The sequence below is a fragment of the Parambassis ranga genome, chromosome 15, assembly GCF_900634625.1.
Source record: "Parambassis ranga chromosome 15, fParRan2.1, whole genome shotgun sequence".
NCBI classification, from domain to species: domain Eukaryota; kingdom Metazoa; phylum Chordata; class Actinopteri; family Ambassidae; genus Parambassis; species Parambassis ranga.
Window position 1 is genome coordinate 6,451,233 of NC_041035.1, and position 121,896 is coordinate 6,573,128.

The 121,896-nt window shown below is 42.2% G+C and overlaps 2 protein-coding genes across 7 annotated transcripts; both read left to right on the forward strand.

Annotated features, from left to right (window-relative positions):
• The first annotated feature begins 2,710 nt into the window (after positions 1-2,710).
• On the forward strand, positions 2,711-110,427 carry ehbp1 (EH domain binding protein 1). Of its 4 annotated transcripts, none has more exons than XM_028422872.1 (25): positions 2,711-3,092; positions 3,700-4,149; positions 14,292-14,349; positions 14,428-14,523; positions 17,445-17,498; positions 35,703-35,884; positions 36,882-37,021; positions 39,649-39,786; positions 40,221-40,485; positions 42,098-42,347; positions 54,946-55,124; positions 55,670-55,718; positions 59,963-60,769; positions 62,285-62,326; positions 62,472-62,618; positions 72,139-72,289; positions 74,422-74,727; positions 76,829-76,983; positions 80,330-80,468; positions 81,499-81,599; positions 83,825-83,948; positions 102,699-102,798; positions 103,667-103,740; positions 109,918-110,032; positions 110,320-110,427. In XM_028422872.1, the coding sequence occupies exons 2-25, from the start codon at positions 4,046-4,048 to the stop codon at positions 110,408-110,410; spliced, it is 3,867 nt and encodes a 1,288-aa protein (XP_028278673.1). In that variant the 5' UTR covers positions 2,711-3,092; positions 3,700-4,045; the 3' UTR covers positions 110,411-110,427. The 4 variants fall into 4 exon arrangements, with proteins under 4 accessions (XP_028278673.1, XP_028278674.1, XP_028278675.1 ...); XM_028422873.1 differs by having other exon boundaries at positions 74,422-74,475; XM_028422874.1 differs by having other exon boundaries at positions 74,422-74,475; positions 83,828-83,948.
• A 6,787-nt stretch (positions 110,428-117,214) lies between these two features.
• otx1 (orthodenticle homeobox 1) lies at positions 117,215-119,922 on the forward strand. Of its 3 annotated transcripts, none has more exons than XM_028423586.1 (4): positions 117,215-117,312; positions 117,685-117,865; positions 119,173-119,351; positions 119,409-119,922. In XM_028423586.1, the coding sequence occupies exons 1-4, from the start codon at positions 117,215-117,217 to the stop codon at positions 119,920-119,922; spliced, it is 972 nt and encodes a 323-aa protein (XP_028279387.1). The 3 variants fall into 3 exon arrangements, with proteins under 3 accessions (XP_028279387.1, XP_028279388.1, XP_028279386.1); XM_028423587.1 differs by having other exon boundaries at positions 117,215-117,311; positions 117,714-117,865; XM_028423585.1 differs by having other exon boundaries at positions 117,215-117,311; positions 117,714-117,865; positions 119,173-119,922.
• Positions 119,923-121,896: the final 1,974 nt, after the last annotated feature.

Consider the following 121,896-nt stretch of genomic DNA (forward strand, 5'->3'; position numbering starts at 1 on the left):
GGACGGATAATTGAGTCATAAAAAAAAAGTGAAACTTGCAGTTGGCTCAAGACAAAAACCACTGTTGGCACAATCAATATGTGAACTTCTACTGCACCATATGGACCCAGGCTGTCACACCTGCCAAACAAGAGTCAAAGTTTCACCAGACAGGTGCATGAGCAGCAGAGATGACCAATTTTAAGTCCAGTTCTTCATTCAATCATTAACCCTGTCAGCGATGTGGACAGATGAATGAGTCTCACTTTAGCTGGAACACATCTGGAAACATAATAATATATTGTGGTCAAATAGGGCAAACCTCAGGTGGGGGTATTGTGTTTTTCTCTCTTGCTGCCTCACTTTGTATTTTAATCTGAGACGAATATATTTGCACATGAAACAGTTCCCCAGTGCAGCAATAATGTTGTTATAGTGATTAAAGATATGAAAAAATTTGCTGTGCAATCATGTTTTTTAAGATTAGGCTATTAAAACAGCATAAAGACTGAAAATAAAAATCATGATTAGGCATATGTGGATGCAAATGTCTTTGTTTTCAGGAATGTTGCAGGACTCCACTTGACTCTGTCTCTGTCTGACTGTACACTCATTCTTTCACACAGACCCACGCCAGCAGGCCTACCCCCCCCCCCCCCCCCCCCTGTGTTATTTATGAAATGAGGCCTTCGCTGACATGTGGGCAGACACACAAAGCGTCATTTAGCACTGGGTCATTTGTCACATCAAAGCATTCCTTGATGCATGGAGGGAGGCTCCCTGTAATCTGTCAGAGTAAAATGTAAACAGGCAATGCAGAGCGGCAGGATCAGCAAGACCCCTGCTGTCAAATCGGCTCTGACCCTAAACCCTGAATGGTTCTCAGTTAGCACATACATTTCTGAATGAAAGCTGATCTGAAATTCCTTCTCTTGTGTCATAGCGGTAAAACAGACATCAGAAAATATTACCCCAAATCAGTACATTTTATTTGCACAACCCACAGATACATTAGCTTTTAAGCTATGTGTTCTCCCTGTGTGTTTTTTGACTGTATAAAGCATAATATTCAGTCGACCTAAATTCAGAGCAAATCCCACCCAAACACAGACTTATAGCACAACTGCTGCACACTTCAATTCAAGTGAAAGTCAGCCCCTTTCCAAAAGAAAAAAATATATAAATAAATCCACCATCTTGCATACAGCTTATAACCCTGAGCAACATATAAAAGGATAAAATATCAATTTCCTGTTATTATTCCCATATCTTTGTTTTAGATTCAATTAATCTTGCTCATATTGTGTTTCCTCGGCAGCGCTGGCCTCCTTCCTCCTGCCTTTCCTGCCCTGCATTTACAAGGCTGTGGTTAACAAGGGGGTGTGAAGGATGTGCAATACTGTGTGTGTGTGTATTGATTTCTGATGAATGGTGGGTGTTTTATTTCCTCTCAACATGTGAAAAAGACCCCCCGGCATGCAGGAGTACAAGGTTAACACTCACTTATTAATGTGACAGGAAGTCTCGTCTTCATTAGCACAAACCTGAGGGCTGAGGGGACGGGCCGTGAGACTCTGGAGAGTCCTGGGTCAAGTTTAAAGGGTTAGTAATGTCCTGTTTGATTTAGGTCAGCCTGATGCAAGTAGAGTCTTTAGGACTGTTGGATAGATGTTATATTTGAGCAGTGTGGTAACAACAACCCAGAAATGCCTTATGAATCCATGAAACATCTGTAAGTGGCACAGGATTGTTAACTGACTACTTTTTAAATGTATCTATGTGTCTTTTGGCATATTTTACTTTTTCATATTACTGTATGTTTATCCTTTTAAAAAAAATAAAGTAGAAGCATATAAACACATTGTAAAAAACTAGAAAGGCATTTCCTGAAGAAAATGCAAGTTTGATTGCTGCAGCTGAAGCATTGCTTTGATGCTGATGTGAAGGATTGATCTGAATTGCTGGAGAATCAGAGCTCTGTGTGCCAGCCTGTCACCATGGTAACAGGAGAGGAGACCTCAAAAACCACTCCAACTTTGAGAGCCTGGCATGCGGAAACGATTCGGAATTAGAAAATTCTGAATACAAGTTTGATAGAGCAGCATCTAATGAACGTTTTAAGACTAAACTGGAGTCTGTAGCTTGAAATTTGTAGGAGGAGATACATTTGGCAGATGACCCTCGTTGAAGGGCTCTCTCATAGACTCCCATGTTAGAAATGACACCGAAATTGCTTAATATTTGAAAAATTAAAATTTGCCCGTGATGTCCTCTATGAGATGAACATTTTGATTGTTGAATGGCTGAAATCGGTCAATATATGCTGAAGATACGCTGCACCAAAAAACGTACGGAAGAAGAAAGAGGATGAAGAACAATAGTTTGAGGATGAAGAACAATAGTTTGATTGCCTAGCAGCAATCAAACTAATGAAATACACACGATGGATTAAATAAGTCAATCTGTAAAAGAGAGCGGAAGAACCGGGATGAGCCTTCAAAATAAAGTTACATTGTAAGTCCCCAAAAAAGGAAACATGCAAAGATTTTAAATATGTCGGTTAAATACGAACATTCCGTGTATTCAGTATAGAATTATTTATCTAGAAAATTGTCGAATTTTTATTTCTTATTTCAAGTTTCCAAAAGGTGGAATTCAGCGACTTTTATTTTCACCGCCCGGAACGGAAACACTTTAACTAAACGCTGCTGACATAACGCACCCACGTTAACATATTGGTCAAACTATCAGCAACTACAGGGCTTTCCTGTGGAAGTCCCTGTTACAGGTTGGATACCTTTAACTTAGCCTAGGTGCGGGACACGGATTAATAAATGTCACGTCTGGCTCAGTCCTGAGTATTTGGAGTTTGCACTTACCTGTGGAGCAAATGTCTTGACTGCCAAGCAACGGTTTCCGCTCCTACTGTGTTGTGATGGTTAGCCGTCGACGCTAGCAGGGCTAGCTAGCTGTATGGCTGCTGCTGCTGTAAAGAAAGCGATAATTAGCTAGCAAGCGGGCTACGCTCACTCAGCTGCTAGTTTACAACAGACAGTTCGTCGTCTCTGCTGATAAGGCCGCTTCACTGAGGATGTGTTGGATATCACAGTAAGGTGAGTGTCACACGGCGCAGTTAACCTACTTTCACATGTTAAGTCGTTTGCCTAGAAGCTGAATCATTCAGTTTAGCGGAGCATTACGGCTCGGGCTATTCCCTGGACCCAGATACATCCCACCAAACAATCCCATGTTTACAAAATGCTTTATTTCACTCCCAGCTTTGAATTGCGTTTGCTGCTGTAGTGTTCATTGACCGAATATGTAGCTTGACTCCTTGTAGCGTAGTGTCATGGCTCCTATGTCACTGCTTCGATGCATCAATCCATATTTTATTATCAAACATCCTAAGTTAGCTTGCCACAGCGGTAAGCGCCCCGACACGCCGTGCTGGCAGCACAAGTGTGGAGTCCCGATCACATTCTTGCACACTGTTACTACACCTAGGGTGTAGGTAAACGGGTTTGTTGAAACGTCTTTAGAGGCACAGCCAGCGATAACGGATCCGCTGCTACGCGGACATAGCATCTCTGTAACGGGGAAGGTTTAGTGGAGTTCCTTGGGGTTTAATGCACAAATCATCGAGATTACTCCTGAGTAGCGGGGTTTTTACTATCTGCCTGCTGCTGTCCTGACCGTGCCTCTATTTCTTTCTTTTTGCAGGGAGATCACCAGATGGAATTATGATGTTTACACGCAGTGGATTACTCCTCATACCTTTGGAAATTATGGAGCGTATTTCTTTCTAGCATCATGCGCGCCGTCAGATCAGATCTCGACTACTGCTGCAGTGATTTTATATCCGCACACTCGGATTTATCGAGCAGTTTTTAAAGACTGAAGCAGCAGTCTTGTCAGTTTTATCAACGCGGTTCCGATGAAACATTAACTATGCTTCTATGCGGGTTCAAATACTTATAAACATTTTCGTGATTTCGTTCAAAGAAAGCCCAAAGAAGGAAGTCCAGGACGGGATAGGCACTCAGAAACTACCCGTTCCCAAAGAAACATGGCCTCGGTGTGGAAGAGACTGCAACGTGTGGGGAAGCATGCGTCCAAATTTCAGTTCGTGGCTTCCTATCAGGAACTAATGGTGGAATGCACAAAGAAATGGTGAGTTTTTTTTGGAACTAAAGAGCAGTGCTGTCATTGAAGCCCAATGAAAAACTGTGTCTGTCTGTGCTGGAATGCTGAGGTCGTTCCTGGTGGCCATAATTTACACATACACACAGTCGCCTTGGTGTGCAGGCATGTCTGTAGGCTGGGAGGGGCTGCTGTCTTGTAAAATTGCTATGTTTTTTGTGCGTGTGTATACCAATGTTGTTTGGTTTGAGTCCTCAGCAAGGAGCCCGACAGTCGGAAAGACTTTAGCTACATGGTGTGGGCTCAGGCTGCCGTTCTCCTGGTAGAACCACAAAACCTGCAAGCTGTAGGGATGCATTCTGATCTTTGACCTCTGACCCTAAAGCAAGTAGTCAAACTTGAAGGAAACGTTTTGAACTACTATTGTTTTAATCTAATTTGATCTTCCTCTATAAACCATTTATATCAAGTTAAAATTATGAGCTGCTGAAGGTGCAACATCCTTGTCCGCTTCTTGTAGCACACTTATCTTTATCTCTTGGTCACCCTAAAGTTATGAAAAGCAATTCATTCACACCAGTTCAATGGCCTGACACATTTAAATAATATTATATATGCCTGTATCGTTCTGTTTTCTTTTCTCTTTCTGAGATGTGAAATTAAACATACTTATGTTTAATACATGTCATCACAAAGGTATGGATGAACTATACGCCGTTTTTCAGGAGAAGATAAAGTGGAGAGGTGCAGGGGTTTATGCTGCACTAGTGCCTGCAACCAGGTTTTTTTTGTAATGAGGGAAAACCCAGGCCTTGTAAAGCAAAGATATATATCCCGGAGACACATATTCACTCATGGCTTTCCTTAGGCGTGACTAACTCAGCCCCACAGAGCTTCGACCTGGGACAGATGTTAACGTGTTGGAGAATGGAATGAGAAAAATGTACATATCTTCCCAGAGCATAGGGTGGGTGGGCTCAGCATTTAGTCAGCAGTGCACTTTGTTTTGCAATTTGTGCAGGGCGCTTGTATGTTATCAAATGATGGGAAGGTGCATACACAACCCTGTCCTATAATTCAGATCTACATAGCTAAAGGGACGTATATATGTTTAAAATCTAATTCAATCCATTTGAAATGCTCAGATTTTGTTAAAATAACAGTGGAATGTAGTGGTCTACTGCCTTTAATCTGTTAAGATCAGTAGACATTTAAATAGCATCTCGTTTAGAAGTGTCAGTGTGTTGCCTCGTCTTGACTTCTCATCAAGTGTGTGTGTGTGTGTGTGTGTGAGAGCATTGGTACACAGTTTCAGGCTTACTTGGACTTCATCAGTACGGTATGTTATTGTTGCAGGAGAAATTTTCCATCTACGCAGACTGGGAACAGTCCCCAGAGCTCAAATGGATCTTAAATCCTGAAGCAATCAGAAGTAAATTATCCTCTTTTATTTGCTCATTTTCTTGAAAACTCACAGCCCTTTAAATCCTGAAATCAATAACAGGATGAACGCCTGAATGCCTATTTTGCGTTCGTGCCCTTGTGTGTACCCATACACAGAGGTCCGGGTGCTTTGAATGTGCATTGTGTGAAATGAAAAACAATTTACACACTTGGCTAACACTCAAAGGCTCCGTAGAATAATTTATTCCAGATTATTTTGGAAAACACATCAAAACGTTTGGTTCAAGGGTGTTTGGTTCCATGATTGTGATTCATGTCCTTCAGGTGATCAGCCACTTGACTCCATTTAGCATGTGAATATGGTTCTACAATATCAATCAGGTTGCTGATCCTTAACACATTTTCCCAAGTAGGAGCAACTCATAACTCATGTTACCTGCAGAAGACGATTTATATTTATAAGCACATTATTATATTATTTTGCTGGCCAAGGGCAAAAGTGAAGGGGGTGTTTTCTTCTTTCAGGTGCATTTGTCCCCTTTTTGATCTTGAGTCAGCCTTCTACTCATACATACAAAATCAATTCCGATGAACCAATAAAACATGAATAAATTCATTGTTTTTGTTTGAAGTGGAATGAGGCTCCACTCAGTGTTGTAGCATCTTTTCATTTCTATAATCCTTTTACTTTTACGATAACATCACTGTCAGACTTTCTAACTGTTAGCTTTGTGACTTTGTCACAAGATCACTGATCAGCTTATGTAACCTGGCTGGCCGTGTGCACCTGTCTGGCTGACTAATTTTCATTAGTGGGCTCATTAGCTGATGAAACATTTACACTGAACAATCAATGGGAGACGTATGAGGGACTTACAAGAGGAAAGCTCAATCTCAACAACAGAAAATAAGGGGTTATCTGTTACAACGTTTTAAGCACTTGCAATATCGGTGAAATTGGTCATATAAAATTGCCACTTTGTAGAAATGTTGATGAAGATCCTCAGTCATCCCGGTCATTGTCATTCAAAATGTTGAAGCAAGGCGACTGGACGTGTAGAATTCTGTCGAAGACGTTTTGCTGCTCATCCAAGCAGCTTCATCGGTCATTACTTTGTAATTACTGAACACACACTGATCACACGGGCAGGATACATTCTAAGAAATACTTTATGCTACCCTGGAAGTCATCTGAAATATCAAGAGCCAATGAATTGTGGCCTGTGTCAGCCAATATCAAACTTGCTGATCTGCCAATATCTAGGAGAGTTTGAAGTCTTTATTCATAAGCAGTAAAATTGAGATTTATGACTTCTGCTGATGTAAAGAGTGAATATTCTATATTAGTATTGTTGTATGATGTGGTAACCCCTTCTACTACCCTGCCTACTGGCCAGGCTCTGAGAGCTGGGCACTATTTTTCATTGTAGCCTAGACAAATACACTGGTGTTATGTAGTGCAAGGTCCACTTGCTTTAACTGTAAATAGCTGGACCTTCTGTTGCTGCTGCTGCTAAACCCTCCTGTTTCAATGTCGGGATGATCTTTTAAGCAAGAATTTGCTTTATTCAACCTGCATGAAAAACAACAAAAGCTGAAAGGCTTATCAGTTAACCAACATGATGACATGTCATGGGGCAAAGAGACAAATCATCACAGAGGTACTATTGATCACATAGTTATTCTATCTGTCTCAGGCAGGCGTGGATAATTGGATTGCTACAGTCACAGCCACATGACAAGACAGAGAGCTAAAGAGTTCTGAGGAAGTTTTAGTATCAATCAAAGACTGTGCTGATACCCTGAAGGCACAGGTACATTCAACAATAGTCATTTCATTGGGATTTTATAAATTCCGACCATATATGCTGTCATCAGTGGCTATACACCTTTATATTGAGTAGCACTTCCTACCTGCTCATTTGTTACTTAAAATTAAGTGTTGCCATTACAAAAAAAAGTGCTAATGAATGTTTCCATGGAAGCATGTGTTTGACAGTTGACTTATGGCTGATTTATTTCAGTGGAAGTGACCAGCGTGTGTCAGGCTGTGACATGTTGTCTTCTGATGAGCATGTGTGCAGAATGGCAAGCATCCATCATGTCTCTGCCAGAAACATCTTCCTGCCAACTTGTCTGACGTGGCTCTACATTCTATTCAAATTTGAAGACCATAACAAATTCCTGAGTCTGAGTTTGGCACTAAGCGATAGTTTCGATGCCAGGTGATTGCACAGGGCGGTGATTTCTGTTGTGAGAGAATTTTGGATAAATCAAACTCCAGATTTATTGTTGGAATTTAGTGTTTCAGTGCTTTGAGTCATGCTTGTTCATATGTCAGATTTGTGTGTTTGATTTTATACATCAATTTAGAATGGAGCATGTTTGTATAGTTCTAATTTGTGTCCTTGCTAAATTACTCTATAAGGTTGGCTGTTGGTTGAACTCAGTGCAGCTTTCTGCTCTTCATATCTTCTTTCTGTGACTTTCCAGGCTCCAGACTGTCCTTTACGTTTCCTCTCCATCTTCAACTCTCTCCCCTTTGTTTCTTTATCTCCTGATGTTTCTTATCTCCCTTCTTTGTGCTTTCCTCTTTTCCTTTGTTCAGTAATGTCACTTTAACCGCCTTGCAGTGGAACCAACCCAAATGTAGTTGTTCTGTGGTGCACTTATGGACACAAACAGCCATTCACACACTACTCCCACACCCACACACACACACACACACCAACCGACTTGAAACTTTGCAGGGTTGTGAAGCAGTCAATGGGGTGTTAAATGTGATGAAACTCTGCTGGTGTGATTCTCTTTGCTGCTGTCAGGCAGAGAAACGCACATGGCCCTGGAGACTGCTCATCATTTATCAGCCTGCAGAGAGGTGCTGCAGCATCTTCTGTGCGTGTCTGGATGGAGTAGCACAACACCACACCATAAATGTACAGCACAGTAACAACATTTCTGAAAAATGTGGCTGTTGCATGGGGAATCTGGGATGCACAAAGCTGCACTGAAACAACAGTCACCTGGCTACTCATGTTGTAATGCCTTAATAGTCAGTGGTGCCCCTGTTAATTTGGTAGTTCAAGCCCTGGCTTCTCCTTATGATATGTCCTTGGGCAAGACACTTAACCTGAAGTTGCATCTGATGGCAGGCGAGCACCTTGCAGCCATTGGTGTATATGTATGAATGATATGTGTGTGTGAAAAAGAAAGTAAATTGCTTGGATGCGACTAGCACAAAAGAGTCCAAGTAAATGCTGACCGTGCACTTTGAGCGCTCGCTGTGACTTCCCTCTTTTATGTTGCTCAAAATTTAAACAGTTCTTATCTGACCTTCTTCCCTGATGGGGAATTGGAGCCACTGATCCTCATCTATACAATCTACTTTATTGCATGTAACCTGCTTTTCCCTGAGCCATTGTAGACCTGTATTATGACATCCAATCAATTTGTCTCTGCGGCTAAGCACTCAGCTATTACTTTCACCATAAAACAGTCCTTTTAAGAAAAATGACAGCGGTTCACTTGAATGCTAAATTCAGCTACTTTAAAACCTTTATACTTGATGTCTTTAGGTCTTCTCTAGTAAAAATAATGTCTGCCAGCCTGTGTTGTGTTAAATATTCTTTATCAAAGGAGTGATATGTGGCAGCCACACCCTGACAAAACCTGATGAATTAGGCATTTTTTTTGTTTTTGTTTTAATTAATTTTACAAATACAGAAAGTTGGCAGTTACAGTAGTACAGAAACACTTCAGGCATTGTGCCAATCAAGAAAGCTCATTAGTGAGGTGCTCTGGCTTTCACTCCAGACACTTGTGTCTGGGTTTAGTGCTGTCAACGTTCATTCTGTGTCATTGACCCAGCTCTTAGTTGCTTCATACTGACTGACTGACTGTTATATATTTGGAGTTCAGGGGACTGAGGAAGGAAGAACGCAGCACTTGCAGAAACGTGTATATTTTATAGTGATTCTAGTGCCCGCAGATTTTTGTATTTCAGAGATGAATGTAGCACATTTACACTCTGCAGCAATCTGCTTTAAATGCTCAGTGTGCTCCATCTGAATCTGTACGCTTGTTTATTTGTGTGTGTTCAGTTTATCAAGCAGTCTGGAGTGTGACACTAACACAGATTGTGTTTACACTGCTACATCTATCTTGATAGCAAAGGCCACAGCCTATCTGCTAATACAGCAGAGTGAAAGCTGTCTTCCCTGTCTGTTGCTCACTCCTTTCTTCTTCTTTCACTTCTCTTCCTTTCTGCTGCAAACCATCCTCTTGATGCTGTCTTTGCTGAATCAGAATTTGCCAAGTAGGTCGGGTATAAAAAAACAAAAAAAAAACATCCTCAGCAAGCTTTCTGTGGTGAGGCTGTTACATTATCACTTATTGAATTTTGACTTGATCTTTGGAACTGAATAGCCACAGCAGCAAGGCCATATTGTCATCTTTTACCCAGAGTCTGTTAAATATCACCGCTTCCTTAGTTCTTGATTAAATGACCTGCAGATGTGTTGAATAACCTCATATTGCAAAAGTGTAAATGTTGCCAAAGAAAACACAGCAAAGATAGAAATTAAATACGATTTCATTTTGCAATAAAAGCCTCCGTCAGTGTTGGACCTTCTGTCAGTGTAAGGTACTACACTGGGGCTTCATGCTATCCAAGGAAAAGAAAAATTTTTTCAGAAGGGACAGCTGAATTTGCACTGTGTTTGCAGGGTTTGAATGCTACCTGCTAATCCCAGCAAATAGGCCCCTCTTCAGACGAAGAGGGGCTGTTTGTTGTAAGACATGGTAACTTTTTAGCTGGTGTTTTGATAGCAATAGAAGTAATGTCTTTCTCACTGGCTCCAACCCTTCAGTGTATCTTTGCTTGGTACGCTGTGTGTGTGTGTGATGCTGGGCTGGGGTCTGTTATAACAAATGTGAAGTGGTTCCTTCCTCCTGCCTAAAGGAAAGAAAGGGCTGCTGCAACTTCCTGACACCGCCTTGACTTCCAACCTTGGATGGACATGTGCTCAGATACTTAAGTGTTTTACCACAAACACATTTATGTAGTAATGTATGATGTTTTACAGTGTCTAGTTTTTTCAGGGGCACTTACAGATTGAGAGACGGCAGATTACATTTTTGTGAAACGGTCAGTTTCCCTGCATGTTATAGTCATTGCAACGTTGTGGTCATGTTATATGACGACAGTCTTTTGTGGAACAGATTTAGATAACTGGTGTGTATATGGTTTCCTGGATTATTAAATCCAGATTTCAATTAAAGACTAAGTTTTCAAATTTCTGCATGCTGATTGGGATGAGTTATTCTGAAAATTCTGGATTGAATTGCTGCTGCCTACCAGACATGATGATGTTTCCCACCTGCAGACCAGCCTGGTCACTGTCAGGGCAATCATTGATGTCTCTAGTCTACAACTTCACCATGTTCGACATTGCAGTGATGGTAGTCCTTGTTCTAGTTCCTTGTTGGAGATATGCTAATAGCTGGTTCATGTGCCACTATACCAAGCTCACAGAGGCTGCAGAAAAGAAAAAGGATTCGAAAGTCCACCTGCTACTGCTGCCAGTTGTAGTCCAAAATGGTGCCGCTGATTTCTGTTTGTGGGAATAAGAATATGACAGTGGTCCATTAAAGCTTAGTCCTGGTGATGCCTGCTCATAAATACTAACCTGACTGGGGGCAAACTCTGGAAATTGCTAAGTTGCTTTTGATGGTGGTGGCTGGCTGGTGGTTGAATATGACATTTTCCCATTTAAAGGCAGCTAAACAACATGGACCACCGCAGTAGTGACTTCCAGATAGGTTAGCTACAACTAAACCTTTAAACACAGATATATATTTTTATTTTATTTTTTATTTTATTTTAGATACTTTAATAATCCCAGAGGGAAATTGTTTAAGGCTGCAGCAAGGCGCGCCACACCAGTGAGTACACTGGAGGCGGTGCGGGTGAAGTGTCTTGCCCAAGGACACACAACAATGACTTAGGGAGGAGTTGGGATCGAACCACCAACCTTCCGGTTATTGGACAACCCAGCTTATACCACTGAGCCGCTGCTGTATATATAGCACTCCTAATGTATCTGATAAACAGATTATTTGACAAATTACGATTGTTCAGGCCATAGGGTCCTCAGCAGCCTGCACCTGCCTGCTTCATATGATCTTTAGTTGTGCAGATTTTTTTCCACTTGCATGCATTAGCACACAATTTTACACTAATCTTTAACTGCTGTCATAATGCTTTAGCATGCTCAGCAGTTTTGCCACTGAACTGAGACACAGTGAAGGACTGCAGATGCTTCAGCTGCACACACAGATAAAGTGATACACATACTTGCATATAAGCTGTAGCGGCATGCAGAAAATTAGGTTTGTGAAAAACATCATATAAAATAGAATTTATCTACATTATGGTACTCAAGCAAACTGTGGGATTATCAATAAGACAAATTACACAGTAAATGCAGGATGCTGCTCCTAGCATTGTGTGGTTGTTCTTGTTGCCATACTGACAGGGTTTACAGGAACATTGAACACCTACAAGCTCACTAATTGCATGTTTTGTCTAGATAAGAGCTGTGGCTAAATGCCTTTAATGTAAATGTAGAAAGGTTTATCCGCGCTTTGTGTCAGTCTCAGAGGACTCGTCTTAGCTCATGCTGAGCTTGCTGACCCACTTTTTGCCTTATCTGCCATCTCTTTCCAGCCAACACACACACACACACACACACTCTCAGATTCTGTGTTAATCTTTACATCTCTTTTGCTCTTTTATTTTCTTTCTTAACTTCCTTTTGAGGACATTCTTTACTCTTTAACAAACATCCACATTTTTTGCTTGCTCATTGTTTTCATTCTTCCTCATTTTCCTCCCTCCTGTTTGCTGAGTTAAATACATTTCATACTAAAATGATCCATTTACAAACTTTGTACAGTTGAAGGCTGAATGCACAATTGAATGTTTTTCTTTAGGCCTCTCTGTGCCCATCTTCATCTCATTGGTTTTATGTTGTGGCATTCCTCTCTGATGGCTCATTGATTCCTGTTACACACAGGAGGCAGCATGTAGCTTTGAGGTCAAAACCAATCATCAGCACCAAAAAAAGTGTGTACAGGGCTTTTAGCCTCCAGTCAAACGGTTTAAATTCTTCTCATAGCACAGTGAATAGTGTACAAAGGCAAAAAAACAGAGGATGACATTTGTGTGTGTGTAACTGTCTGTCTGATTGCACTCTCATTTGTAATGTGTTGTTGGACAATAGCTTCTCTATGTGGGGCCTCTCTTCAAGGCTTAAATTGTTATCTGTCATTGTCCATCCCGTCCTTCTCTTCTTTGTCTTTCCTCTTTTCCCTGCTAGTGTTTTCTTTCTCTCTGTCATACATTCGGACACTCTTTTCCCTAGAATGGCCTCTGCGCTGTTGTTCTCAAGAGTCTATGACATATGTCCCCTTTTCCCACAGAAATGCAGTGTTAACCCTGCAATACATAACACTGAAATCCTGCAGGTGTGTCAAACAGATGCAGTTAGAATATTTCCACTGATGTCGCAAAACTGAATTTTGATCAGGCTAAACTACGGACCATTACCTCTGAAGCTTGACAGATGCATACAGTGGTTATTTGCCATTGCAAGAGTAGAAAGACAGTAGAAAGTTGGCACTTTTCGTGTTGCATCAGTGTGGCTTGACAATTTAGATGTAACATATTCAATCTACCGGTACTCCTGTAGCATCTCCTGCTTGTAAATAACCCTGTTGTGTCATGTACTTTTTATATTTTGGTCCGTCTTAATGGGTGCAAAATTTATCATCTGCGTGCTACCAGCAGCAGGCCAAGCACCTTCAGTGTGCGAGTGAATGAATGTGCGTGCAAAATTGTGAATGTGAAGCACTCGGGTGAAAAAGTGCAAACTGTGTGCCATGCAATGTAAAACCAATGATGGTGTCCAGTGTGTGTGCTGTGTCCACCATAAACCTGTCTAAAATATAAATATTAGTCTTTCATAATACATTTTAAGTGGTACATCTGATATAAAATTGAACATGTCAGCCTCAGACCTGTCCTGTTCACCACCACCATCCACACACCTTTACAACATAAACACATTCTAGGAGTGACAGGCAAGCAGGTCCAGACTTGACAACTCGCCAGCAAGCGGACTGCTTTTGCTATGTTTTGAACAGGAATAAAAAGTCAAATAAGCACAGTGGCAAATCTGTCACAGCATTCTCTGATACAAGCAAATGTGTCTTAGCTGGTGGAACCCTAACTGTTTGTGTTTTGTGTGTCACTCCTCAATGCTCTTGTATGTTTTGTTTAAGGTTTAAACAACCTTATTGAATATTTCAGGTGTATATTGGACTTATTTGGAGTTTTATTTCCACATGAGTTGGCTGATTGCTTTAGTTTATTTTTAGTCTGTTTAAATTGTATCTCCTGTCCATGCAGCGTGACTCTGGCTTGTCCTGGGTCAGATTATCTCAGCATCCCATAGTTTTTTCCTGTCACACTAACCTTGCATGAGTGTATGCTGCAGTCCCCAGAGACAAAGCCTGGGTTTTGTTGTCTCATCATGATTAATTCATGCCATGAGTGACTGTGCAGATGTGTGTGTGTGTGGTAGAGGGCTTATCAGGGTTTTCAACTTAATGCATTATGATATAAGTACGATGAGGCTTTGACTATTAAGAAAAAGATAAATGGAGATGAATTTTCTTACTTATATTTTTTTCCTCCCTCCTCACAGGCAACCAGACAAATTGGTAGTGGTTTGGACACGGAGAAGTCGGCGAAAATCTTCAAAGGTAGGTATTTGGTGAATGACATTCCAAAACAAAATACAGAAACATTTGTGAATATAATTTTTTTCCCCTGTCCTGCAGTCTCACAGCTGGCAGCCTGGCATCAAAAACCCTTACAGAGGAGTTGTGGTGTGGCCTGTACCAGAGAACATTGAGATCACTGTCACTCTTTTTAAGGTAGGCTACAGAGTACAATCCTCCTTATTTTAAGGCTTTTATAAAAATAGTTTTATTATATGTTTGTGTACGTACAGATTATTGCTCTCTGTAAATGACACACTACAGCATGGACAGTATCTGTCACCATGTGTGGCTTACTTAAACATGCTGGGCCTCTGTGCTGACAGGCTAGCTCAGAGCTCAGTGTCCTGTTACCTTATTCACTCCCTCAACCAGACCTATCTCCACAAATACCTACATACCTGTGTCTGCTTAGGGACAGTGGCTTTTTACTGTTCAGTATGTACATTATTAACTGCATAACAACAACGTAGAGGAAACATCACTGAATCTTCACACAGAAGTTGTAGAGGCTTTGTAGTCATATTTACTTTCATGTGTACTGGCTCACTTTTCTATGTCTGTACTTACGTTAACATCACAGTACATGTTAGTGTCTCTTTATTCTGGGCTGACTTCCACTTCCTGTCCCAGAGGAAGTAATAAAGCTGTTTCTGTAGTGAGACACAAAGCAAAGCCACTGAAGGTGCAATTCACCCACTACTGTTGGATAAAACCCAAATCAAATAACATTGTCTCTGCAGGCTATAAGCTTGTTGTCTTTGGTGGAACAATTTTGTCCACTGTGCAGCTGGAATGAAATTTAAAGACATATTGACCTCTGGATAAAGTGCAAAACACTGCCATGATTAACCCCAAATTTATTGAGTTAAATAGTTGGCTGCTTAGTGCTTACACAAACGCAGACAACTAAGACAAATACAAGCCTCCCACAGATAGCAGTAATTTATTCAATCATCAAACTAATATCTTGCAATGCTAATTCTCTTTAACTTCTGTTTTGGATTCCCCAAGCTCTTGAGAGAAATATGTGGTGTGTTAGCTTTCCTAGATTTCTTCACCAGACATTTTTTTTCTCTGTCTCCTGTCATCTCTGTCTATTTCTTGTTCCATGCATGTAGTGCACAGTGCAGTCAGCCTGCCTGAGCTTGTTTTCTTGAAATGGCTGTACAGTTTTTCAGCATTGAGATCCGTAAGAATCAAGCTTACAGTCTATGTTTAGGGTTAAACACCAAACACAGGAGTCACACAGTGTGAACAAGAGAGGGTAATACAACAGTATTATGTATAAAGCATTTGTTTTTATTTAACTGTTGAACTGTATCTGAGTTCACAGAAAATGGCTTTTGTGCTGCAAACATCCATGATTCCATTTGGGATGACTTCACTTTGTTTTACTTGAATTTGTTAAAATGATGGAAACTGTGCAACAAGGCAGCACGAGCACAGCTGTGGATGAAGAATGCTCTTACCAATTAAGTTCATTGGATTTGTACAGAGACTACATGTTGCCAATGCAAAAAAAAAAGCTTTCTGTCTGCACAAACCTTAACAGATGTGCAATAATACTTGCGCAATATTTTCTCAAGGATTCTTGTTAAAGAAAATATATTAATACTAGTCAAAATAAATTGGCAGCCTCCAGGGCTGGTACTTCCAAGATGCCAATGGCCAGGGCCTCCTGCACAGAGATTTAAAACCCTTTCTCAGAAGCCCATCAGTGATGTTACAGAAACATGTATCCATCTTTATTTACAGTCTAAAAATACAGATAACTAATACAAAGTAAGTCACAGTTGAGATAATTCTGCAGTGTGTTGGTGAAAGGTGAAAGCAGTGATTTGAACATATAGCCTGAAGAAGTGCAGTGAAAACAGCTGAGCTCAGCAGTACTGCAGCCTGTACCTCGGGGAGCTGTACACCACCAGGCAGCCTTAGTTGAATTTGTTTGTTGGTTGAAAACCAAACAAAAAAAAATGATTAGACAATGATTAGTGAAGACTTCTGTTTATGTTGAAATGTGTTAAATGTTAAATGTGTCAGTAACCCTTCCACCCACAGAGATGGCCCATAATGCCAGGCTAGGTTTGGTTTTAGAAGCAGTTTATGTGGTTGTGAAATAATGGATTTACCATCTAGGAGGGCATGTGACGGCTTTATCACTTCCTGTTTTTGTTTGTGCGTATGTGGGTGTTGTTTGACTGTTGTGTCAGACTGCAGGGATATTGATTTTCCAGGGGTGTGTCACAGGCACAGTTAGACAAAAAGGCCATCCTTGCATGTGTTTTCCAGGGCTGATGATAACTGAGTATCGATTTTATTTTTTAGATGGACCACCTTCACCTCTGGATTTTAATCTGAGTGTGGCTTTCTGTAGCACAAATTATTTTACCTGGACAGACTTTAACAGACTTAGGTTGCACTTATATTGTAAGCAAATACAACAGGGTTAACTTGCATCCAGCAGTGCGAAAGGTCAAACATGGCATGCCACTAGAGGTGCATCTGTGTTTGAACATGTTCTGAAGTGATTTGTGTTTGTGTGTACTATGCCTGTGCTTCGGAGTGTGCTGGAGGGCAGTGAAGGTCATCCACAGTAGCACATTAAGACAGAGCTGCCTCCATTACTGTCTACTCGCATCACTTCAGTGCAAGGAAGAAAGAAGCTACACATATGCATGCAGGATATCTAGCAACTAGACTGAGAGACAGCGACAGAAGCGTGTATCTGTTTACATTTTTCTACTAGTCAGTGATGTTTTTAAGTTGAATGCATTTTGGAAAATCATATGTTTTAGATAAACACATACAAAAATACACAGCAGCTGGAATGTTGTCAGCTGGAATGGGCAGCAGCTCATCACTGTGCAATTTAATGACACCTGAATGGTACAAAGCATTTGATGCATGTATGAGGGGGAACAGGACAAACAAACTGGGTCAGTTAGTGTTGAAAGAACAGCATCTGTTTGTGTCTGTGTCAGATATCTTATGTTGCAGATCTACTGACCAAAAAACAAAACAAGAAAACCCTTTGACTCATCTCATGATGCCATTTTTTTACCCTGTGCTTGCAGGACCCCCATGCAGAGGAGTTTGAGGACAAGGAGTGGACGTTTGTCATTGAAAATGTGAGTACTTATGTCCTATAGTCAGTGTTATTTTATTGACATTTTGTGTATACTTATTTTTTCATTATAGCTGAAGAGCTGCTAATCTGGTGGGAAACAAGGCACAATGAGTAGAGTGCACAGCTTTCTATATCCATGCATTTTATTGGGAGTTCCTGCCACCATGTGGCCGTTGTGTGCTGTTGCATGTTTCCCTCAGAGTGGATGGCAGCCATCAGATTAAATTGTTTGTATCATGTTGAGTGCTTGGCACAGATTGCTGTGTATGTGTTTATAGTTGTCTGCATTTTAGCAGTGTCATCTACAGGCTGAGGCTGTAAACTAGTGTGCTGATTCACATCCCTGTGTCACATAACTGCTCTGGCTAGTTATGTGACACCATGTCCCTAAATAGGAAGGAAGTGTTGAACAAATAAGACCTTTATACTTACACGTGGCCTTTTTTTGTCTGTGATGTATTTGTTGAAGTTAGTATTAACAATTTAAAGTAACAGCTACTTTGTTTATATATGGAGAGAGATGTGGGAAGTTTACTATATGTAATACAATATATAATCTAAAAAGTTAGTCAGACAGGATTGTACATATTGCTCTTGCTGAAGTATGAATTCTCAGATTCCTTTGCTGCTGTAGAATGAGAGCCAAAGTGTTCTTAGTGCTTTAATTAACTACAGTGTTGTAAATCAGCATAGCTCTTTTTGTGTAATTTGTAATTTCCATCTGCATCTTCATGTGTGTGCTGAGCCTACCGATGGGTCCAGGAGACATGCATTAGGACAAACTGAACTCCAATATTCTGTTAAGCTTAAATTAGCCTTTTTCATAACTTGTACCAACCCACCTATAACTGAACCTGCACAGGTTATGTTATGCTATGGGGATTCTCAGAATGTGTTTCACACAACTAAAGTTCCAGCTTGATGTGGAAGCTGCAAGCAGTGTTTAACTTTGTTTCTACATAGTAGTTACAGTATGTTATGTTAAGCTCCATATTAACCCTCATGCATTGTTCGCAAACACTACCCTAATGTGTTGTTCGGGGACAAAAACGTCCCCTAACTTTAACGGTTTTAAAAATATATTAGATAAATATTTTTTTGAAATTTTTTTGCATAGACCTTTTCATTAACTTCAGTTCTAATCAACAGTAGTGAAAAAATCATTTTCCCCCAGGATTTTAACCCTTTAATCACCAATTTTATGAGGGGTGGTGCTGAAAATTGAAAAAAAAAAACACAAAATGGCTCATTTTTAATAGAAAAGGTGAATGTGGACTGGATTCTTTTGAACCTTTATTACAGTCTTGGTCATGTCAAACATCAGTAAAAAAATTGACTTGATTGCATTATTAGTTTTTGCACAGCACTGGATTTTCTTTTTTTCTCCCTAATGTGTTGTTCGGGGACGAAAACGTCCCCTAACTTTAACGGTTTTAAAAATATATTAGATAAATATATTTTTGAATTTTTTTTGCATAGACCTTTTCATTAACTTCAGTTCTAATCAACAGTAGTGAAAAAATCATTTTCCCCCAGGATTTTAACCCTTTAATCACCAATTTTATGAGGGGTGGTGCTGAAAATTGAAAAAAAAAAACACAAAATGGCTCATTTTTAATAGTAAAGGTGAATGTGGACTGGATTCTTTTGAACCTTTATTACAGTCTTGGTCATGTCAAACATCAGTAAAAAAATTGACTTTATTGCATTATTAGTTTTTGCACAGCACTGGATTTTCTTTTTTTCTCCCATTTTGTCCCATAGACTTACATTATAAACACACTTTTTTTGACTGCACAGCCATGGCACTACATAATCATGCATTCTTGATTGTTGGTGGTTTACCCTGTTGGTAGGAGGTAAAATTTGTGATTTTTACACTTAACAACTTAATTACCATATTAACCCTTTACCTGCAGGCCTGTGCTCATGTAGTGTAGTTTCTGGCTTGTATATGGAGTTATAGGGAGTATTTTAGCACATAATTGTGTGTCTACACACTGTGTGTGTATGTTAGAGAGGAAGAGAGCCATTTGCACACTGATCTTGTTGTCTGTGAGTACACACAACCACAGAGTCTTCATAGTAAACAAAAACAAAGAAAGTGTTGCTATGCATGTGTGGCCCTTTGATGTCTACAGGTGCAGACTAAACAAAACAAAAAGGCAAGTGGTCTTACATGTGACCTTGTGGTCATTTGATGGTGAGAAGAGCAGAAAGCAACATGAAGAGAGGATTCACTTGTGCACAATCTCTGGAAATGCTTGTGCAGCCTGGCTCTATGAAGGGCCAGGCTGTGAAGCTGTGAAGGCTGCACAAGTAGATCCGTCACTTGTTCACAAGCGAATCCTTCATTCGTTCACAAGTGAATCCTTCACTCATGCACAGGTGAATCCTCTCTTCATGCTGCTTGCTGCTCTTGTCACCATTAAATGACCAGGAGGATGCATGCAAGTCCACTAGTGTTTTTGTTTTGTTTAGTCTGAACCTCTCAGCATCAAAGGGCCCGTCACTTACTTTTAGGGCTGCAACAAATTTACTTTACTTTACTTTACTAAACTACTTTTAATACTAATTTTAGTAGGGGACTAAACTGTAGATTAGATTTGGTTAGTCAATGATTATTTATTATGTTATCAAGTTATCTATCTATGGTGTCTATTTAGTAACATGCACATGTACGTATGGTCGTGTGGAGCGCAACACACCATGGAAAAGGGGCACTTAGACCTCACTTAGACTAATTCAGTGATCTCAACTGAGACACTAACCTAAAAGTAAAGTCACTCTACTGGAGGACGTGTTTTCCGAAAGCTAAAAAAAAAAAAAAACAGCTATTTTACCCATCCACAACTTCAGACGCCAGAACTCCTGGATGTTTTCATTTTACATGCTTATGCATCGCCGTTGTACGTCTGAATTAGGTACACTTCACTTACTTAGTAACTTTATTTTCCTGACTTTCCTTCCCTGACAGTGTGCAAATGGCTCTCTTCCTCTCTAACATACACACACAGTGTGTAGACACACAATTATGTGCTAAAATACTCCCTATAACTCCATATACTTAAGCCAGAAACTACAGTACATGAGCACAGGCCTGCAGGTAAAGGGTTAATATGGTAATTAAGTTGTTAACTGTAAAAATCACAAATGTTACCTCCTACCAACAGGGTAAACCACCAACAATCAAGAATGCATGATTATTTAGTGCCATGGCTGTGCAGTCAAAAAAAGTGTGTTTATAATGTAAGTCTATGGGACAAAATGGGAGAAAAAAAGAAAATCCAGTGCTGTGCAAAAACTAATAATGCAATAAAGTCAATTTTTTTACTGATGTTTGACATGACCAAGACTATAATAAAGGTTAAAAAGAATCCAGTCCACATTCACCTTTTCTATTAAAAATTAGCCATTTTGTGTGTTTTTTTTTCAATTTTCAGCACCACCCCTTATAAAATTGGTGATTAAAGGGTTAAAATCCTGGGGGAAAATGATTTTTTCACTACTGTTGATTAGAACTGAAGTTAATTAAAAGGTCTATGCAAAAAAATTTCAAAAAAATATTTATCTAATATATTTTTAAAACCGTTAAAGTTAGGGGACGTTTTTGTCCCCGAACAACACATTAGGGGGTTAAAATTTGCCCACAGTGTACCGTTGACCTATGAAAAATTTTAAAATCATATTAACAAAATTTATGTAAAATTAAGCTTATTGAGGAAAAATGATTCAATTTGTCCACATATTGACAAAGTTATGGCCAAAATAAACAGAAAAATTTCTCTCAGAGGACAAAAATGTCCCGAACAACGCATGAGGGTTAAAGGTCATTGGATTCTAGATATAAACTCAGAACCTAAAGCTGAACAGATCCTTTTTTTCACAATTTAAAACGAGTATGAGTTTTGCATACATTATGAAGTTAATATATTTTAAGGTTAGCTTTCGGATTGATCGATTTGGTGCCTTTTTAGTGGGAAGTTATCTTTAAATTCTATGAAAAGACATATGTGAGAGAGACTAAAAGGCAAATGCATCTTTAAAAAAAGAAGCAGGTGAGCTGCTTGAGTGCATTGACACTGTCACTTTTTGTACACGTCAAGCTCAAAGTAATGACAGAAGACACTCTCCTTCATTTCTCTCTTTGATAGAGAGTTGAGAAGACAAGCAGGTCAGGTGGTGTTCTCTGGCCAGAGCGTGGGAGAGAGCAACAAGCAGAGCAAGAAAAGGGAAAGAAAAAGACAAGTTTGTGGGTTTGCCTGTGTCTCTGCATACCTCACTAATGGCAGAAAGATCAAACACCAGTCTCCTGACAGCAGGAATGGAGAACTGCAGAGGAGGGAGGGAGGAGGGAACCTTACACCTTCACACACTTGGATATAGAGGGGTTCTGGTTAAAACTGCACGGGTGCATTTATACATGTAGTTTGGCTCTCTGGGTCCAGACCAAAGTGCCTTTATAAAATAATTTAAATGATGCCAGTATACTCAAATTCTGCTCAATGTTACCTCCTCGCTGCTTCAACATTTACTTTTTTGTTTTTTTGTTAGCATCCACTGTTTTTAGGTTGTCAAATCACATTTACAGTCTCATCTTAGGACACCATGTCCAGTTATGGGAATAATAAGATATCGTGAGCAGGTTACCTTCCTGAGGTTATGATGGTAGCATTTACATCTGTTCAAATGAGACACAAATAGAGCAATCTAACCAGAGTTGGAGAGAGTCATATAACTGCTTTGCCATTCTTCTGACAGTGAGTGAAGCCAGAGAAATAAAAAGAAATGCTTAGAAATAGATCTTTACAACTTCTTTCTATTTGGGCTTGCTGTGTTGGCATGAGTCATGTTAAATCTGAAAGTCTCAACCAGTAAAAGCTGCTCAAAAGTCCCAAGTTTTACACCAATAGCGGGCCATGAGCAGACATTAAGCCACTACATAAAATAACCACAAGAGGGCAGTCTATCCTTATAGCTGTGAAACCGCTTTCAAACAGTCATGATTACATCTTTTGGATCACCCCCTTATGCCACCCGTGTGTGTTTGTAACTGTGTCAGTGGGCAAGAAATGTTTTTAAAGATGTATATGTGACGATGGTATAACATTACACTATATTTAACTTTCGTACATGTCTGACCTTGCTTTCTTCTGACTTTGTTCTTGTGCATGACTGTATAGATTAGCCCAGTTCCCAATGACACCCCCTCACACCCTCAGGTATCTAAAGTAATATAAAATAGGGACACATGAATGAATGCAGCAGTGAGTGCTCCTCTGAGCAGGAGGAACAGAAGAAGAGGAGAGGTGAGTTCTCCTGACCCCTCATCAGACGGCAGAGGAGAAAGGGGAAGAATACGCCATTGTGCCCGAGCACCAAAGATGATGAAATTCAAGATCCCTGCGCTCTGGCTTCGTCTTAATCTGGGGGCCCAACCTCGCGCTAGGCTAATCCCTCCCCGTCGAATTACTGGCCCTGGCTAGATTGTATTTTGTCATTGAAAATGGCAGTGTCAAACACTACCTTTTTCTCTCCTCTATTTGTTCGTCCGCCAAGGCGAATCGCATAATCAAAAGATGGAAAGAGAGAGAGAGAGAGAGAGAGAGCAAAGAAGAGAAAGCGATGGAAAGGGAGAGAGGTGGAAGACTGAAAATGGCTACACAGTAGTATCTCTAAATTGCATGCTACCCTTGCCTTTCACCCTTTTTCAAACAGGCGCGTATTATCAAAAAGGTGGGCAAATTGAGAGTCAAAAGATTGGACGGCTATATTTGAAGGCATTGTGCTGACAGGCTCTTTTGTGTGTGTACGTGCATGGTGGTGGTTGTGGGGTGGTGTTAATGTGTGTATGTATGTCTGTGTGTATTCTCTCTTGCCTTTGCATATCAGCCAAAGCTGGAGATGGGAGACCAACTTCCCTCATCTTCAAAGCTTTTGTGTGAGGATTTAAAATAACACACATAGACACCCACACAGACACACAGGGCTGTTGTATTTAAAGTGAGAAGCTATCATGTCTGAATACATTGAATATACAGTGATACACAGAGACCCACTCTCCTTGTAACCCCCCCCTTTTCTCCCTCCAAGTCATACTTCACCTTTTTCACTTGCATTACATCAATGTCACCTAGGGAAGAAGGAATTTCCAAATCTATGGCTGCCAAATCACCACTCACCCTGTCTGACAGCCTGTCTGCTGCTTGTATTCACATTTTAAATATTGATTTGGAAATGTCCACTGACTGCTTTTAAACACCTTTATCACTTTAAAGGAGCAGTTTGTAAGAAGCTACAGAAAAGAGTCAGTGCATGTTTAGCTTCAGAACAACTGTTTGTGCCAGTGTAGCACTACAGTACATCTTCCTCTTATGCTGGATTGAGGGCAGACTAGACACTACAGTAGCCCATCTAGCTGTTCTGGAGCTAGCTGGTTGAGCTTTGTTTGTGCTTCTGTGTTGCACTTCACCCTAAGCCTACATAAGCAACCTATGCCATTGCATGCATGTGTTTCAGGTCATTGGTGTGTTTGTGTGCTCCTGTATGAATATTTCCGGATGTCAGAAAGTAAATGCAATAATTCTGCATCTGCTTTTAGCTCCGGATATACTGGATAAATGTGCTTAGGTAGCTGGAAATGTGAAGGGGGGAAATGCCCTGCTGCCAAGTAGACCAGTAACAGTTGTCTGTGTCAAGGCAACACAGCTACATTTCTGGGAAGCTGCAGGCAGGGACGTACAGTCCCCAGCTATGCCGCACCTATATCAGAGCTATAGCATTGATTCACCTCTGAAGCATAAACTAACCTGAACAGTGGGACTTTTTATTACGGCTTACTGTAAGATGTGGCCATGTTGTCACTGGGTTCCTCTCCCTTCTTTTCATCTTATTTCTTCTTCACTGTCTCTCTCTGTTTCTGTCCTCTGTCTGAGATGAAGTCCTGTCTATTGTGGACCACATCCAACTCCATTAAGGCCATTTCCACGCCACATACCTCCCACTTATGCCCACTCACACAGTCACACACTGACACACACAGTGAAAAACCGTGACACCAAACCACTCACACATACATAGAGCACCTCACCTTAATTCACACACCCTCTCCCTCTCTGTATTGTACACATAGCTATGGTGTGTATACCCCCCCCCCCTCTCCCCTCCCTCTGTCTGGAACACATTACGTAGGCCAGTGGCTTGTGAGCGCTGACTGGGCCTCGGGGAAGAAAAACACAATTATTTCAGCCCTCGGCTATTCACGCAAAGGTGACAAAAGCTGGTATGAAGTATGAAATCCCAAAAGTTTCTCCCGTGCTGCGGCCGACAAATTGGGATTAATTTGCACTCGTGTGCATGCGTGTGTCTCCAAAGTTTTCACCTTTGCTCATTTCCCCATTTCTTAAATAGTTTGGAGAACTGAAAAGGCCTCATTTATTGTGTCAAGCAGAAGAGCCTGTGTGTCTGATCAGGTTGTTTGTATGTGCTCTCAATGCTGATTTTGAATAAATACATCCATTTTAGTGGAAAGCTGGAAGGATGTACATTAGTTCCTGTGTGTGTGTGATTGTAATAGCTGGCGTTTCTTAGCATAGGATCACACATTCACTCATGCTTTCCAAATTAATTTAATCTAATTAATTGCCATGAGTAGAGAAGACAGATGCTTGTGATTACCCCCCCCCCTCCCCTCCCCATATGGGCACATGCTCTCACGCTCCACATTAAAAGCGCACACACAGAAATATTACAACTATAAATGCTGCTGTTTTCTGCCAGCAGGCTGTTCGATTCTTTTTTTATGCGTTGAAGTACATCAGCATTTTACTACTCTTAAAAAAAAAATGTAATGCGCATACTTTGTAACAACATAAGAACACTGAGCTCACAGAAAAAAGAAACACAAAAAACACACCATGTATCTGTTTCTCCTTAGGTGTCTATGTGTGTGTCTTTATGAGAAACAGCACCTGTGTATTGGGAGTATTTGGGTGTGTGTCTAGTCTGTTATGTGTTAAGGTGCACTGAGTGTGTAGGTGGCTGTGGAGGCCGGGTGGTCCCTCCTGTCGCCCTAATAGGCTTACTGGCCCCTAATCCACACCACACAACCCTGTCACATGGCTGGTCTGCTGACTAACTGCTACCATTGCCATGAGCTGTGTATGTGTGTCCCTAACTCTGTCTCTGTGCAGGTGTCATTCTTATGTTTGACTGTCTGAGCACGGGTGGTGTCCCTGTATAATGTTTAGTAAGGGATAGGTGTCTCTCTTTATTTTGCCTTATGAAGTTAAAATAAAAGCATGTATTGATATTAAAATGCAATATTTGTACACTGGTAGCTAAAACAGATATTTTCACATGTTTCTAAAATGTCTTCCAGCTTTGCATCAGCCTTAGCTTACATCCATACATGCATGCGTTTGTAAATTAAACTCCTTAAACTGTTCCCCCTAAAGATGCAAGACATTGTTTCTCTGCATTTTTTTTCAGCTTTCTCTGTCTCTTTCACTTCATCTCTCTTTTTTTTCTTTATCCTGTCCTTTTTCTTTTTCTTTCAGCCTTGCATGACCCACATGCTGTATGCATTTGTGTGTGTGTGTTCGTGACAGACATATGCCTGCTGTGTGCATACAGTTCTTGTTTGTGTTGTTTACTTAACTTGCATGTGTGAATCTGTATTTGTGAGCGTCTCGTCCCACTGGTCCGGGTTGTGACCTCAGCTTTCATCTCCTTAGTCTGAGGCTCCTGCAGCCCGCTGTGCTCTGCTCCCAGCCAACAACGCGGCAGATGTCACCAGACACTGCAGTCATACATACACCTGCACACCGTCTCTCTCTCATACGCTCTCTTTCATGGGTTCACATAGGAACACAGCATGTGTACACATTCTACTACGCACAGACACACACATCCTGTCACACACATATAGTTACATTTAAACCACACAGACGCACACATCTGAACCAGCCAAAGCAGGTTTTGCCTCATTCGGTGTGACTTTGACCCCAAGATATACATCCAAACACAAGTGCCACCTGGGAGACATCCATATAGCTGTGTCACCTTCTTATTGTAGACTTAAACTCCCACGTTAGCGAGTGTGTGTGGCTTGTGATGCTAACATTACATGTTTTCGTTTATATTTCATTTCATTTAAATTGTTTTCAATATTTTGCTGATCGATTGTGCTGTCACCACAGTCAATAATTAATAAAGTTAAAAGCAAATCCACAAAAAACAGAAGCTCTTTCCAGTAAAAATGTACCTCTATGTAAGCTTATTTCTGTTACAGTATTATGGCTGCTGTGCCACTCCTGTCTGGACCCTGTAGAGGCTGCCAGTTCACTGTGTACAGGCTTGTGCCAGCCTAAAAAAAAAAAAAAAAAATACAAGCTGTACCTCCTCCTCCTCCTCCTCTTGTTACTGCCTTGTGTCCCCAAGCTGACCTAGAAGACACACGCAGGCATCCAGGGACACACATTCACCTACAAACACACATGTTGGCAAGGTTCAGCAGAGGTGTTTTAAAGTGTAAATGAGCCTCAAACTAGCAAAAGAAGAGTGGGCAAGAGACTGGAATGTTGTGGTAGACAGACTGAATGGATTTTATCGTCATATATGTCATGTCCGCTTTACATGTACGTTTTTGTTTTTGTTTAAAAATAACTTTCAAGAGCTACAGTCCTGATATCTCATTGTTATTGTCTGCCACACCCTCTCTTATCAGTCATCTCTGAGGTTGTCCTCTATCACTTCATGACTTCACATGCTGTCACCTGCCCTTCTCCTCAGTCGACTCTAATCCGACTTTTCCTCCTTGTCTTCATCCTCATCTCACCTTGTATTTGGTGTCATGTGTTACATGGCGATGATGGGTGGTCAGACAGTTTTGGTGAGGCACTATTGGGCAACGACAGCGGAACAGTTATTATCTCCATCTCTTGGTTATTTATTTTTCTTCTGTGCGACTTAAGATGGCTGCTCGCGATGGAGACAGGCCTGTTGGCCCGCAAAACACCAGCTCCTGCAAATCCCCCTGTTTATCCACAAGCTTGACCCACTGGGCCTCGAGTGGGCGGGTCGGTCGCACAGCATAATGGGTGTGTGGGTGAGGTGACGGTGGAGTATGTGTGTGCATGCACGGAGGCATTGGTGATGAACTTTGGTTAAACTTGTGTCCGGGGTAACTCGTTTGACATTATCTTTTCAAAATCCGCTCACAGTGAGTGTGTGTGTGTGTGTATGTGAACATGCGCGCGCACACCCTTACACACTGTTATTGGCAAACTGAGGCGACTGTTCTGCTAAGTGGCAATGAATAGGGTCTTGTGATGTGCTCTGATGCCAGTGCTAAGCCAGCCACTGACAGTTAGACTGATCCCTAAACAGTCTCTGTTTGGGATATAAACCTGTTTTCGGCATACCACACCCAGAGTGGCTGGGGTGGGGAATTTGAGGTGTCTTGTACTGTAGGCATACACCCATGGGTGTTGAGATGTGCTGAAGGACAGGTGACTGGAGCAGAAGTCTGGTGGATGCAGCATAGTAACTCAACTGTCCTAATCCTCCTTAGATTTGTGTCTTCTATCGATTTTGAAATGTCAAAACACCAGACACATGTGGCTCATCCATGGTATCCATGCTTGGAATATAATATAAGAGAGCACTGTATCTCACATGTAAATGCATACAAACAGAATTTGGCAACACTATTGTTCTGTCTTGGAAAAGGAATTTCAAAGAACAAGCGCTCACCCATGCACACACATACATACACACACATGCACACACACTAAAGCACACCAGCTCCTTATCCAATCCCTCCACTAATTCCCCCTTGGTAGAAGGTGTTCATTGTTTCTCTTTCATTCTAATCTCTCCCTCTCCTTTTTTAAAATCCATATTAGATTCTCTTTGAGTTGGCCACAATCAGAGGCACTGAAGCAGAGCATCACCCTGCTAATGCTCTTTGTCTCCCCAGATTTGTCACTTAGCATGGAGAGTACACCTTTGTCATGGAGCAGGGTGGGAGAGAGGCAGACTCTCACTTGGGGCAATTGTTTCTTGTCACAGGCCATCTTAACCCCCCCCCCCCCTCCCTCCCTTTAAGCAAATCAGCTTTGCTCTGGATTAAGGCCCTATCATAGCTCCGTCAGATCTCAGCAGCCTGCCAAAAAAACAGCTAAAACAAACAGATCCTTCAAGTGAGAATTGAGTGGAAATGATTCCCAGTAAAATTCTTATCTTGTGTTTACTTGGAAATCACCGTTTGATATCTCTGAAGTATAGATGGTCCATTATGATTTATCAACTAAACTCTTGAGCTTACCTGGCACTATCTTTTCTGTTATCTGGGAGTGAAACTACAACATGACAATAGGCGTATTATCCGGCAGTCATCAGAATACATTTTAAGGATTTTATTGCATCACATTATTTGATGAGCATGTAAGAATACGATCATTATTATTAGATCATTTGCTTATGCTGTACTTTTGTTGGCATATATTTATATATAAAAAGAAAAGGTTTAAGTGTTCAGAAGTTTCACAGTAATACTATAACATTAATAAGCTGGTTTAGTGTTTAGCTTTAGCTTTCTGCTGCAGAAGTTGTGTGTGTGTGTGTGTGTGCCCCCCCAAAAAAGGCTGGAAACTTACAAGAACTCTGGTGGTCACCTGCTATCGTTATTCTGTCTGCTACACAAACTTATATATAGATTAACACCCCACCCACTTGACTCCCCTTTTATGCACTAAAATTGGTCGGACGTCATACATGTAGATACGCACTGGAATGGGACCAAACTCTGTCACACACCATCACTGTGGGTGAGTCCGTCTTTCCACCGTATCTGGACAGCTGCTTCATGCAGAGGAAGTAATCAATCCCAGATACAGTAGCTGGAGGTATTGGCTTGGTGGCTGTGTATGTGGTGATGTTATTGGCCATTTTAGGCCTCTATGATGGCCAGAGACGGTAAAATAGGAGGAAAAGTGATGAGCAGGCACTTCATAGACCAGGAATGAACTCTTGCTAATCCTGTCGAGCTATCTTTCTCTCGCTCTCTCCCTCCCCCCTTTCCCTTTTCCCTTATATATTGCCATCTTCCTCATTTTCTCCATCTTTCTCGACTTCTCCTTCCCTCAGTCTCCTTGCTATCCATCACTCGCTCTTCTTCTCTTGCATTCTCTACCCTTCTCTCTTTCCATTTCTTGACCAACCCCCCTTTGTTACAACCTCCCCGTGTCCCTTTCTCTCCACCAGAAGTGCAGAGCCAGGGCTTTTGCCTGCTGGTAATTTATTTTCCCATTAGCCCCCTGTCTGAAGTGCATGCTCTGGGTCTGAGTGTATGTGGGGGCACTGAGGGCCACCCAAAAGAAAGACCCAGAGAGTCAAAAAGAGTAGGGCACCCTGGACACACTGATAAGAGGGGAGAGCGAGAGGGAGGTGATGGGAGGGACAGAAATAAAGGGGGAAGAGGAAAAAGTGAGATATGGTGTCCATCGAAGCATCTTCACTCATTACTTGTGATGTAGATGAATCAAACGGCTGAAATGAATTACTTGCCAAAAAAGTGTGCAGGTTTACCAGCCGTCATACATGACGTTCATACAAGACACTTTTTAATCAGAGTACAAAGTAATGTTGTTGTCTGTTGCTAAGTTGGTCATTGGAATGTGGACGCCACAGAAGCAAGGTAACTTTTTGTAGTTCTTTAAACCTGCTAACTTGGGTTTCACCTGTGTGGGCTAGAGCTGTTATATCTAAAGATTTCATTAACTCTGTTTAACCTCTACAAAACTTGTGTGCTGCAAGCCAGTAAAACACTCCACTCTCCCAGTTAGGATTAGGCCTTTTAAGGACTGGTTGGTTTGTGACTCTCCTTTCATCTGCTGCCATCAGAGGAAACCCTACATTAAAGACATTCCTCTCTCTCCCTCTCTCTTTCTCTCTCTGTCTTTCTGTTGCTCTCATGCTCTAAACCCACCCCTCTTTTCTCTTTTAAACACACACACACACACACACAGAGTAACCGAGTGTTTTCTCTGTTGACTGATTATCAGTATGTGCAGTGACTGGGGTCTTCTCTCTGACACACACCAAACATTGGAAGCAGGAGATATGACCTGTTCATAAATGTGATTAATTAACAAGCAACATAAACCTAACAACAGAGATTTCTTATTATGCCTTTTAAGGTTTACAATGTACAATGTAGCATTGCTGCAGTACTCAGTAAAAATATTTTGTTATATCTAATTAAAACCAAACATCCTTTCCTCAATGTCCTTACATCTTGTTGTCTGTCATCATATGTTGCTATAATGCAACTAAAATCACATATTTGTTACCAGAACACAAGTTAATTGCAGCAGCTGTCCTTCGAGATAGACCACACCTATATATAAAATAAGTGGCAGTCTCTGCACTCCTCTTGCCCAGAGACAATCAGGCTACCGGTATCTATTGGTGATCACTGGTAGAAATTCCTATAATTGTTCCTGTACCTGGCCTGACATATTGGCCTCTCATATTTAGTTTCTCACAGAAAGCGGATGGAGTGCCCCGTCATTCTAAACCAACATACGGCACACACTGTGCTATAATCTGCCATTCTTTCCTTAAGACAAGCCTAATCCTGCTCTTGTTGTGACTAATCACTCTACTTTCACATGACTGTTTGTCAACCTTTTGGGATTCTTTATTTTTTTTTGTGTGTGTGTGTCTTTGTGTGACTCCAGATGAGGTGGTGGTCAGAGAGAGATGTTTTCATTTTGGAGCGGTTTACATTAAATCTGATCCACAATGCGGTTCTAGTGTGGAGTAATTCTATGGTCCTCCTGAGATTTTCTGTGTGTTCATATGACAATGCACATGAAGCCATTTGCACAGTTCATTCCATTATTAAAACCATTGTTATTGTAATTCACCTAACCAAAGTGATAGTATTGCGCGCCTTTTATGTCCATTGTTGCCTTAAAATACACACACACACATTCTGCTTGGGGAAAAAAAATAAATCCTCGCATATAATAGTAGCAGATGAATAAATTGGTCTTAATCTCTGTGTGTATGTGTGTGTCTATAATGCCTATAGTGCAGCATTCATAGGTGGTATGTAAAAAGGGCCGCCTTATCAGTTATCAGGGGAGGCCAAATTGACACAGAGGAATCACTCCATTGTGTGAGGATTCTAAGAGAGATGTGAGCACATTGGATGTCTCCATTTCCAATAACTGTGACCTTGAGGCGAGAGCAATATCAGTGTGCCCCCCCAACCCACCTCCAATCTGCTGACTGCTGAATTCAGACAGAGCCAGCTGATTTTGGGGTTTCAGTGTGGAGGGCTAATTGCTGCTACCTCAGGGTTATTCTATAGGGTAAATTGAGTTTGGCAGTTATTGTTTCTGAGCCTTGTGAATACAAATTGTAGGGCTGTTTACACTTTTGTGTGGAATAGCTTTTTTATAGCCTCTGTGTGCATAACTTTAAATGTTCCGATTCGTTTCATGCGACTCTTATAATAACTAAAAAACATTCTGATAATGAAACATTGAAGAACATCTTAAATGTATGATGCATCTGTAGTTGTGTAGAGTGTAGTTGACCTCTATTTGTCCTTTTCACCCCTGTTCAGGATTGTTTTGTTTTGTATTTGCAGGCTTAAGTCAGATAATCATCTGCTTGATGTGGAACCAGTGATTCATCACTTCTTGTCGTTGTTGTAATACCTGAGCAACGTTTTTTTTTTTTTTTTATCTCCTCTCCTGTTCAACAACATACTTAACAGGACGATTCTCACTTTTCATATTGAGAAATTAATTGTAGGCTTTAACAGTGGACACATAAGTTAACAAACAATTTTCTTCAAATTAGAAATCAAGCTACTGGTGACTTGCGTTAAAAAAGCTGTTGGTGCATTTTTTTTTTTAACAATTGGCCAACTGTCACTGTGCGTATCTCCAACCAGGTCTAGACAAAGAACCCACGTTCTTTTAGCACTTACCCCCTCATTAATCCATCCCTTTAGTGACAAAAGGGTTCCTACCCCTTCTTTCTTCGGCCCGTCCCATTGGCATTTTAGGGCAGAGGGTTTCAGCAGGACCCCCGGGCACCCTCCTGCCCTGACCCCTGCCCCCCCACCAGGGGAGCATCTGTGGATCGATCCAGGGCCAGCTGGCACCAGGGAAGAGGGGCAGGACTGGTAGTCTGAGATACAACACAAATAAACCCACAAAGCCATGCAGAGTGACTGTATGCAGGTCGCAGGTTTAGTTTGTGGTATGTTTTAGTGGAGCCTGGTTTAAGTGAGTGTGCTGTAAAAAAAATCTACACAAGAGCTTGGTCTCCTGTGGCACACTGCAGTTGTAAAGAGGTACAGCTAGGGGGCAGCATATAGCCATTACCCCTCCCTCCCTCTTTCTGTGTCCTGTCTTTCCCTCTTTCACTCTCTCCACACACTCACACTCTCTCACTCAGGTATTTAGTCATTCTCTTGGCTCAGAAAAAGAGCTTATTGATAGTCCTATCCTCTCTGTAATAAATTAAACTTCTGTATTGTCCTTCCCTTTCATTTTACACATTGTCACAACCTCCTGTTCACCCTAATCCCACTCCCCCCCTCCACCTCTCAAAGACACACATTGATTGACAAGAAGCATCCAGGGAAATGGAGCAGATTTCCATTGTTTGCTGCCACTACACAAATCTGTTGAAACGGTTATTCCATTCTTTTGCCCGAGTATTTGCATATCCTTAAGTATTTCCTATTTTTCAAGACCCCCCCTCTCCCCATCCTCCTTTTTGCTAAATCCCCTCTTCTTAAGTGTTTGGTGCATTTGGCAAATTCATTCATAAAGTATCTACATGCGCTATTAGCTTAGTATAATAGCTAGGGTGTAATCTGCAGAGAGATAAGAGGTGGAGAGAGAGAGAGTTTTTTTTTCTCTTTTCCCTCATCCTCTTCCTCTCCTGATGAGCTGTTCTGTGGACAATCTTGGGTTGGCGGAGTGGCAATGATACGTCATTATGTTCCTCAGCCAAGCGACAAGGCTCAAATGTCAGCACCAAATGTCAAGTGGCCTCTCTAGTCAGTCGGTTGGTTTCTTCTGTAGATTTTTATTTAATTATTGGTTGGAGTGTGGTAGCAAAGGGGGAGGCAAAGATGGAGAGAGATGGGCGGTTATGAGGGCTAGATGAGATGTTGAATGTCAGCAGGAGATGGCAGAATTGAAAGGCAGGACAAAAACAGTGGAGACGAGGTTAGAGAAACAATATTATGATCATCTCTGCAAGAGATATTTTAGGGTTTATGATTGAAGTCTGAACTACTTTAGGCCCTATTGATCCCACATGTCAACTACTCTAGCCCATCAGCCTGCTCTGTGTTTACTAAGAATGTTAGACTGATTATATATTGAAAAGATATATTATAGGTCTCCAAATGATGACAAAATCTGTCTTTGGATTTGATTGTTACTACTGCACGTCATGGTTACTTCGTCATTAGCTAATACAGACTTTCAAAGTAAGCATGTAACAGTCTATAAAATCTTTTTTAATACTTTACCATGAAGTGTCTTTTCTCATGAGTTGAATTTCAAAGTGTACAGCACCTGCTCAATTCTTGCATGATATAATCTCTGCCATTCATTGTATCTTATAAAAATAAAAATTGATGATGCCACAAGGACATATACACTTCTATTCATTGTATAAGTTAAAGGAAGTAAGAGCAGGATAAATTAGGACTGAAATGGTATCCAACATGTGGAAATGCTACTTTGGAGTTATTGTAGAGTCTTTTTGGTATTTAATAAAAAGAATATTGTCCTATTGATGTATGATCGCTATTTAAAGATTGCTCAGTTTCTCACTATATTACCCAAAGCTTTAGTACTCTGAACAGATACAAATTCTTTGTGTGTGCATTCATGAGTGTGTATGTATGAATGAATACCCTACGGTCCTCAGCGATAAGGCTGAGATTGAGTTTTCCCCACAGAGCCAAAGCGTTTGAGGTGTGTGTATGTTTTTGTGTGTGAAGACATCAGGAAACAGGCAATGTAAAGAGCTTGTATCGCTTTATCTAGCATACACGCCACAGCCCATGTGTATATGTATATGTGCTCGAACTGGTGTAGTGTGAAAGAGAGCTAGCTGCACTGCTTTGTTCGGTATTGTGCACATGAGAGGATGAATCCTCGGGGCTCGATTTGCAGCTGAGACAAGGAGGTATTTTTCTCTGGTATGCTTTTTTTAGACATCCATGCAGTAAAACAGAGACTAAAAAAAAGTGAGAGCAGGCAAAATCACAGGACATGTGTTATATCACTACCTACTGCTTTCATTCCACACGGCCTGTGAAGGGACATGTGTGCACCTGTGTGTGATTTCGGGCAGTAAGATCAGTCCCTTGTCCCATGCAAATATTTCATATCACTTAACCAGGAGAATGTGGCAGTTTTCAATCAGAAAAACAGAATCAGTTAAAAGAGAGGAGGCGAAACCGAAAAGAGGGACATGGTATGTCAGTGGTATCAACACAGCAAGGAGGTGAACCAACCTGATATTCACTGACAGCATGGTGCTTCTATAGCCAGACTTGCAGCAGACAAAACCCATCAGTTTTTGTTGGAGGGAGGGCAGACAAAAGGATGGAACATCCCCAGCTGTTCAGTTTCCATATCTAGCAGTCAGTGACAAGGCTTTCCGGCAGTTCTTATTTTAACACACAGTCCTCTTGTGAGCAGCTTGAACACACACACACACACACACACACACACACACACACAGGGCCATGTCACCGATTCTATAACTCTTATCACCTTGTCTGTGGCATATTCCCAAATTCCAATTTGACTGCTAGCCCCTGGCCCCAAGCACATCTCTGAAAAGAAGTACAGCAGAAATGGCTTCTGCATGGACCTTTGATAGGAAATATCAGGCAGGATTTTGCAACTGAATTCACAATGAGGAACGGAGGAGGGAACCACTCTTAGCTTGTTCTTCACCAATGAATGGTGAAGGTCTACACCTGATTCATCTTTCATAATATGGTCTAAAAAATATGAAATTCTTAAAAACATCTTTTTCCTGCAGTGTCTGTGCACTGTTCTGCCAGTAGAACAGTGGGAGTTTTTCCCCCGTTTACCATACAATAATCATCTAATATAATGTTGATCTTTCTTTCCCACTATAGGAGTCTCCATCAGGGCGGAGAAAGGCCTTAGCCACCAGCAGTATAAACATGAAACAGTACGCCAGCCCAATGCCCACACAGACTGATGTCAAACTCAAGTTTAAACCCCTGTCCAAGAAGGTGGTGTCAGCCACACTGCAGTTTTCCCTGTCCTGCATCTTCCTCCGTGAGGGAAAGGCTACGTAAGTCTTCTTAGTTGTTTGGGAAGAATACTTCCATTTAATGCAAATCTTACCAAAGGGAATGAGCCACGGAGTCCTTGTGTTTACTCTCACTGCCCAACAGGGGACTGCAGCTTTAAATCATTCTTTTCTTGTCAGCTCTACCCAGAGATGTTGAAAATGCTAATAGAGAAGTTTTGATTTCAACTCTTGTGTGTTCCACACAATGTCCTCATCTTCATATGGTTTCACATTGAATCGGTTGATAATGAATGTGACATTTATTTACTGTGTCTTTTATTTATCAGTTGACTTAGAGCCAGTCTGTCACTCAGTCAGTGTTTGCTCATTTTAATATGATAGCAGCAACTTTCATTAAAAGACACCCCCACACACATAACACACACACGCACACACACACACACGCATAGAGGAAGGGCAGAGCAGTGAGGTCTTTGTTGTGGCACGGACAGCGGGTCGATGGCGCGTAACCCTTGTTAACCCTTCGGGGAATGATGTCGACCACACACAAACAAACTCCATCACACCAGTTCAAATGAGCCTGTGGGCCTGGGAAACACCAAACACAAAGAACAGAGAGGAGAATACAGGGATTTATGATGGAGCGGTGGTATCGAGGGACTGAAGGGGAACACAGCAGACTACATAAAATACAAGAAATATTGTGGAAACAGATGCATCAGTGAGATGGTTCGGGAAAAGCAAGAGGAAAGAGGATGAGTGGAGTCAAAAGAATGCGAAGAGTGAAGTGTTAGGTGTAGTAAGGTGTAAAAATAAGGGGAAGGGTGAAAGGAAGGATGGAGAGTCATAATCCTTATGTGTGATCTAGCTGTTGGCTTTGAAAACATATGGGTCATATATTCATGCATCATGTTTTATCTCCTTTTGTATTCCTTATGTGTTTAGGAAGTGTCAGCAAATGCGTAGACTGGTTTTGTTTTGAAGCACTTTCTGCTGCATATGAACATGAGTTTTTTTTTTTTTTTTTATGGTCCAGCGATGAGGACATGCAGAGCCTGGCTAGCTTGATGAGCATGAAACAGGCTGATATTGGCAACCTGGACGACTTTGAAGAGGAGAACGAGGAGGATGAAGAAAACAGGGTTAACCAGGAGGAAAAGGCTGCAAAGATCACAGGTAAAAACCAAAGCAAACATATATTATGATAGAATTAACAGTCTGGTTGGATTTTTGTGAGCACTTACTGTTGCTGTCAGAGCAGTTAATGTTAAGTCACTTATACAGGTTGTCTTGCAGCTTGAAAATCAACATATTGTCCAGAAAATGTCTGATTTGATTTACTACACCGAAAAAAAATTACTACCAAACCCACCAAAACTTCGCAAAGTGTGTGTGTGTGCTTTCACACTTAAGCAGGACTTACAAATTTGTAAATTCATGAGCTGTATTTACCGCATTTTGTGCGCTTCCGGGTGTCTTCAGTTGGTTTGATTTTAATTTCCCCATCTCTGTTGCCCCTAGTTCCTTGGTTTCCTCTTCGTTGTGTTTGTTGGACTGTAGACTGAAAGTTACTCGCCTTCATACATACATGTCGAGGATTCGTTCTTCGGTCTAATAATGTATGGGCCTTGTTGCTTTCTGCTTTGCTTAATCCAACTTTTCAAAGCGCCTCCTCTTCATGTTAAGCTTCATGCTTTTCCTCCTTTCTTTTCCCTTCCCGCTCCTGCGCTTCATCTCATTTATATGTATATGCATTGAGTGCCTACAGCAATGCTTCACTAGCACGCATCTCTGAATCAAAAGCTGGACCAAGCTGCCAAAACTCCATACTATTGAATGCTACCTACAGAGAAGCCAACAAGCCTCCTGAGCAAACCTTACATCAGGCTAACCAATGCATACCCTGACAAACCCATGTTCTCTTGTCTTTTCTTAGCAATACATTTATGGAACTTTTTATGTGTGTGTGTTGTTGTGTGTGTGTCAATGTAAACAGCTAGATACTTCAGGCTTAAAAGTGGATATAATATTTTTGTATTTTAATTAAAGCAAAAGATATATAGCTTTGGTTTTAGCCATCATTTTGCATGACACTGTAAGCTTGTTCTTACAATGCTTTGTAATGCTAACCAAAGCATGGTGTTTAAAATACAGGATTACAGGGCTGCTTACATTAGAATCAGTGCTAGCGTAATAATTTGTCCGTAAACTACAGCATTCTTAGTTTGCTAGTCAGGTCAGGTCTGTTACAGTCTACACTAAGATAAATGGACTTTGTTGAAACACATATGTATGTGCACATGAATGGAGTCTGTGCGTTTGTGTGTGAATGTTAAGGAGGGGCTGCAGTATGTTATTTTGCCTTGTTCACTGCTATTCTTTCCTCCTCCCTTCCTGTATGGACCTGTCGTTTACAGAGATAGTAAACCAGTTGAATGCCCTCAGCTGCTTACATGGGGATGATGATGATGATGATGGTGGTGTTCTCAAGCGAGCACGCAAAGCAACAGCTAAGCCTGCTGCTTCCTCCCAAGGTCTTTTTTCACCTTTCTTTCACCTGCCTCATCCTGTGTTCCTTGACTCTTATTTTCTTGTCTTGTGAACATTTGGTCACCCCTACCTTCTTTTTTTTGGGTGTTTTTTTTTTTCTATTTTTGAATAACATTTAATTTTCTAGCTAAACTATACCTGCCCCTCTATCCCTCAACCATCCTTGGTATTGATATTGTGATTGTTTTGTGATGACATGATATTTTAATTAGTGTTGGTACATGTGGTGATGTGATGTACATGGTGTTGTGAATGCATCAGTTGGTGTTCATCATTTTGGTTCATAATGTTTTTGATGGTGTATATATCTTTTCCATTCTTTTACTGCAATTGGTAGTGAACCAACCTAGGTAAAAGGCATCCAAAGTAACACTACAACAGTTATGTGCTTCTACATTATCCACATTAATTAAACACTTTCATGTGTAATCTCAGTCACACTGGATAATTTCATCATCCACAGTCCTGGGGCAGATCTGGCCACTAAGTTATGTAATTTCCTTGGCCACTAGTGATATTATTAGCAAATTATCATCTGTGTGAAATAATTGGCTCGCTTGCTGTATTACTTCACCAACCATTGTGATAGATTCAGGATTAAATTTGCGGTGTCAGTCTGCAAAACTTTATGTAGAGGACCCCCAGTCTCTTCTGCTTGCTTTGAAACAGTCACAAACACACCAATATAAATACACACCCTTGGTTATGTGCACTTGTGATGGCCAAAAATAGGCTATGAATGTTGTCACTAAGAGGCAAGGAAAAGTGCTGCACTTCTTATCAAGCTACCGCCACTTCACATGCCGTGGCCACACTGCATATAGACCAATCGACACAGATTCTCACATAGCTCTCTCTGCAGCACTTCTTGGCATCTACCTTTGACACATTTACACTCTTTTCAAACTGACCCACACCCTGGCAGCTTGCAGTTGAGCTAAGTGAGTTTGATGAAGATAGAGCACACAAGTCTCTGGCTCCCCTGCCAAGATCTCTATAGCAACTCTATGCTTTCTTCACTGTCTCCCCCAGTAACCCTCCATACCACAAAAACATTCTGAGGAAAACAGAAGTTTAGGCAGAGCCTCACAGTTAGGGGAATTACAAGGTCTTTTTACTCATGGTTCACTCCAAAGTGCAGATTTTTGGTAACTGTGCATTTGTGAACGTTTCTTCATTGCATATACAAAATATTTTGTTGGTTCGGTTTGCTGTTCCATTTATTGACTTTTTCTTTCACTTGGTGGCAACAGAACTGATTAATAAGTTGAACTTCCTGGAAGACGAGGATCAGGAAACATCACCTGCCATGGGCAACAACCCCTTCGATGACCCTGATGACAACCTTCATCCAAACCACCTCAACCCATTCGGTGACCCTGATGAAGAAGGTACATGCAGCTCAGGCAGCAGTTAATGTTTAGACGAACATCACTTTGAACTTGACTGACAATAAGAGTTGTTTTGAGATTCTTAGTGGGACAACAAGCAGTGTAAGTTTAAGGTTTGCATGCACACATACATAACTGTGTGTAACTATAAAGGCTAGTCAGACAGCTAAACTAATATTTTTGTCTGAGAACCTGAGGAGCCAGGTGTGTTAGTACCTGCATTTATTTGTTTTTCTGTGACACGCTCCCACTCACAAAAATCTTCCACTGCTTCTTTATGTTGTCTTCGATCGCACATTTGGTTTAGACTTTCAATAAAGCTTTTTTATTTCTTTTTTTAATCTATGCTCGATGAGAAATATTATTTTAAAATTCAGTTTCAAACATCTATAGCTTATATTATACAGCTTCTTTCTGTCTTCTCTGTCAATCAGAGCCCTCTGCCCAACCAGTCTTACGGCAGCAAGTTAATGATGATTCCTACTTCGACCATGACTCCTCTAATCCATTTGACGAGCCAGATGAACCAGAGACACATACGCACCTTGGGAACCCCTTTGAAGAGCCCGACCAGGACATGGACTCCCAGCCAGACCCTGAACCCCCCAAGCCCAGGCCGAGGAAAGGCGTACGACCTGTTGACATGAGCAAGTACCTGTATGCGGATACCTCTCACAACGAAGAGGAGGAGCTTGACGAGTAAGACTGGGTTCATTTATTATTAAATAATGTTTCTTTAGTTTAAATAGATTTGGGGTGTGCTTCGTCCTTTTCCTCTACGTTTCATCCGCCGCCCATACTAGTATCTCTGTATGAGACTCCAGACGGTGTTGTTCCATTACTGTTAGCAGTCCAAGTCCTGTAGGACCCCTCTTTATGGAGGTACTTGTATCCAGAGCACAGACCCACACCCTCACTGCCCTGCAAACAGGGCAAAGTGATGAAGCAGCTCTTTCAACAGGAACAAGGGCCCTGTTGTTTCACCGCATTCTTTAACCTTGTCTCCCTCCTCCTTCATTCCTTTCCTCCCTCCTATCAGCTTGTTGCCCCATACTTTCCCTCTTTGCCATTCTCCTTAATTTCCTCCCCAGGCTCATTTTTATTTCACCTTGCTCCTCTTTCATCCTACCTTTCTCCCTCCCCTCTCTTCTTTTCTTTCTCTACATTACTTCAGCGTTTCTGCTGACCTGCGACGTTATTAACATTCAATAATTGACAAAAATAACAAAGTTTTATTGTGCCTGAGGGTTGCTCTTTCTGTAGTGCTCCTTGCAGCCAAATGTTTCTCTAAAAGTGCATAACCTCTCCAGAAGAGTGGACGACTTGTGCCTAAATTGTAAATGTAAACCCTCCCAGTTGAGCGAAGCTGTCACACAGATAGTTGAATGTTTTTAGTGCTCTCAGCTGTCTAAAGAGAGACAGGTTATTGACTGGTGTGTTTCTTTCCCTCTGTCTCTTACATCAGGAGCATTTCTCTGCAGAATAGAAAGTTCAAGAGGGCAGTGCAGTGTTTTGACTGAGCCCTTTCACATGTCTTTTAGCCAGTGCTGGTCTGTTAAAGCTTCTCTATAGGCCTGGCTGCTTTTCTTTTCTTCACTTCCCCTCTGTCTATCCAATCCTCTCTATTGCTATGGGTTAGATAGACACAGAGCAGCTCTAACCTTCTCTTTCAAACAGATACCTAGTCAGTCAATTTCTCTTTCTCATCCCCACCCTCGCCATCCAATTCTCTTGTTTGTTTAGGATTGCTTGTTGCATGTTGAGTGAATGTCTCAAGGCTGTGCCCCTGCTTTCAGAGCCACAGGCATGCCTGTATATTGATAACACTCTGGTATGTGTGTGTATTTCAGTTCATGTTTGTGCACGTGTGTGTGTCTTGGTGCTGCCGCCTGTCTGTCAGTAGTCCACCTTGAGCAGTGAGGATATGAGGTCACACAGTCCTGACCTCAGTGCACCTGCGTCTTCTATTAACTTACCATTTGTGTGCTGGTTCTTGTATTGCACCAAACCTGAAGCAGTTTCCTTTTCGTTTCATGAATTAATTAGTAGTCAGAGCAAACGATGGGCTTCCTGATAATCCCACTAAGTCTTGGCAAGAATATTAACAGGGATCCAACAGTTTTTTTGTGTTATATATAGTTTATTAGGTAGAAGGCTTGCATGTAATGTCATAATAGTTTTGTTTTGGTGACCAGTTGACAGACACAGTGGCTCTTAGTCTTGAAAGAAAGAAGTCATAAATCCTCTTTCATAATATTAACAATCTTTATCTCTTGTCTTGTACTCTTCCTTGATCCCTCTCTATTTTCAGGTCAAATCCCTTTTACGAACCAAGGGCATCGAGCCCTGCACGACCTCCCCCCAGTGGCAGTGCCTCTCTTGACATGGGTAACGGCCAGAAAAGGAGGGCTCCCCTGCCCCCAAGCACCAGCCCTGGCCTCTGCCCCAGTCTACAACCTCCCAAACCCAGCTCGGGCCTAGACAGGGAGAAGGTGCAACCGACTGTGCCCAGCCCAGTTGCTGCCATGATAGGGAGAGAGCTGGCCTCCTCCTCCCCCAAGGTAGGTGTACTTCCCTTTAATGTAATAAACTATCTCCACAACAAGCTCACAGATACCACTGACAAGAAATAAATGTTTATGACACTTACTGTCAAAGAAACACCATAAACAAAAGTGGCTGACTCTTGTGGAAACATCCTGGTCGATATCAAAAACGTATTCCAGTTTAATATACCAAATTCTTAGTAAAGGAGTCATTTGAGATCTGAGTTGGTGCAAAGATGAAACATCATAAACACCTTAAATGTCATAATTTCACAGATCTCGTCTACTTATTACTTTCCGTTCTGGCTCATCTATTGTAGCATGTGTAATTATAAGTGAGTGACTTGAATAATTTTTTTGTGCATGTGTCCACATTCAGTGGTCCTTAGATGAGCTTTTTTTCCGCCTGCACAATCCCATCTTCTGCCCTATTCTTTATGCTCATGAAACTCACCAGCTCCTCATTTGAATATAGGTATTTGTTTATTGGGGTGTTTGTGTATCTTTATTTATTTATTTAAATTAGGTAAATCATGGCTGGGTCTAATTAAATGCCTGATGGTCACACACACTCACGGCAGGAGTCAGACCACTGGTGGGGAATGATTGGCTGGGGGTGTGGGGATGGGTTGGGGTTAAAATTTTGTGTGTATGTGTGTGTGGGTAGGTGTGTGTAGGGGCTCAATGAGCCTGTGTGGGGCTTAAACACAGGGGGCTTAACTACAGCAGAGCGATCACAAGGGGGTGTTGACCCCCTACACTCACACATACACCCACACAAACACAGTACAGTTTCTTACACATACAACCACACACAGGTCCCTCCTCCCTTTGCAGCTGGCTAGCTGACTGTTTTAGTGTAGCTGGGCGGTGATGCTGGCCGTCCATGTAATTATGGCACAGTGCCTTTATCACCCAGCTGCAGTTGCCTGTGACTGTGGGTGAGGGGGTCTAAACCACTTTAATTACCCAAAGCCAGTGGCCTGTGGTGGGCCACACTTCGCCAAGAGATGCCCCTGCCTCTGGAGCTCTGGGTGGAGGGAGGGAAGGAGGGAGGCAATATTGAGAATGAATTGTGAGTGAGGATTGAAGAGGGGGGGGTGCAATGAAGGAGAATATGTGGAAGATAGTGAAGGGTGGGGGAGAATAGTGGTGGGGTGAGTGGTGGGGAAAGAAGGAAGATGGCTGAGGAATTGTAGAAAGAGAGATAGGCTGTTCACAGTAAACAAGGATGGGCCTACAGGGTTTGTTGACATATACAGCTAGTGTGAATTCTCTTATTCACACCAAGTGACATGACACACGCACGCACGCCACAGCCTACACATTGGCTGTGAGATGACCTTTGAATGTATGAAGTCAGAGAGGATTAAAGGAGACATTCCCACTATGAGAGGCCAAGACGAAACCAACACATTGCACTACCAACGTGTACAGAGTGTAAATGCGTGCTTGAGATTGCATGCGTACATGTATCTGTCCTATAATTTCTAAGTTGCCCGCAGCGCAGCTGCTCACACCACCACCTCACCAATATAGTGTGTGTATTCTTTAACAATTTGGTCTAATCTCAGAATGTGAATAAGAATTGCTACATTGAAAACCACCGTTTTCATTCATTCAATTACAAGCTAGCCTGAAGGTTGTATGTTTGAAAAATAAACTTACATATTAACCAGGAAGACATGAACATTTTTCCCCATTTATATTTCCCCCATTTTATTTTTTGGTAACATAGTGCAGCAGGAGAATCATCTTTAATTGCCTGGCCACTGGTGTTGCACTCTGTAAAACTAACTAAACAAACTGTAAAAAGAGTACAAGAGAGTACAAGAGTCGGAGCTGACATTAAACTTAAATTCATTATATTCTCAAAATAAATTTGTTTTGCAGATTTTGCATTTAACATTGTCTTGGATGTAGTTTCATCCTCCTTGTCATTGCATTAGAACCACCCACTTCAATGCCAGCCTGTGAAAAATCAGGATATTTATAAGACATATGGTGTGCGCCCACTTACTCTATATACAGGCATTAAGTATGTGGATTAGATTTATATGATACTTTAACAAGAGTCCAATATGCTGAGGATTTATACCACACATTCAACAGTAGCAATTTATGAAAACACCCGCATAAGGCAGATCAGTGCTACAGATGCTGTAAACGTACAACCTGCAGTGTCGAAACCCTTTGCGTCCTTGTCTGTGACTACAGCTTCTTCTTCTTAACTATCCATCCATCCATCCATCCATCCATCCATCCATCCATCCATCTATCCATCCATCCATCCATCCATCCATCCATCCATCCATCCCAAACTGCCCCTGCAGCTTGTTAATTATTAAGTCTTTGATAAATTTGTGTTTTTTTCCTCTTCCATGTTGGTTTTATTTTTAAGCCAAAGAGGTGGCTGCTACACATTCTGTTGCTCTGGTGCACGTCTCCCATGCCACTGCATCTGTCCATTTTCCTGTCTGGGAGATATAGATCCTCAAATGTGTCAAGTTTAAGTTTAGCATCTGTGAAGGAGCTGCAGGGATGAAAACGTCTGTGGGATTAATTTAAATGAACAGAGGGAGTTCCTGTTGGGCGGGCTGTGAGCTCTGTCTGGTCTGATTCAGTCCATCTCTTTTCCCTCGGGCTGATTTTTCCCCCTCCCTCTAATTCAGTGATCCCCTGCTCCTCCTTTTGTTTCAGCTCCATCTCTATTCCTTAGTCAGACCGCTCTACACTTAGATGCGCTGATCTTTGGATTTTCATCAAGTTTCCGCTTCATGAATTATTTTCCTTATTTTCATATAAAGAAAAGTTCGAAGTTGGCATATGTCTTTGGGCAAAAGTTTGAACTTCAAAGTTCTATGTTAACTTTGAATTTCTAACTTCTCAAGTTGTTCAATCGACAATACAGTAGCATCTAAAAATGACTTGCTCAAATCATGTGGTTGATCATATGATGTATTTTTATCCATGTTTCTCAGTGCAAACTGTTAAAAAGATGAGAAATAATAGCCTTAATCATAATCTGATGTGTGTTAACCAGTGTTATGTCTCTCTCCATTTTTCAATACTCTTTTCAATGGTGAGAAAGTAAACCAACACCAGAGGTATGTTTTCTTTCTCCCCTTCATTTGAAGGGCTTCTGTGATTACTAATGTTAATCAAAGGGTTCAAATTAAATAGTTTTGCAGGTTGAGAGAGCTCCTGTGCCGGGGGGAGGCAGAGGCCAGAGCTCTCCTTCCTCTCTCAGACTTTGTTTTCACAGCCCCTCCTTCAGTTCAGACTACCTCCAAATTGAAATTAGAATAAATTAACATTATTTAATTGAGTTCGCAGAAGGCTGCGATATTTCTTAATTAGCTTTCACCAAGGTTCGCGGCAGGAGAGAGCCACGTCAACGCAGTGAATTGTTTCTGAGGTTACCGTGACGACTGAGGGATGTTTTTGGAGGACAGAGGGGGAGCCCAAGGGACAAGGACAGTCTTCTCTTGTCTTTTGATCTCTGACCAGTCCAAGGTCTCTCATCTTGTTATCATCATATCCACTCCAAAGTTAATTCATCTTCTCTGATAAGTTTGACATACCTTTACACAAAGAATCTCAAATGTAGGACACAAAGAAAGTAAGGTGTGGGCCTGATTCAGTAAATTGCCAATTAATACACTAATATTAAAGATGTTACAGTATCAGACTCCTCAATTCTCATAAACTCTGGCTGTTTTCTATATGATGGATCTGAAGAGTGTCTCGTGAACTTCAGAACTTGGCACCAATGTTGGTTTGAAATGGGCACAGTGGTCCATTTCTGAGACCAAAGCACCGAAGCCTTAGTGGCTCCCCTTGGCTACATTGGCCTTTACATAAGCTGTGTAATATTAGGAGAATAATCCTCCAGAGGAGTAAGGCTAAATCATTACCTCTCAATGTCTGCCTTTTCCCAGTGTGGACCCCTCCCCATTTCTTATTTGTGGTCTGTGAGTGGCCTGTCATTGGATCTTGTGGGAGAGAGGAGACCCAGTTTCTTCTCTCATGCAGTTTAGGTCCAATCATTGGGCTTCCTGTTGTTGTTTCAAGCTGCGGGGCATCGCTGTCATCAACTTAGTGGAAAAGGTATTAGATGTTACTAACTACTGAACAATCACAGCTGTTTGGGCCCCGTCTCAAATATTTAGATAAGGTGATGTTTGTAGAGGTCGGCTTTAGTTTAGATTTGTTAATCACTTTATGGTTAGATCCAGGGGAACATTTAGAGTGATGTTTTAAAGACTTTTCATAGAAGGAATTATGAAGACATAAATATACGTAGTCATACATATATTCAGCCATTTTAAGTAAATTTATTCTTAAAGTTTATTCAGCCTCTGTTCCAGTTTCAATATTTTGCTCTGCTGCATTGAAAGGATGAGCATGTGTTTGCAGTGTGTACTAATATTCATCCCTGTGTGTGTTGAGGGAAATATTTTTGATCCAGTTACTGTAATGCGGCTATCATTTTGCCACCTCTTCCTCTGTTGGGTGCATGTCGGAGTTCACAAGTTAAGCACTGCGAAGAGCTCACTCTCTCCTCAATACCCGCGCCGGCTGGTGTAAAAGGGCCTTCCGCAAAGCACTGCTTGTAATCTGCCTTTGGTAAGTCCTCTTTAGTTTTATCTGCCAAGGATTACCTCACAAGCTGCAAGCAGGAGAGAACGAGGGAGACACAGAGCAGGAGAGAGAGAAATGAAAAGCAAGTCAAACAGAAAACGATGAAGATGGAACAAAATGAAAACAAATCGCTGTGTAATCTCTGAAAGAAAGAGAACTGCTTTGGAGTTGAAGGGAAGTTTCCCCTCGCCACTCATTTGGAGAGGGAATTGACTAATCCCTCCATGATTGATGTCTGCTATGAGAGGCTCTATAGCAGACTAATAGGGCTTATGAGGATGACCAGAAAGTCCTTTGTGTGTGTGCGTTTCTGAGTGTGCATGTGTATATATATATATATATATATATATATATATATATATATGAACCAAACTTGAATGAACCAACCCTTTTTGTCTTGTGTGTCCTTCTATCCAGTGGCCATTGAGGCCAGGGGTTTGAATGACATAGCGGCCGTAGAAGGGGTAACTTTATCTTAATCTGGTCTTAATCTGCCCCAGTCCTCCAGGTGTGTGTGGGCTTAAACCCAGAAGGATCCAGAGTTTTGGGGTGAGGTTTAAGGAGGCTTCGGGTGAGGAGATAGAAGTCTGTGCACTTGAAAACTCCTTTGACCTCCAGAGGGTCTGAGACCCCCCACACTTTCTTAAAACCACACTCAGTTATGCCAAAGCCTCTTCTCATCAAGTGCCCCCTGCTACATTTTAATTGAATTAAACCAACCATTCTCCATAATTTGGGGAAAAAAGGAGCATGGAAGTGACTTGTGAATTAGTCAGTAATTTGTCTTTCAAATTGTATGCATGCATTTAAGTGTGTGTACACATACACACATGTGCACTGTGTTTGAGGGAAGGAGAGTGAGTGTAGAAATGATAAGGCTTTAATTGCCTTTTTATAAAGCCCTCCAGCACCCGCTTCTTTTGCACTGTTATGGTATGCAGGTGTGTGTCTTTGTGTGTCATAGGAAATGCTAAGTGGCAATTTCAGTACTTAACTCAAAGATCACTGTGTGATCTGAGCGATTTTTGAGTGGTCTCAGAGGAGAACAACAGGATTTCTAGTTCTTTCCTTGATCATCACACAATGAGAACAAAAACTTTTTCATCTCGTTGGCTCCTCAGTGTGTAATGCACAGGTTAGAGCAGTTTGTAGCTTTACTGCTCCAATAACTTTTATCTTGCACATCTGCTATACATGTTGGCGATTTGATATAGTGGATGTTATATGCCAAATAATTAAAATACAAAATTGGATGCCAAGTTAGATGAATTGCTTAAATAACGTCAACATGGACATGTGCTGTATGTAGGTGAATTCTCCTATTCACATACAGTAATTTGTTGTAACACCAGATCTGTCTGTGGCTAAGCTAACCCAGCTTGGACTGTGGTAATAAGGCAGCCCACATCGTAGAGTTGGTATTGGAGGTATTGAGTAGGCTTAGAAAGATATTGGTCACTCATTTTCTCAAAACAACAAGCCGTGCTAACAAACTTATTTACATAAATCACCGTTGGTTTGGCTTTTCCTTGTTTTCCCACCATACTCCTAGTTGAGCAGTTTCCATGACTAGTTGCGCCCATCTTCATCTCTGGCAACTCGATTCATAAACATGCATCATGTTCAAACAATGCTGATACACACCAGGTGATGGTGTAAACCAAGAGATCTTCTTGATACTGACTGGTTTCATCACGTGTATGAACATATTGATAAAGGGCCTGAGTCAGAAGGGGTCCCTGTTACTCATATGTTCTTTTCTTTCTCCAAACTTTGCCTCCTTACTTTTGCTCATTGATCCCTCATCCTACTCTTCCTGGATGCTCCTCTCGTACTCCTCCCTTTTTTCCACTGCCTCTTGTAGCATTCACCCCACATCGCACTCTTCCTCCTTTTAGTATGTGTGTGTTGATGCATGTGTATTCTGATCAGGAGTCAAAGGGGTGACTTTGTAATTATGTTCATTTTAATTGGCTGTGCTATCACCCCTCTCATCACTTTGGAGCCCATGCAGTGCTGGACAATGGCAGTCTGTGGGGCGGGGGTTGAGCAACTGCTGTGTTAAGACCCCCCCGCCACACATACAGCCTCCTTACCTGCGGAACATAATTCCTAAAGTGGCCTCCTTAATGAGTTTTCCCTGCCCAGGCTTAGATTAATTGATAAATGGCGGCATTATCGGCATAGCTGATCTCTGAATCCATTGCACCACTAATTTGTTTGTTGAAGATGGCAGGTAAAGGAGATTAATACCGTATAGATTTATAAGAGCACCCCCCCTCCCTTTTTTCCTTCCTCCCTGTCTTCCTTGCTCCAAAACTCATTTATCTAAGGAAGATGAGGAGGTGGAGAGAGATTGAAGATGTGGGTGGTCTTTGCATTATATTAAAAACATAAATGGTAAAGATACATATACAAATTCCAAGCACATTTCTTTGTCAGTACATACACTAATGTACAGTGGAAAAGTACATGGGAGTTTCTGTTTTGGTTTTAGCCCCCTTGCCATCAATCTCCACCACACACCGTCCTCACCACACGTACATGGATACACACATTCAATTTCAAACCAACCCACCCTGCATGTCTTTTTTTTTTTTTCTCCCCACAGCCAAAGCTAATTTACAGAGGCGTGAGTGTGGGTAATGCTACTGCCGTTTCCATGACAAGCTAAAGCCAGCATTTACACCGCATTATGCCCCTGTGTTACACGTTAGGCGAGCAAGCGAGCGGGTGGGCATACTGCAAGCTGGCACAGTCTTTCCTTTGTCTGCCATCTCCTCCAAACTGTGTTATTTCATGATGTTTTTTTCATGAATGGTTTTTATTTCAATTTCAAAGCCTTGTCTGTACTCTCCTGTTTTGCCTTTTTTTTTCTCTCGCCGTTTTGCATGGTTATGCCTTTGGAGCAGAATAGGCCTTGGAAGCAAAATGGTCCTGGAAAAGGAAACGGCTTTCCTGATTTTTGCATTTTACATCTCGGTAGCCAACTGCCGAGAGGCCCTCTGTCTTGGCCTGCACATTGACTGCTAGATGGGAAGCATATCTGCTTCGAAGAGAATTACCAGCAACCCCACATCACCATCTTGATGAATGTATTTACATATTTTTTATGTTGTAGTGTTACAGGAAGTAAAACAAACATTGTCAAATATTGTCTGGCTACCAGCAACACTGCCTTGCTCAAAAGCAGCCGTTTTTCACAGATGCAACCTCCACTGAGCACTCAGGTGTGAAGATATCATTCTTTCTCCACCTGTTCACACACACAAACCGTGCCTATGTGCACAGTCTCACACATACATGCACACACACTTTTCTCTCACGACTCTCTTCCTCAGTGTGATTACAACAGTAATGCGATATTTCCTTTGTATGTTAATGTGTATTATTTTTCACGCTACATTCACTCTCCTCTCCTGTTCCAGCCTTTGTCGCCCCTCCCCCCCCATGCATCCCCTCCTCCCCCGTTTCTTTATTGTTCCACACACTCCACATCTCCATTTACATAATTGAACTTTTGATTGGACTTTACTCCCTCCCCTCTGCTCTCATGTAGGCCGTGTTTCTGAGGCATAATTTCATGGGTAAGATGAGGCGAGGTGATCATTCTGTTTTCCTAATGTGAAGATATAGAAAACTCAGATTAGACAAATTGCTTGTTTTGATTGAAGGTGCAATTAAGTAATTGAGCATGTTGGTGGTATTTTAGTAGCAAGATGTACAGGCCACATAAGTGCACTGACCTTGTCCTCTTATATTTGAGCAGGTATTTATATTTTTTAAGTGTCTGTGTACAAGAGTGTGTTTGACTACATTTTCTAAAATGTTAGCCTGTTCTGTTCCAGTACATTAGAGTAGGAAGATGCATGTGTGTACAGTATGAGTGACTTGAGTGAGTGAGTGAGTTTGTGTATGTGCATGGACTTTTTTTTTGCCTTAGGCTTCTTGAGCGGATTACAAGTTTTAAAGAGTCTAAGATTTAACACCTCCTCAGATCTGACACTGTTCATGTGTCTGTCTCCATGCTGTGGATCCACACAACTTTTTCCTGCTACATTTACACATTGGCTTAATTGTACATACTTTGTAATTGGAAGCTCTCAGAGTAAACAAAAAAAACACAGTCTGATTGAATTGGACTTTTGTGTTTTATACTCAATGTTTGGACAGTGTCACAAGTGCTGTGCATGTGTGGAAGACACTGACACTGCTCCGAAACCCTGAAAGTGAGATTGGAAAGACATGTAAGCTCTTTTCTCTCCACAGAGTCGTGGGTTTATGTCATTGGGCTGAGGCCAGTTAAGTTTCCATTGAAGCGTTATGCCCTGGAGTGACAGACAAAGCTGCCACTTAAAGGGTTGGACTTGTATCTTTTTTATCACTCTGAAAGGCCAGTTTTAGTAGCCTCTGTACTGTCTAGTCCTTTAATACTGACTTTGTTTACATTTGTCCATCTTCATTTGGGCCAACAGGGTTCAGGGTGCTCAGGTTTCTTTCAGCATTTTACCCCGATATACCTTGAAATGTCCCTTACCAATTATTTAAGTGCTGCTATGTGTTGCATAAATAGAATTCGTAGTTATGATCCAAATAATAACATATAATTTTTCTGCAAAAGGTCAATGTAGATTTTATTTAAACTTAGATGTACCTTAGATGTACTTGTTTTGACTGGTTGAAATATTAATGAAGCCATAATTTGGCTGAACTTTTGTCTCATAACAACTGGTCAAGGGAGTCAGTTTTTTTTAATTTCCTGTCTTTGTGCATCTGCTTTACCCATGATTTCAGATCTCAGATCACATTACACCCTCCCAAATTCACATTTCTAACACCAAGAATCCATCTCTTGACACCAACAGGAACCTGGATAGCTTCCATTCCCAGGTTTCTTCCTATCTTGTCATTCAGGCATTGTAGTGAGCTTAACCCCAGTTCTTTCTCTCTAACATCCTTTTCCCTTATTCCATTTTTTTTCTTTCTTTGCCCCGTCCGATGTATGTTGTTGACACTGAGGCATCAGGAATAATGGAATCTCTTGTCAGTGGCTTGTATTTTCTGCCGAGGCTGTTAGGGCTGTGTGTAATAGTAGCAGAGGAGGAGGAAGAGGGGAGGTTATGTGCCACTGATAGTAATGAAGGTTGCCTTTTCATTTTTTAATATGGAATGTTTGTGGGCCGAGGCAATGCTCTCCGCTAATCCTACCCCCGAGCCGAGCTAGCTACATGGCTGTGTCAGTGTTACACACACACACATTTCAGTGACATTCACACAGACTGATAAAAGACAACACACACACACACACACACACACACACACACACCTTCCTTTAGGCAAGACGGCAAACTGTTTGATAAGTCAGGGTGCATTTCTGCTCCTCATGAAAATTTCACTCCACCCGTGTTTGTGTCTTAAGGAAATGCAGCCAGTTCCTGTAAAAGATGATATGGTATTTGTTCAATATTTGATGGATGTGAAAGCTGGAGAGGCTTGATGCATTTGTAAACCTTTATCAGGACAGAGCGTAATGGAACAGTCTGGGATGCCGATTGAGAAAATTACATCAGTTTTGGGTTGTGATGAATGCAGGGTCACATGGTGCTGTCATGTCGCCACTATAAACTGGTTTGTCAGGTATAAAGGAAAGAAAAGGAAGAGGTATTTTTGTTTGACTTGTGCCAGTTCAAGAACACTATATTGTCATCTTCTTTAGTGGTGTGTGTGTGTGTATTTTTATTATCTGTTGGCCCAGACCTGTCTCCATAGGTAATGACGGAGTGAACCTTAATAAGTGTTACCCACTGGCTAATATATGTTTTCCATTTTTCCCCCACTGACTGCATTGTGTGTGTGTGTGTGTGTTTTCCGTTGGCTAGGGTACACAGTCTGCGGCACTGGAGTGTGCTGTGTGTCTAATTGCTTTAATAGCACCTGGTCTCTAATCCCAGGTAATTAGAGCGCTCAAATTAGACAGCTACTTTTAACCATCACTTGAAAAAGCAAAGGGGAAGGCCTGGAGGAAGACCACTCCACACACAAATACTCACTTTACTAACACACACACAAATGATGGCATAAGCAGAAGACAACTGGAAAAGCAAGTTTAGGACACTCAGAAAAATGTAGAGATATATTTTTTTGGTAAATCTGTGATGTGTGATTGTAAACTAACAATATACCGACCTCTTTGTTTTCCCTTACAGTACAGTAGAGGCAATCATGTCATGTTGTTATTGACTTTTTTTCTTCCATTTGTTTGAGCGGCACGCAGTTATTGTTGATGCCTCCTAAACGTGTCTGAGGAAGCTGTGGAGAAAGGTTAAGGCCCTCTTTTAAAGATGAGCTGGAAATGTCAAGTGTCTGCCCCTCGAGCTCCCGCCACCCTGTACTGAGACTGCCATAGGGGCCCGTGTCACAAACACACACACACATACTGGTACAAAGGTTAGGAGTAGCTATTAGAGCTGGCTTCCATCTCTTTCATCTGCTTTTGGCCCTTGTGGCATCTCAGCAGGCTCCAGGCTCCCGGTCATAGGTTACTCTGCAACAATAGAGGTCCAGGTGCTCAGAGGCCACAGGTAGCAGGTTGATATTATTTCATCCTGCATCACTCATTTGTTTAAATCATATGAGTCTGTTTACACATCAGAGAATACAAAAGTGTTGCCTCTCTGTCTGGGGGGGTGATCAAGCCATTGTTAATTTCATTTTTCAAGTGTTTGTTGTCACTATTGCCATAATTAATTATAAGATGAAATTGTCCAAAGTTTGGTCTCCCAGTCTTGGAGTTCTTGCAGTAACAGAAAGTCGCCAACAGAGGGGGTCGGTCGGCCACCAGATCCCTTACTAGGAGTCCATCAAAACTTAAGTGATCTGCAGGCCTCCTATGTGTGTCTTTAAACTGGGTTAACTAGTTATGTATTCAGTATCTCATCCTGTGACATGAGCATCTCTTTCATTCACTTTTCTCTGCTAAAGGTTAAGTAAAGGTTTGATTTTGCCCTTCTTTCTCAAGTATAAACACCAGCACCTATGTGAGACGAGCAGCAAGACACAATTTGCATTTTAGACCAGTCATTAATGTCAGTATTGTGCAAATAGAGCACAGTCAAAACAGAACAGATGTAAATGATCGACTTCAGTGTGTTCAAGTGTGTTGATATTCTTGGACATCATGCGTTAACATGACATATACTGTATTACTTTTCAAATATTGATGTCTTTGTTTTGTATAAAATATTAATATGCACTTTGATTTTAAATACTCTTTTTTGATCACTGGCCTCTAATGAATTTAATGACATCTCTGTGACATGTTTGCCATTTCTGTCCAAAATGATCTGAGAGAATTAGCCCATATCAGCTCCTCCATAACCAGATTAGTAAACTGAATAATCAGAATTTCATTGGTTCTGCTGGCTGTCTGAGGAACACCAGTGTCTCCACACCACCAAGGATTTGTGGGATTTGGAGTCTGGGAAAGGAAATGGCTCCTAATGGTGAAAGCTTTCAACCCAGATAAGACTTCAAAGGCGGAGCTAATTAATAAGATGTTTACATTATTCACGGTCATGCGCTGCCTTTGTAAATGACCCTTTCACTATGTTCTGTGTGTGTGTGTGTGTGCGGGTGCACATTCATGCATGTGCGGGCTCATTATATGCCAGTATGGCATGCTAATTAAAGGCTAAGAAAAACATTTTATTGAGAAGTAAATGAAAGGCGCTCAGGTAGTGAGAGAGGGGGATGGTGATGTGGATGTCATAAAAAGTCTAGATGTAAAACAGAGATTGGATCAGCAATGACTTTATGTCACAGGAAATTGTGTATTTACTTGTGTTTTCAACCATTTTAACTACAGTATTAGAACCAAATGTATACTTCAAACTTACAATATTTTCCAAAATATTCAAAATTGTTTCCTTCTCTTCCCTCTACCTACTCTTCCTCCTCTCTCTGCCTACAGCCCAGCCCTGTCCCAAGTCCCATTCTTGGGGGGAAACCCAACGCCAGCCAGTCACTATTGGCCTGGTGCCGTGAGGTCACCAAGAACTACCGTGGGGTCAAAATCACCAACTTCACCACCTCCTGGAGGAATGGGTTGGCCTTCTGCGCCCTCTTGCACCATTTCAGACCTGACCTAATGTAAGAAACATACACACACTCATACTAAGGCAATGTTTTTCCCCACTATACCTGCACTACGGTTGGTGTATATGCATAATATAGCTCTGCACGTCTTTATCCTCTGTTATTCTAGTATTTAAATACAGAGCTGCATGTTTACTGCCAACATTTAATCTTGTTGCTTTTGTGTGTATAATTAGGATTATTTTAAGTATTCAGTGTGTGTGTGAGTCCTAAATCTCTGTAACACTAAAAAAAACATATGGCAAACCTTCCACCCCATCATGAGTGCAGACATGAAGATAGTTTATCAACACTGCTTTGTGCACACGTGTGTGTGTGTTTATACTCACACTCCGGTGTGTTATTTTTACATATTTTCCACTCTATTAGTTCTGTTGATTGCATTGCTATGAAATTGCATGTTACAGTTCTAATACCATTACATGCGACGCATATTTAAACACACCTCTTTCTCTACTGTGTCTCTCTGTCTACCATCCTGTCTCTCCCTCTCTTTCTCTGCCTTGGCTCCTCTCTGACCCTCCCCACTGTTCTTTCAGAGACTACAAGTCGCTCAATCCTCAGGATATTAAAGAAAACAACAAAAAGGTAAGAGGCAGACACCGCTGGGCCCTTCACACCACTTAGCTCCCTCCCATCCACGTCTCCATTTGTCCTTATTTTGAGATCTGCCATTAATCCCCAGATATAGAGTGTATGTGTGTTTATGTATTTGAAAGGTGGGGAGGGTGGAAACACGCATGACATGGGCACATATTGACTACAGCCAGACTGCAAAAATATCAGTTTGTTTATTGGACGTTTATTGGATGTGTGACAGTGAGTGTTAGCATGTGTATTTAGTTTTATTCCTTTCCTTCCCTGACAAATAGCAACCCACACATATGCAAACATTCTGAAAGCTCAACTGCATTACCTGTTCTGTTCATAAAACAAATGTACACAAACCTATTTTCCTCCGTGCCCCGTGTCATCACATCCCCACATTTATGATGCACATTCTCCCTCTGGCGGTGCATGTTTATTTCTTTCATAGACACAAATGCACACTGCTGTATTTTTACCTCCTTACTGCACACACCTATACACACACACACACACACAGACGTCCCCTCTTTGGCCCCGAGGGCTACACAGAACGATATGCGTCAGGTTCCTGCAGCTTGATTTCCTCTTCTCATACACACTCTGGCTCTGCGATAACCTCTGGTGGCCCTGTTAGGCATGAATGCTACCCTGTTGACAATAACCACAGTGGAGGGAGAGGTAGAGACCCAATCCCATATCTGCTAACTGCCCCTCACCCCCCTCCAGGTGCTCAAGTAGCCCTGAAGAAATTGGTTAGATATAAGTAATATGGGAATATGCTGTAGAAGGTGATAGCTGGTGAATAGCTGCAGAACTGTACCTGTTGTGCTTCAGCCTGCTACTCTGTAGAGATCTACACCTGGTGCTGATGTTCATTTGGTGAAACACGTTATTTCTTTGCACTCACAGAGGAGGCACAGGTTAGATATCAGCAGTGCTTATATAGCCCTCAAGAATATGAGTGTACGCTATATATTCTCCACAAATAAAAGCATCTTCAGAAATGCTTTTTAAATGTCGTATACATAGCTCCCTGCAGTCTGGAAATAAATCTCTTCATCTCAGTTGTCTTAATCTGACATTAGCTTGAACTGTATTTGGGACAACAGCAATATAGTTCAATTAACGCTGGATGTTTCTCCCAACGTTGATTAAATAGCCTGTATTAGATAATGGGGCTGATCAATTCTATGTCTGCAACACGTGCTACGTTCGTGCTTGCTGCTGCAACAAGTTGTGTAGCTACTTGTAAGAATTGCAGTATCAGAATAGTGTTGAGTATCAGCAGATACAGGAAGCCTAGGGCTGTAGAAGTCTGATCTGCACAGGTAGTATACAATAAAGAGGCACAAAAATACAAAACATGTTGCCTACAAATAAATGATTCCATGCTTGACAAATGTAAGTGACTTTGTTTTTGGTGCCTAGTAAGGTGCTCTTAAGATCGTACCAAAAATTATTTGCATTATATGCAATGTCTTTGTGCTTTGTGTTGCATCTCTCCCATAGTGTCACATAACTGTAATTGAATTGCATTCAGTGACTGTGATTGTGAAAGCCTGTTTGTTCAGAAGATATGCAAGAGGAGTAATGCCTTATGTGGTGTCTTGTAGCTCCCTTAAGGTGTTCAGCAAAAGAGAAAATACCCACATCAGGCACAGCTGAGGACAGCTGCAGCGATCAAGAAAAGAAAAGGTCTCTAATTTAGCGGAGGGTTGTTTCCTGATCCACACTGCTATATAGAGCTGCTTCATAATGAGTTGTTAGAATGTATAGAATTTATTGAATGGACAGCAGGAATGTGTAGAAACGACAACCATCTCCACTTTTCATGAGGAGATATGGCCCTTCCTCCTCTCGCAGTCTATCTGTAGAGTGCGATTGCAATGTGCTCAGACTGTGCTGAAATATGACAGATAAGGACAATCAATAATGGGGATGGGCACAAAAAACGAGAGAGTGGTGAATATTTAGAACCTTCACAGCCTTTAAAATGACCTGCTATCAAAGATTATGTATATGTATAGATCTGTGGATGATTTGTTTATGTATTGACAACTTATTTTCAGAGTTTAGAGCTCCGATATGTTTAGACCAGTTGCTTCTCCTTCTGTTTGCTCAGTGTATTATTATGTGTGTGTAATGAGGCCAAGGAGAAGTAATTTGTCATGCCATCTGATAGTGTAGCACCAAGCACTAGGCTAAATCGCCCTGAGCACAACCGTTAGGGGTTGGGCTGAGGGGAGGAGGGGCTGATGATTGACAACGATAGATAGCTGTCAGTCAGTGAAAGGGAGTGGAGGGGTGGGGGGGTGGAGTGGGTAGCAGGGAGCAGTGGCCGGGAGCAGCGGCTGGGGGCAGGCAGCAGTGACATTTAGTCCAGACTCGGAGCTTTGTCAGTTAGATAATGGAAACTAGATATTTTCCAAAAATATGGGATCTTCTTATTGGACAGAATGTCACTTTCAGAAGATTATGTTTGGACATTTGTGTTTTAAATATTTAAACACAATTGCTATCTTTTATAAGGACAGATATCTATCCATCCATCTTCTGAACCCACTTTGTTCTGTAGTACAGGGTCATGGGGGGGCTGGAGTCTGTTATTGTTTTAGTTCACAGCATAAATACAGACACTATCCAGTTCTATCTTTTCACTGCAGTGGACATACTGGATGCAAGTGGAACAAACTGTGGGCAGAAACAGTGGGTCTTCACTCTGTAGTCTTTGTCTCAGTATGGCATGGTCAGCGCTTGTCAACCTGTAAGAGAAGATGTAGAAAGAATACAGCGTGACATTGAGGTCAAAAAGACTGTAGCGCACGTCACGACTAACATCGACCCTGAAACAAAACCCAGCTCGAGAGCCTCCCTCCTCCCTCCGTCTCCTTATACAGCTCTCACTTTCTCGCTCTCTCATTCTTTTCTCCCTCCCATTCTTTCATTCTGTTCCTATTGAGCAACAAAGTTGTCGCTCTCTTTCACAGCCCAGCCTGAGCAAAAGGGGAACAATGCAAGCACACTTTCCCCTGAATACGTGTTAGAAACCCAATCAGGCCCTCTTATTCGTCATATTCTTTTCTTTCAGGCTCCCTCTCTTTGAGGGAACTTAAACAGGCTCTGTGTAAAGGCAAACTCCTCTCAGTTCTCACTTTTATTTTTTCCCACCATCAGTTCTTTCTCCCAGCTTTGTCTTTGCAAGCAGAAACACATACACTTACATTGCATTCCTCATTTCCCTGCATGATTATAGATGTTCCCATTGTTACCTTTTCTGTCAAAAAAAGGGACAAAGCAGGTGAAAGGGGAAACACACCCCAACAAAAGGCGAGTGCATATTGACAAACCTCAGTTAAATGCACAAGCTTTTTATTCTGCTATTTACATTATATAGTGTATAATGTGAAATCAGATTAATTGCACTATAATGGTGCCGTAATGGGGTCAAAGCAATAGTGAATTGTGAATAAGATCGAAGGACCTGAAGCAGGGCTGGACTGAAGATGGTTAAACAGCCCCTTCAAAACAATCTGTGGTGTAAAAAAAAGAGGTTAAAACATGGAGGAGTGTCTGTCAGAGAGAGGAGAAAAAGAGAGGGATTGATAGACTAGAGGGATCTACAGAGGCAGTGAAACAAACGAGTGCTGCAACAGGTTGGAATTAGATCAACACTATCAAGCAGGCCAGATACAAGCTGTGATACCTGAGAGAGATGGATGAGGAGGTTGTGTGTGAGCTGGAATGGAGGTAGTGTGTGTGTGTCTGCTGTTAATCTATTTATTTACCTGTCATTGGCTGCGATAATGGTTTTCATCCCTTCTCTTTCTGTCTCTCTGTCTAAGTCTATCTTGTGATGGGGGATTGGTTTTGTGTGTCGCTTGATAATCACACCTGTATTTTCTCATCAGACTCTAATCAGACCAATTACACGCGTGACGGAGAGCATGGGCATGTTGATGTAGGGGGGTGATAAGGACACACGCACACACACACACTTTAGGATTAAGCGCTCTGTCTTGGGGTATCTACGTCTCTTATCGGGGACAACCATCCTTGACATCACCTGTCAGCAGTCATGCCAAAGATGTCTCTCATGCACAAAACACACATGAACACAACCACACTTACATCATATATGCATGTCTAAAAAAAAGAAACCTTACCTCACTCCAGTCAACTGTTGTCACCTTTCAGTCCCTCTCAACCATTGATGGCTTGTTTCCTCTTTGTTCTTTTTTTGGCAGGCATATGATGGCTTTGCAAGCCTGGGCATCTCTCGTCTCCTGGAGCCATCTGACATGGTGTTGTTGGCTATTCCTGACAAACTAACAGTAATGACCTACTTGTACCAGATCCGGGCCCATTTCTCTGGCGAGGAGCTCAATGTGGTGCAGATAGAGGCCAACAGCAATCGCAGCACCTACAAAGTGGGTGACTTTGAGACCGATACCAACGCTTCCATAGGTCAGGACAAGTTCTATGCTGAACTGAACGATGTGCAGCACCGCCAGGCTCACTCTCAGCCTCAGGATCCTGCCACGGAATCTAATGGTGCTGTAGCTGCTGAGGGTGAGGCAGTAGAGCCAGGATGGAAGGATGAAGTTGGTGCAGCTTCAGCTAGCTTGCAAGCAGCAGGACCTTTGCAATCCTCACCTCTTGTTCCATCACCACGCACAGTATTAGCTACCGCAGCAACAAACTCAACACACCTCACCCCATCAGGCTCTGAGGACAGGGGGAATCTAGTGAAAGCCAACACTTTGGACCTTAGTGAGTTACCACAGAGAGTGGAGAGAGAGATGGAGAAGGAAATGCAACACAAAGATGAGGTGGGAGAGGACAGAGGGCAGGGAGGTGCTGAACCAGCATCCCCCACCAGGAGAGGAGCCTCCACTTCCTTCTCACCACCACACCAAAAACTGGGCTGCTCTTATAACAGGGACGCCGACCTTATGAAGAAGAAGAGGGTCAGCCTGCGTCACTCAGAGTCTGAGCCTGCTTCAGACACCATCTCCCCTCCAGTCAACCACACAGATTCGCCCATCAAACAGGTAAAACGCACAGGACTTTGCCAAAGTGTACATGTAGGCCCACTTATTGCAGAGATGTAAACACAGAAAGTGTTTTGAATATAGAATGAGATTCATTCAATTATCATATATCTAATTATACATCCTGCACCTTAAACAACCTCTGCATCAGTTTGTACAAACTCGTGCTGCTTAAGTCAGGTATTAAGATTCTGTCTGCGTGTACCTGCGCGTACCTGCCTCACCCCTAAATGGGTTGTTCAGGTTTTTATCCTTGTACCCTGGCTTTGATTGAAACTTTCACAGCTACATCAGTCATAAGACAGAGGATGTGGCGAACATTCATTCCCTCCTGGCGCTCACTAAGCTTCAAATCCCGACCTCGTTGATGCCATTCCAGAGATGACCGTAGCGAAATTCCGTACTTTTCTGCATTAGATGTTGTCGTCAGCTGTCTCATTGCCAAGAAGCAGACACATCCGGGCTGGGCCCTTAACATGTGGCGACTACTGAAGGCACCCAGGAGAACCCCCTGCTTTGACATTTCATTATATTTTTCATTATATTTCTCATCCCTGCAGTTGATGGCAGTTGGTGCCGTGACTGCTCAGGCGTAGCGATGCTTTGCACAGAGCACACATCGTCTCGTCTCACACACACGCACACCAGCACACACCTGTATGCGAGTGCGCACTCACTTAAACACACAGAGAATGTGTAGCTGCCTGTGCTGGTTAACCCCAGATTACTATTTCTTGTTTACAAGTCGAAAGGTCACAGGGCAGGCGGGGGCAGCGAGGGGGTTATGACAGTCATGACACCCCTATATTTGATCTGCTGTTATCTAGTTAGTGGGATGCATCCAGGCCAGATTTAACTTGTTGAAAGGATAAACATGCTTCATGTTATAAACAGCTTGGGTGTATTATTCCTGTCTAAGCCAGATGTAAAAAGCTCAGCTTGCCTTGTTTGCACCTGCTTATAACACATCCAGGATTACCTTACAGATAGAATTCTACACTAGGTGTGTGTTTCGCATTTTTGTCAAAGCCGTCATGCTTTCCAAACCACATTATATCTTTTATTTAACCAGGTTAAAAGCCTCATTGAGATTGAAAAGTGTTTTCCAACTTCGACCTGGCCAGGGAACAGCAAACATTGTTACAACAGTAAACACAATCAATACAAACAGGCAAATACAATTGTCACACACAGCAAATGAGTGAATACAATGTCCAGTTTATATGCAGTAAAAGATTAAAGATAGAACATGCATATAAAAAAAATGAAATAAATTATGCTGGCCTGCATGTCTACATATTTTCATCACTTTTACATCCACTTTCTGGCTCTAAAAGACATATTTATAGATATTGATAAACATACTTGTTGCATATGATTTTATGTTAACTGTATATAATTGAATTATGAACTATTACAAACAGTGTTGTTTCTGGCATTGTTTTGATAATACATTTTGTTTTAAAATGTGTAACTCAAATATTTGGCTAAATATCTGTTATGCTGTCACTTCAGGAGCCAGCACCTGCTCCTGTGTCAAGTCCCCCTGCTGAGAAGGTGAGTAAAGATTTGAGGAAAGTCCTTGTACAGTGTTTCTTGAGTCCCAGTAGCTCTTTTCTTCCATAGACTAAAAATGTAGAAGACGACATCACATGTGTTTACTGTTTTACAGTACAGTTTCACATTCACTCTCTTTCTGCAGAAGGTGCTTTCTCGTCAGGAGGAGCTGAAGGAGAGAGCCCGGCTCCTCCTGGAGCAGGCCCGCAGAGACGCTGCAATGAAAGCTGGCAACAAGAATGTCCCCAGCACGGCTGTTGCCGCACCAAACAAAGCCACAGGTGTCTGCGATGTAAGTCATTGCTGTGTGTTTGTTTGCATCTGCTGAGACATCACTCAAAAAAAAAATCAGATTGTCCTTCTAGTTAGGCAACATCTAATTATCAGACATTGAGTCTGGTCTGACACGTGACTGAGAAGGACTTAAAATTAAGTTTGAAGTTTAATGTGAAAAAAATAACCATAAGTCCATCCTGTGGCTGACTTGTGCAACTGTCAGCTTTCATTATGAAGTTACACTAGAATTGTGTGGTTAAGCTTCTTGCCTGACACCAATTTATGCAATTTGCATTGTGACAGGATAAAACTGGACTTGATTGAATCTATAGCCAGGATGCTTGCATGTGCAACAACTTAATGGCCACAATTCTCACTGTAAACAGGCACTTTCTGATTCTTGCTTTTAGTTAGAATCAGACCTTTATGTGGTGTGGTACCTCTCCTTACTCTGTAGTGTTGTGCAGCATCACTTGAGTGACCACCAGTCTCTTCAGCAGTTCTCTATTTCCTGCTCACTGCACTTCCAACATGCTGGAAAAGCCTGTCCAAACTGTCTCATCGTCTGGCAACCCACTTTGGTGAAAGGCTTTGAGAAGAAGAGTAGGCTTTCCCTTATTAACTTCTGCTGAGACTCTCTTATGGACTGCTGAACGTCACAACCCTGAACATGTCAGAAGTAAAACTCAAATGCGGATGGACTTCCTTCGCGCTGTCTCTCTTCCCGCTAAACATTTCCCTCACACTCTCTCTCTCTCTTTGGTCATCTTGACTCTGCACAATTTTTATGACACCCCTGACCAAATTTGCTGCCCCCTCACTTTCCCCTGAACACTGAGTAAATGTTGTACACAAACACCTGTCAGCAAAAGTACATTCATGGTAAGGGAGGAGGGGGGGGGGGGGATCACTGTACCGAAGCAAACCAGACTAGAGAAGACGCAAGTTAAATTGCCAGCTCTGAACTGAGCACGCTCCACTGAACATAATATACTGGGAGGAGGGGGCACACTGATGAACCAGGAGTTACCCTGGGAAAGCACTGTGGTCAAATCCTCAGTCACGTTTCCAAATGTTTTTAGAGAAAGGAAATGGAGGTAAGAAAAAAATATGGTCTTGTGAAAAATGTGACGACAAGGGATTTGAGGGTAAAATGAAATAAATACCTTTTGGTAATGAAATATCTAAAAGGCAGCAGCCACATGTCCCTGCATTTGCAGTCTGAATCCTTAAAGAGAAATATGCCCTTGAATTAGACGTTTTCCAAAGTGTGTATGTTTGTGTGTGTCTGTGTTTGTCTGCGTGTATGTGTACACAGGAATACACAGGAATAACCATTTCAGTAAGCAAAATAAATGAGGACCTTCCAAGGACTTGTGGCGTTTAAAATCTTCAGAGGAAGAAAGAAAATTAAAACAGTTTTTTAAAGCTGCTGCGGTGCTGATATATTTCCTCAGTGACAAAAAAGGTCCTCTTCTGTCCCTTGTTGTCCAGCAAGATGGCTGACTTCACTTAGATTAGCTCCTTAAAGTAGCCAGACGCACCCCATCCACTCTTTCTCTCGCTCTCTCTCCTCTTGATTTCCTTACTCATTTCCAAGGACAATTGGTTAATAACCCCCCTCACACACACACACACACGCACCACTGCTATGCATAGGAGGAGGGGTGAGAGAGATATTGAATTGTTTACACTTTTTTTAATAGAAAACATTGATCAAAGGAATACGACTGGCCTTGAGGCCAGTGTGCTGATAATTGTTAGTGATTCAGATTAGATTACTTGATGTCTTGTTTTGATTAGCATGAGTGTGTGTGTGTGTGTGTGTGTGTGGGCCCATGTTATCAGCTGGAGAGGCCCAAGCCTTTCCCATTTAACTCTCCATCTGTCTAAGTAGGTGCTTTGCGGTTTAGCATGCATAAGGTATAATTTAATTCAATTAAAGCAGGCCTCATTCTTCCAGGGAAGTGGCTAATGTCGCTGAGAGGAGAGGACTGCATTAGCTGCCTTCAAAGTACAAATGGCAAATCTGTTTGTTAGAAACATACTGTGTAGGAAATGCATGTAAAAAAACATCTCTCAAAGCCATAATTTTCATACCCAAGTACAATTCTCTGTAAGATTTAGCTCTTGCTTTCATACATAAAATGAATGTCTAAATAATAGGTAATGTGCTAATTGTCAAAGTGAGACGCCACCTTTTTCAGGGAAAGTTTTGTAGATCTAAATGACAGGTGGGGGGTGTTTGTAACACTCTCACCTCTATAACAAGTGTCCCTTTGTGCATTTGTGCTTGCTGTTATTTGCAAAGCTACCCTACACCTAACTGAAGGGTCATGCCACAGCCAGGCTGTTGGAGAGTGTATGTGTAACACAGTTTTTGTTGTGTGGCACTAAATGGACGCTTATTTTCTGATGGGTTGTGCACAAGACGAGAATCTTGATTCATTAAAGCAAGTAAATGACCAAGTAAACAGGGTACACACAGTGGTGCAGTCGTTTTTCTATAAATGTAAATATTATTGCGTACATTTGTTAAGCATAAATAATTGCACATCCAAAGCTGCAAGAAGTGCCATAAACATGGTTGTAGCTCAGAGCTAAACAATATGTTGGATACCGGGTGTGTGTGTGTAGTCCTGTTCTCCTGACCTATGCTCTCCCTCCTGCCATCCCTAATTGTAGCCCACAGTGACTGGTGCTTTGATCTAAGGTCACAGGTCCATTTTTCTCTTTGTCCTTCTCCCAGTCTTCTCAGTCACTTTCTCTCATTCTACCCCTCTTTCATGTCATTTTATTTCATTTTAACCCCATTTCTTCCTTTTGAAAGCGCTTTATTTTTCTCAGTTCTCTTTTGCCACCCCTCATTTTCACTTCATGTTGTCTTTCTCTCTCACTCTGTGGTCTATGATGGACAAGAAATACCACTAATTGTTTTGTGCCCACCACTGCCTTCACCTCCTCATCATAGGTGGCCTTCACAACATATCAGCAGTCAGAAGTGTAGAATGATGTCTTGTAATGTTGTGGTGTCAGCCCCCCCCCATACACACGCAGCAGTCAGATGGGTGATTAATGAGCTTTTCTAAAAATATCCAGGACATGAACTTTTATTATCCAGAGTGCAGAGATCCGAATTTTTGTTTTAGTCTTTGCTTTTTAGTTTTTTCCCTGTGTTATTATTTTAATAGAGAAGTGTCTGTGTGTGTCTGTTCGCTTCAGGTCTTCTCATCCATTAGCAGATGAGAACAGTAATTTCACACAGGCCTGGCCAGGCTAATTATCAGGATCCACACTAGGTTTGGGAGAAGTGTGTGCATGTGGACACACTGGCTTGTGCAGCTGTGTGTGTTTCTTTGCAGAAACTGTAGGGCAAAAATACGTGTTTATGTGCAAGTATGCAGGACCTGTGCACATTTTTTTGGAGCTGGTGCATGTCCGTGAGAATGTGTGTGCTTTTGTGGAATGTGTTGAAGAGTGCACGCAAATGCCTTGGTGTTTTCCAGGTAAGAGAGTTCCCTTGCTCACTGACTCGTTGTGATTCCTATAATTGGGTCCCGTTTGATTTTTGCCGACCACCTCTTCCCCCACTTTGCCTTGTCGCTCCCTCTCCTCCTCTAGCATTGGAGAACTACTGGGTCTCTGCTGTTGTGACCTGTGGGTGCTGCCACGTCTTTCTTTTTTTCTTGTATCAAACTTCATATCATGAGCTGACATGAAGAATTGATGATGCACTGTGTATAGTCCATTTAATCTAAAATATTTTTGTAATAATTTCATTGTACCACCTCTGATGACATATGTTATCGCTACAAATTTATTTTCAAAATATTGAAAATGCTGCCTGTAAAGAGTTGACTTATGTTGAAAATATGTCAGTTGAAAATATGCAAATTCAGCTCCCTGATCTCTATTTGGCTCCACTTTGTTATTTATTCCCCTCCTCCACCTCCTGTCCACGCTCCTTTTCAACTTTCTCCTAGCAGGTCTCGTTTTAATGTGGCTGCCGTCCTTTTCTTCTCTCGATTCTCAATTTTTTTCTCCTCTTTTTCTTCCTTTTCTTTCTCCTTCCACCCCCTCCTTTCTCTCTCTTCTTTTTGAAGAATCTACCCCTAATGAAACTAAATAGTTTGGTGAGGAGTTTCTTTGGACTGTGTGTGTGTGCTTGTCTTGGAGTGTGTAGGTATGTGTCGTGGCTGAATTGGCTGGAGTGGAGATCAAAGGGAGTCTCTAAATTGAGTGTGTGTGTGTGTTTATGGGCAAGAGAAAGACAGCTCTCTTAATTGCATCACGAGAGCTGATCAAGCCATCAGAGAAGAAGGCTGTACTCTTGCATACCTCTGCTGAACACATGTACAGTACCTCTACTTCTTTCTCTGCATTATGTCAGTGATCATTTTCTTTGTCCCTCTGCTGTGTGTGTGTGTGTGTGTTAAAGTGGCTTTTGGAAATACTCTGAATTTTAAGGAATATTTTACTCTCATTTCATCTGAAATCACTGTAATCTCACAAGTTTACAAAGTTTAGGATTATACCTGTGGAACTTTATCAATCTATACCTTCTTTATGATGGAATTTAGCATTGTCTTTATAAAGTGCGGTGATTTGCATAGAACTAAAAAGTTAACATGTTCATCTTTACAGCAGAGACATGTTTACAGCAAGTTTTGGTATTTTGTGGAATTAGCTCATTCATGACACATGTGCTTAAGTTGAATTTTTATATAAGTCACCTGTTATAATTTTGAGGGCGCTACTGCTTAAGGTACTACTCAGGTACTATCCTGCCTGCTTATCTGATCACCCACCTCGGCTCCACTTGGACCTCCACTTTGCCCTCACCATCTCTAGATTATATGGGGCTGGGCTGGCAAGATGGTGATGGCCATAGCCACCAAGCTGAGCTTAAAAACAACTTTTCAGAAAGCCAGTCAATGTTTATTTACAATCTGTAGCTTTGATGGAATAATGAAAAAAACACATGTCCTGTTTGCTTAAAAGTACAAAACTGTGATCTATACATTCATATAGGAATGATTAGAACAACACAGCCCAGACATTCAACAGGCAGACATGCTTCTATCCAAATTAATGGCATCTTCTTATATGAATGTAAAATATAATCATACATTTTGACATCTTATTATTAAGTTTTTTTTATTAAGTGTGACTAACTATAGGAAGTAAAGTAGTGTTTTTCCTGTCATTTGTTGTTTTTTCTGTGGACTTAAATATGATACCAAAAACATAAGGTGATAGTGGTCAATCAGCGTGATTATTGTCATCTCCACCCTAATGGTTCTAGGCGTCCTCTGGGGCAGGAGCTTTGGCCGAGGAATAAACAGCGGTACTAAAAAATGCAAACATGCGTATTATTTCCCATTAAGGAGGCGGGACGAATGTTCAGCTCATGTTCTCCATGTTTCTTTCTTTCTGCCTCCTCTCTCACTGCCTTTGCCTCTTTTTGTTTCTCTCCACCAATTATCCTGTCTATTTAAAGGGCAAAACCTTCCCATCTTACTCGTCTGTCAGACTGACGAGTTGCCCTGGTGTGTGTGTGTGCGCGCACGTGTACACTACCTGTTCTACCTGTCCTGTTGTACAAGTGCCCTTTGTGAAGTGTATACACACAGACACACATAGGGTTGTTATTTCAACTGTGAAACCACAGTTAAACAGAACTTCAAAAGACAAACACACATTTGTTTGCTCAACAATATCAGCTTGATTTTTTTACACACACTTTTGCGTTTATGACTGAAGTGGTTTGTTATGTCAGATATTCTTTTCCAGTAGTAAATTGCATGGTCTATATTCTTGGCAGTAAACTGCACATATATAGCCATGGCTAGTTAACAAGTCCCCTTTAAAGACCCACAACTCAACACCACTCTAAAGACATGTGAAACAAACCACCTGCCATTTATGACCGTTTTTTTTAATTAATTAAAAACACAAAGCTTGGCAATGAATACACAAACTGCCCACCCATTCATACATGCTTACACACCCTCCTGGACCTGCACTACACTCTAAGCCTGACACACGTGTACGTTGCTTGCAGATCGCACCGCTTTCATGCTGACAGCTCCCAGATTCATATTTATGTACATATAATGCACACATACAGGCACAGACAGACCCCTATCATGGGCATGCACCCGTCGAATCATAATTAGGCCGTGTCCTGGCTCTTTGATAGCCATGTACAGTGGCTCTTCTTTAATTCTTTATCAAATGCATTGATCGCTGTGGGCCTTGCACGCCCATTGATCCGCGCACTCCGTCTGGAGCCAGCCGATAAGCTCCCCTCTCTCCCTCCCTCCTTCAACCCCACTCTCTCTCTCTCTCTCTCTCTCCCACTCTGTTTCCCTGTCTTCTCCCAAATTTGAGGGGGAAAAAATGACTGATTTCTAAATTTTATGGATTTAATTATTTTGAATTCTTCTGTGATACCTACTATACCTACAGTATAATTGCACCACACAAAAAAATTAACCTCTTTATTGTAAGACCCCATAAACCTTGTTGCTTCCCGCCTGAAGATGATGCTGCCATTTGTTCCGGTCTCCCTCTATATATTCAATCAGTAGCCACGTTTGCATCGTAACTATTGATGATTAGTATCTTTTGCTAACTGCTATGATTACCAACATGCTAACAACTACTGACTGAATTCTTCCTCCACTTGCATCACTGCCATTTGAAACAATGTAGATTCGCAGCTATGTGATTCAGTGTGTGTGTGTTCTGTAGCTCTTTAGCCTGTGTGTGTGTGCCTGGACAAGATAGAGACCTAAAGCACCTCTTGACTGTGAATTAGCCTGTCATGACAAATGTCTGGAACTGCATGACTGGCTGCCAGACTGGCTGGCTATCTGGGAGGTTGGCAAACCCTTTTAGATAGTGATTGTGTGTGCATCCCTGTCTGTGTGTGTGTGTGTGTGTGTGTGGCATCACTCTCTGCCCACGCCAGGTCTCTGTACATGACCAGTGGTGCGTGCCCTCCCTCCCTCTTTCTGCTTGCCCTGAAAAGAGCAACCAAGGGGACAACCTGCTCCCCTTGCTCAAAAAGAGCTTCCAGAGCAGAGAGGGGTCCTCACCCGACGCAAAGCCCATAGAGGAACCCTCTGTCTCATCCTTGCACTCAACCATTTAGCCTCTCCTTCCCCTGGAGGTTCCCAGCAGTCAGTGGAGGACACAGTACATGATTGTTCTTGCTGTCGCCATTTAAAAAAAGAAAAGTCTCTTCTCCTCCCAAGCATCCTTTCTTGAAGCTGCATTACCCGCTGACCACCAGCTGGCATGTGTTCTCTCCTTTTTTCAGCTAGTTTTTTTCATCCTGGCTTTGATCATGTAATGATGTGGCTGGTCGGGTTTGTGCTTTCCAATGTTGCGTCACTATGGCTTTTGGATCTACTGTTGTTGTCATCTTGTCTTGCCAAATTAAAGCGCTGAGTGTGTTTGTTGCCACTTTCTAAGCAGGAAGTACAGGGTATAATCCAACTTTGTTTTAGAAATATGTCCACGTTTAATTACTATTACAAGTCATTGAATTCAAAATTTGTGATTGTTTTGTATCTCAGCTCATTTTTGAAGTCTTTTTTTTCTGCCATTTCCACCTTTGCATTGTTTTTTTCTGTGTGTGTTTTTTGTGTGGTCTGAGCTTTTTGGTATACAGTCTTCTTGTACACTTAGAAACACGAATGTGTTCTTTGTTTGATAATGAAAACAAAAACCTTTTAGCCCCAGGTTCTCAGTTTCTGTAGCTGAATTTCACAGATTCCAAAACCACACATGCACTCATGTAAAATTAGCCAGAGCAAGATTTAATACTAGATCATGGCACACATTTTCCTTTACAAAGGAAAACACCCCCTTCTTCCAAACACATTCTTATACATATATGAATAGAGGCCCTGTAGCTGATGGAGCTCGTCAGATGCATTTTTCCATAGTGATAATCCTAGCCTCTGGATAGGCAAAGTCAATTTCCCATTTCTTGTCTCCGAAATGGCTAACAACAATAATGCACTGGGATGTTTTAAAGTGTGTTGGAGCTGTATGTATATAGTCCGCATATACAGATTGAAAAACACAAAAACTTGTAGCTGTATCCATATCTGTAAAGGCCAGATTGGATATCTGGACCAGTTCAGAGTCAGGAGGCCACCAGTGACACTAAAAAAGATGGAACTATAGAAAGAAAGAATGTAGGAGCAAAACCTTGCTGGAAGGAAAGGGGGAAGGCAATAAATCTTCCATAAAGCTCTTCGCAGATGTATTTCAGGCAGTTTGTCTCCTTATTATATTTGTCTTATATCACCCCACTTGTAACGTATTTTTTCTTTCCATTCATATCATAATTTCTTCTTTTGTTTGCTGGGACCAGGACAGAATTAAGGCTGGGAACAGCGTGTTTGCAGCACTTTTCTGCTACTATCAACAGTCATCTCTCCTCACTTCTCTGTCCTCACACTTTATCTCTCTGTCTGTCTCTTCCTTCACTCTGCCACTGTCTCTCTCTCTTTTTATCAGTCCCTCTCTCTAAGGTGTGTTCCCTTCTCCCTGTGGGCATCCCCCTGGGCTGTCTCTCACACACACACACATACGAACAGAGTGCATTAGGGTTGCTGTCATTTACAATACAACCCCATTGTCCCAGTCAAACAATAGCTACAAACAAACAATTGACATGGAAATGGAGAGATGTAGCTCATTAGCGGGCGCTGCTTGTTTTGTTAATGGATAAATGGGCGTCTTCAATAGGCCAGCCCTAAAACCTCTGCCTCAATATGGAGAAGCCTGATTAACAGGAAACCACAGGGAGGGAGAGCAGTGACACAGAAATGCAGCTTCTCTCTCCCTTGGGTCGAATGTGGTTTGTGTACGTTTGGTAGACGGGGTGCAGGTTTAGAGCGTTTGTGTGAGACGAGTTCATGCATGCAAGTTTGAGGGCATTTTGTTCATTAAACTTAAGCATTTTTTCTTCTTTGTCACTTTAAATTACGTTTCTCTCCATCTCCTGTCATACCTGACAGAGATGTTTGTTTGTTCCTGCTTGGTTACGTGTTAAGGCAGCATGTGTGTGTTAGGTGGAGTCGTCATCAGTTAAGTGCTTGTCATCATCAAGGTTTTCCTGTTTACTCTGTGAGTGTGTGTGTGTGTGTATGGTGGCCTGTGCTATCGGGAAGATCAGATTGGATCGACCTGAAAATGGCATTTCTGCCGTTGCTCTGATGGTGACAGCTCAATACTGTATCTGTCTAGTGTCAAAATGATGTGTATGTGCCTGTATATATTTTCCAGACTCCATAATGCAGTGAGATGAGTACATCCATTTTGATAGCAAAACTTTTTGTCATGGATGTTATAGGTGCATGCGTGTCGTGCAGAAGATGGTTTTGTTGTCTAAATGTAAGAAAGCTGTGTGTGGCTACTATAAATAAGTCTTTCCAAGATTGTAGTACTCTCTGTAAGATGCCTCTGGATATCATGTACAAACTTACCTGAATTTCTTTTATCCATGTGTGCAGGAGCGGGATGCAGAGCGGCGGAGACAGCTTAGAGAGCGAGCTCGCCAGCTTATAGCTGAGGCTCGGTCCGGAGTCAAGATGTCTGACATGAGCCTGCTGGACGCATCTACCACTGACAGAGGCAAGACCAGCAAGGCGGGTCCTGCTGGAGGTGAGCAGACACCTAAACACCCACACACATACACAAACACAACAAGCAACAACAGCATATGGACGCACATGGTTTGTGTACAGGCCACACACACACACTCATACTCATTAACTACAGCACAAAAGAAAAGTCACAGTAGCGAGCTTTTAACATACACTTTCACAGTATTTCCATTATGCTCTCTAAAGGGGGTTTTGCCTAATCCTCAGAGAAAAACAAAATGTCATTTGGGAACAGCCGTAGGTCTGAAAAAGCACCACCTTTATATTCAGAAAAGCAGTTCACCCCGCGACTCCTCGCTTGTCTTGTTTGCCTGGTAATTGTTAATCAACACAACACATTGTGCGGCCAAATTATGTTCAAACTCCAAACACTACTAATAGCATCGTACTGAGGCAACAAATGCTACCCATGCCCATTTCCCACTGCTTTCCATTTCCTCAAAATTGGCGTTATTATCATAATGACCATTATTAGACCTCGCTAGTTGTTTGTTTCAGATTCCTCTACATTACACCCCTCTTTTGATTATTGTCTTCAGGTGCAGTGAATGCAAATGAAAAGGTGAGGTGTAGACAAGTGAGGACAAGGACTGAGAAGCAGAGAAGGGAATAAATAGAACAGAGTGGTTGTGCAAAGGAGCAGGAAAAACAATTGATGGTTCAATGTGGGTGCATTAGTGATAAACAGACCGCTCAACACTGAAGCGTGGCCTTCGGTTTATCCTGTAATCATGCAATTTATAAAATGATAACGTAAAAAAAACACCCTTACACGGCAGAGCAAAAAAAATGAGGTTTCAGCATGTTTTACTGAAATTTCTTCAAAGAATCTTCAAATTAGCCCACATACACTGAGCAGATGATCAACTTGCCATTGTAGCTTAGGTGAGACTATTGAAGAAAATGTTGCAGTGTTCTTTTAAGCTGAGAAAAAAGATGGTCAAAGAAATCAAAAACTGAAGAAGAAAGGGAGTTCAGCAACACGTTGGGTAAAACAAAGACAGCGAGGAAGAGGAAGGGTAGCACTTGATTTATTTGCTCTTTCAGCTTTTTTGAATTGGACTAATTGTTGATCTCATTAAAAATAGTGTTGGAGGAAAGAACGGAACGAGGAGGAGGTGAGTAGAAGAGAGAAATGCTGTGGGCTGTGATACACAAGGCCTGCCGAGCAGAACGGCTAATCCTAGCCCCTTCCCCACTCTCTCTCTCTCTCTCTCTCCTGGTCTCCTCCTCCCTCTCTCTCTCTCTCTCTCCCCTCAACACCATTCACAGTCCTTTAAATGCAGCCCGGGCAGCCCCCACCAAGTGTCTGCCCGCAAAGAAACTTTCCAAACTCCATCACCATAGCCTTCCATTAATTAGGCCTCAGCCAGCCACGCAGGAAGGGTGCTTGCTAGCACGCTCCACATCGCAGCTAGCAAATTAGAAAAAAAAAAGCAGGAAATACTGTTATTTTGATTCCCTCTCCTTTTCTCTTTGTTCTTAGTCTCTCTCCCCACCAAGTAGTAAATAGCAGAGGAGGCAGCTCACAGTGTCTGACACTGTTTACTGATTGTTTTGTTTTAATCCATGGTGGGTTATCCATGCAGCTAGAGCTGCTCAGGTCTCCATTTGAGTTTCTTCTAACGTGCTCTTTTTTATTTTGTTCCTAATGTGGAGACACAGTTGTTTCTATTGAGCCCCTCAGGAGACTTAATGGAATACGTGCTTTCATGTTTTTGTGCTTTTTGTTTGGCCTGCCTCTTTTATCTGGAGCAAGAAAGGCAGGCAACTGATCTTTGAATGAGGAAAATTAAACAGAGGTCTCGTTTTCACTTTGTGATATTTTTGCACCCCTGCACATAAACCCACACAGACAGGCCTAATCAAAGTCCTCCTTCTCTAAGTTTGTTTGTTTTCTCTGGCTTTCCATTACTTTAGTTTGACACTACTGTTTAGTTTTACCAATTATTGTATCTTCACTAAATATGTGTTTTTCCACAGACTACTGTTATACAAACTAACCTAACATTAATCCTCTCCTCACACCTATCCACCCTTCTTTGCTTACACCTTTATGTCCTCCCTCTCTTACGTCTTGCACTCACAATTTTTCCACATTTCCCTCTTTCCAACTTTTCCCCCGCATAGATGTTTTAGACAAAGTGAGAAGTCATGAGGATGATGCTGTTGATGGAGAAAGGGGTAAGGATGAGGAAGAGGGCGCAGCTGAGGAAGAGCACTTCCACTTTGGTGGTGGTGGTGGTGGTGGTGATGATGATGATGAGGATGAGGATGAGGATGAGGATGAGGATGAGGATGATGCTGCTGCTGCTGCTGCCACATCTGCGTCTGCACTGGTTACTAACCCACTGCACCTGGAGGCTCTTCCAACCACATCCAGCACCCAGTGGCCCCTGGAGCTTACTAACCCCAGCTCTGAGCTAACCTCTCTGGGTAAAATTGCTTCTGTGTGCTGCTGCATGATTCTTTTACTTCTCCATGTTCTTCTTTACTTTTGTAACTAACCTGCCTGCACATGTTGTGTCTTATATTATTTCCCAAATCAACTCAAATACAAGTCCCAGCTAGGTAATCAGGACCATTATTAACCCTCTGAATCTTGGTTTTGTAATAATTTTTCATTCCTGTTATTTGTATTGTCACAGAGAGCTAATTTTTCATATAGATAGAATATATTTTTTGTGCAATATAACACAAGTTATAAAGGCATAAATCATAAAAAATAACATAACTGGAACCTAACATGGATGAACAGTGGGGGAAAACGGGAGCTCCCCTTGCTACAGAGATTTAACCTTTCACATTTTTACAGCTTCTACAAACCAGGAGTTTCATATCTGCTAAAGCAAGCATGTCCCAATTTTAGCTACATTTTGTCATGTGACTGCAGGTCATCTGTGAAGACTCGCATTCATCTAGTTCATGGTGTGTCTAATCGAGGCAACTGGACTCATAGCATAGTTTCTTGAAAGCTTTTGGATACTCCCATGAGTGGCTTCATCAGTTCTGCTGCAGCAGCTTTTTTGCTGTTCAGAGGGTTAATAACTTAATAATAAATTTATATAAGATTTATTTCCCAATTTTGCTGAATTTACCAGACAGTAAAATGCAAACTAGAACTAAAGGAAGTGTGTCTAGTCAGTACTCGACTCAGTGCTATCTATTATCTTATCTCTATGTCTAGCACACCTAGAGTAAATGCAGTGTAAGCGTTTCCTCTAGTCTGTACCATCATTCAAACTTGTAAGCTTAAATACTCCTGTTCTTAAGGCATACCACTGAGTGCATGCCCCTCATCTTTCACTGTTTTACCATTTAAATATTTTCTCCTCTTCTCATTGGAGGAACTGACTGTTTACATTAATTTGGTGCTGCTACACTGCTGGTATGGCTGTGTGTGTGTGTGTTTTATGTATTCTTTATTATTTAAGTTGTAATTAAAAAAAACTCTGAAAAGTGCTCCCCAGACAAAAATGAAAAGTATATCTTCAGTAGAGCATTTGCCCAAATCTTCAGAGGTAAACTAATTACTTTGTTTTGTATTAAATTTATTTTTTCGCTTCCTGTCGATGTGAGATAGGTGAGAATACATGAGAGACCAGAAGAAACAAACATAAAAAACACAAATGCTTCCTTCAGCTTTGAAGTACAGTATCTCTGTCTAGTTTTTTTTCTTTGTTGGAGGTATTTTTTTGTAGTCTTGAAAGAAATCGACGATACTGATTGCAACACTAAAGTCGCTGATACCACACATCATTCTGTCAATATTTTCCCCTGAAATGTTCAGTTTTCCTCCAACTCCTCTTCTCTATACATGGTGCATATAAATTAGTTTTACACTGGATATGTACATGAGTGTGTGTCTGTGTTTGGCATCTGTATACACACATTGTGTGTTTGTGTGTGTGTGTGTGTATGCATGTGCGCATGTCACGGGGGGTGACACATGAAACGGTTGCCCTCCTGTCCTTTCATCTTCTGCAGATGCAGTGGTCTGGCCTGGCAGGGGAGCTGTGGTTACCAGTGCCTGCAAAATAAAGCTGTACGCAACTACTGGCAGGCACAGACAGAGAGGAGGAAGGAGAGGGAGATGAAACATTTAAGGATGGCTAGAGTTGAAATAAAGGCAGCATGAGAGGAAAAGAAGGGCAGTGTTATTTGTTAATGAGGATAGACTAAATGGTATGAATACTTCATAATGAATGAGACATCCCTCTTTGCTTCCAACTTGTCCTGTAGTAACCATGGCGATGGACCCAGCAATATATACACTCTGTACATCAGCAGTACACTTCAGTACAAACAGGACTTAAGGCTGCCTAGCCTGTCCAGATCTCTATCTTTCTCGCACATCATATATACAGTATGCTGTATATCTCTTTCCACTCGTATGTTTGTGTGTGTATATGTTTCTTATCACTGGTCTTGCCCGAGTGTGTATGTGTGTGTGAGTACATGAATGCAAACTAAGTTGCCTCTCCTTTCTCGTGTGTGTGTGTGTTGTAATTGACATTCTCTCCTATCCCCTCTCCAGGTCCAAACAGTAAGCATGTGGATCTAAAGCTGAAGAAGCTGGTGGAGATCAGCCCGAAAGGAGTCACTTCACCTTCCTCCCCATCTTCCACCTCCTCCTCATCTTCACCCACTGCCTCCTCTAACTCTCCACTTAGCCCTGCAGACGGAGTGGAGGTACGTGCTTACATGCTTACTTCAACACACCTCTCTGTGCTTTCATCTGTCGGTTTTCTTCTGTCTCTCTCATCTCTCCTTCTGCGCCATCAAAGTCTGATCAATTAGGTCCGATTGACCCTGGTTGTCAGGCGGCTAACCCTCTGTGCAAATCAGTCAGTTAGACCACTTCATGTAAGACCATAGTTTATCCCCTCTTGGGTCCATATGAGACTGTTTATTGCCATGACATACACACACATTCACACATTCAGTGCTCTACATAACATGTAGCAGGTCCCCTCTGTTGACCATGACCTTTTCAGACAGCTGTATGTGTGTGTGTGGTTAGGTAGGGAAGGGGGAGTTGTTTTGTCTGCTTATGTCTATATCTTCTGATGTCAATATCGAATCACCAACACAGTTGTCCAGTTGAACATCTGTTTAATTGATTTTTAATGTCAAGTGGAATCACGTAAGTGTGTGTGGCTGCTAGTACAAGCAAAACCCTCTGCGCTTATGGTGACACGGGGTGTCTTTGATCATCGATTCACATAAACACCCTCTTGTGTTCAAAGCCTTAAAGGCTTAGTCCTTTATGGCCAAAGGATTGCGTACGTGTATGTGTCACCCTTACTTCCTGACACCTAACCAAACAGAGGACAACCTAAAAGTGTGTCCTTTAAACTTGTAATTTTTTGTGGATTTTATCCGCTTATGCCTTATAAATGTAGATTGGGTACTTTTTGACTGCTTATTACTGTATTTTATAAATTTGTCCTGGAGGTTGTTGATCAGGTGCTGAAACCTCTGTCATTAAAAATTTCTTATCGAACCAGCTGGAAAAAAATGGGAAGCAGCACTAATTTACTGTGCGTACATGTCAAGCAGTGAAGTTATTATTATTATTATTATTTTAAAAATGTCTGACTGGGCCTCCCAAAACTCCATCAGGCTGGTGGAACCACATGCTGAAACATCGCACACGCACACACACTCTGCCTCTCATTAGTGATTGTGTGTATGCGCAGACTCGGTAGCTCACGATAAGGCCATGCGACGCTCAGCAGACTGCACCATTAGTCACGCAGCCTCCTGCATGCACATTCACAGATCCACACACACCAAAAGCACTGAATCACCACTGCCACAGCTTACCACTGCAACGATAGTAACGATAAGAGATACAGTGAAGGTGGAGTGAAAGAAAGGATGGAGGAGCAGGAGGGGACACCCCCAATATCTGCTTGTCCCAAAGCGTACAGAGGAGTGGAAAAGTGGACAGGTGTTCTGTATGTGTCTATGGTCATGTTAGTAAAATGTGTCAGCAGTTGAACTTTAAAATGGTAACTGTTTACACTCTGGTCATCGTCACTATACACTACAGTTAAAATGTATGTAATAATTGGGGAAGCAGTCTCTGTGCCCTAATCACTTTCCCCAGGGATTTAATATTTTACCAGCAGATATTGCAAGAGTTTGCAGTTTTTACCATTCACTGTAGTAAAAATATAAAAACAATCCCTCATGAAAATATGACAAGCATAGCAGCATTAATCCAATAAATCCGTTGACATCCAATTATCAGTGATTGTTTCACTTTTCTTTAAACAAACATATGAATTATTCAAAAAATCAGCCACTGGATGGACCTCCGTCCACGGTACCTTCCATGAGCCCAAGGTTTTAGCTTATGTAGCCATGTGATTTCCACATACACAGCAGAAGGATAACACCAACCCCACAGAAAACCGTTGAGAGATAATGCCTTTCTAATGTATATGTAATTGTGAGTTAATATTCCCAACTGACCTGAGAGTTGTAGAATTTGTTTGGCCTGAAGGAAGATTCTCAGCAGTATATTTTACAGAAACATGTAGTTGTTTACAGGTATGACCATGATCATCAGCTCTACTAATTGAACCCCACCCCATAGTTTTTCTGTATCATTCACATGTACCTACCTTGTGATAGCAACTTTTTCCCCAGTTCCAGCCTTGCAAACATGCACAGAAGTGCAGACCAACCTAAAACAGGCTGTTAGTTCCTGTTGTTAAAAATCAACTATTTTGAGTGAAAGGAGATGTAATTCTTTTGGTTTAACTTTATATTAACACATTGTAATAATTGGCACTTTTTCAAGTTTAAACAACATTGCTTAGTTTAACAGTACGCCAGTGTTTCCTTGTCACTTCTGTAATCAGTAAGTTAAATAAAGTCTCTGCTCTTCTTAATGCTGCCTCCTCCTGCCCTAAAATGTGCACACATGCTGGCAGTAGTGGCACACATCCACACCCCATTCCTATGTTTTAAAGTGTTTAATTGGGCTTTTTGTATACTATTGCACTTCATACATAAATTTGCCTTGATTTGACTTGACATGAGGTTTTAAGTGGCCAGTGGAAGCTGACAGACTAGTAGACAAAACAAAGTGAGAACAGACTAATTGCTGACATTGTTTTTGAAAGTCAATAATCTGAGGCTAAACTAACAACCCCTCTTCAACACACTGTTTCCCTCCCACACTGTCTCTATTAGAGGTGCTTGCTCTGCACACCCTGCTTGACTATCTTGCTCCGTCTCAAGCAGTGGAACATGTTTGCCCTAATTGTCGACTTTATTACACGTTTCGCCGTCTTATTAACGTTGCCACAACGTCAATCTTTGCCTGAGTCGGTTTCTTTTCCACTCGGTTTGGCATGTTTGGAAGCTTGGTAATAAAGCATTTCTGCATGCCGTTTTTGATAGCGGGAGAAGTGAGCGTGTAGCTTTTTAACACATGTTCGCTTTGAAAACAATAGCGTTTTTTGCATTTTGCATAATCTGAATATATTTTCTGGCTCGAGGTTTTGTTGAAAGTCAAGTTAATTGCCTTCTTTTTTGTCTCTCTCATGAGTGAGGGTGTGTGTGTGTGTCTCTGTGTGTGTGTGTGTGTGTGTTTTGAGAAGGGATCATGCGAACAAATAAATCACAATGTACCTAACATATCAACTTTTTCCAGATTTATCTTACAGCCTGACAGTAGGTGTATTTGCATATAGTTGTTTACATGTTTTTTGTGTTTCTGGTCACAATAATCACAGAGCACCTGTGAAATCCTGAAATGGCACCCTAATAAAGGCTTGAGAGCAGTGGCTGACAAAATAATAGACGGGTGTTGGGAGAAAGCAGACTAATTGCTGACATTTGTTCTATCTGAAACAAGTGACTGTGTTTTAGCTTTTTGACTGAGTGTGTGAACTTTTCAAAGTTGCATTTGTTCATCATGCTTCCCCACAGTGTCTAACCACAGTTAAATACCTTGTTTTATATTTCCATGTATACACAATACTCCAAGCTGATTCCATACTTTTCCTGTGTCTGACAGAATAATGCTGAGGAGCTGAGAGCGGAGCGACTCCGCAGAGCCACTGAGAGGTTGCGAAGCCCAGTAGTCTTCAACAAGGATTCTGCAGTCAGAAAAACACAGCTGAAATCCTTCAGCCAGTATGTGGAGACCAGACCAGGTGGGGTACAAAATAACACACACACAAACAATGCTCGCCGTATTTACCCAGGGAGGGATGTTTGCTCACAGCACCATGTGACCCACATTTCTCTAATTCACAGAGAGCAGATAGCTGTGGAGAATGCACACGGATAATTTGAGCAGCAGATTCATAAAAGGCTACAATGATTCACATGTTTATTGTTTGAAACTAGCATTGTTCATACTCGCATCTGTCGACTTGTGTAAAGTCTGTGTACTTTCTAAATTAGATGGTGGCATGAATGTAGAAACAAAGCAATGATCTGCTGTGGATAGCAGTAAAACACATTTTCGCACCTAAAATAAGAGCCACCTTGTAGTGGGAGTATTATCACAGCTATACTTCGCTGTCTGACTCTTTTTTCCAGGGAGAACTAAAGCCATTTTATGAATTACTCTCATCAAAGCTGTCAAATTGTATTGACAAAAACAGTATTACACCACATATAACACAGCAGAGTTGCTGGTGTAAACTGAATATGAACTACCGTAATTTGTTATCACATCAAATCCACCCAAATAAACTAACCAGCTAACATTAGACTCCAGTTTACAGGTGAGAGATGGCTGTCTGACCCCAAGGAAAAGTGGTAAAAATATAATTCACACAGATAGATTTTTCTTTTAGGTTGCAAAAATGTATTTGCTACCCACCCTATCTACAGCAGTTCATTGTTTTTCTTCTGAGTTGGTACCGTTACTCTTCTAACTGGAGTATTACCATCCAGCATGTCTAGGTAACACTGACTTCAAGCAACCCCACTTTAAAGAAAGCATACCCTCCTGTTATAACACATATTTTAAGGCAGACCTGCAAGCTATAAAAATCACAACAGTTCAATCATCTTTGAAATTGCAAAGAATACTTTGGGGAAAGCTGCATGTGGGAAAAAAAAAGTGCATGAGCACAATGTGTTTTTAGCAGAAGCAGTAGTAATAAAAGTCACAGTCTCCGCTGTCTGGCAAACAAGTTAAACTTAGTTCCGCCTGTCACTTCATCCCTCCAGAGGTAAAAAGACAGAAGTCTGTTCCTGAGGATCTGAAGAGGACTGAGGAGGACCGAGGTTCACCAACTGAGATCGATCTTCGCAGACCATTTGAAGAGGAGGTCTGTGCCTTTTTTTTGGTCCTTAATAGTACTTATATTTTCACATCTTCCTGCAATAACAAGCAGTAAATGCAGAGGACGTATTCGAGTTGTTACAAATAATCGCATCTCATACAATCACTTAGAATATTATGGTTTTTTGCTTTATTTTCAGCTTTTTATGTATCTGTCTTGTCTTAGTGAACTACTCTCTGATCCTGCCATCCTCCTCCTCTTCACCTTGTCCACCTCGGAGCTTCTCACACACACACACTGCTGTCCTCTCTTCTCCTCTGCTACAGTCATGTAATGATCTAAAAGACTGCATTTTAATTATAATAGATATGAGCTGCCTGTCATTCAAGTGTATAGACACCCACTTCACACTGTCTTCTCAGCCTGTGAGTGTGTTTATAAGAATGCTATTATTCAGTGAGTGTGTGTGTGCCACTGGAGACCACGGGGTGAATCTCTCTTCCCATGCAGCCTTCTCCTACCCTCGACCCTGCACCCTCCACCCCAGTCCCATCCACACACACATACACTCCACCCTCCTCCCAGTGCCTGGGCCCCAGGGTTAATGGGTGTTCAACCTTTCCATTATCCCGATCAGCCAAGAATTACCTGCTGAATGATGTTTGCATTAATATAATATATATGGTAATTTCCCTCCTCTTAATTACGGCTGGGCCGAGCGCAGCAAGGGGAGTGGGCTGATCATGTGTAAAATTGATTTGCCAAGGAAAAATATGGTGATAGAGCGAGAGCGCGCAAGGAGGCAGAGGGGAGGAGGAGGGAATGAGGCTGCAGGGAATCAGCACACACACTTGCACAAATCACACATGCACAGAGCCACGCAGATGCACACACACACACACATGCTGGAAAGAGTACAGGAAAAAGTGCTGGCCTGGGTGGAATGAAAAAAAAAACTTTCTCTCCTGCTCACTAGTTCTCATTCCCATTAAGAAAAATGAAGTGCATCAGCAATAAAATGGAGATATTTTTTCGGATGCATCCTTAGTAGTGAATTTGAATAAACATTTTTCTCACTCAGAGGAGTTTCTCTGAAGAATAGCAAGCAGCCAGGAGACAGAGGTGAAGAGGGGTCAGAAATAGAGTGTGTATTAAGTGCCTATGGTTATAGAATGATGGCTGATGGACTGTGTGTGTGCCGGAGTACGTATAGATATCTGGCCGGTGTTGGGGTGGGTGAGAAGATAGGTGTGTGTGGACTAAAGGAGAGCTGAATCGAAGAGCTTAGTTTAAGAGACACTGAACCTGCAGGTGGGCAGAGACTAGCACTGCAGAAAATATCTATTCTAACAAACTTAGAATCCACTTGCAAAAATCTTTGAACAAATAAGCAAAATCAAGAACGCAGCTAAGTATATATATATGTACTATTTTGTTCTTTACAGACTATTAGACAAATTAGATAGATTGGCAGTGGAACAGGAAGTATAGCATAAAGTGTTGCGCCTTAGATGCCACAAATTGTTAATCTTAGGTTAAAATGCTGTTGTTAATGAGGATATTCCAGAGATGAATCCACTGGGAGAACTGCACAGGAGTTTTGAGAGCAGGCTTTATGCACCTGTTGCTTGTGTCTCATTGAGTACGTAGTTCTGCCTGAAAGCAGAAGGCAGATATCTCTACAAATATGTCAAAAGATTCACACCAGGCCACACTTCATACACAAGATGACGAGCTTTGTGCCCACCTAAATCCCAAAATGTTTTATGGTTTGGACATGACACACACTGCCCCATAGAATTTGCTTTCCCAAGTGTTTTGTGTCAAAAAATAAAGATTCCGTTGAGTATGTCTTCATTTGCAGTACCGTTATCTGGTTATTAAAAGTTTTCCTGCTCTTTCAAAAATATAAAGAAAGCTCTAAAGTGGTTTTAAAGATGTAAGAGGAATGTCAAACAAAGCTCAGACGAAACAAGAAGCAGCAACAGTTATTACTGTTTTCTGCTGAAATTCTCTTTTGTTTGATGTAAAGAAGATTTGTGGACAAATGTTTATACGTTTTTCTCCTCTTTCTTTTTTTCTTCACCTTTATACTTCATTCATCTCTCTATTCTCCCTCTTTCTGTCTTATCCCTGCATCCTTTTTTCCACTGTTACTGTTTAATGCAATATCTCACTACTCTACTTTCATAACTATTTTCTCTCTCTCTCCTTCCTTCCTTCTCTGTCTCTCTCTCTCTTTCTCTCTCTCTCTCTCTCTTGCTTGACAGAAGGCGTTCAAAGACACCAGTCAGTATGTGGTTGGGGAGCTGTCTGCACTGGAGAGCGAGCAGAGGCACATAGACGCCCGAGCAGCTCGCGTGGAGAAGAGGCTGCGCTATCTCATGGACACAGGTACCCCAAGCCCAATTACACTGGAAAAACTGTTTTGGCAAATTGAGCGTACGCACGCACACATACACACACACATATACACACATTCAGGGAGTTTGTGTGTGTTTGTGTGAGAGAGAATCTTTGAAGCCTCCCCCTTCTTCTCCCTCCCTCCTTAGTTGAATGTTGCGCGACGGAGCGCTGGGTGGATATGAAAGGAGGGGATGGGGGGAGTAAGGGAGGAGGAGGAGGGGGTGGAGAAGGGAGGGAAGGGTGGGTGGAGATGGAGAGAGGGGGAGTGTGTCTCAGGGATGGGAGAAGAAGGGAGACCTCTCTGGGCTGGGGTGATAAGGGAGCCCTTCATGGGGGAAACGATAACTGGGTGCGATAGCGGAGCCCCAGCTGAAGTCTCCGCTGCAGCCGTTTGCCAGCCGCGGCCCCAGCCAGCCAGCCAGCCTCCACACTATTGAACAGTGCGCTCAGCCATGCACGGCTACACACATACACCCTCCTTCCCCTAGTACATATCTGGCCTTCATTGATATGCTGTATAAGGAAAGACGGGGGTGAGTTAAAGGGAGGAGAGAGGGAGAGGAAAAGAAATGGCAAAGAGGAAAAAAAAAAAAAAAAACACGAGGCAACACAACATGAGCACTGACACAGTTCACAAATCCACGACAGACACACACAAATGCTTACACACCCGCGCATACAAAGTGCAATCTGGTTTGGCGTACAGAGCCGTATTCGGAAGGTTTTTATTTAAGATTTGGCCCGGGGTAAAGCCTTGTTAAGACATGAGACAGTGTGCCGAGCCAAAAGAGGGGCCTTGGCTCCGTTAAGTCCCTAACTGAAATTGGAGAATAGCATCCCATTTGTGACACTAAACCATCCCATTCCCTACCCAAGAATGCTGTTGGAAAAAAAAACATGGTTCCAGGAAGTGTAAAATTTTGATGTTTGCAAATGTTCTGAAAGTGCAGGTACAGTATTTGCTGTAGTAATTTAGTAGCAGCTCTCATGCTCCTTCTGATATATCAGCGCCTAACTTGGTGGATTTAGCCCCCAAAATCCTAAAAAAGCAACACAGGGGAGGATAGAAGAAGGGGTTTTTAGAAAAGAAAACTGGGGCGTTGGGATTTACGCTCACCTTCCCCATCCCATTTGGGTCCTGATATCGAGGCTATCTCTGCTCTGTTGTGTTCGCTTTCCTCCTTTCCGCCTCCCTCCCTGCCTCTGTGCCCTCTCCCCCTGTCGGAGCACACGCCATTGTGTCAATCTGAAGGGCTGTTTTTCCTTCTTCTTCTTCACCCACTGTTAAAGCAGCCACTAGCCAGCAAGACGCCAGGTTATTTACTTTCAAACACCTTCAGCCATAAAGATTTATATATATATATACACACACACAAGTGCAGTCCCCTCCTGAAAGTATGATTCACTAGAAATGGAAGAGGGTGACAACAGGAAGGCGAGGACAAAATAATAAAAGAATATCACTAAAAGAGATTCTCCTTAGATGCTCTTCACATGTCAAAATCACGAAGTGACTGTGTGCTGTACTTCAATGTATATATGAGTGATATGGTATGTATTATAAATGATAACATTTTGTTCAGTGATGAAACATGTAGAACTCGCCTATTAGGTGCTAGCATGTATCATCTGGGAAGGCTCAGTCCCCATTAGTCACAGTGGTGTGGCAAAAACGGAAAGAAGAAAGTTGACATGATGCTGAGAATTTTGCTCACTTCCTCAAAGTGCATTTCATATCTCTTTCTGCAGCACTTATCCCAAAGACCCATCCAATAGGTTATGGATTGTACCTTTAGGCTGAGGTCTGGAGGCATCGGGCTGAGATGCACAAGTGACAGGTGGTCAGTAAAGTCACCTTTATCACCTCAGCAACCGAGGTCACCTTTCTATATGCTGTCATAGATGATAGATATTTTTCTCTGGACCCAGAATGTCTGATTGAAGTTGTGGCTGATTGGCTGTAAGCAAAATATCCTTTATTGATCCATCACATCTTACTGCTGCCTGGACCAGCTACCAGCCAAGTGTTGATCTTCTTACTCTACTTACTGTTAGCCAGTTTCACCGGTTTTCACTTTGTGTGTACGCATAGAGGAACACACAAGTAATTAGCTCTGCTAAACTGGCTGATACACTATTTCACTGCTATTTAGTGTATCAGCCAGTAACCAGTGTTCATTTATGTGTGTCCATGTGGCATCATTTACATCCACTGCACCTCCACTACACACAACATGGGCTCACCCACTGTATACTGTCCTGTTTATATTCTAGGAGTGAATCAGTGATGATCCTATGATTAGCTTTGACTTAGACGTCCCTTGATACCTAAAATAGATATCCGTTTTGGAATTGTAAGTCTTACCCCACACATTAATATATCTTTATGGAAAGTTTATACTAAATCATCCATATTACCTATTTGCTGTCCAGACTTAAGACATGTTCGGTCTGGACGCTGTCTTTTATTCTTGTCTGTGAATGCTTTTATTCATCTAGCTCATGTTATGTCCAAGAGTTTAAATCGATGAATTTTACTCCATTCCCCCGAGTGGCTTCCTCAACTTCTATATTCTTTTTGTCTGCCTACTTGCCTACTACTAAGCATATATCCTACCACAGCTGTTGAAGCAGAAACAAGAAACCCTGTTAGATGTTCGTTGCAATGCTGTTTTCACACTTCTTGATCTACTGTTCTATGCTCTTTAATTCTATTCTTGATCTAAATATATCTACTCTGACGAAAGCATGCAGATTTACTCTTCTTCGAAATGAATGCAGACCCAGCAAAATCTCTGCTATTTCTCTAAAGCAGGCTGTCGTCACATTTTGTGATAAAATAGAAACAGAAAGAAGAACCTCTCAACCACTTTGTCAGCTTTAATTTTAGATGTTCTGATACAAACCCGCTATGTCAAAGGTATTTGTGAGACACTAAATTTCTTTATAGTGGAAGTCAGTAGCTGAGCTTTTATGAAAAGAAAATATTGGTGTTTAAAAAAAAAAAAAAGGTCTGAATATAAACACATTTTGACACAATCTTTCAGTAATTTAATTGAGCTGGAGTTCAGGAGGAATCTCAGCAAAAGATTAGATAATAAGCAACTCCGCTCATGATTTCTCACAGAAAGGTAACGAGGGTCATCACCCAGATGCCACAGCTACTGTTCCTGCATTCAACATTCCAAAACTCTTTCTAAGCTTTTCTTTATAGATTTTAGTATTGTGTCGATGATGCGTTCTTGTGTATTCAGAAGTGTGTGCCGTTAGTTCAAAGTTTCTAAGCAGGGTGTTTGTGCAGAGTAATTGTAAAAGTGCGTATGGTCATATGATTCAGACCTCTGGAGGTAAGTTTGGGTGAGCTCAGTGTGCAGCAGTGCTGTGGCATGAGTACATCGCTGCAGGACTGACAGGCAGATGTGAACAGACAGACCGACTGACCCATGACTGATTGTTCATCTCTGTGCTTCACTAGCAGAAAGCCTGGGAACATCCTCTGCGCTCTGCTGCTCCTCAGTATGCTTTCTTTGATATCACATGCTTTTGCTTTGTCATTCACTCTTCATTTTCTATTTCTTCCTTTTTTTCTTTGCATCTTTTAAAGACTCAATTTTTATTTATCTCATGTAGTGTTCGTCAGCCTTTAATTGTCTTACTTTAGTTCTCGCTCTTTTTAGGTAAAACATCTTGTCACTTCTTGCGATTGTGCTCACTTTTTATTTGCTCTGTTTCCTTTTATCCCTGTGAATCTCAATTTCTCCTTTCGGTCTCTCACCCCTCATCTACCTCCTTTTCCACACACCCCTCTCTCCCTCTCCTCCCCCCCCTCTCTCTCTCTCTCCCCTGGTTTGGGCACAATGCAGCTTTCTGCGGCATTTTCTATTACGCAGCGGCCCTCCCCAGATGAATCCAAAGTAATTGGGGTGGTTAATTTATTTACTCAGAGGCAGTTCACAGCACATTAAATAATAGAGATAATTGAACAAGAATTGTCAAGTGTCTTCTGATATCAGACACATTACAGGAGGGAGTGTGCATAAAACTCCATTTCTATGCCCCCATTGTTTATGGTAATTAAGTACACAGATTTATTCCTTGGTTGCCTTCCAAGCTTATGGCAAGCGCCATTGTTGTCTTCTATTAATATGTAATCAGTAAATAGTTTAATTTTCTAATCTGCGGTTGGAGAATTCACTTTCTAACAACTCTTAATTACTGCTGGGCTCTAATGAGTCTCACCATGCCGACACAGCCAGCCAATCAGAGGGCAGGCCCGGGTCGGGGGGGAATTTGAATTCCTGCGGCGCCCCCCCTCGACTAATGAACTTGTTATTCTTGCACCACTGGGAGCACTGTCCTTCACACATGCAACATTAAGCGAATGTTTCACCTCCATCAACAAACTGAATATTTATAGTCTTTATAGAGTTTATTGATTATAAAGAGAAGACTATTACTGCAGTTGAACAGAAGCAGTGTATATTATAGTATTATTACGTAGGTGCCTACATTATTAAACATTTATTAAAGTATCAAACAACCTGTGCGTTGCTTAGCCACTTCCGATGATGGTCCTTGTACATTTTTAGTTTCCATTCATCTTTAGTGCTTCTTCTGATGCGTGTAATGCCTCTGACCTTGGCTTTGTAATTTTCTAAAGGTATTGTTACACAGAAAAACATATCAAACACTACTTATTGAAAATTCAGCTTTAGGTACGAAGAAGCATTCAAATGCCGTCATGTAGTCTTCACAGCAAATCCCCTGGCTCCTTTTTGAATATATCTCCACCACCCCCTACCTGGCCTCTGCACCTATTTACACACACCTCCCATTTCAAATAGCTATATAACCTGCAACAATGGACGCAATTATCCAAATAATGGCACTTAGCTGCACCATAAAGCTGCCCTTCACCTACTGTGCATTCGATAAGAGATAAACAAGCAGAGAGAGAGGAGAGAATGAGTTTTAGCTCTCCCAGATTAACATATGTTTAAAAATTGCACTCAAAGCCGATAAGATTGACACAGGGTTTTTATGGCGCACGCTCCTTTAATCTGCCTTTGTGTCTGCAAGTCGACGAGAGGAGAATGGCACAAGGAGGAATCCAGCAAGAGCTTAATGTACTTTACACATGCTGTCTGTCCCGCTTAGTATCTGAGAGAGGGACAGAGGAGTCTGTCTGTGCATTCCCATCGGAGAGGGCTACTTGTATGGGATTGCAGATGCGTGGGTGTCAACCTGTGGCTTTTCCCTAGTTGGCTTTCTGGAAAAAAAAAAGTTTTATCCATCGAATTATATTGTTTCTTTGCTTTTTTTAGTCTTGTTATGAATCAGTTTTGAGTTGCTGATCACTTGCTGTAAAACTACATAATACCCAATTTGAAGTTGGAATACGTAGATTTTGTTCCAGCCTCTCTTCACTAGTAGTCCCAGCTTGAATACTGATAGCACGCAGGCATTGTTGTCATTCAAGTTTATATTTCTTCAGCATCAATTGAGCCGACCTCTCTTTTTCCCATGTCTGTCGTCCTAATCCAGCAGCATTGTGGCAGCATCAGCTTATAGTTTGACTAAAGATTTAAGCTCAGCTGCGTGAGCGGCATGGGGACTCTCACAAACACGCGTGCAAGTCAAGCTCTGCCTTGTCTTGTCGCTGCAACACAAACAGCATGTGCAGCTTTAAGTATATTATCAGGGCCAGTTCTTTGACAAACGTATTGCTGAAGAAGCTTAACATTAATTATTGTAACTTTGGGCAGATTACATCCGTGCCCGCCTTGTAAGCGCAGGCGGACTCATCTTGACCTCCTATACGAGAGCTTAAAGACACAAGAATGGCATTTTACCAACTTTAATGGGATAACCAGTCTAATCTTTCAGCACTGAGAGAAGAAAAAGTGTTTAGACTATAATACCCTCCACAGTTCACAGACTGAAAGATGGAGAGAGCGTTCACTTTGTGTTTCAGGTACAGCTTGGCACATTTTCTCTTTTTTTTCTTCCCGTGTATTTTGTTTAGTGCCAAATTGAGTCAAGTTTGAAATCTCCCAAAATAAACACAGGCAACGCTGAAGGCATGTCCACCGTGTGCATTTTGATTGAAATTGTTGAGCAGAGAGATTGTGACTATTGTTTATCCATAATCACAGTTCGTAAGCTAAGCTTGTGGCAACTGAGATAGACACAACCAAGAGAAGATGTGTTCCTCTTTGAAGCCTTTGGTCATTTTCTTGTTGTTGTTGTCAGGGTTACGAAAAGAGCACTCATTTTCAATCGAATGGTTTTTGTATTAGGCCACAGTGGAATGTGTTTGTGGTCATCTTCAATTCACTTCAGGAGCAAATGCACCGTTCTTCCCTATGGGGAAGAAAAGAAATCTAGGGATCACTCCTTTAAAACCCCATTGCCTTTTTCTTGCCTTTGAGGGGACAAAACAAAGGATTTAAGCTTTTCTTTTTGTTTTGTGCGAAATGTGTGTGTGTGCGTGTGCAAGTGTGTGTGTGTGTGTGTGTGTGTGTGTGTGTGCATGCGTGAGACAGAGGGAGTGAGTGACTCCAAGGTTCAGCAGGGTCAGAACAGAGATTAACACCCCCCATACACACACACACACACACACACACACACACACACATATACACTCCGATTCCCGCTCATGCCTTTAATCTCCTCTGCCATTTGAATGTTTGAGCAGCAAAACAATTTAATTAGTCAACTTGCAAGGGCTGTGCACCAGCGGCCGGTGCTTCCACCACTATCCGCCTCCCTCACTCCTCCCAGTCCAGCACAGTGACACCACCCTCACTCCCAGATGTGCACCGCTTCTTTTTTTTCACCCCCCCTCCTCCAGCTCGGTGTCAGCCTTTCATACATTCTTTAACAGTGGGGATGAAAGGGGGATTTTTAGGAAGATTAGGGAATGGGATCCTCTAGGCATTGTCTGAGAATCTTCAGATAAAATGAGCTGGGTGGATGGAGTCAACGGGAGGGAAAGAGGGAGTTAGGATGGTAGGGAGGGGGCGTAGCTGCTCGCCACAACCTAGAGATGTGCAAATTAAATTGGTTTGTTGGAATTATTACAGGCTACTTCTCATTTCTTTAGTCCTCTTCCCTTTATTTTGTACATGCGTCTCTTCTTTGTCTAATAATGTTCCCACAACAGTTGCAGTTGTCCTGCCAGACACTCATTCTGTCCTCAGCCTGCCAGAGATAGCGCCGATTAACATTTTCAGACAAGGGGTGAGTAAGTGGGAAAGGGGATGGGAAGAAGGGGAGAATTGGGAGGTGGACAATGGCCGCTTATGATAATCTGCTCTTTATTGGTGCATCCCGCCAACGCTTTCATCAGCCGCCTCTCTGCCTGAGACCCCATGCAGCAGCAGGGCCAGACTGCCACAAGCTGCCAAACACATCGTAACACACACACACTGGAGCTACATGTGCAGAACATACTTTTTAGCTTTATAAGCAGATAACCACAAATGCTGCTTTATTTTAATTTGATTGTGTTGTTTTTGTGCTTTAGCTAACACCGCCTTTCATGTAAAATCTTAAGGGTTAATTTATTGTTTTGAAGCTGTCACATTTTAATCCACCTGTTTATAGTTTTATTTTCTTATTTGTAACTTATCTTGCTTCCCATCTTTTGTGAAGTCGACTGTTAAAATGAAACGGAAACAATTCGTGCATAGCTCTGATCCACCAGGGATGCTTATTTATTTGTTGTTTGTTTTTTAAGCAGTTGATTATTATTTAATTTACAAACTGCAGCCCCGACCACATAATTGAATTTCAACCTTGCAGTCAATTAATCAAGGCTTTCTTATGGTAACGGATGTGGTGGCACTCGACAATGCAGGTTAATGACAGAGGTTTGGCCAGTAATTACACCATTCACTTGCTAACACAGCTGCTCGCCATGCTACCGTTGTCATCACCCCCCGATACACACTCCTCCCCATTTCCCATTGTAATGAGCACTCCAGGCTACAAATACCAACAGCTGTCTTTCCCAATACATTTCCATTTAAATATCTATTTAAACACAGCAGTTTTGCATCTGTGTATTGAATCATAGCTCAAGCCAGAGGCAATAACAACCTGGTGCTGGTTTCAGTTGTGATGTAATAAGCCTATTTAAGTTAAGAAGTAAATTCATGATAGCTAAAACTTTTCTGATTTCTTGGCAGTTTTGAAGGGTGATCGTTATGTTTTTAAATGAATAAGCTCATTTCTAAGGGGAAGGAGCCAGGCGCGGTGTGTAGATGAAGAGGGAAGGGATGATTGTGTAACAGGGAGAGATGAGGGTCACAGCCAGTGAATCGCAGCACAGATGTAAGGAGGATGACTAATGTTGTTAGCAAAGCCATTACTGGTCTGCAGATTAATTCATTAAGTAAATTCATCGTTCACCTCCCCTCGGCCTCTTGTCACAAGGCGTGTAATATGACACCCCTCAAATTTGTCCTAACATCTACCCTGTGGGGGGGGTTTGAGTCCCCACCCCCCACCTTCTTCTTACACACACACACACACACACACACACACACACACACACACACCTTCTCCTTTTCCCTAATAGAGCAGGCGGAGCCACTTATGCTAAAAAGATTGCAGTTGTCTGTCAATGGATTTAGAGACTTTTTTCATTCAGAAAATGTTTTACCACCTTAAGTACCACTAATTAAGTAAACAGAAAAACAAAAACAACACATGCAATATTCTTTCATGTGTGCTGTTTTTATGTATATTCTACATGTCGCACCTGGACAGTTTTAAATTTATTTCCATCTTCCAATAAACTAACCTAATACACAACTTTACTGTGCACATTGTATTGCACATTTCCTACAGTATGGGCATTCCCCACAGAGTCCTTCTCTTTGGGTTAAGCTGCAGCAATTAACACTGTCAACAGGTACTAAGGTTTACACTAGCACTAAATCAACTCGTGTTTCCCCACCCCTCTTAAGCTCCCCAAATGGTTCACACCTCTATGTGTGTGTAAACACATACTCAGGGAGCTAAACCACCTGGCTTAACCTTAGTTTAGCCCAGCCGAGCCTTGGCTTATCGACGGGTTTCAACAGAGATTCTGTTTTTAGCCTGCGGCATTATGTGGCAGAGGGGAAAAGTCTCAGTGTTTTAGCATGGCTAGGGTAGATTGGTTTTTAACACGGACAGCAATGGGACCTGTTTGCATCATAGTAATTTATTTAACAAATGTTTAACTAATATAGCAGTTAATGTTTTGATTTTATTGTTTAGCTTTTTCAGTTTAATCACATTAGATTCTGTATTCATTGATAACGGAGTCAAGTGTATTGAGGTTCATGAAGCTCCCTTCACACCTGACTTAAAACACTCAGTAACATTTAGCTTTGAAGTGCTATAATCAGTAGTCACTCCCTTATCAAATCACTCTGTAGTAGTCACAGGTATTTATCAGCTCCAGACGTGCTAAATTTCAGTGCCACTTCTAACACCACTGTGACTATAAGCTATTTTAGACACAATATACAAAGACTTTTGTAAGTATCTGCTGTAAATTTGTCATTTGCAGCTCAAAATGTGTTGTTACATTAAACATTGTGGTTATACTGCAGAATATATATTTTTGTTAATTTTAGTGAACTGAATCTTTTAACCTCTGTAAAGACGCTTGTCTCAGTTTCATGATTTTGCTACAGTCAAAACTCGAATCTCGGCCTAACCTTCTGAGCAGCACCCAGCTAGATGGCATTGTAGACCCCCTCTTCAGGGGTCTACAGCAGGCTGGAGCGGTGACGTAACCCACCCCCCCTTCCTCTCTTCCCAGCCTAGCCACACTCAGGCAGAGCAGTCAGAAGAGAAAACGAACCCAGTGCCTAACAAATACATGAAGGTTTGGTTTAACTAAATCCCACAGATAATGGCCACTGTGTCAAAGACTAAAGATAGCGGGAGGGGTAGTGGTGGATGGAGGGGGGAGATTACTCCGGCGTTTTGCATCAGTTGCTTTTTGCTGGGTGGCCCTGCTTGTCAAAAAAAAAAAAAAGAAGGGAGAGACGGACGGAAAGGCAGAAGAAGAGAAAAGCATTTAACGCGGCACATTGAGAAGAAGAGGGCTCTTAATGCCATCAAAGCAAGGGGAGAAATCAGCCATTAATTTATTCTGGTCTTCACACACACACACACAGAGGCAGGCAGGCATACAAGTACACATGTGAACACACACACACACACCATGTACACCCCTTCTGTTTCCTCCAATTGTTGATAATTTGGTAACAGCTGGTCCACGCCAGTCTTGGAATCCCACCAGGACCAACGTTGACAAAATGTCTCTACTGATCCCTTTTTGGTCTGTGTGTGTGTGCATGTGTATGCACCTTAAATGATTTGTGTGTGGATTAGAATTATAGTCCTGACGTGAGGAGAAATTTTTCTCCCTAAGATTCAGGAGGAGGGGCAGATGACTGGGCTATTCATTGGCTGATAAGAACTGATGGAGAGGTTAATAAGCTACACACCCAGGTCATCGCAGGCTTTTTACTGGGCTACAGAGGAGAAAGGAGGACGACGATGATGAGAGTGGCGGTGTGTGTGTGCGTGCTGAAACGGAATAGGAAGGAGTGCATCTCTTGAATATCTTTAATCTCTACTTTACCTCTGAAAGTCCCTCAAACTTCCATGTGACACTGAATTACCAAGAAGGTGTGTGTGTGTGTGGGGCAGTGCAGAGCCATATAGACCAAATGACTTGTTGTCATGTACACTCAGCCGTCATCAAATAGCAGCTTCACATGATCTGTGCACACACATACAGATACTTCTGGATAATTAACATTGCAAAATAAAATAGTTTTATCTCTTCTTAACTCCAGATCAGTCCAGCATGTTTGAAATGCTTTTAAAATGATCTGTCTGTGTTTTAACACCAGCATTGCTGTCATTCACAAACACTTCTACTCAGACTACTTTTATTTCCCACAATTCCGCTGTGTAACCTGAGGCTAGAGGCACGCACCCCCCACTGAGCAGGAGACAAAACGCTCGAGCAGAAAAACAGACTAATCTCCCTTTCTCTCACTCAGTCGCCTTCCTCTCACACTGCTGCTGAATGCCAACAACATGCTGCTGTAATTCTCTTAACTAAAACCCAGCGACCATGGACGTGTATAATTTCTGCAGAAAATGTCTCAAACTTCATGTGTTTGTAGATTCCTGGTGTGGACATGTGAACGCATATTGGCCATTCTGTAAGTTCAGCTGTTTAATAGATGTATTCCCAGAATTACTGATCTCTGGCATGTTAATCGAGGAGTGACATGGAACAGGCCTTCCTAATGAGTTTTAACAGGTGTAGCTGAAGATGTTTTTGTGATCATCACCACTCGTATTGAGTTGCTTGATTGAAGAATCTCTTCCACTTTGTGTTGTAACACTGAAGCCTAATAGAAGCCACCCCCCAAAGGTCCAAGCAAAGGCTCTTATTCTGAAAAAAAGAAAGCAGGACCCTAGCATGGGGTCTCTCCTCTCTTCTCTCCCCTTCATACCTACTCTTGTCCCAGGGCTAATGGGGAGGCGCCGGGCGCCTTTCCTGCTCCCTATCACCCACTCACCTTAATAATAAAGAGAGCCCCCTGTGGAAAGGAGCTAGCAGGAGCTGGTGAAGATCACGCTGGTAATAGGATGATGCCTTTTTGCCTTTTGTCATGAGATTATGAACGGGGATAGCCTCTCCTCGCCTCTCCTCTCTGCTCCTCCACCCTTCTTTGCTCTTCCCACACACAGCTACAGACGTCCTGGAGGGCCCTGTCGAGCTGGAGTGGAGACAGGCGTAACCAAGGCTTTGTTGCTCTGCTTGTATGGTAAAAGGCTCGCTAATGAAATACCTTTTAGGGGGTATCGGCAGGTGAGCTCCCCAATCAGCCATTTCAGTAAAAACACACACAGGCATATGTACGCTCACATATTCTCCATCTCCTCTCATCTGCCCCTTCTTGCTATAATAATTACCTGAAGTGCTTCGGCCCTGCAAAAAGCTCTCGATTCTGCCACTCTCCTCCCTCCTCCAGCACGACAGCCACAGCGGCCTAGGCTAGCCTAAAGTGGAGGTGCAACAGAAAGAGAAGGATGATTATGGTAGTAATGAACACGGGTGACAATAATGAGAAAGGTAATTGAGAAATGTTATATGGCAGGCCCCCTGATTTTCCTTTTTCAGCCCCAAGCTAAGTGGGGACAGGTTGAAAATCATCTTATTTAGAGCTCAGTTAAATGGTTTGTGTAGAGCAATGGAGAGAGCGTGTGTAAAGCTAAAGCGAGCTGACAAGCATAGAGTGTTGATACATTGGCCTCTTGGGTTAGTGTTTAAAGTCACAGTTTTTTTCTTTTTAATTTCTTGTTAAGTCACATGATCAACCCAGCCTGTGTTATGTATGCAAGAAATCAGTGTCTGCAGTGCTATGCAGAGTCCCTGCTTGATCCTTGAGTGCGTATGTGTGTAATCGTGGCTCTGGTTGTATTGATTCTTATGTTTACAGTAAGTTGCTGTTTTTCTGTCGTCGGTGTGTGCATGCCCTTCTCCCTCTTGTGTGTCTTTTTGTTTCCTATTGGCCTCCTCACCCAGGCTGTGATAGAGACAGGGCGGTCTGGGCTTTAACAGACAGAGGCTGCCTCCACCAGCCCATAGTCTGCCACTCTCTGATAATGTTTATTGATTTGTAGCAAAAACACAATTTGATGGAGTCGGGGGAGGGAGGGGAGGTGATGCTGTGGGGGGGTGGGAAGGAACGTGTGATTGTCACGGCTTGGCTGGTTCTGCTAGACAAATAGAAAAGGGCTCCAGGAATAACATTTTGTTTTTGTTCTTTACTCACTTTTTAGTTATTTGATAATGTTGAAAGATCAAACATTTAATTTTACAGACAAAAAAAATTCAGGAGGCAGAAGAAACTGAAGGGCCTCAGAGAGAAAGCGGCGTACATTTTCTTGTGCAAATATACTCTTCACCCACTGCACAAGCAAGAGAAAATGTGTGTGTAGAATGAAGCCTCTTAATATGAACATTTCATCTTCAGAGTCAGTCTATTATGTGAACTGTGTTTGCCCGAGCTGCCGCCCCTCTGTAACCTCTGAGGTGGAGGAATGAGAGGTGTCTAGAGGTTGTCTTACTGTTAGCTCAGAGGTCAAATGTGTTTGCCCAGCAGTGTGTCAGCAGACAGGAGCAGGGAGGTGTATGTGTGTGTGTTTAAGAGTAAGAGAAGGATGCAAGGAGGAAATGTATAAACAGAGACCTACCGTTGAGTGCAAATGGTCGAACAATGACACGATTAGAGACGAGTTTGAAGTCTTTAGTTTTGCCATCAGCAGAAGAAAATGAATCGATTGCTCATCATTTGTTGTTATAAGATTGAATAGACTATAGTAGGAAGAAAAAAGGTGTTATTATACACTTTTAATTCTTCAGATTAGCGAACTTACTTTTTGAACATGACCATTCTAAATCAAGCTCAACCTCCAATGTGTAATTGGAACCAAATAATTATGCAGCCCCACTTATGATTATGGAAAAGAGCTAATTCATCCTTCTTCCTCCCAAACTCTGTCAGAGCGCACTCTGCTCTCTCCTCCACCTCCACCTCTTTTGTAAGTTGCAAAGCAAGCAGTGGTTGACAAATGACACCAGTGGAAAAGGCAGTCATTGTGCCTCAGTGTGAGAGCAGTTTTTTCCCCTCTTTTTCCTTTTTATCGTATTTTACTTTTTCTCCTTTTTCCTGTGCAGGGGGAGGAAGGGAAAGAGGTGAGTGTGAATCGGTTAATGTGTTCCATTCAGCAGACATTATACACAGGTTCAATAAAGCAGGAATCTCCTCTATACGCTAGGACCCATTGTGCCATTGAGAGTGGCTAAAAAGGCCTCGTACAAGACTCCCCTGGAAAAAAAAAATAGCCCTCAGCACCACTCCAGAGGAGAGCAGAGTAAAATAGGAGAGAGAGCAGGAGAAATCACATGTGCAATGAGTAGAGTGGGGGGGGTTGATTCTTACACATATCACCAGTGCTGTCATTTTGTAGCAATTGTTGCTCATTGGTTTAAGTAATCTCTACTGAAATGTGATTTTTAGGGAGTAATGGTAAGAAAGAAATAGGATATATCAGTAAATTAGAAGTCTGAAAAAGGTTTTAGATGTTTTACAGCCTTCCTTGCTCACAAGCTTCACACACACTCTCACCCCGTCTCCTTCCTAACAAGACACTCCTCTCCTCACATTAATTAAATCAAGTCTTCAGTAGGCTACTTACACACAATTCCCCCCCTCTGGTCCTCGCCACAGAACTCTCTGATTAGGCCGGCCCCTGTCATGCATATTCACATCGCTGCAGTGACAGCCTTTTAACGAGCTCTTACCTAATCACAGGAAACAATGTTCATCCTGTTCTTTTTATTCCTCCTTTTCTCATTTCCTTTCATGTGTGTTTGGCTTTCATCTTCCCTGATCCCCGCTGATATCAGACAGGCTTGATGCTTGGATGGAAAAAAACGATGGTAGAGACACAAGTGCGGCTCGGCCCTAAATAAACTGCAATTGAGAAAGTGACTCACAGCACACAGGAGGAACGTTGGGCTCTATCTCCTCCCTTTTCCCTCCCCCTGTTCTTCGTCTTCCTCCTCCTCGCCTTTTTACATGTCCGATAGACAAATTGGATTAGGAGCTATTGGATTAAGTGACAAAATGGTGGGATAAGAAATGAGATGAACGTGCTGTGATCACAGCTTTTAATGTGTTTCTCTGTCTGTCTCATTCATTTCCCTCTGTTATCCAAAGTCCCTCCTTCAAGGCACAGAGAGGAGAAGGTTCTCAGGGAAGTTTCTCTGCTTATTCACTGTATTTCATAACAAATGGTGGAGAGGCCTAATGGTAGTAGAGCTGGCTCATAAGCAGAGCATCCAAGTGTTTCACCTCAGAAACTTTAGTGAATTTACTGGGAATTGATAAATGTTAAAACATATAAGCTGTAGATATAAGATTTAAACCTTTGGATGTTTTATACGTTGAACGGACATAACAAGGAATTTTAATAGACACTTTAGGGATAGATGAACCACAGGAGAGTGTCAGCATCCGCCTGTGAAGCCATTCTGTATGTTCCAAATTATTATAATTATTAATGTTAATACTTAAACTAATTCTTTTATGTATTTATCAAGACCTTAGCATAGTAGTATTACACACTTAATTTAAAACCAGTACAGGCCACCACTAGCAGTAGCAGTCTGAGCACCTCAGGGTAGGTTTCATTATTTCCTATCTTCACTGAATGGAACAATGGCCACGATGGCTATCTTAATCTTATTTGGCTATAGAGGCTCCCTCTGTCTTTTTCCGTCTTTACATTTATTTATTTATTTCTCTCATACGGACACACACAAACGCACAGGGATTTTTTTTGTTGTGCCTTAAGGATAGCAGTCTCCCTCCTCACACACCACTACGTGTCATTGTATCCCAGTTGTGTTAATGTGTGTGTGTGTGAGTGAAACAAGAGAAGAGGCAGGCAATCAGATAGAGGGGTTGTTGGGATATGTCTATCAGTTGTATCTTGCCTGTGTGTGTGTTTGACTTGATTGTATCTTCTGTGATTCTCACCAGCACGGCCACATTGATAGCTGAGGTAACACTGAGCGTGATATTAATGATGATAAAGCATCCTGTCAGTAGGGAAACCCTGCATGTATCTCCATCGGACATATTTCACTAACCCTTTGATGTCCTGATCAAACATTGCACCAGCGCCAAATTTATTGCTCCAGTCTCTGTAGACTTTGGCCTTTGTCGGCTGTGTGTTGAGCACTGACAAGTGGCGTGTAAGGCAAGCAGCAAGACCCAGAATGAAACCTGCCAAACCCGCCAGATGCTTTGATCCAAGATGGCCCCCTGAGAGCCAGCATGGAGCCACGAGCATCTCAGAGCCAAGGCTGCATCCACAGACACAGTGTCAGTGGTGCATGCCAGGGATATTTACACCATTTGTCTTCATACAACACAGTGTTCAGCAGCTTTCTCCTCTGTTGTTGTTGTCACTCTTAACATATGCCATCCAGTGAATGTGCCGAATACAGTGCAAGAAGAAGTGTTATACCATTGGGATTCAAAGCTCCTGCCCTGCCATTGATTTAACTAATTTATTGTTGCTTTATTTTCCCGCTCTGAGTAAATAATTGATTAGTCAAGATACAAAGCTTTTGTAATAACGAAGACACATTTTGTAATTCATGAAAAAGAGGAGTTTCAGGTCCTGGCTGTGGAGCATTTTCTTTCAGTTCTGATGTTTTATAAGCTGAAAAAAAACAATCCAAACAGTTAAGCACTGAATACTTCACACAACACTGATTGTACTATAAGAACCTGACAGAGGATTGATGTTCCACATTATACATTTTTTTATATCAATAATTGATACAAAAAAAGTCTTAGTACCAAAAAATAAATACACACATCTGTCTCTTTAAGAGTCCTGTAGCGTGTGGAGGTCAGAGTTCAACCCTGGAGAGGTTGACTGAAGGGAGGTGGATGCTGAGCAGCTGTCCTGCACCACTTGTCCCGCCTCCATCCCCTCGCTCACCTGCTTGCCCTTACTCCCTCCTTCACTCACTCACACCCTCCCTCCCGCCCTTCCTCTTCCAGTCATCCCATTTTGCTTTCACCATTTTTTCCTCTCTGGGCACCCCTCCCTGTCTCCTTCCCTCCTTTTCCCCTCACCTCCTTTCACTCCTTTCCTCTGACCTCCCTCCTTTGCTTTTTCTCTGCGTCCCTTCGCCTCCCCTCCCTTCTTTCACAAAATGCGGCTGGTGGTTGGCTGGTTGCTGCTGGCTGGCTAACGGTGGGGGATATAGCTTTATAATCCCCCCGCGTCTTCCAACCCGCCTCGCCACAATGTCACAGGAGCTTAATATTTGCCATTATTATTTGCTTGTTTTATTTGACTTCGAGGCAGCACAATGACCTGTCAGCGCAGGCTTTATCCCCCCTCCGAGTGTCGTCCATTTCAAAGTTGACTACAGTAATCCACGAGCCCCTGATTCCGCTAAATCCTGAAGCTTTCTTTCATTCGCTTGTTTTTTTTTTCTTTTCTATCCCTTCCCCTACCTACTCCACCCCCTCCTAAATGAAATTACATACATCTGCTAGCTCAGAGTATCACAAATGTCCACACACACACCGGTGTCCGCACACACATCCACGCGTCTGCCTTTTGTCATCAGTGACGCAGTGGCCCAGTACTCCTCCGCAGTGAACAGAGGTGTGTGTGTGTGTGTGTGTGTGTGTGGGACTGATAGAAAAATGCCTGTTTTCTTCTGTTATAATCAGTTATTTGTTTACAATACTCTACTCAAAGTAGTCTGATCCTGAATGTGTCACAATAAGAATTTCAATAGACTGAATCGTTCAGGAACAAAGGGTGCAAGGGTAAAAGCCTTAATTAAGGCCTTAATTAATAAATAAAATCTCTTAATACCGTTATGATGACTGTCGTAGCTTCCTGCCGACTGAGCCTTCCTCTTAATGCAGCAATAATAACATAAGCCGTGAGACCATCTTTCATCTCATGTCCTCCGTTCCCATTCTGTTTCTTCTTCCCGCACAGACAGTGTCGGATTAATGCTGCCATCGCTGTTTAACTGACCTCAAGTGCCACAAAGATCAGACGACAGTATTAGACATAAACAGGGCAGGGTAAACTGACCACAGCTGAACAGGCTGATGCACAAAATATACAAGAACTGAAATGTAAAATTGTAACATATGTGCAGATCTCATTAAAAAGTACATTTTTTATAGTGTTAACAGTTACACAAAAACATAATCAAATGTTGTAGATGAATTCTGTCTCAGGCCAAATATACATTTAAAGGACTACTTCTGTTGTTTTATTGTGTAAATCTATTTAAATGCACACGTGTGTGATTCCAAAGAGTCATACCTGAAAATAAAGTAATGTTTTGCTGCTCTTCACCAATGTTGACAGCATTCAACCCACAAAAGCTTGCATAACAGGGTAGTTTGTGCATTGAAATACATGTAGATCAATTGAGGAGTGTCAGGAGAATCAGCCCTAAGATCATGTGATTTTACTGCACCGATGCCAACTCTACACACCCTCCCTCCGAGTCTTTTTTTTTTCCACTGTGACAGAGGCTGTCTCTTCTGCCTTCAATTTGATGTGTCTCGTCTATATCGGTTATTATTGCACCTGTAACTAAGTTGCAGCATAGAGCTTTAGCCCCAGGTGTGGGCAAATCTTACATTAGCCATGCATCTAAGGCTTGCTAGCTCTCTGTGTTGTGCTGGTATTACAGCACGCAGCAGAGTCCTAGACATGTTTTTTTTTCCTGAAGGTCTGCCACTGAGTGATTGGTGGGATATGTATTGCCCTACAGTGAGAGGCTCCACTCTGTAAAGGCGATCGACGGTAATCGCTGAGTTAATCCCGCCCCGGTTGAAGCCATATTGACGTTGTGAAGACATGGTGTGAAGTATGTGAATGTTTACACAGGGAACATAAGTGAGGAGTGTATTACACACATATAAATACCAGGTAGACTTACTGACTCTGCAGTGGTGAAATACCTCTCTCTTCTCTTGTGTGCCTGTACATACGGTCTGCTTAAATACTGATCTGTTACTGGCTTTCTAAATTTGTGCTATCATGTGTGTAATCTCTTGTGTGTTTTTGTGCATTTTCCAGGTAACAACAAGGAGGAGGAGGAGGCCATGATGCAGGAGTGGTTCATGCTGGTCAACAAGAAGAACGCCCTCATTAGGAGACAGAACCAGCTCTCTCTGCTGTATGTATAGTTTTAATTTACAGTCATATTAAAGTGCTTTCCATCACTTTCTAAACCTGCATTCAACACCTGAAAAAGTGCACCACTAATAGTCAGATCAAATCCAGTGAAGCTGCACACTCACCACTCCATTCACCCCCTCTGTCTATCCACTCATTGATTTACATGTGGACAGGATATGAAATCAATAGAAATGTGGCGATCGCTACTCTATCTCTAGTCTCTTTGTATGTGGTCAGCTGTGACAGGTGGAGACGCACACACTCAAGGCACACTTCCCTTTTTTCTTCATTTGCGGTGTGCAAGTGAAGGAGAGATTGAAGTATTCATAATCACATTATATCGTGGGAAAGGGGAGGCTTTTAAAGTGGCCAATTGACAGAAGGGCTGATTATTAGCCCGTTCTGTTCTCTCTTTGTGCAGGCGAAGAGAAAAGGCGCCTGTGAAGGACAAATTCTATTAGGGGCCGAATTAGCTCATTTTTTAATATGGCTGAAAGAGGAAAGAATTCAATTTGTCCTGCATACACACACACACACACACAAGCACACATAGAAACCACATTACACCCACATATGTGTGGCATGATCTTTTTTTTCTCCTTCATTCTGTTTTTAATACATTTTCAGCACTTTCCTTCCTCTGTCCTCCTTACACACACAAACACACACATTCACCCAGGGCTGTGTGAGCACACTATGAGTATCAGTTATGTGCAGTAGATTAATGCGAAGCCAGAGAAGGTTCAGGCGAGTCGCTGAATCAATGTTTATTGCAGGTTTCTTTAAGTACTTAATGATTTAGTCATTAACATATTGATGAACTTTGTGTGTGTGTGTTTTCTCTCTCTCTTTCTGACTTGCCACAGGGAGAAAGAGCACGATCTGGAGAGGCGCTTTGAACTGCTGAACAGAGAGCTGAGAGCCATGCTGGCCATTGAGGGTAAGACACACATGGACACACAGAGGATGCAGAGGTGTCAGGATTTATATGTTGTCCGTGGACTGAGCTGTAACATGTCAAACATTTTGTGCTCTCCAACAATGAGGTTCACCTGCATTTCAGTGATTCAGTGATTAACTGAGGAGTCATTTTAATTCCCTTTTATTTTAAGATCAGTTAAACACATGAATAAGGTTTATTTAGTTTGCAAAATGGCTACCAGAGAAGACAAACACTACAGAGTTTTTTTTTTTTACCTTTTTCCTGGTGAAGAGGAAGGTAAACCCTCTGTCAGGGCAGGATGCGTCCTCCTCTGTTATGTCCAGCTGTTGCCTGTGGGTCAGCCTTCACAGGGAGCCTGAAGCCAGATGATTTGAATTCTGCATCAACGTCTTGATGAGGATTAAGATGCAAGCTTGCAAGGGATTTTGCTCCCTGATACTTGATCAATGCTATCTGTTTCCTGGCCAGACCTGACTAGCCGATGCCTGATTTGAAATCTAGCCATTGAGAGAGGGTTTGCAGGGTAAAAAAAATGCGGTTATATTATTGAAAGCTTGTTAACGACACCGCAGCCAGATGAGCAGCCATTGTGTCGTATCAAAGTTGTCAGAGGGCCAGGGAAGTTTAATCCCCATCGACTGCGTCCTCTTTGGCAAAATGAACCTTTTGCCAATCAATGCTAATTGATTTTGCTATTCGACATTGACCACCACCGACCCCAACCCCCCCACCCCCCTTCTTTTTCACACAGCCTTCAGACACCCATTGTAATTTCACTGGGCACCTGATAAGCTACCTGGTCCATAATAAATCAATTGTAATTAGCAAGAAAGGAGGTGGGCTCTGTGGAGGAGGGGCTGGGGGGCGCAGACATGCGTATCCGAGCTGGAGCTGCAGCCGCAGCCACGCTGCCTGCATCTTCTCCTTATTTATTTTTATTTATCGAGCTGCAGTATGTCGGCAGTTTGAGTCAAATGGGAGGTTTCACTTTTTCTGGTTCACATGTTGGAGTGTGTGTTTGTATCCGATGCCTGTTTCGAGTGTGGCTGTTTGTGTGTGTGCATTTGTCTTTTTTTGCATGTGTCATTATTGGCCCCAGTGTGTTTGCCTGGTGCCGTCCGAGTGCATGTTTCTTTATGTATCGCCTTTGTATGAAGTGTCTGCTCACCTGTGTGTGTGTATGTGTGGTGTGAGAGCAGAGATAGTGTGTGAGCTGAGGTGGAGAGGCGGTGTGTGTCGTGTCACTGTGGTCTTCTCTGCCTTCATGTGAACTTGTTGGATTTGCAGCTGACTAACTTATCAGCCGGCCTTATTTTCCTCCCTAAGGGAGGCACTTAACATTCACAGGCTCTACTTTTCTGTAGCCGCCACAGATAGTTCAGAGCTGCTGGAAGGAGAGCAGTGTGTAGACGTGTGTGTTTGTGATGATCTGCTGGTTTCTGTCTGCTTGAATCTGTGTGTTTACATCTCCTAGGTGTGTGTGGTCGTCCACCTGTGTGTGAATGTGTGTGCGCGCCGCACATCACCTCAGCTCTTATTTGGTGCTTGGGCAGGTCCATTGAGCGATGGCCGGGCGTGCGAGTAATTGCTGATTTGGTTGACCAGTCGATGACACAGGGAGAGAGAGAGAGAGAGTCAGAGCAAGAGAAAAAACACACATCACTAAGATACACCTGCCCAGACACACTCACACACACGCCCTGCTGAGAAAAATATATACCTGCACTGATTCAAACACACCTCTGTACCTCTGAGTGTGAGTCACACAGACTGCCAGTGTGCATCACAGATAACACTGCTATCGTGTTCATTTATATAAAAAGTTCAGATAGTTTAAATATCTTAATGAAAGCTGATGGCGTCTACATTAGTTAAGCCATGATGTAATGTTCAGTTTTGACGTCGTTTCTGGGCAGTGATTGGCCAGCATGGCTTCTGGAGGAAGTGGTAAATTGAGTTGGTAAATTCTACAAGAAGCAAAAAAAATACAACAAATCTGTGAAAACCTTTTTTTAAGATGTTTTACATTTTAAAAAAAGGTCACAATAAGAATTTAAAAAAAGGTATATTGTCGGTTACATGCAGTAACCGACAATATAATGCTAACATTCTGTTCAGAGTTGCAGAACGAAACAGGCGGGGGACAGGCTGAGACTTTGAGGCCACCACTGTTGTGTTTTATTATGAGCATGCTCAGTGATAACCACCCTCTTGTACCGCCTTGGTGTGATGCCAGGTGGGAAAATGCCATCTGTATGCCACACTCTCATCTGCCTGCCACAAAATTGATCCACTATGCCCTCTTTATCTGCTTACTGATTCACACCTATGTATGCACACACAAGGCTTCCTACAAGGGCCTCTATGTGTGTGCGTCTGTGTGTGTGTGTTTTAAAGTGGACGCCCTCTTGCCATCTAAAAGGGATTTATGCATAGCTGAGTCTCAGAGTTTTTCCTGTTACGGTTTGATATGATAAGCTTTTTTATATGTTTAAAATCAATATGTAATCCTATGCAGGAGCTTATCCCTCTCCACACCCCTGACACACACACACACACACATCATTTGTAAATCTATTTGGGCTTTGTAACACATCGGGGCGGCGTGCTACAGACCCTGATTGATTAGGTGCACTGTGGAATCCTATCACATGGGCAACTTTTGATGATGTCGCCAACTCTTTCAGGGTTGCAAGTTGACTGGAACCGCTGATAATAAGAATCTTAGTTACAGGACTTGTTGGACTTTTTAGGAAATTACAGTCTTTAATTTTTTATTTGCAGCATGGATGTATTTTTTTTAGGCTGTTTATCCAGGTTACACACAAAACAGACATTAAGTGTGTCTTCATTTACTATAAACACATTAAATATTGTCATTTTCTTACACTCCAAGAGCCCCCTGTGGTGGACCTAATGCGATATCGCATACTGCTTAGTGTCACATCTGGAAGAACAGATGCTGAAATCGATTGAGCTGATCTACACTTGCTGTAAAAAGTTTCTGTCATTAAGACCATGTACTGTTTAAAAGCTCTCAGTAGGTCTTTTATGAATCAGCTCTTTTCCCGTCAGACTGTTTGATGTTCAGTGCTCAGCTCATTGATGATGGGAGGAGGGATGATTGGTTAGTATGTGTCCCAAGGAAGAATGTTACATACACGGGTCCAAGGATGAAGATGCTCTTGTTATCTTCACATACAGTTCAACTTTGTGATTATGTTGAAGTGTTTCTGTTCTGCACTGCCCGAGAGAACAGATCACAGCAGCCTTCATGCAGTTACCTACTATCTGTGGTTTACATATCTGCCCTTTACAGTGCTGCAGCAATGAGTCCTAGAAATGTGTTCATCCGGTTCCTTTATCCCGAAAGCGTTTTGCCTGAAATAATTCATTCGTATGTTTTATTCTGCGACAGATATGTGAGGACAAACTGCAGTTGCTAATAAGTAATAAGTGGGAAAATTGGTGTCTGTTTTTATGTATCAGTCATTTTCTCCCCCTGTCAACTCTCCTCTCCTCTGGCCACACTTTTTGTCTCTTGACTCCACTTGGACCCGAGCCAAAACCAGCTTTCAGGGCCTTTCGCTCAACAACAAGAGGCAAAGAGAGCCAAGCACAGAGGAAGTAAAAACAAAGAAGTGAAGGGGAACACGTTTATATTTTGCCGTTTAAAGAACTTGGTTCAAACTCTTGGTTGCCCTATTTAATGTGGAACAGAAACAGAGACGGATGCATGTCTGACGCCGTCTCCTCGCTGTGAGAGAGCGCAGCTTTGGACCAGTTTGCCGTTTTGAATAAATTTTAGCGTCGAAGAGACTGAGCGGGCGGGCGGGCAGTTGGGGGGGGGGTTTCATGGGGATTTGAACCAGCGCATTCTTGTGTGCCTTGTGCAGACTCACATGGTTACCGTGCACGACGAGGAGTTATCTGAATACACACCCACCATGTGAGTTGTACACACTCCTCTAAGTCTTTAACCTCTCTCTCTCTCTTTCTCTCGCTCTCTCTCTGATGGGATGGGCGGGGCTTACATTGGTGGTGGTGGTGGTGGTGGGGGGGGCTGAGTGGCTGCAGGGTGTTTTGTTTGTTCCTGCATCTCTGGTTACCCAGCCTGCCCCGCTCTCTGGTGTTGCCTGGTCACGTCTCTCATCGTCTCTTTTTATTGTTTACCTTCCTAATGAGGGGGGCGGGGCTCAACGACATGTGATTGACAGGAAAGTGCTCACCCACCCCTCTCCACTTTACCCCCCCCGCCTTCCCCCAAGGGTTGACCAGGAGTTTGGCTTTTTGGCTGAGAGGAGCTCCGAGGGAGAAGGAGGACAGATTTTTTTTTTAATACCTCTGTGTTTTCTTCCTGAACCGTCCACTGGTGGGCCGGCCTTGTCGACAGAGGATTGTGGGAGAGTTTTGGCAGACACACACACACACACACACATATATACATTCCTGTCTTACAATTATCTCAAGCTGATGACTCACATGATGAATCACCCACTTTTCTTTTTCAAAATCTGTCTTGGTTTCTCCTAAATTACCCCGTGTTCCAAAAAGAAAAAAAGGAAACACTTTCTTCAAAGGCAGGTTTGGACATATTTGGAGGGTTTTTCTGTTGTTGGAGAGTAAATTTGCTTCCCTGAGAGGAAAAAAAAAGACGAAGAGTAGAACGAAGAGGCAAATATTGGGACTGTGCTCATTTCGCTCTGTGGTTGACTTCAAAGGGACGAACAGGGCCAATGAAGAGAGTGCAGACCTTTCAGGACAAACACACTGGGCCCAGCGTGACACACACACACTCACACACAGCCTGACTGCTGCAATTTGACTCAATGAGGAGAGGGGGGTATTTATTTTTAATAAAGCCACACTTATTTTGGGACTGACATTTTACAACATTCCTTTTATTCTGGAATCAATAGCCGGTTAAATATTGATAGTGGGGTAAAGTTGCCTTCGCGGCTCAGAAGTTGCTCGCAGCTCAGTGTTTTTTTTGTTCAATATGAAGCGATGGAGGGTTTTTGAGGGGGATGCGTTCTCACACTGCGCTGAGGAGGAGCCGCAGATTTCCTGTGAGACAGCAGGACTCTAAAACCAGCGGCTCTGAGACGTTTGTGTGACTGAGGCGGCTGTAATTTATGCACAGTGCAGGTAGGGCTGTTGTTTGAATGTTGCAGAAAGGTTGTTATGATGTTAGCGTTCAGTTTTTGGGGGTGAGGGAGGGAGAAAGGGAGAGAGGGAGGGCGCTGGGCGGATATTTGAGCCCCAGGGGGAGCAAGTGCTCTCCTGTGGGCTGCCCCCACCACCCCCACCCCCCACCTCCTCCAGGGAAAGGCTGAGGGGATTTGGATCAGGGTCCCACCTGGACCCTGTGGGGCCCTGTGGGGCCCCTTCCTGCAAAGACCCTGGAGAACTGAGAGACTCAAGTTGGGGGCTCACCTGCTTGTTTGTTTGTTTATTTGTCTAAGGAGGTGTTTTCAGATGACATTCAGATACTTGTACTTGATGAGGCAGATTTTTAATAATAAATTAGGTGGAAATATCTTTACCTCATTATGACTTAAACTGACCCAAAACTTTCAGGTGCCATGGAGACAGAGGCTCCAATACGTCTCCTGCACACTGTCCAGCTTGGTAGAACGTTACAAAGAAATTTGTGTTTACAACTGTGCATGAGTCATTGTTCAGTCTTTGTCACTTCGACGTGCAGGTTTTTAAAATCACGAAGTCTTCACTCTTCTGTGCGAAACAGGATCCTCCTCATATATCTGTGTGTGTATCATGAAGCTGCACATTATCATAACAATATGCTGCTTCAAGTGTGTTTGCCCAGGTCAGGGCATCATGGCTGTGCACACACAACCTGACGGAGCGTTCACACGTCACTGCCCCACACACGGAGCTGCTGTGGTCTCTCTTCACAGTCCAGCAGTTTAATGAGAAGATGAACTTTTACCAAACAGTTTTTGAAACTGTGAGAGCTGTTGAGCAGTCTGTCAAATCCTTAAACAGAAGAAGGGAAGCCACGTCCAGCTTGTGTCTATTCCAGCAGGATTGGTAGAGGAGTAGTCTGACATTCATCTTGAGGTGTTCCAGTAAAACCTTTCCTCTGTGTAGCAGCAAGTGGAAAAAGATCCTCTTTGTCTGAAGATGTTTGTTCCTCTGGTGTTGTTGCAGACTGGCAGAAGACCGAAGCCCAGAAGAGACGAGAGCAGCTGCTTCTGGATGAGCTCGTCATTCTGGTCAACAAGCGAGACGCGCTGGTCAGAGACCTGGACGCCCAAGAAAAAGAGTAAGTTACCAAAACAAGTCACACAATTTACTGTATTTGTAAATTGTAAAACGGTAAAGAACACACATGAGTTCGGTTGGAGTCACTCTGTGAATGTACAGACGCAGTGCAGGGCCTGGTTGTCATCTGGGTGCCAAGCGGGTGAAAGGTCGGAGCTCCGGCAGTTGGCACCAGCCAATCTCCATGAGTGGCACAGCAATGAGCATTTGTTACCTGTGCCTGTACACCCCACCCTCACCCCTCTCCCTCTCTGAGACCTCTGACCTTTTGACCCCTGCCGTTCGCAGGGCCGAGGAGGAAGACGAGCACCTGGAGAGAACGCTGGAGCAGAACAAAGGCAAGATGGCCAAGAAAGAGGAGAAATGTGTGCTTCAATGATTGTCAGAAAACACAACCAACAAATGTAGCCGATAAAAGAAATGTATCAGCATCATTAATATTGTTATTATTTGATAGTGGCTTTTAGACATTTCCCTCTGTTATTGGAATCCAGCAGAGGAACTTTATACTGACTGACCCACTCATTTATTTTATTGTAATTCTCCTTTGCTTTATCAGCAGCGGTACCTGTATGTAATATAAATATGACCCATCAGACAGAGAGAGATTTGTATGAAATGACGTCGCCTGTCTGAGAGTGAAGAGTTTGAGGTACAGCACATCTCTGTGTGTGTGTGAGGGGGTGGGGGGGTTAACTTTTTATTTCTTCATCGTGTTGAGACACAACAACAACGACGATGAGGAGGAGTTCTGATGTTTTGGTTGGACTTTTTAAGCTACTTCATTACTTGACTGTATCTTTTAATTATTTCCAGTTTTTACTTGTAAAATATCTTAACTGGGGAACATCATTAATCTTAACTTTTCCTATTTTTGCTTTTTTTTATTGTCTTGGCTTGAAAGAACCAAAACAAAACATCTTGTTTAAGAAAAACAAAAGAAAACACAAAAACACTGTGTTGTATATTTTCATCACAGTTTCCTGTTTTTATTTTTTGTCAGGTTTCATGCAGTCATAAACAACACACACACATATATATATATATATATTATTTATTGCCGTTTTTTGTCCTGTAAGCTGCTTGTAAGTGAACCTACCATCACATTTCATTGTTCCTCAGCGACCTTTTGGTTTCTATTTATTGTAAGAGAAATATGCTTCCACGTGCATCTCCTTAGAGCTCCACATCTGGTGCATCTGTCCTTTTTACATGTGAACATTTACCTGATTATTTATTCCAGTGTCATAACCCACGTCTTCAGTAATAAAGCCCTTATGATTTCATACTCCAAGACGCACTGTGTGGCCTGTTTGTAACACTTTCTGAGTTTTACTTTAATAAACCACATTTTTGTGGCCAGACTTTTAAAACTTTCCTCCCTTTTGACATTTTTAACACATGTTCTGAATCAGCCTCCATATTTTTTTTCACCTAATTTAAAAAAAAAAAACAACTTATTTTAATAGACATTAGCGGCCCTCACTGCCTCCACCATCAGCTCCGCTTATTATTCGGCGCTCTGTTCAATTCCCGCTGCGACTTGTGTGTGTTTATAAATTAAAATTGGCGTTCTTATTTGAGGTCGGTGCGGAGCAGGTTCCTCTGAGGAAGATTAGAGAAATCACTTTGTACCGAGCAGATGTTTTTTTTTTTTTTCCTCTCCCTCTTTAAGCGTGCTGGAGACGGGGGGCAGAGCCGGAGAGGCTCGGTCACCCGCAGCCAGGGATGGAGAGAGGCACAACACAGCCCGGCAAAAAACTATTAGTGTTCATTTTCACATCTACAAAGAAAAATATTTCTCACCGTTAAATTGACCGTTTTTAATTTGCACTAATTAACCGCGACCGAAATAAAGCGTGAAAATGTCCCTGTAATAATAGAAGTGATGAGTGTCAGCTCGGTCCCTGCAGGCAGCCTCACATCCACGATTACAGCAGGAAAATGGGTTGTGACAGCAGACGTCCTCCCCGGCCTTTCTCATACTTTCACATTAATTTGCTGATTCGTTTCTTCTCTCCTTGGGACCAGACTGTACGCGCACATTACGCACAGTGCGTCCCCCGAGGCGCTTTGTGTTAGTTTGTGTTATGGTGAAGCAAAAAAAGGCGCGATGGTGGAGAACGTTTGGAGTGTGTGTGCGTGTTTGTTAGAGTGCGTGATTTACAAAAAAATGTTCTGTAACTTATTTAGATAAAAATAATTTTGCTATATTTTAACGCAGTTGGTTTTTATCCTAACAGAAATGTTCGTGCGTAAAACTTTGAATTTGCTCCAAAGTTTTCATGTCGCTCTGATAATTTCAGTTTAAAATTCATTTCTCTTCTCTGAATGAGTTCAGGTGCTGTGAAAATGAAAATAAATAAATCACTAGATAAATCCAGTAGCCCTTTTTTTAACATTTTGTCCTGTGCGTTTTTTTAAGAATAAAAAGGAATAAAATGGCTGAAACAGTCCCGTCTTACCTCCGCAGCATCCCTCAGGTTTCTTTAATGTTCCATCTGAAGCAGAAGGACTGAAAACACATTTGCAGTCTCAGTGAATAAGAGCGACGCGCTGCGTAAAAAAGCGGCGGCGGCTGTGCAGCTGAGGATCCTTCAGCTGAATGGATTATCTCCTGAGCTTTGAAGTCTCCTGGCCTCACCTCACAGGTGCTGAGCGCCGCTCGGCCTCTGCGTTACTTCCTTCGCCCGCCGTCCAAAAAAAAAAAGAAGAAGAAGAAGCTGCTGCTGCACCTGAGGGAGCCCCGGCCGTCTCCGCGTGCAGCGCCGGGGCTCCTACAACACTGTGTTTTATGCATCATCGTTTTAATAAGCACCGACAACATCCCCGCAGATCCCCGCTTCCAATCCTGCCGGCTGAAGGGACAAAACTTTTCCCCCTCCTCTCCTCGCCGCCTAATCCCAGGCTTTACCAGCTCAGCATTAAGAAAATTCAACTGCAATTTGGGATTAGACAAAATACTCTTATTACAAAAGGTTGGTGCAACTTGATAACTTGATACTTGTTCAGGGGTTTATCTCGGGGTCTTACTCACATCGAGCTAGAGAGGGAGAGGAGAGAGAGAAAAAAAACACAAGAAATGCAGGGAAATGTCAGAATAACACGTCTCCTTTGTGTTGTGAGGGCCATATTTGTTGAATGGCCTTTTTGCATAATTTAACGGAGCCTGTGTGAGTGTGTGTGCACAAAGGAGGAGGTTGGTGGTATTTCGGTCAGACCCTCGGCGGCCCTCTGACTGCTCGGACCTCAGATGTGGTGGAAATAAAAAAAACACACATAAATAAAAGGTGTGTGTGTGTGTGTGTGTGTGGAAGTGTTTGACCTCCTGTCACTTCAGGAGGCCTCCTCTGATCAGTGTCTGATTTCGGCCTCTTCTTTGTGCATAAAAACGTGGTGGTTCATTCCTGATTTTGGTGCGTTTAGGTGCCTCCAGTGATCTCCTGTATGCACACAGCATCACTACACACACACACACGTGTTTAGCCTATATTCACACACAGAAACCTCCAACATTACTTTGTTCCTCTTTTTTTTGGTCCGCCGACTATTGATGTCTAAGTTTCTCTGTCAAAGTGCTCTCGTCGATGACTTTTAAGTCCCATCGGTCTCTGCTTTGATATCCCTCCTCCTCCTCTGACACACACACACATGAAAATGTGATTTCCACCCTCTCTCTCTCCCTCTCTCCCTCTCTCTCCTGAACATTAGCTCTCTTTCAGGTCATTTACAAAGTTGATATTTTTTGCAGAGCTGACCCTCAGTCACCATCACTCGGACCATGAAACATTCAAATATGAACTTATTTGTTTCGTGACTTCCAAACACATTAAAAGCACGCGGCAGTGTTTGATTCACTGACCGCTGGTTCTTCTTCTCCTCCTCCTCCTCCTCCTCCTCTGCAGTGAGTTGGAGGTCTGTCCCTATTAAACTTTACGTCAACCATCCTCAAATGTAATTCTAAATGGGGATTAAACCTCATTAATATTCATGAGACTGGTGTATATGTGTGTGCAGAGAAAGAAAGGAGGGAGGGAGAATATCACCCAAAATCAAAACGGATAAATGTTTGTTTATTTATTTATTCTCGTTTTAGAATATAACATATTCTGATTTAAAAATCTTTCATAATTCATAAAACATTCAGAGCATAACTCTAAAAACAGAGTTAAAAATTAGAGCACTGACTGATGTTTGCACAAATGCAGGAAAAGTCTTGAGACAAAGCTCCAAACATGTTTCAAACACTTCTTCTTTTTCACTTTTTGCGTGCAGATGTATTTTTTTAAATCCTGTGAATATCCTCTTCCTACGTTTCCTCGCTGTTCCGCCGGGCAGCAGGCCTCCTGCCTCTGAAGCGCTTTCTCCTGCAGGCCTGTGAAACATTTCCATCTTTTTAAAACTGTGCTTCCTCTGGTCTCGGGACCGGGACCGAGAAGAGGAGGTGGTGGTGGTGGTGGTGGAGGAATAGGAGGAGGAGGAGAAGGAGGAGGAGGTGGGGTGCTGAGTGGGAGTGGGCTCGCCCGGCTGCATGTACCCGCCTTATAGGCCGCCTGCGCCGTCCGTCAGGCCGCCGCCGCGCACTGATTGGCTCCAGGAGGCGGATCCGCAGGTGATCCTCCGCTCATAGAGGCGCGGGGCGGAGAGAAGGTGATCAATCTCCATCCGTCTCCATTTAGAAATCTTAACACTCTGACAGACAACGACAAGCCCCTTGAAAGCAAATGAGTTTGATTTATTTGGCTGTAAAAACGCCCGGAACCGCAGCGTGGACGCGGTGACGCCCGTGTGCTGCAGACCTGCCTGTGCGTTCCTTCGTGATGCTGCCCGGTTTGTGCACTGTTATTTGTTTTTGAGTGAGTCTGCGGCTGCTCCTCGAGTTTTGTGCCCTGCAGACTTCCTACTGCTGGATAATTTTACTCGCCTCTTGTGGTTCTGAGGGCTCAGAGAAGGGAAGGAGAAAAACAAGGTAAAGTTTCTTCTGTTTTTTTTGTGTCTCTACTTTCCTGCAGATTCTGATTGTTTGTGCGCGTTTTTTACTCGGAGCCATAGAGACAGGAACATGAAACCAAAGTGTCAAAGCGACAGAAAAGTCACTTCACAAACATTTGAAAAGTCTTTCCTTATTTAAACTGTAACCTGTGACACATGTAGCTGCGCTGCTGCACGTTTGTGTGGATTTTTTTTCCGTGGATTTAATCAATTACTCTCTCAGCCTGACCCGGATAAATTCAGCCAACTTCCTCCACAGCAGATAATTTTCATATTTCTATTCCAATTCATCCCTGCGAGTTTTATGGAGAGCAATTGGCCATTAAAGCGTTCGAAGCACTTAGTAGATAATTGGAGAGGCGTGTTTTGGTTTTTGTTAATTTATTTTGCTGATAAGAGCCCTTCTTCAGAAACGCTCTCTCCCCGGAGGTCTAATCTAAATTCTAATTGAGTTCATTTGCACCGAGATCTGGCCTTTTCACTCCGACCTGGCAGAGCTGGAAACGCGCTTTAACGCGCCGCTGGAATACACGTTGGGTTAGTTCGTGGTTTGGTCAGTTAGGAGCTCATTGTTAAAATAATCTCAGTAATTTAATTCACGCTCCTCACACTGCAGGGCTGTGTGTGTTTGTTTGGGTTCGACTAACAAACAGATGAGCGACAACGATCATCCATCAGGACTGTTTTTGTTTACATTCCCACCTCGACTAACTTGTAATTTATCAACACATAAATATAGATTTAATTAGATAATGTGCAAAATAAGAAAAGGCGAAATAGAAGCTCAGCCGTGGCTGTGCTGTACAACAAATGTAACCTCGCAGTGTCTGTTTTAATCTAATAAATAATAAGATTAAAACTATAATTTAGACTTTTTTAAATTAAGTTTAGTAGGGTATTTGTGGATGTTTAAAATAAAGCAGAACACAGCTTCTGAGCTGATACACTCTATAAAAACAATCCATAAAATCTCCTAAACTGTATAAAATATATATATTTAAAATAATAATGATAATAATCGGAGCTTTGTGCCGGACAAAACGTTTTCTGCTCTTTGTTGAATTTTAAACGTGGACTGAGGTGGTTTTTCTGCAGAGGATCCGCAGGAGTCTGAGTCTGGCCAACACACACACAAAGTGTGGCGACCCGACACTAACAGAGCGAGCGAGCACAGAAAGACTTCAGCTGTGATTTTTATAGATTATCAAACCGAACACATAATCCAGGTTTTTATATGAGCGTGTGTGTGTGTGTGTGTGTGTGTACGCAGGCCTACACACACACACACACACTGTTTTAACGAGTTAAAATTAGAACTGTGATGTTATTGCATAAAACAATACAATTGTAAAAGTATTTAATCTGTGTTATTTAGTCTTAATGTTAGAAAATGTTCTCTGATTACAGACCTGTGCAGATTTTTACAGTGACGCATTACGCACAGAGTCAGATTCAGATGTAAAGTTAATTAAAGAGGACTAAACGCTCTGAACAAAATGTTTTCACAGCTTGTATCTCAGGCTGTGACTTTTAAACCAGAGGAAGGTTTAGTGGTGAACAGGTCATGATGAACTCTAACTTGCTGCTGTTACTTGTAGTGTCTCCGTGCGTGTTGTGTGTGTGTGTGTGTGTGTGTGGAGCTGTCAGGTTCAACATCTGCACAATTTCTGCACTTTTTTGTGAAGGAAATATTTGCAGCGTCGGTGTGCAGGTGTGTGCAGGCTTTATTCAGGTATCCTCCCTCCAAATATCTGGCTTGCGTCTCTGAGTTAAAACTATAAATAATCCAGAACTAATGCACGGTTTTATCGCACAGCAACAAAAAAATCTTTAAATTCTTGGAAACTTTATTAAATGCGATTTCTTTTAATTTTAAAGTAGTAAGTTTGCAACAAAGGAATATTATTTGATAGCCAGAGGCTTAAATAAATAAATAAATGGATAAATAAATGAGTGACAGATGAAAGGTCATTGACAGCTTAGGTTTCTAAGTTTTAAATGTTCCCTGACTCTTCCTACACACACACACTTTCTGCAGAAACCTTAATGTAAGCTGTGAATGTTTCTAAAATCTTCTCCTCCCGTCCTGTGTGTGCAGTGACTTGAATCGGTCCCCTGTCCCGTCAAGCTGCAGCATCGGGGGAAACCGAACCACTGGCCTGAGCTGGGTGGAGCAGTGACCGCCTGTAGCATGATGTCCTACCTCAAACAGCCCCCCTATGGCGTCAACGGCCTGGGGCTCAGCGGCGCTGCCATGGACCTGCTACACCCCTCAGTGGGCTACCCAGGTAGGAGCCCAAACACACACACACACACACACACACACACACACGGATCGTAATACACCTGGGGAGACGCACCTGCAGCCAGCCTGGACTTGTAAACCGAATAATATAAGTAATAATATAAAACATATAAAATGATGGACACTATTTCTAACACAGTCAATAAATAAAGATTAAATTATTAATTTAACAAAAAATAAATAAATAACGAGGGGAACTAGGACAACCGGCCTGAAACGGGCCTAACAAAGTAAAAAGTGCAGTGAATTTAAAACACGTTGTCTTTAGATCAAGTTATTATTTCTGAAGGAAACTGTTTGCTGTCAAACATCACAGCAGCACATCCAGCTTGATTTCTTCTTCATCTAAGTTCTTCTCCGCTTCTGTCTCTTTTTTTTCCTGCAGCGACTCCAAGGAAGCAGCGGAGGGAGCGGACCACCTTCACCCGCTCCCAGCTCGACGTCCTGGAGGCTCTGTTCGCCAAAACCCGGTACCCGGACATCTTCATGCGAGAGGAGGTGGCTCTGAAGATCAACCTGCCCGAGTCCAGAGTCCAGGTAAAAAAAAAGCAGGGTTCTAGCTCTGCACACACACCTTGACTTAGCCCCATAAATAACGGTGTAAATGCCGCAAGTGTTTATAAAGAGGTGCTGAATTTTAACTACAAATTATTGCATTTTAAAAAATGATTAAAAAACACATCTAATTAAAAAAAGGCTCGAAAGTTTAGTTATAAACAATAAAAATCAGGATTACAATGGAACTCCAAAACTTATAAACGAAGCGTTTTATTTATTTATTTTTTTGCTTAAATGTTATTTATTTTGATTTGTTTGTGTAAATAACCGTTTTTAAACATTTTGTATTTTTAAACATTTTATTAATTTTATTTGTCGTCCGCGTCGACGACTAATGACGTCATTGTTGTTTAAACTTTAAGTTGGCTAGCTAGCCTGCTGCGTGTGTTTTCGTCTTATGGTAGCCGAGTGTAGCCAAGTAAGTCTGATCAGATGCTGTCTGATGTAATCCAGCAGGAAGACTACATAATTAAATAACTTATAAGGAAGATGGAGAAAAACATTAGGTAATTTTTGGACGTGTATTTCCGGGATTTCACGCATGTTAGCCCCTTTAGACGACAGTAAGCGCTTTATTGGTAATAACAGTAAGGTAATGATGTTCCTGTTGTGACGTTAAACCTGCAGCTGGATTAGGAAGCTGCGTACAAATGTTTTTCTCTTCAGTTGATGTGGTCTTCAGTCACGCACATCTCACCTTTATTTATAACAGGTTTTACATATTCATGTAAACAAAACCACCTTTCACATGCTCGCTGCAAAAGTTCAGCAGAATCGGTTGATTATGTTTTATTTTTTATTATTTGATGCAACCAACTGACTTGTGTGTAATTTGATCTGTCATATGGGATCCATGAGGAAGAGGCCTGCAATACTCCACAAACATTTCACTGCTGTTCTACAGGGCTGAACAAATACTGCTCTTGAAAGGTATTAGGGGGTAAAACCAAGGCAGGCCTCTCTCACACACAATTTGAGTTATTTTCAGAATGTGTGTGTGAAACAAAATGCTCTACACGATCCTACCCTCTCAGTGCTCTAGAGTTACCCTACTGTGTGGTGAAACCCAATAGCCTGTTATCTTAGAGCCTTCTACCAGGTATGAAATTAGACCCCTGGCTGGTCCAAGCCAAGGGGCCGGGGTGGAAATGAACCTTGATGGCTAATAACCCCCAATTTTCCTCTATAATGTACTCCCAGCATGGCTCAGGAGTTTTCTCTTTTTTTCTGTGAGATGCTGAGGTTGTGTATGGTTGCTAACTGCTGGCGGGTGTTCTGGGTTGTAGGTGTGGTTCAAGAACAGGAGGGCCAAGTGTCGCCAGCAGCAGCAGAGCGGCAGCAGTGCCAAAGCCAGGCCGCCCAAGAAGAAGTCCTCTCCGGCCCGCGAGAGCACCGGATCCGAGAGCAGCGGCCAGTTCACTCCTCCTGCTGTCTCCAGCACGGGCTCTTCCTCTTCTTCATCCTCATCTACCAATCACACAGGCCCAGCTGTGCTCAGCAGCACCTCTACCTCCATCAGCACAGTCTCCTCCATCTGGAGCCCGGCTATCTCCCCTGGAAATGCCCCTGCTCCTGCCGTGGCTCCTCTCCCTGAGCCCGGACCCCCTTCTAACGCTTCCTGTATGCAGCGGTCAATGTCAGGCTCCGCCGCCGCCGCCACCTCATACCCCATGTCCTACAACCAGACGCCAGGCTACGGCCAGGGCTACCCAACTCCTTCTAGCTCCTACTTCAGTGGTGTGGACTGTGGCTCCTACCTGGCACCCATGCACTCCCACCACCACCCCCACCAGCTCAGTCCCATGACGGCCTCATCCATGTCCGGCCACCCACACCACCACATCAGCCAGTCGTCAGGCCACCACCACCATCACCACCACCACCAGGCCTATGGAGGCTCCAGCCTGGCCTTCAACTCCTCTGACTGCCTGGATTACAAAGAGCAGACTGCAGCCTCCTCATGGAAGCTCAACTTTAACACCACAGACTGCTTGGACTACAAAGACCAGGCCTCCTGGAGGTTCCAAGTCTTGTGATCAGGCTTTTTTTTTTCTGCCTCCCTCCCTGCTCGTCTGCTCCCTCTTTTATTTTCCACATTAGCTTATTGCTTTTTTTAAAAAAAAAAAAGACAAAAAGAGTTTATGAACCATAAGATAACAAGATAGCAGCAGGAATGCTCAGCAATCGGACTTTGTTTTTGCTCCCTCAGTCCTCCACATCTTCAAACCTGAAAACAAAAAAAGAAACAGTCCTGTGAAAGAAGACGTTAGGAGCAGTTTCCTGACGACAAAGAAAGGGTTTTTAAGACGGGCCTTTCACGGATGAGCTTAACAAAAACTGTTTTACAAAACAACATTTCAACCAAACTCCTTTGACCACCAGCTGTCTGGATGGGAGGAATATTTTCCCCTCTGGTGCACCCACAGGAACTGCCTGCAGTGCCCTCTTACCTCCAACCCAATCAAAACCTGTATAGTTTTTATTTCTGAAATTTGTTATTTTAGGATGACAGAGATTTTTAGTCAGCTACGCCAAGGAGCTGAAATATGTAAATATGTATTTGGGTCAGTTACAGTGACCATGTTTAGTTGGTGTTTTTTCCGAATTTGAAATTGTTTATTACCAGGAAAAAAAAAAAAAACTGTATGTAAATCTTTCCAAATATTCCAAAGAGAACAAATTGGCCATAAAGTCCAGCTTTTATATTCATTGTTTTAACCAGAAAAAAAAAATGTTTGGGCAGTTTTGAAATGTCTTGGAAGACCTTCTAAATCTAAAAATATAGATGCAGAATATTCTGGGCTTGTGTCCAGAGTGCGTTTTGTTTTCCGGATATTATTATTAATATTATTATTATAATTCTAGCTTCTACATTTTCACACAGACCTCCTCTCTTGGGCATTGTCGTGATATTGGACGTGTTTGAACCGCAGCACTTGGCTTGATATTGGAGTCAAAGCATTTTTATTTTTATTTGAATTTTTTTTCGTTTTTTTTTTTGGAGAGGTGGAAATGTGGATTTAATAGCTCCAAAAATGACAGTGAGATGTTGAATGTATCTTTAAGGCGACCACCCTTACATACATGTTCATCCAATAAAGATCCGTTCAGTCATATTTATTTTCCACAGTGGATTCTGTCTGTTTGAGTCCCAACAGGGAGTCAAGTTCCTTTTTTTTTATTTAGATGCATGTTCACAAACAAATTACCAGATTGCTGTTTTTTTCTCTCATTTGAACTAGTCACACTTTTATTTAAAAGCTTGTCGAGTTTGTTTTCCTATAATTATAAGGGGGTAAATGCAAATTAGTCCATAATTAAAACAAGCCGTGAACGCATGTAGGCCCCGCATTTCCATTTTAGAGAGCAGCCGTTTAATCCTCTCTGTCTCTGCTTTAAATTGAAATACTAACATCTCTCCTTGCTTCGGGGTGCTGAAGTGTCTTTTTAAACTTAACTGCGTTAAAAAGCCCCAAATATTGAGCCGTGAGACATTTGATCGAGGCGTAATTGAACGCAGCGCTGTAATGGCGTGATAATTACTCCTGCGCCCTGAGTCGGTGTCTTCAAAATAACCTGCAGGAATTTCGCTGCCTCTGATGCGGTAATTACGTAGGTGGGGCCAGGTTAGGGGGTCACATGTAAGAGTGTGTGTGTGTTGAATGCGTTAATGCTCGCGGGGATAAACGTATTATAAAAAGAGAAGGGGAGTGGAAAAAAAATATATTTATATATCGTCAGTTCTCTGGCAAGGTTGTTTTGGACGAGCGTGTGTGAAGGCCGCGCCGAGCAGAGCTGGATTCATGCAGATTAATTAGCAGGTTGAACACTTCTCTGCTGTTTTTATTGGAACAAATACATTTAAAAAGTAGTTTTTGGCTCCAGCGGCACAGTCCGTGTGTGTGTGAGAGGGAGAGAGAGGGGGAGAACATAACAAAGCTGCAAAACACGCACATTTGGCATTTCTGGTGTACTAAAAACGATTGATGGACATTTTAAAGGTCCTGTCA

Excerpts from the sequence above, each read along its gene's own strand:
- ehbp1 (XM_028422872.1), top strand. The coding sequence starts at position 4,046 with ATGGCCTCGGTGTGGAAGAGACTGCAACGTGTGGGGAAGCATGCGTCC. Across the intron at positions 17,499-35,702 it reads GGACGTTTGTCATTGAAAAT|GAGTCTCCATCAGGGCGGAG; the intron begins GTGAGTACTTAT and ends TTCCCACTATAG. Across the intron at positions 103,741-109,917 it reads AGCCATGCTGGCCATTGAGG|ACTGGCAGAAGACCGAAGCC; the intron begins GTAAGACACACA and ends GTGTTGTTGCAG.
- otx1 (XM_028423585.1), top strand. The coding sequence starts at position 117,215 with ATGATGTCCTACCTCAAACAGCCCCCCTATGGCGTCAACGGCCTGGGG. Across the intron at positions 117,312-117,713 it reads CCCCTCAGTGGGCTACCCAG|CGACTCCAAGGAAGCAGCGG; the intron begins GTAGGAGCCCAA and ends TTTTTCCTGCAG. Across the intron at positions 117,866-119,172 it reads TGCCCGAGTCCAGAGTCCAG|GTGTGGTTCAAGAACAGGAG; the intron begins GTAAAAAAAAAG and ends TCTGGGTTGTAG.